Genomic DNA, 132,500 nt, shown 5'->3' with positions numbered 1-132,500 from the left:
ATCAAGACCTTTGTAAAATTTCAGCGCTTTCTGGACCGGGTCTCGTGCGCATGATCTCCATCTGCGTCGAATCAACAATTGCCCACCTGGACCAGCTGGAGAACGAGCCCGCCGAGGTGGAACACATCAACACCCTGAACCTGATGAGACGCATCATGCTTGACACTTCCAACAAGCTTTTTCTTGGCATCCCTCTGGACGGTAACGTTGTATGGGATCTTTTGCACGCGGGGTCTTCCCAGAAATGGACGCGAAAGGGAACACTCCTTTTAAAGCAGAACTGCAGGAGACGAAAGCAGTGGAACATACATTGAGCGCATAATGAACGAAGGAGGCTTGTGGGGAGGATTTTTTAATGGATGGGAGGAGGGATAAAATGAATCCTCTTTTAGGATGTGCATATTGGGACATTGACAGTACAGTGGTACCTCTACCTAAGAATGCCTCTACTTACAAACTTTTCTAGATAAGAACCGGGTGTTCAAGATTTTTTTTGCCTCTTCTCAAGAACCATTTTCCACTTACAAACCCGAGGCTCCGAAACTGTAACCGGAAAAGGCAGGGAGAAGCCTCCGTGGGGCCTCTCTAGGAATCTCCTGGGAGGAAACAGGGCCGGAAAAGGCGAGGAGAAGCCTCCGTGGGGCCTCTCTAGGAATCTCCTTGGAGGAAACAGGGCCGGAAAAGGCGAGGAGAAGCCTCCGTGGGGCCTCTCTAGGAATCTCCTTGGAGGAAACAGGGCCGGAAAAGGCGAGGAGAAGCCTCCGTGGGGCCTCTCTAGGAATCTCCTGGGAGGAAACAGGGCTGGAAAAGGCAGGGAGAAGCCTCTGTGGGGCCTCTCTAGGAATCTCCTGGGAGGAAACCGGGCCGGAAAAGGCAGGGAGAAGCCTTCATAGGCCTCTCTAGGAGTCTCCTGGGAGGAAACAGGGCCTCCACCCTCCCTGTGGTTTCCCCAATTGCACGCATTATTTCCTTTTACATTGATTCCTATGGGGAAAATTGCTTCCTCTTACAAACTTTTCTACTTAAGAACCTGGTCACGGAACGAATGAAGTTCGTAAGTAGAGTTACCACTGTATTTATTTATTTAAATGTATTTATTTATTTAAAAATATAGTCCACCCTTCTTCTAATGAACTCAAGGCAACATACAACAGTAAAAATACAACAGTTTAAAAATCAATTTAAAAACCCATTATCTATTTATTACTCCTGACGAGAGCAGAGTATAACGCTCAACAGTCCTAGGCCTGCTGGCAGAACCATGCTTTTAAGGCCTTTTGGAAGGCCAGGAGGGTGGGGGCCATACGGACCTCTGGGCGGAGCTGATTCCAGAGGATAGGAGCCACCACAGAGAAGGCCAAGAGACTTCTCTGGCATTGAGTCCCTTTGTAAGCCCTAGAAAAGATGACCAGGATTGGCACAACAATGTCAAAATGGACAAAAAGGTCCAGAGCACTTCTCCAACCAAGAATGAAGAATGAATGTTTATTAGGAGTTTTAACTGTTTTATGGTTTTGTTTTGTTTTGTTTTGTTTTGTTTTAAATTTGGTGTACAATGTTCCCTCGATTTTTGCAGGTTTGAACTTCGCGAAAAGTCTATACCACGGTTTTTCAAAAATATTAATTAGAAAATACTTCGTGGTTTTCCCCCCTATACCACGGTTTTTCCTGCCCGATGACATCATATATCACCACCTTTAATAAATATTTTTTTAATAAACTTTAATAAAGAAACTTGATGAGTAATAATCTAAATGGTTGCTAAGGGAATGGGAAATTGCAATTTAGGGGTTTAAAGTGTTAAGGGATAGCTTGTGATACTGTTCATAGCCAAAACTAGTGTATTCTGCATCTCTACTTCGCGGAAATTCAACTTTCGCGTGCGGTCTCAGAACGCATCCCCCGCGAAAATCAAGGGAACACTGTACACTGCCCAGAGTTTGGAAGGAGTTGAGTGGCTTATAAATTTAATCAGTTAAATAATGAAATTAAATTAGACTTGGCCAATGTAAAATTACTGTTCCTTTTCCAACTTGGATTTATCATCTGGACTCGTTCTTGTACTTTCAGAACACGACATTGTGCTCAAAATCCAGAACTACTTTGACGCTTGGCAAGCTCTTCTCCTGAAACCTGACATTTTCTTTAAGTTCTCCTGGTTCTACAAGAAGTACGAAAAGTCCGCGTAAGTAGCACGTATGCATTTGTGGGTCAGCCTGCCTAGAGATGACGGGCAGGGGAAGGTTCCACTTCCCTTCGCCACTGGTTTGCATTACAGTGTTCCCTCGATTTTCGCGGGTTCGAACTTTGCGAACGGCCTATACCACGGTTTTTCAAAAAATATGAATTAAAAAATACTTTGTGGGTTTTTTTCTATACCACGGTTTTTCCTGCCCGATGACATCATACGTCATCGCCAAGCTAACAATTTTTGCAAATAAATAACAAAAACAATAATTATTGTTAATAAATAATTATGTTTATAAATATCAGGATCACTAAGTGTCTTATTCAATGGTGAGTACCAGTAATAATGGTGAGTAAATGGTTGTTACGGGAATGGGAAATGGTAATTTAGGGGTTTAAAGTGTTACAGGATGGCTTGTGATACTGTCCATAGCCAAAAATGGTGTACAGTGTTCCCTCGATTTTTGCGGGGGATGCGTTCCGAGACCGCCCGTGAAAATTGAATTTCCGCGAAGTAGAGATGCGGAAGTAAATACACTATTTTTGGCTATGAACAGTGTCACAAGCCTTTCCTTAACACTTTAAACCCCTAAATTACAATTTCCCATTCCCTTAGCAACCATTTAGATTATTACTCACCATGTTTATTTATTAAAGTTTATTTAAAAAAATATTTATTAAAGGCGGATGAAAGTTTGGTGAGGACATATGACGTCATCGGGCAGGAAAAACCGTGGTATAGGGGGGGAAACCGCAAAGTATTTTTAATTAATATTTTTTAAAAACCCGTGGTATAGCCGTTTCGCGATGTTCGAACCCGCGAAAATCGAAGGAACACTGTATTTACTTCTGCATCTCTACTTCGCGGAAATTCGACTTTCGTCGGCGGTCTCGGAACGCATCCCCCGCGAAAAGCGAGAGAACACTGTATAACATTTCGAGCTGGCTCACTTGCTTTGCTCAAGCATGGCACACATGTGAAATTTCGCTTCTGCACATGTTCCGTAGCGGCTTTTAGCCCAAAACACAGCTGAAGAGCTGATCAGCTGTGCTTCAAGTGAAGAAACAAAGGGGAGTATTAGCCCGGTGGTGAGCAAGGGGCTTCTTTTAGAAGCAGAGAAAGAAGAGAAGCTATACAACGACGTAAAATTCCACTGAAAATTAAACAAAAAAAGATGGCCGCACCCACGGACCACCGCCACTTGAACTGGATCCATGACATCAAAATTACAACACCAGCGGGTTGCTAACGGTTCAGGCGATCTGGTCCAAACCAGGAGGAACTCGCTCTGTTCAATCCCAGCGGCTGATAAGGTCCCACAGAGTTGGCCTTCTCCTGGTCCCGTCGACCAAACAATGTCGTTTGGTGGCCCCCAGGGGAAGAGCCTTCTCTGTGGCGGCCCCGGCCCTCTGGAATCAACTCCCCCCCGGATATTAGAACGGTCCCCACCCTCCTTGTCTTTTGCAAGTTACTCAAGACCCACCTATATCGCCAGGCATGGGGGAACTAAGACATCTCCCCCAGGCTTTCTTATATTTTATGTTTGGTATGTATGTGCTGTATGGTTTTTTTTAAACAGTTGGGGGTTTTTATATAATTTTTATTATTAGATTTGTTCCATTGCTATATTGTTTTTATTACTGTTGTGAGCCGCCCCAAGTCTTCGGAGAGGGGCGGCATACAAATCTAATAAATTATTATTATTATTATTAATTATTATTATTATTATTATTTTGTGTGCCTGTGTGTGATATGCATGTACACATATGTCATATATACATAGAATTAAATAGTATATTTTGGATGTTCAGTAATAGTAAATAGATAGGGAAATTGTATCTCTTTGAGGCCAGGAGAAGCCAGGCATCCTAACCCAAACCCTTGACATGAGTGACGTCAAGTTGGCCACCTTTAAGCAAGTCACGTGACCTTTAATTCAATTCAATTCAATTTATTAGATTTGTATGCCGCCCCTCTACGAAGACTCGGGGCAGCTCACAACAGTAATAAAAACAGTATAACAATGGAACAAATCTAATAATAAAATATATAAAAACCTCAACAATTAAAAACCATACAGCATATACACATCAAACATGAAATATAATAAGCCTGGGGGAGATGTCTTAGTTCCCCCATGCCTGGCGATATAGGTGGGTCTTAAGTAACTTGCGAAAGACAAGGGTGGGGGCCGTTCTAATCTCCGGGGGAAGTTGATTCCAGAGGGCTGGGGCCGCCACAGAAAAGGCACTTCCCCTGGGGCCCGCCAAACGACATTGTTTGGTCGACGGGACCCGGAGAAGGCCAACTCTGTGGGAACTTATCGGCCGCTGGGATTCGTGCGGTAGAAGGCGGTTCCAAAGGTATTATGGTCCAATGCCATGTAGGGCTTTAAAGATCATTACCAACCCTTTGAATTGTGACCGGAAACTGATCGGTAACCAGTGCAGGCCACGGAGTGTTGTAGAAACGTGGGCGAATCTAGGAATCCCCACGATAGCTCTCGCGGCCACATTCTGCACGATCTGGAGTTTCTGAACACTTTTCAGAGGTAGCCTCATGTAGAGAGCATTGCAGTAATCAAACCTCGAGGTGATGAGGGCATGAGTGACTGTGAGCAATGACTCCCTGTCCAAATAGGGCTGCAACTGGTGCACCAGGCGAACCTGGGCAAACGCCCTCCTTGCCACAGCCACCCCCTCCCAGTCACATGATCGTCAAGCCACTCCCACCTGGTCACATGGCTGACAAGCCACACCCACAAAATAAGCCACGCCCACAGCGTGGTAGTAAAAAATTTGCGGCCCTTCACTGCACACACGCAAACAAACATGGCCTCATCGCTGGATGTAGGGATGAAGCACAACATTCCAGGATGTTTAGTGATGAAAACGAAAGGATTTCTCCTTTTTCCCCAGGAATGGTCTGAAAGAAAGCATCGAAACTTTAATTGAGCAGAAACGCCAGAAGCTTTCCACCGCCGATAAGTTGGAGGAACATATGGATTTTGCTTCCGAGTTGATTTTTGCCCAGGTAATCTGGATAGTACTTTCTCGCTTTCCAGGCAAAATAGTATCCATGGGGGGAAAAAATCTACCTGCTCATTTGGCTGGCATCCTTAGTCTGGTCAGCTTCAGCACATCGTTTTTATCTTCTGGTTAGGATATGGAAAAAGCCTTTTTCAGAGGGAGTAGGAATGAAACCAAGCCTGCAAAAACCTAAGGTGGAAAAAAAAACCAGGGAGTAGGAAGCACCTTGTTAGGGCTGGGGGGAAAAGCTTTGAAAAAGCTTCATCTAGAATATAAGACACACCCAAATTTTCAGCCTCATTTAGGGAGGAAAATGGTGCATCTTATACTTCAAAAAATACGGTAGGTGGGTGGGTGGGTGGATGGATGGATCAATAGATAGGTAGGTAGGTAGGTAGGGAGAGAGAGAGAGAGAGAGAGAGAGAGAGAGAGAGAGAGAGAGAGACAGACTGTTAGCAAAAACTTCAGAAGAAAAGGATTTAGGGGTCGTGATTTCTGACAGTCTCAAAATGGGTGAACAGTGCAGTCAGGCGGTAGGGAAAGCAAGTAGGATGCTTGGCTACATAGCTAGAGGTATAACAAGCAGGAAGAGGGAGATTATGATCCCGCTATATAGAATGCTGGTGAGACCACATTTGGAATACTGTGTCCAGTTCTGGAGACCTCGCCTACAAAAAGATATTGACAAAATTGAACGGGTCCAAAGACGGGCTACAAGAATGGTGGAAGGTCTTCAGCATAAAACGTATCAGGAAAGACTTAATGAACTCAATCTGTATAGTCTGGAAGACAGAAGGAAAAGGGGGGACATGATCGAAACATTTAAATATGTCAAAGGGTTAAATAAGGTCCAGGAGGGAAGTGTTTTTAATAGGAAAGTGAACAGAAGAACAAGGGGACACAATCTGAAGTTAGTTGGGGGAAAGATCAAAAGCAACATGAGAAAATATTATTTTACTGAAAGAGTAGTAGATCCTTGGAACAAACTTCCAGCAGACGTGGTTGGTAAATCCACAGTAACTGAATTTAAACATGCCTGGGATAAACATATATCCATCCTAAGATAAAACACAGGAAATACGGTAGTATAAGGGCAGACTAGATGGACCATGAGGTCTTTTTCTGCCATCAGTCTTTTATGTTTCTATGTTTCTATAGATAGGTAGGTAGGTAGGTAAGTAGGTAGGTAAGTAGGTAGATAAGTAGATGGATGGATGGATGGATAGATCAGTGTTTTTCAACCAGTGTGCCGTGGCACACTAGTGTGCCGCGAGACATGGTCAGGTGTGCCGCGAAGCTCAGCAAGAGAGAGAAAGAAAGCAAGAGAGAGAGAAAGAAAGCAAGAGAGAGAGAGAGAGAGAAAGAAAGGCAGGGAAGGAGGGAGAGATAGAAAGAGCAAAAAAGAGAGGAAGGAAGGGAGAAAGAAAGAGGGATGGAGAGAGAGGAAGGAAGGGAAAGAGAGAAAGAGGGAGAGAAATAGAGCGAAAGGGAGGAAGAGAGAGATATTTTTTTTGTCCAAACTTTTTTAGCCCCACCCCACCCCTGCTCAATGTGCCCCATGATTTTGTATATGTAAAAAATGTGCCGCAGCTCAAAAAAGGTTGAAAATCACTGGGATAGATGATAAGTAGATAGACAGACAAACAGACAGACAGATAGATGATAAATATAGAAGACAGATAGATGATATTCTCATTTACCCACCTTTGAAGGATGGAAGGCTGTCAGCTTTGAGCCGGTGGTGAGATTCAATCTGCCAAGTAGCCTGCAATTCTGCACTCTAACCACTGCACCACTATAGCTTAAGACTGACACATCCGGCCCCACCGGCTTCGATTTTGCAGAACCGCGGCGAGCTGACTGCTGAAAACGTGAACCAGTGTGTGCTGGAGATGCTCATTGCGGCCCCCGACACGCTGTCGGTGACTCTCTTCTTCATGCTGGTGCTGATTGCAGAACACCCTCAAGTGGAGGAGGCCATGATGAAGGAGATAGACATGGTGATGGGTATGTATCTAGCGGCTCCAGCTCTCAAGGGAGAATGCTTACTTGAGGTAGCTTCCATTTTAACAGTATCTTAATCTGTGCAGTTGAATGTTTTAATTTTTTTTTACTTGTTTTATAACTTGTAAGCCTTTCAGGAGTCACGTTGTTGGGAAGGTAGATAGATGGATAGATGGATGGATGGATGGATGGATGGATGGATAGAGAGAGAGATGATAGATAGATAGATAGATAGATAGATAGATAGATAGATAGAGATAGATAGATGATAGATAGATAGATAGATAGATAGATAGATATAGATGATAGATAGATAGATAGATAGATAGATAAATAGAGAGAGAGAGAGAGAGAGATAGATGATAGATAGATAGATAGATAGATAGATGATAGATAGATAGATAGATAGATAGATAGATAGATAGATAGATAGATAGATAGAGATAGATAGATGATAGATAGATAGATAGATAGATAGATAGATAGATAGATAGATAGATAGTTAGAAAAAGAAGGAGGGAAAAGAAGAGGAGAAAGAGAAGAAAAAGAGAAGGAGAAAGGAGGAGAAAGGAAGAGGAAAAAGAAGGAGAAAGAAGAGGACAAAGAGAAAGAGAAGGAAAAAGGAGGAGAAAGAGGAGGAAAAAGAGAAGAGAAGGAGAAGGAGAACGGAGGGGAAAGGAAGAGGAAAAAGAAGGAGGGAGAAAGAAGAGGCGAAAGAGAAGAAAAAGAAGGAGAAAGGGGGAGAAAAGAGGAGAAAGGAGGAGGGGAAAAAAGGAGAAAGAGGAGGAAAAAGAGAAGAGAAAGAGAAGGAGAAAGGGGGAGAAAAGAGGAGGAGAAAGAGGAGGAGAAAGAGAAGAGAAAAAGAAGGAGAAAGGAGGAGGAGAAAGAAGAGGTGCAGGAGAAGAAAAAGAGAAGGAGAAAGGAGGAGAAAGGAGAAAGAAGAGAAAGAGGAGGAGAAGGCGAGGAAGGAAAAAATAGTGGGGTCCCTGAATCTCCCTGAACCCAGTGGTTTTTGTTGCAGATATTTCATTACCTAACTAGATAACATCATCAATGCTAGAAGGGAAGGGAATTTGTTATCTATTTATACCCTAATAAACCGATCTCACCTGCTTCGCCCTGCTTCCTTCTCGCCAGGTGACAGGGACATCCGGACGGAGGACATGGGGAAGCTCAAAGTCGTGGAGAACTTCATCCTGGAGAGCATGAGATACCAACCGGTGGTGGACCTGGTCATGCGCAAAGCCTTGCAGGACGATGTCATCGACGGCTATCGCGTGAAGAAAGGCACCAACATTATCCTGAACATCGGCCGCATGCACAAGATGGAATTCTTCCCTAAGCCCAACGAATTCTCCCTGGACAATTTCGAAAAGAACGTAGGTGTTTTTCTCTTGCTCCGAACATCATTTCGTGTTTTGTTTAGGAAATCAGACTCGACAGAGAACGTATTATGGGTAAGCACTCGGGCACAAGAGAGAGAAAAGCTCTTTGTCCAGACACTACAGGTAGCCTTGACTTAAGAAACACAACTGAGACAACATTTCTGCAGCTAAAAGAGTCTATGGTTATTGTTGTTGTTGTTGTTGTTGTTATTATTATTATTATTATTATTATTATTATTTATTGGATTTGTATGCCGCCCCTCTCCGTAGACTCAGGGCGGCTAACAACAGTAATAAAAAACATCATGCAAACCCAATACTAAAAACAACTAAAAAACCCTTATTATAAAACTAAACATCCATATAACAAACATACCATGCATAAATTATAAAGGCCTAGGGGGAAAGACTGTCTCAATTCCCCCATGCCTGACGACAGAGGTGGGTTTTTAAGGAGCTTACGAAAGGCAAGGAGGGTGGGGGCAATTCTGATCTATGGGGGGAGTTGATTCCAGAGGGTCGGGGCCGCCACAGAGAAGGCTTTTCCCCTGGGCCCCGCCAAGTGACATTGTTTTGTTGATGGGACCCGGACTCTGTGGGACCTAACCGGTCGCTGGGATTCGTGCGGCAGAAGGGGGTCTCGTAGATACCCTGGTCCGGTGCCATGAAGGGCTTTATAGGTAATGACCAACACTTTGAATTGTGACCGGAAACTGATCGGCAACCAATGCAGACTGCGGAGTGTTGGTGTTACATGGGCATATTTGGGGAAGCCCATGATTGCTCTCGCGGCTGCATTCTGCACGATCTGAAGTTTCCGAACACTTTTCAAAGGTAGCCCCATGTAGAGAGCGTTACAGTAGTCAAGCCTCGAGGTGATGAGGGCATGAGTGTGAGTTTGTCCCCATTTTATGAGTTTTCTTGTCAATGTTGTTCAGTGGGTCACTACAGCTGTGAAGCTAGAGTTACTAACAGTTGGGAACAGTTGGTGTTAGTGTTACTGACTTTCCAACTGTTAGTAACACTAGCTTCTCAACTGTTAGTAACAATAGCTTCCCAACTCTTAGTAACACTAACTTCCCAACTATTAGAAACACTAACTTCTCTACTGTTAGTAAACACTAACGTACCAACTGTTAGTAACACTAACTTCCCAACTGTTAGAAAGGCTAACTTCTCTACTGTTAGTAAACACTAACTTCCCAACTGTTAGTATCAATATCAACTTTATTTGATTAGTCAATCGACCATATCAAAGCGAGGAAAAGGACCACATCGGTCGTCATAAAACTGTGACTGGTTAAAAAACAATAAAATTGGCTAAAATAGATGGGATTTGAATAAATAATAAGTTAAAATGCAGTATAATATGCTAAAATTGAGTAGTAAAACATGAGAATATAACTCGTGCAAAGGATTATATTAAACAAATCTAAGATACTGATATAAAATATTCTTAAGTGAATTCATCTCCTTTGCATGCCACCCCAATATGTTCTATCAAACGTATTCTCATCTGAACAGCCCTATGAACAGAACTATAAACTTAGCGGTTCTAGAAACTACATATATATTTGTACCCTGAAGAAAATATGATAATTGTTTATTACAGTCCCAGTGTATGATTTTGTCAAGCAGGGGCTGTAAATACTGAGGTCTTACTGAGGAGTATAGTTTACAATTGAGTAGCACATGTGCAGTGTCTTCTATTTCTGGTGCACCGCAAATGCATGTTCTCTCAAAATATGGTACTTGGTGGAATCGTCCATATTTGACCATAGAATCTAACTGCTCAAATCTTGCTCTAATGAGTGCTGTTCTATGGTATTGGGTCAGACCCATTGTTAGGTATTTTTCTAGTTGAAAGGCTGTTTTGTTCTTGGCTAACCATTTCAGTGACCCAAAGGTTAGTAATACTAACTTCCAACAGTAATTGGAAAGTTAAGTTGATCTGGCTTCCCCACTGACTTTGTCACAAGGTCACAAAGAGTAATCACACAACCCTGAGTCACTGCAATGATCATAAATCTGAGTTAGTTGCCAAACGTCTGAATTTTGGACACGTGACCCTGGGAATGCTACCAGGCTCGTGTGAAAAATGTTCTTAAAGTCATCTTTTTCATGCTATTGTAACTTGGAACATTCATGAAGTAAGTCAAGGTTTAGCTACATCTATCTCCGGGACCGCCTTCTCCGGGTCCTGTCGACTAAACAATGTCATATGGCGGGACCCAGGGTTAGAGCCTTCTCTGTGGTGGCTCCGACCCTCTGGAACCAGCTCCCCCCAGAGATTAGGATTGCCCCCACCCTCCTTGCCTTTCGGAAACTCCTTAAAACCCGCCTCTGCCATCAGGCACGGGGGAATTGAAACATCTCCCCCTTGCCCATGTAGTTTGACTGTGCGCTTGTTTTTTTATATATTGGGGTTTCTTTTGGATTTTTTAAACTTAAAACTGTAATTGAGATTGCTAAATATTAGATTTGTTACTATGTATTGTTTACTATTGTTGTGAGCCGCCCCGAGTCTACGGAGAGGGGCGGCATATAAATCCAATAAATCTAAATCTAATCTAATCTAGTTCTCTGCCTTCTCCCCCAATCTCACAAAATCGGGGTTGGCACTCCATCCAAAGGTGGGGGAAAAACTCTAGTTATAAAATTGGGACATGATTAATTTAACAACTGCCTTGCTTAACAATGGAAATTTTTTTCCCCCAATGTAGGTCCCCTATCGCTACTTCCAGCCGTTCGGTTTTGGCCCCCGTGGCTGCGTTGGCAAGTTCATTGCCATGGTTATGATGAAGGCCATCCTGGTGACCCTCTTGAGAAGGTGCGGCATCCACACTCTGAAAGGCCAAGGCCTTAAGCACATTCCCAAAAACAATGACTTGTCTATGCACCCCAACGAAAGGCAACCGCTCCTGGAAATGATCTTCACGCCGAGAAAATCCCTTGGGGAGAAGGATCGGGGTAAATAAAACCCCCCATCCGAGCTTGGTCCCCAGCTCTATTGGATGGGTTGGGTGACCACCCTAATCAAATTCAAAACTCTCTACCCACCCAAAGGTGCATCGATCTTCTCTCCCGATGCAACGTCTCTTGATGAAACCCAACAGTTTGCTCCTTCAAAGTGGCCCATTGGTAGAACTCAGGTCCAACTCAACAGATAATATTATTAACAGTATTAAGAACGATCGAGCTGAGGAGGTCCCATAAAGACCTTTAGAATTTATTCTGCACTCACGGAATTGTGAGATTAGACATTTTATTCTGCATGTCTAACAAGAGATGAATTGGGCCATGCAGCAGCAGTGGCAGATCGCTGGTGTCGTTATTCTTCCAAGCTCGTGTACCGTTAGGAAGTAGAAGCGGAGTAGAATGATGCAATTTATTCAGAGCGACAGACCGATGTTGCAGTCTTAAGAAGATGTAGTGAGTACCTACATTGTCCATCAAGTCCTCCTGAGTCACTGTATGGTACAGCAGAACAGAAAAGGCAAAATTGGTTATCTTTGTGTCTTTGCATCATAAATGGAGCCGACGTAGGTTTCAAGGATAGATCCCTTGCTTTTTTGATTTTTTAAGCTCAATCGCACAACCATTTGACGGACGTGGGGCCATGAACCAGGTGAACAAGAGCTCTAGTATCTCCTGTAGCTAATATTTTCTAGTCTCCAGCTTCTTTCCCTCTCTCTTTCTCTGTCTCTCTCAGTCTCTCTCACCATCTCTCTCTCCCTCCCTCCCTATCTCTCTCCCTCCCTATCTCTCTCCCTTCCTACCTCTCTCTCTCCCTCCCTCTTTTTCTCTCTCTCTCCTTCCCTCCCTCTCTCTTTCTCTATCTCTCTCTGTCTGTCTCTCTCTCCATCTCTCTCTTTCTCCCTCTCTCTCCCTCTCTCTCTCTCCTTCCCTCCCTCTCTCTTTCTCTGTCTCTCTCTGTCTCTCTCACTATCTCTCTCTCTCTCTCCCTATCTCTCTCACTCCCTCTCTTTCTCTCTCTCATTCCCTCCCTCTCTCTTTCTCTGTCACTCTCTCCATCTCTTTCTCCCTCTTTCTCTCCTTCCCTCTCTCTCTTTCTCTTGTCTCTCTTTGTCTCCCTCTCTCCCTCTCCTTCCTTCCCTCTCTCTCCCTCTCTCCATCTCTCCCTCCTTATCTCTCCCCCCCCCTCTCTCCATCTAATGAAAACCTTGCAAGAAAGCAACTAAGCTCAAGTAACACCAACAACCCCACAACCTGAGTTTTCCTCTCCCTCTGTCGCATCTCTGCCTTCTCTTTGTTTTCTCTGGTCACGTATTGGTACTCAGTTGCCGCTTCTTCCACCGAAAAGCTCTGTCACCAAAGTGCAGATCAGGAAAAAGTACTGTACACCATGATTCGCGGACTGATTCACTCCCCAGAGGAGCAATACAAGCAGGGCTTCCTATCACCTTCGCTACCACTTCCTCTCTTCCTTGCCGTCATTACTTACTCCATGTGAACACGAACAGGAGACCTTCCCCTCTGAAACGCATCCAGACCTGAGACTGTTGGGCTATATATTTACCAGGGTTATTCATAAAGTAAGGTTGCAAGGCACATAACTCTCACAGGGAATGTTCACGGGGGAAGTTTTCTTTAATTTATTTTTTAAAAAAATTATTTATTTATTCATTTGTCCAATATACAAATACATAGGAAGAAAAATAGACATGTGATAATATAAAAGAGGGTGAAAGTGAACTTAGAGGAGAGGATATATGAAAGGAAAGAATATATAAGATAGGTGGAAGAAAGGAAAGACATTTGGACAGGGGACGAAAGGCACACCAGTGCACTTATGTACGCCCCTTACTGGCCTCTTAGGAACCTGGAGAGGTCAATCGTGGAGAGTCTAAGGGAGAAGTGTTGGAGGTTAGGGGTTAGTAGATCATCAGCTGACGTTGTGGTGAAGGTTAGAGATGAGCGTCCTCATTCTGTTTCCCTCCAAGGGCAAAGTGCGCACTGTAATGTGCTACCTGAATGCTAAGGGCATGAATGCTGCTACAATGGGTGCCCAAGATTTGTGTGCGATGGGCACCCAAGATTTTTGTGCGATGGGTGCCCAAGATTTGTGTGCCATGGGCACCCAAGATTTGTATGCGATGGGCGCCCAAGATTTGTGTGCGATGGGCACCCAAGATTTGTGTGCGATGGGCACCCAAGATTTCTATGCGACGGGCGCCCAAGGTTTGTGTGCGACGGGCACCCAAGATTTGTGTGCGATGGGCACCCAAGATTTGTGTGCGATGGGCGCCCAAGATTTGTGTGCGATGGGCGCCCAAGATTTGTGTGCGATGGGCACCCAAGATTTGTATGCGATGGGCACCCAAGGTTTGTGTGCGATGGGCACCCAAGATTTGTGTGCGATGGGTGCCCAAGATTTGTGTGCGATGGGCACCCAAGATTTGTATGCGATGGGCACCCAAGATTTGTATGCGACGGGCACCCAAGATTTGTATGCGACGGGTGCCCAAGATTTGTGTGCAACGGGCACCCAAGATTTGTATGCGACGGGCACCCAAGATTTGTATGCGACGGGCACCCAAGATTTGTATGCGACGGGTGCCCAAGATTTGTGTGCGACGGGCACCCAAGATTTGTATGCGACGGGCACCCAAGATTTGTATGCGATGGGCGCCCAAGATTTGTATGCGATGGGCGCCCAAGATTTGTATGCGATGGGCGCCCAAGATTTGTATGCGATGGGCACCCAAGATTTGTATGCGATGGGCGCCCAAGATTTGTATGCGACGGGCGCCCAAGATTTGTGTGCGACGGGCACCCAAGATTTGTGTGCGACGGGCACCCAAGATTTGTGTGCGATGGGCGCCCAAGGTTTGTGTGCGACGGGCGCCCAAGGTTTGTATGCGACGGGCGCCCAAGATTTGTGTGCGACGGGCGCCCAAGGTTTGTGTGCGATGGGCGCCCAAGATTTGTATGCGACGGGCGCCCAAGATTTGTGTGCGACGGGCGCCCAAGGTTTGTGTGTGATGGGCGCCCAAGATTTGTGTGCGATGGGCGCCCAAGATTTGTGTGCGATGGGCGCCCAAGATTTGTGTGCGACGGGCACCCAAGGTTTGTGTGCGACGGGCGCCCAAGATTTGTGTGCGATGGGCGCCCAAGATTTGTGTGCGACGGGCACCCAAGGTTTGTGTGCGACGGGCGCCCAAGATTTGTATGCGATGGGCGCCCAAGATTTGTGTGCGACGGGCACCCAAGGTTTGTGTGCGACGGGCGCCCAAGATTTGTGTGCGATGGGCGCCCAAGATTTGTGTGCGACGGGCGCCCAAGATTTGTATGCGATGGGCACCCAAGATTTGTATGCGATGGGCACCCAAGATTTGTGTGCGATGGGCGCCCAAGGTTTGTGTGCGACGGGCGCCCAAGATTTGTGTGTGAATCTAAGGACGCTCATCTCTAACCTTCCCCACAACACCAGTCGATGATCTACTGACCTCTGGCATGATTCGTTCTCTTCCGCTGGCTTCCCGCTACATGATAGTAATACCAACTTCCCCCACGAACGTTCCCTGTGAGAGCTACATGCCTTGTAACTTTACTTTCCCAATAACCCTCTTATTTCAAGCAACCGTTGCTAAGACCATCTGGGATTCCAACTGAGGAGCAATTTCTAATGTGAATCATCTCCATGCACCTACATCCATATATTTTTTTTCCCTGCTATTATTTTGCATGATTGCTTGAGCATGAGCTTTGCCTGCGAGTAGCTTTCGAGTTTCTAAACGACCAAACCTTGGGTACGTCCGGACGGTAAAAGGCCAGTAGATGGGCACCTGAAGAAGTGATCTTGAAAATGTGCTAAAGGGACAGTGTTCCATCCCTTGCCACTCATTCATTGGTCCTCGCCGAGGAGTTGTCTTCAATGAACATGTGCTTCCTTGACAATTGGTCCATTCCTGGGCACCGTTGAAATGGCTCAGGACTAGGTTATTCCAAAATGCTGTATTGTCCCAAATAAGCACCATGAATTTAAGAAACGCCAAAACAAGATGTCATCGTCTTCTTCTTCTTCTTCCTTTTCCAGCATCTGAACTTCGCACCAACTTGAGACAAAGTCTCTTCCTTTTGGAGAAGTCCTTCTTTAAGCTGCTTCTTCACTGACCCAGATCTGACGCTTTGATCCAGACATTTGAACCCATGAGATGACTAGTTAAGCTTACTGTAAAAACCCTGTAGTGTGTTTGATGGCTCGTTGTTTTTTTTTAATAACTGCCTGATCTTGTCTTCTCTAGAGTTAACTAACTTTGGATGCTTTTGATTGTGGTTTCGTACTTTGTATTTTACTGCCCTCGGCATCCCTTGGGTGGCCACCCAGGGGCAACCCGCTTATTATCTTTGAACGAGCAATGTAGATAAATAAGTTAATAAATAAACAAGTAAAAGGAAACGCGCTTGATTCTGCATCCTTATAATATTTTATTTAGCATTTAGACTTGTATACCGCTTCGTAGTGCTTTTACAGCCCTCTCTAAGCGGTTTACAGATTCAACCTATTTGCCCCCAACAATGTGGGTCCTCATTTGACCCACCTGGGAAGGATGGAAGGCTGAGTCGACCTTCAGCCAGTGGTGAGATTTGAACGGCGGAACTACAGCTAGCAGTTAGCTGAAGTAGCCTGCAGTGCTGCCCGCTAAACACTTCTTTAGCATTACAGTGGTACCTCTACTTACGAACTTAATTCGTTCCGTGATCAGGTTCTTAAGTAGAAACGTTTGTAAGAAGAAGCAATTTTTCCCATAGGAATCAATGTAAAAGCAAATAATGTGTGCGATTGGGGAAACCACAGGGAGGGTGGAGGCCCTGTTTCCTCCCAGGAGATTCCTAGAGAGGCCCCACGGAGGCTTCTCCCCGCCTTTTCCAGCCCTGTTTCCTCCCAGGAGATTCCTAGAGAGGCCCCACCGAGGCTTCTCCCTACCTTTTCCGGCCCTGTTTCCTCCCAGGAGATTCCTAGAGAGGCCCCACGGAGGCTTCTCCCCGCCTTTTCCGGCCCTGTTTCCTCCCAGGAGATTCCTAGAGAGGCCCCACGGAGGCTTCTCCCCGCCTTTTCCAGCCCTGTTTCCTCCCAGGAGATTCCTAGAGAGGCCCCACGGAGGCTTCTCCCTGCCTTTTCCATCCCTGTTTCCTCCCAGGAGGTTCCCAGAGAGGCCCCACGGAGGCTTCTCCCTGCCTTTTCCGGTTACAGTTTCGGAGGCTCAGGTTTGTAAGTAGAAAATGGTTTTTGAGAAGAGGCAAAAAAAATCTTGGACACCAGGTTCTTACCTAGAAAAGTTCGTAAGTAGAGGTGTTCGTATATAGAGGTACCACGGTATTTCTATTTGATCACACTCCTGTCTAAGGATTCCCTGGTTAAAATGTCTGCGCCATATTCTATTTCTCACGTGTCTAAATCCAATGCTTCCAGATGAAGGATTTCTAAAAAGTATCCCCATTGGTTTTTATTTATTATTTATTGACTAACTTGTTTACTGACTGTCCCACAAGGCGATTCTGGGTAGCTTCTTCCTTAAAAAGAGGAAGAATTGACAAAAGAATTGCAATACACCTTAAAACCAATTACAAACACCTTAATTGCACCTTAAAACAAATTGCAAACACCTTAAAATGAAAACATTGGGGTTACTTAATCCGTTGCTCCGTTGCAAAGAAGACAATTCCGCTTAAGAGAGATTCTGAACGTCCACCAGCAGAGGGCACTCAGAACATCCGTTTGGGAGAATGTCTATGGTTGGCTAGCAACCACCCAAAAGAAATGTAGGATTAAGGCAGAGCTTCTCAATTATTTTCTGTTACGCCCCCCACAGGATGAACTAAACATTTCATGCCCCACCAACTCTCCAATCTGGGCCCGAATGGAATTTTGCTGTTAATATTTATTATTAACTTATAATAAATATTTCTTATTAACTTGGGGAACTTATCAAATTTGCAAACAACACCAAACTGGCAGGAATAGCCAACATTCCAGAATATAGGTGCAAAATACAGAAGAATCTTGATAAACTTGAACAATGGGGTCTATCTAACAAAATAAAATTAAATGGTGAAAAAAGGAAGATTCTACATTTAGGCAAAAAAACCAAAACACACTATATGTGTTACATTGCTCAACAGCAGTAATTGTGAGAGGGATCTTGGAATACTAGTGGACAAGCATTTAAATATGAGTCCTGAGTCTTCGGAGAGGGGCGACATACAAATCTAATAAATTATTATTATTATTATTATTATTATTATTATTATTATTATTTTTATTATAATATCAATACAACACAGCAAACGAGATCACCATGCTGGATTTCGTATTTCATCACCAGTCGGGCGCTTCCCAAGCACCTAGGACTGCGTGATGTAGCGGCGAATTATGTTTGCCGATCCCAGTAAAGCGGCCTTTTGCAATTGACAGATGGAGATTTTGTCAATTCCAATGGTTTTCAAATCTCCACTGAGATCCTTTGGCACTGCGCCCAGCGTGCCAAGTACCACTGGGACCACTTTCAGTGGCTTATGCCAGAGTCGTTGCAGCTCGGTTTTCAGATCTTCATATTTCACTAATTTCTCTAGCTGCTTCTCCTCAATTCTGCAGTCCCCTGGGATTGCGATATCGATGATCCATACTTCCTTTTTCTCCACGATCACAATGTCTGGTGTGTTATGCTTCAGAATTCAGAATTACTATTATTATTATTGTTGTTGTTGTTGTTGTTATTATTATTATTATTATTATTATTATTATTATTATTATTATTATTATTAGCCAACCGTCTGAAGCAGCTGCCAAAAAAGCCAACACAGTTCTATGCTGCAGTAACAGAGGGAAAGAATCAAGATCATGTGAAATGTTAATACCACTTTATAAGGCCTTGGTAAGGCCAGACTTGGAATACGGCATCCAGGTTTGGTTGCCACGATGCAAAAAGGATGTTGAGACTCTAGAAAAAGTGCAGAGAAGAGCAACAAAAATGATTAGGGTACTAGAAGCTAAAACATACAACAAACAATTTCAGGAACTGGGTATGTCTACTCTGATGAAAACAAGGACTAAGGGGGAGACATGATAGCAGTGTTCCAATATCTCAGGGGTTGCCACAAAGAAGAGGGAGTCAAACCATTCTCCACCTGACCAATGGGTGGAAACTAAACAAGAAGTGAAGTAACTTAGAACTAAGGAGAAATTTCCTGACAATCAGAGCGGTTGATCAGTGGAACAGCTTGCCTCCAGAAGTTGTGAATGCTCCAACCCTGGAAGTTTTTTAGAAGATGCTGGATAACCATTTATCTGAAGTAGAGTAGGGTTTCCTGCCTAAGCAGGGGGTTGGACTAGAAGACCTCCAAGGTCCCTTGTTTTGTTTTGTTTTATTTTATTTTATTTTATTTTATTTTATTTTATTTTATTTTATTTTATATTGTATATTTTATATTTTATATTGTATATTGTATATTTTATATTTTATATTTTATATTTTATATTTTATATTTTATATTTTATATTTTATATTTTATATTTTATATTTTATATTTTATATTTTATATTTTATATTTTATTTTATTTTATTTTATTTTATTTTATTTTATTTTATTTTATTTTTTATTTTATTTTATTTTACTTTATTTTATTTTACTTTATTTTATTTTATTTTATTTATTATTTGTTTGTTTATTGTTTGTTTGTTTGTTTATTCATTCATTCGTTTATTTATTTATTTATTTGTCTGTCTGTCTGTCTGTCTGTCTGTCTGTCTGTCTGTCTATTTATTTATTTATTTATTTATTTATTTATTTATTTATTTATTTATTTATTTATTTATTTATTTATTTATTTGGATTTGTATGCCGCCCCTCTCCGAGGACTCTGTTGTTGTTATTATCATTATTAAATATGCCAGGGATATATATATATATACTATCCTCTTTTAATGATCCCTTAACCCCTTTGCAGAGTGGAATCTGGGCAACTGATGTTTACTGGCCGACTGCCCTTCCTATCGCCAATACGGAGTTTTCTGCAGCAGATATATTCTCTATAGTATAGTGTTGGTTGTTTTGTTTTTTTTAAAAAACATCCTTCCAACAAATTTGGGGAGGCTCAGGGTTCAGCCACACCACACTAAGCGAGTGTCACCATTTATTTCTGTTTATACCATTTCGAGGGGGGGGGGAATGCAAGAAGATTTTCAGAACCGGCGTCAGTTGAAGCCGTTTGCCAACCCGAACCAGCGGATCATAGGTTTCAAATAACACGTGGGGGGGGGGATGTAACCCTTGGAAAGGCTAAGGACTGAACTCGGAGTTGCCAATAGCAACCCTCCTTTTAATTTTTACACATACGCCCAATAATGCAGTTTGCATTGTGTGCCAGGAGGCTGGTGTCAAGACTCACAGTGTGTTGTGGTGGTGAGTTAATTATATTGCGGAGTAATATTTTTGTCAACCTTCTTGGCCGTGCTGCAGGAGCTTAAGCTCAATCGATGTGGGGCATCGAAGCAAATTAAAGGAGATTAGCAAGGAAATACCACGGGTTCTGTGCTTATATTCGTGTAGATGCCTAGACCCACCCATAGCAAATCAAAAGCCTTTCTCTCTCTTTTTTGCTCCACAGCTTTCCTGAATTTAACCCCCTGCGAGACTAGAACAAGCTTTGTGCCCTGCTGACCTCTTAACAAAAATAGTTATAGTGTATTAGATTTGTATGCCGCCCCTCTCCGAAGAGGGAGGGGATAAAGCTAGGAACTTAGGACTGCCTTACTCCTAACTTTATTTACTCATGTAGTATCGCTGTATTACTTTTATCGTTCTCATCTATCCATTATCTTCTTTTATCCCATCCCATCCCACCCCACCGCATCCCATTCTTATTCTATTCTATTCTATTCTATTCTACTCTACTCTACTCTACTCTACTTTATTCTATTCTATTCTATTCTACTCCATTCCATCCCTATTCATATTCCTATTCTATTCTATTCTATTCTACTATACTCTAGTCCATTCCATTCCATCCCTATTCATATTCTTATTCTATTTATCCTATAATAATAATAATAATAATAATAATAATAATAATAATAATAATTTATTAGATTTGTATGCCGCCCCTCTCCGAAGACTCGGGGCGGCTCACAACAACGATAAAAACAATATTATACTGGCACAAATCTAATATTAAAAAAACCCTAAAAACCCTATCATAATTAAAAACCAAACAGCACATACATACCAAACATAAATTATAATAAGCCTGGGGGAAAGATGTCTCAAATCCCCCATGCCTGGCGGTATAGGTGGGTCTTAAGTAGTTTACGGAAGACAAGGAGGGTGGGAGCAGTTCTAATCTCCAGGGGGGAGTTGATTCCAGAGGGCCGGGGCCCGCCACAGAGAAGGCTCTTCCCCTGGGGCCCGCCAGACGACATTGTTTAGTCGACGGGACCCGGAGAAGGCCAACTCTGTGGGACCTTATCGGCCGCTGGTATTCGTGCGGTAGCAGGCGGTTCCGGAGGTACTCTGGTCCAATACCACTATCCTGTCCTGTCCTGTCCTATTCTATTCTATTCTATTCTACTCTACACTACTCTACTCTACTCTATTCTACTCTATTCCACTCCACTCCATTCCTATTCATATTCTTATTCTTATTCTTATTCTATTTTATTTATCCTTCTATTCTATTCTATTCTATTCTATTCTATTCCATCCCATCCCACTCCACTCCACTCTACTCTACTCTATTTTATTCTATTCTATTGTATTCTATTCTATTCTATTCTACTCTACTCTAGTCCATTCCATCCCTATTCATATTCTTATTCTATTTATCCTATCCTATCCTATTCTATTCTACTCTACTCTACTCTACTCCATTCCATTCATATTCTTATTCTTATTCTTTTTCTACTCTATTTATCCTTCTATTCTATTCTATTCTACTCTGTCAAGAGCAATGAGCTACAGAGACTTACAAACCTACAGTGATCGTTCCTTACCAAGGACATTTCAGCTGCTTCTTTAAAACATACATTCCACTCTCCAATATGAAGCGGCTAACTCCGTGAACACCATTTAATCCTACAAGAATCCTTCTCTGTTTATTCCTTGGCTAGCAGTCCAGCAATAAAAAATATCTTCTTTATGTAAACAGTTGTCCTTGTGAAAGCCCAGATTGGTGATATCTATGATCTGTGGCTGATCTTTTAAAAAGCCAAGTACTCCAGGATTGCATCTGGTGAAGACATAGAACCACCCACAAACTTCAAAGCTGTAAGTTAGGCTTGGAAGGTGAATAAATATTCTGGAATAATGTTCAAGTCCTTTCATCTCATTACCAAGAAGATTATCTGGATTGTGTTGGAGATGCTAGCTCAACTCAAAGGAGACTTTATTTCTATCTTTATTTTTACCATCATATCAACAGCCCCAGAGCAGTCCGGATTTCATGAAGTAGCTGGTTCCAAAGAGACGGAGCCACCACAGAGAAGGCCCTCCCCTGTGGGCCAGCCACCTGACACTGTTTAGCTGATGGGACCCAGAGAAGACCAACTCTGTGGGCCCTTATCGGTCACTGGGAGCTATGTGGTAGAAGGCAGTCTCGAAGATATTCTGGCCCTAATTAAAGGTAATGACCAACACCTTGAATGATAGATAGAATGATAAAATTGCAACCTACTTTGATGGGACAGTTCAAGGGGCATGCCTACTTGTCAATCATTGTTTTAGGAAGCACAGAATCCTTTAGTTGAAAAGCTCGGAGAATAGAGTAGAGTAGAGTAGAGTAGAGTAGAATAGAATAGAATAGAATAGAATAGAATTTTATTGGCCAAGTGTGATTGGACACACAAGGAATTTGTCTTTGGTGCATCTGCTCTGTGTACATAAAAGAAAAAGATACATTTGTCGAGAATCATGAGGTGCAACGCTTAATGATTGTCACAGAGGTCATAAGCAATCAGGAAATAATCAATATTAATAAAAATCTTAAGCAACAAGTTACAGCCATATAGTCATACGTGGGAGGAGATGGGTGATAGGAATGATGGGGAAAAAACTAGTAGTAATAGTAGGGCAGACTTAGTAAAATACACTGCTCAAAAAAATAAAGGGAACACTCAAAGAACACACCCCAAATCTGAATGAATGAAATATAACTTTGTTCTGTACAAAGTTGAATGTGCTGACAACAAAATGAAATTGATTGTCAATCAGTGTTGCTTCCTAAGTGGACAGTTTGAGTTCACAGAAGTTTGATTTACTTGGAGTTATATTATGTTTTTTTTAAATTTTTTGATTTGATTTGATTTGATTTGATTTGATTTGATTTGATTTGATTTGATTTGATTTGATTTGATTTGATTTGATTTGATTTGATTTGATTTGATTTGATTTGATTTGATTTGATTTGATTTGATTTGATTTGATTTGATTTGTATGCCGCCCCTCTCCATAGACTCGGGGCAGCTAACAACAATAATGAAACAACATGTAGCAAATCTAATATTTAAAATAATTAAAAGACCCTTTTAATTGTTGTATAAGTGTTCCCTTTATTTTTTTTTAGCAGTATAGTTTGACAGTGTTGAGGGAATTATTTGTTTAGCAGAGTGATGGCGTTCAAGGAAAAACCTGTTCTTGTATCAAGTTGTCTTGGTGTGCAGTACATTTTGAAGGTAGGAGTTGCACCTGGAGACCAATTGGGAGCCAGTGATACCTAGGTGCACCCACAACAGCTAGTACGGCTGAATTCTGGACTAGCTATAGTCTCCGAATGCTCAACAGGCAACTAGAGGCTTGTTACACACAGTATGTGATTTGGAATTAAGGGATATTAAATGCAGGTACTGTCTCCCCCCAAAATGCTCAAGCAGTAGTTAAAGGAACATCACTGTCACTGGTTATTATGCTGTCACATCCATCATTTCTGCGGTAGCTTTTAGCGCCCATAAATTCCAATCCCAGGTGTGACGCTTCCAGCTAAGAAGAGACAAGGTGTGTGCTTTTGTTTTATGGCTCTTGTCAAAACTATATAGTACTGTACGTCTGCTCCCGAAACATTATTTCATTTTGATCTTCTGCGCACCCATCCCGCCATACCAATCAGATATATGTTTTCGCCGACCTTGTTGTGAACTCACGCAGAAGAAAACTTTTTTTCCCCCAACAGAATATTGTCCACGTACTGGTAGTCCTTGACTTATGACTTCAGAAGAAAAGGATTTAGGGGTAATGATTTCTGAGAGTCTCAAAATGGGTGAGCAGTGCAGTCAGGTGGTAGGGAAAGCAAGTAGAATGCTTGGCTGCACAGCTAGAGGTATAACAAGCAGGAAGAGGGAGATTGTGATCCCGCTGTATAGAGCGCTGGTGAGACCCCATTTGGAATACCGTGTCCAGTTCTGGAGACCTCACCTTCAAAAAGAGATTGATAAAGTTGGACGGGTCCAAAGACGGGCTACAAGAATGGTGGAAGGTCTTAAGCAAAAAACGTATCATGAAAATGAACTCAATCTGTGTAGTCTGGAGGACAGAAGGGAAAGAAAATTGTATGCAGCCCCGAGTCTACGGAGAGGGGCGGCATACAAATTTAATTAATAAATAAATGATCAAAATATTTAAATATGAATTGGAACTGAAACATTTACTTACTTACTTACTTACTTACTTACTTACTTACTTACTTACTTACTTACTTACTTACTTACTTACTTATTTATTGGATTTGTATGCCGCCCCTCTCCGTGGACTTGGGGCAACTAACAACAGTGATAAAACAACATGTGACAATCCAATAGTAAAACAATTAAAAACCCTAATTATAAAACCAAACATACATACAAAACATACCATGCATAAATTGTAATGGCCTAGGGGGAGAAGAAATCTCAATTCCCCCATGCCTGACGGCAGAGGTGGGTTTTAAGAAGCTTACGAAAGGCGAGGAGGGTGGGGGCAATTCTAATCTCTGGAGGGAGTTGATTCCAGAGGGCCGGGGCCGCCACAGAGAAGGCTCTTCCTCTGGGTCCCGCCAAGCAACATTGTTTAGTTGATGGGACCCGGAGAAGGCCAACTCTTTGGGACCTAACTGGTTGCTGGGATTCGTGCAGCAGAAGGCAGTCCCGGAGATAATCTGGTCCAGTGCCATGAAGGGCTTTATAGGTCATAACCAACACTTTGAATTGTGACCGGAAACTGATCGGCAACCAATGCAAGCATGGCAAAGTCTCGCATGCCCTCCAATATGGCTCAGCATACCACCTGTGGCACGCGTGTGATAAGTTCCCCATCCTGGTCATAGGCAATTCTCCCAGCACACTGATCACTCTGGCAAAGAAAATTCACACCAGAAATTCAACCAGGAAAAAAATCAAAAAGAATCAAGAAGAGTTTTTGGGAAGAAAAACTGGACGCATAAGTAACGAGAGAAGAGGTTTAAATTAGATTTCACAATCTCAAGGGGTATTTAGCTTCCCAAGTTGTTCATAATTTTTTGGAGGGTGTTCTTTTGGGCTCTCTGGTAGACTCTTCCCAAAAATTCACAGGTACAAATTTCAGACACACACACGTTTGAAAATTCAAAACAATGTTCTTTATAAGGAAACTTCACTTAAACCAAGCCCTCTTTTGGCATAGCAAAGAGCACTGTCTCCAAACAAACTGGTAATTTGTCCAAGTCCCTTATCAGTTCTGTGATACTTAGCTTGCAGCTGTGAGGCAATTCACAGTCCTTCTTTCACAAAGTGAAACACACTTTGCTCTGGTTTAGTTTCAAAGCGGGGAAAAATCAGCACACAAAAGGTCAAAGTCAATAAAGCAGTCACAAAACACAACGATCAGATAATCCTCCACAATGGCCAAACCCACAGGCTGCTCTTTATAGCAGCCTCACTAATGACCACAGCCCCACCCAACCACAGGTGGCTTCATTTTCTTTGATAATAATCTCTCAGTTGTTGCTGCCTATGCATCGCTCTCCGCATGCCTGGCTGTATCATTAACTCTTGTTCTGAACCCAAGGAGGATCTAGATAATTGATCTCCTTCTGAGCTGTCTGCCCCACTCTCTTCCTCCCTGTCACTCATGTCTTCTAGGTCAGAAGAGCCTTCATCAGCAGATTCCACCAGGGGCAAAACAGGCCTGCAGCATGTGGATGTCTCCCCCACATCCACAGTCCTTGGGGCAGGAGCTGAGCCAGAGCTAACCACAACAGAGGGGAGGGGGGGCATAAATGAACCTATCTTTCCAGTTACGAAAAGAACTTTCCAATTCATCCAAACTTGGGGTGGGAAAACCACTTTCAGAATGAAACATCGAGTGGCGCACCAAAATGCTAAATTCCCCAGATGAACACATCTCAGTTTAATGGATGCCATGTGCCATTGTTCTAAAAATAGTTTGCGCTTTCGGGGTAATTTTACTTTATGAGTGATGCTGGGGAAGATACGGAGGTGCTGATGGAAGGTGCTGTTCTCTTCTGAACACTCTGGGCAAGGAATTAAACATCACTCATGAATGGTTGGCGTTTGCAAATTAAATCGCCGTCCGCCACTTTCAAACTGCAGGGGGTTTTGTGGCTGCAAATAAAAGAGGCTGCCAATTTCCATCCTTATTGCAACGGACCCACAGATTTTGTACACTCCGATTGACTTGTGTGAGCATGTGCGCTCTGCGTGCACAACCCTAGCATGTTTTTGCTTCTGTGCATGCACAAGGAGGGGACATGTGCAAGAGAAAGGTTTTGGTGAAGTTTTGCTTCCGCGCATATGTGCATGTCCTCTTACAAGATTAAAATACGAAAAATACGAAAAATTGAAGAAAAGAATTGGAATGGTCGCACACAAATTGTGCAATCTAGTGGCCACTACTGGTGCGCAGTCCCCCTAACACACTGGTAGCAACCCGCTAGTGGCTTCAGTGGATGATTAGATTAGATTAGATTAGATTAGATTAGATTAGATTAGATTAGATTAGATTAGATTAGATTAGATTAGATTAGATTAGATTAGATTAGATTAGATTAGATTAGATTAGATTAGATTAGATTAGATTAGATTAGATTAGATTAGATTAGATTAGATTAGATTAGATTAGATTAGATTAGATTAGATTAGATTAGATTAGATTAGATTAGATTAGATTAGATTAGATTAGATTAGATTAGATTAGATTAGATTAGATTAGATTAGATTAGATTAATTGGAATGGACCTTATAGGTCATCTAGTCCAACTCCTCTCAAGCAGGAAACAAGAAGGAAAGGTGTTGGATGAAGGTGGTGCCGTGGATATTGCCTACCTGGACTTCAGCAAAGCCTTTGATACGGTTCCACATAAAGAGCTGATAGATAAATTAGTGAAGATTGGACTTAATCCCTGGATAGTTCAATGGATTTGCAGCTGGCTGAAGCGTAGACATCAGAGAGTTATTGTTAACGGCGAGTATTCTGAGCAGAGTCAGGTTACAAGCGGTGTGCCACAAGGGTCTGTTCTGGGTCCTATTCTTTTTAATATGTTTGTGAGTGACATAGGGGAAGGTTTGGTAGGGAAGGTTTGCCTATTTGCCGATGACTCTAAAGTGTGCAATAGGGTTGATATTCCTGGAGGCGTCTGTAATATGGTAAATGATTTAGCTTTACTAGATAAATGGTCAAAGCAATGGAAACTGCAGTTTAATGTTTCCAAATGTAAAATAATGCACTTGGGGAAAAGGAATCCTCAATCTGAGTATTGTATTGGCAGTTCTGTGTTAGCAAATACTTCAAAAGAAAAGGATTTAGGGGTAGTGATTTCTGACAGTCTCAAAATGGGTGAACAGTGCAGTCAGGCGGTAGGGAAAGCAAGTAGGATGCTTGGCTGCATAGCTAGAGGTATAACAAGCAGGAAGAGGGAGATTATGATCCCGCTATATAGAATGCTGGTGAGACCACATTTGGAATACTGTGTTCAGTTCTGGAGACCTCACCTACAAAAAGATATTGACAAAATTGAACAGGTCCAAAGACGGGCTACAAGAATGGTGGAAGGTCTTAAGCATAAAACGTATCAGGAAAGACTTCATGAACTCAATCTGTATAGTCTGGAGGACAGAAGGAAAAGGGGGGACATGATCGAAACATTTAAATATATTAAAGGGTTAAACAAGGTCCAGGAGGGAAGTGTTTTTAAAAGGAAAGTGAACACAAGAACAAGGGGACACAATCTGAACTTAGTTGGGGGAAAGATCAAAAGCAACATGAGAAAATATTATTTTACTGAAAGAGTAGTAGATCCTTGGAACAAACTTCCAGCAGACGTTGTAGATAAATCCACAGTAACTGAATTTAAACATGCCTGGGATAAACATATATCCATCCTAAGATAAAATACAGAAAATAGTATAAGGGCAGACTAGATGGACCAGGAGGTCTTTTTCTGCCGTCAGACTTCTATGTTTCTATGTTTCTATGTTTCTAAAGAAGGAAAGAAAGAAAGAAAGAAAGAAAGAAAGAAAGAAAGAAAGAAAGAAAGAAAGAAAGAAAGAAAAGGAGGGAGGGAGGAAAATTCTCTTTAGCTTCAGAAGGAAGGAAGGAAGGGAAAGAAAGAAAGAGAAAGAGAGAGAGAAAGAGAAAGGAAGGAAGGAAGGAAGGAAGGAAAATTCTCTTTAGCTTGAGAAGGAAGGAAGGAAGGGAAAGAAAGAAAGAGAAAGAGAGAGAGAAAGAGAAAGGAAGGAAGGAGGGAGGGAGGGTCGATCGATTGATGAATCGGTGGATGGATCGATGGATGGACAGCTAGAGATGATAGATAGATAGATAGATAGATAGATAGATGGATGGATGGATGGATGGATGGATGGATGGATGGATGGATGGAAATGGAGGGAAATGGAGGGAGGGAGATAGAGGGAGGGAGAGAGAGAACTGATAGACTGGCAAGCAGATAGACAGACAGACAGATACCAGTAGATAGGTAACAGATGTGGGTATCAGCAGGTTCTGACCAGTTCTGGAGAACCGATAGTGGAAATTTTGAGTAGTTGGGAGAACTGGTAAATACCACCTCTGACTGGCGCCAACTTCATCTATTCTATACTATTTCCTGTATTTTATCTTACAATGGATGTATGTTTATCCCAGGCATGTTTAAATTCAGTTACTGTGGATTTACCAACCACGTCTGCTGGAAGTTTGTTCCAAGGATCTACTACTCTTTCAGTGAAATAATATTTTCTCACGTTGCTTTTGATCTTTCCCCCAACTAACTTCAGATTGTGTCCCCTTGTTCTTGTGTTCACTTTCCTATTAAAAACACTTCCCTCCTGAACCTTATTTAACCCTTTAACATATTTAAATGTTTCGATCATGTCCCCCCTTTTCCTTCTGTCCTCCAGACTATACAGATTGAGTTCATTAAGTTTTATGCTTTATGCTTAAGACCTTCCACCATTCTTGTAGCACGTCTTTGGACCCATTCAATTTTGTCAATATCTTTTTGTAGGTGAGGTCTCCAGAACTGAACAGAGTATTCCAAATGTGGTCTCACCAGCACTCTATATAGCGGGATAATAATCTCCCTCTTCCTGCTTGTTATACCTCTAGCTATGCAGCCAAGCATCCTACTTGCTTTTCCTACTGCCCGACCACACTGCTCACCCATTTTGAGACTGTCAGAAATTACGACCCCTAAATCCTTCTCTTCTGAAGTTTTTGCTAACACAGAACTGCCAATGCAATACTCAGATTGAGGATTCCTTTTCCCCAAGTGCATTATTTTACATTTGGAAACATTAAACTGCAGTTTCCATTTATTTATTTATTTATAATTTATTTATTTATTTATTTATTTATTTATTTATTCATTCATTCATTCATTCATTCATTCTTTTGTCCAATACACAATACATATGGAAGAGAATAGACATGAAGTAATATATATATAAAGATAATATGTAAAAAAAGAAGAGAAAATATATGAAAGGAAGAAAAGATATATGATATATGAGATAAAGGAAAGACAATTGGACAGGGGACGAAAGGCACACTGGTGCACTTATGTACGCCCCTTACTGGCCTCTTAGGAACTTGGAGAGGTCAATCGTGGATAGACTAAGGGAGAAATGTTGGGGGTTAGGGGTTGACACTATTGAGCCCGGTAATGAGTTTCACGCTTCGACAACTCGATTGTTAAAGTCATATTTTTTTACAGTCAAGTTTGGAGCGGTTAATATTAAGTTTGAATCTGTTGTATGCTCTTGTGTTGTTGCGGTTGAAGCTGAAGTAGTCGTTGACCGGTAGGACGTTGCAGCATATGTTCTTGTGGGCAATACGTAAATCGTGTTTTAGGCGCTGTAGTTCTAAGCTTTCTAGACCCAGGATTGTTAGTCTATTTTCGTAGGATATTCTGTTTCGAGTGGAGGAGTGAAGGGCTCTTCTGGTGAAATATCTTTGGACATTTTCAAGGGCAAATAAGCGTAAGTCCTTTCAGAGATGGAGATGTGTCCGAGCCAGAATCCACTGCATAAAACCCAGGACAGCCAGTTTCACTTTAATTGTATTTCCTTGAGTTGGAAGATTATAAAAGTAGACATAATTTGATTTCTTGATATCACATGTTGTTGTTTTTTCAGACTGCACATCCAGCGGCTTTATATCAAAGAAGATGGCACTTTATTTATGAGAAAGTTAACTGCCTGGTTGCATTTTTAGAGAGTCTATCATCCTATACATCTGCCTTTTGGGCAAATAATAATTTTAACGAGGCTGGGAAACGCTCTGATTTAAAGCAAAACTATGTTTGCTTTTTGCTGATTTGAATTTGTTTGATTTTTAATATATTAGGTTTTTAGCATGTGTAGTTTTTAATTAATTAGATTTGTCTTTATTGTTCTGTCGGGCTCTCTGGTAGAATCTTCCCAAAAATTCACAGGTACAAATTTCAGACACACACGTTTGAAAATTCAATTTATAATGAAAATTCACTTAAACCAAGCCCTCTTTTGGTATAACAAAGAGCACTAGTTTCCAAACAAACTGGTAATTTGTACAAGTCCCTTATCAGTTCCGTGATACTTAGCTTGCAGCTGTGCGGCAATTCACAGTCCTTCTTTCACAAAGTGAAACACACTTTGCTGTGGTTAAGTTTCAAAGCGGGGGGAAATCAGCACACAAAAGGTCAAAGTCAGTAAAGCAGTCACGAAACACAACGATCAGATAATCCTCCACAATGGCCAAACCCACAGGCTGCTATTTATAGCAGCCTCACTAATTACCACAGCCCCACCCAACCACAGGTGGCCTCATTTTCTTTGATAATAATCTCTCAGTTGTTGCTGCCTATGCATCGCTCTCCTCATGCATGGCTGTATTATTAACTCTTGTTCTGAATCCAAGGAGGAGCTAGATAATTGATCTCCTTCTGAGCTGTCTGCCACACTCTCCTCCTCCCTGTCACTCATGTCTTCTTGGTCAGAGGAGCCTTCATCAGCAGATTCCACCGGGAGCAAAACAGGCCTGCAGCATGTGGATGTCTCCCCCACATCCACAGTCCTTGGGGCAGGAGCTGGGCCAGAGCTAACCACAACACTTTATATTTACTATTTTATATTATAGGCTGTGAGCCGCCCTGAGTCTTCGGAGAGAACCGGCATACAAATCTAATAAATAATAATAGTTATTATTATATATTCATTTCTTATCTGTGTCCCCATGTGGCCTGGCTGGGTTTTAGCTCACTTAGGCTCTTAGATGACAGTACCGTGGCTCATCTCAAAGCCAATGGTCACCAACTGGTGGTCTGTGGACCACTGGTGGTCAGTGAGAAAATTTTGCTAGTCCCATCCAGCCAGTCATTAGGCAGATCATAGTAGTGGTCCACAGGGTTTAAAATTATGAATTTAGTGGTCCCTGAGGTCCAAAAGCTTGGAGACTCCTGCTCTAAGCAGCTAAGCAGGACCAGACATGGTTAATACTTCCATGTGGATCACTAGAATCTCAAGGATATAACCTAGGCTGGGAAGTTTATTTATTTATTTTATTTATTTATTTATTTATTTGTCCAATACATAATACATATTGAAGAGAATAGACATGTGGTAATATATATAAAGAAAATGATAGAAGAAAAGATATAAAAATAGAGGAGAAGGAAGAAAAGATATATGAGATAAAGGAGAAACAATTGGACAGGGGACGAAAGGCACACTGGTGCACTTATGTACACCCTTACTAACCTCTTAGGAACCTGGAGAGGTCAATCGTGGATAGTCTAAGACTCTAAGGGAAAAATGTTGGGGGTCAGGGATTGACACTATTGAGTCCGGTAATGAGTTCCACCATTCGACAACTTGATTGTTAAAGTCATTTTTTTTACAGTCAAGTTTGGAGTGGTTAACATTAAGTTTGAATCTGTTGCATGCTCTTGTGTTGTTGCGGTTGAAGCTGAAGGAGTCATTGACAAGCAGGACGTTGCAGCATATGATCTTGTGGGCCATACTTAGATCGTGTTTTAGGTGTTGTAGTTCTAAGTTTTCTAGACCCAGGATTGTTAGTCTATTTTCGTAGGGTATTCTGTTTCGAGTGGAGGAGTGAAGGGCTTTTCTTGAAAAAAATATTAGCAAGAAAGCGGTTGCTAATAAAACCTGTTAAAGATGTCCATGAAGTCATAATGTTGAACATGACTCAAAGGTGTTGGAGTTTTTTCTCTCTCTTTCTTTCTCTCTCTCTTTCTTTTTTTAGTGTCTTATAAAAATCCATGGTCATGTACACAATTCTCTGCCCATCTGGTCTTCCAGGCTATAATTAGTTAGCTCTTGGTAGTTAGTTCCTAACATCTACTCTAGAGATTGGGCTACTTTAGGAGGCGCCGTGGTGGCGCAGTGGTTAGAATGCAGTATTGCAATCTCCCTACTACCATGAGTTCGATCCTCACTGGCTCAAGCTTGACTAAGCCTTCCATCCTTCCAAAATTGGTAAAATGAGGATTCAGATTGTTGGGGGCAATAGGTCGATTCTGTAAACTGCTTAGAGAAGACTATAAAACATTTTGAAGCTGTATATAAGTGTTATTGCTATTTATTAATTAACCAAAGCTGGTACAAATCATGAAGGATGAAACTGAAGCCAAGACACTGCTTTTATTTTTTATTTTTTGTTTAAGTGTGATAGAATACTCTGTTTCCTAGCAACTAACGTTGCTGAGTTTTCCAAGGATCACACAGAATTTGGTGTCTATCCCATCCCCACAAATCCTTCTCAAAAGGTTCTGAACAAGGATGACTTGACCGATTCTTGGTTGTATGCGAGAAATGGCTTCAAGAACATAAAACACATGTCAAATTCAAAGACCATCTGTTGGGCAATTCTCCGTTACTTCTTTTAAAGAAAATACACACCAAGGAGCGCCTATACTGTAGCTTTACGAATTAAACAGAGTGACAAGTTGCAGGAAATAGCTGCCTTTATTTTTGCTGGAAAGACAAAATGCCTCTGTTAAAAGGGAGAGATTCCCTCTGTATACATGACAAAATTGGCATTCTCCAACTTGATGTCTTCCAGATATTTTTAAATACAGTGGTAACTCTACCTACAAACGCCTCTACTTACGAACTTTTCTAGATAATAAACGGGTGTTCAAGATTTTTTTGCCTCTTCTCAAGAACCATTTTCCACTTACAAACCAGAGGCTCCGAAACTCCAACCGGAAAAGGCAGGGAGAAGCCTCCGTGGGGCCTCTCTAGGAATCTCCTGGAAGGAAACAGGGCCGGAAAAGGCAGGGAGAAGCCTCCGTGGGGCCTCTCTAGGAATCTCCTGGGATGAAACAGGGCTGGAAAAGGTGGGAAGAAGCCTCCGTGGGGCCTCCCTAGGAGTCTCCTGGGAGGAAACAGGGACTCCACCCTCCCTGTGGTTTCCCCAATCACACACATTATTTGCTTTTACATTGATTCCTATAGGAAAAATTGCTTCTTCTTACAAACTTTTCTATTTAAGAACCTGGTCACGGAACGAATTAAGTTCGTAAGTAGAATGCAGCTGCAAGAGCAATCATGGGCTTCCCAAGGTATGCCCATGCTACACCAACACTCCACAGTCTGCATTGGTTGCCGATCAATTTCCGGTCACAATTCAAAGTGTTGGTTATGACCTATAAAGCCCTTCATGGCATCGGACCAGAATATCTCCAGGACCGCCTTCTGCCGCACGAATCCCAGCGACCGGTTAGGTCCCAGAGAGTTGGCCTTCTCCGGGTCCCGTTGACTAAACAATGTCATTCGGCGGGACCCAGGAGAAGAGCCTTCTCTGTGGCGGCCCCGACCCTCTGGAACCAGCTCCCCCCAGATATCAGAGTTGCCCCCACCCTCCTTGCCTTTCGCAAGCTCCTTAAAACCCACCTCTGTCGTCAGGCATGGGGGAACTGAAATTTTCCCTTCCTCCTAGGCTTATAGAATTTATACATGGTATGCTTGTATGTATGAGTGGTTCTTTAAATTGGGGTTTTTTAGATTATTTTTAATATTAGATTTGTTCACATTGTCTTTTTTATTGTTGTTAGCCACCCCGAGTCTTCGGAGAGGGGCGGCATACAAATCTAATAAATACAAATACAAATACCACTCTAATAGTATTTTATGTCTACCTGTATCCATTTATTTCATACGATGCTTTTCTGCCCTGGCAAGCTTTCAATCAATGTATCATATTTTGTAAATCGTTATATTTATTCATATTCTGCCTTTGTTATTTTTATTAAATATCAAGGGTGAACATGCTGTATTTTTCGGAATATAAGATGCGCCAAAGTATAAGACGCATCTTGGTTTGGGCTGAGAAAAATAGGGAGAAAATCTATCTACCAGGTATTCAAATGGCTAGTGTCCTTAGTCTCATCGCCTTCAGCACATTATTTTATCCCCTGGTTAAGAGCTGAGAAAAAAAATCTTCTTCGAAGGGAGTAGCAATGAAAAACAAGCCGGCAAAGGCTCAGGGGCTGCAAAAACTATCTTCCGAGGGAGTAGGATTGAAAATAATCCTGCAAGCTGGAAAGATTTTAGCATCCCATTGGGGCTGAGAAAAGCTTTTTCGGAGAGAGTAGTAACACAAACACAATGCTGCTGAGTTTTGTCCAAACCAGTGTCTTAGATTTTGAAGCCATGATTGTTGTGGTTAGCTCTGGCCCAGCTCCCGCCCCAAGGACTGTGGATGTGAGGGAGACATCCACATGCTGCAGGCCTGTTTTGCCCCCGGTGGAATCTGATGATGAAGGCTCCTCTGACCAAGAAGACATGAGTGACAGGGAGGAGGAGAGTGTGGCAGACAGCTCAGAAGGAGATCAATTATCTAGCTCCTCCTGGGATTCGGAACAAGAGTTAATGATACAGCCACGCATGCGGAGAGCGATGCATAGGCAACAACAACTGAGAGATTATTATCAAAGAAAATGAGGCCACCTGTGGTTGGATGGGGCTGTGGTCATTAGTGAGGCTGCTATAAAGAGCAGCCTGTGGGTTTAGCCATTGTGGAGGATTATCTGATCGTTGTGTTTCGTGACTGCTTTACTGACTTTGACCTTTTGTGTGCTGATTTTCCCCCGCTTTGAAACTAAACCAGGGCAAAGTGTGTTTCACTTTGTGAAAGAAGAAGGACTGTGAATTGCCTCACAGCTGCAAGCTAAGTATCACAAAACTGATAAGGGACTTGTACAAATTACCAGTTTGTTTGAAGACAAGTGCTCTTTGCTATACCAAAAGAGGGCTTGGTTTAAGTGAAGTTTCATTATAAAGAACATTGTTTTGAATTTTCAAACGTGTGTGTGTCTGAAATTTGTACCTGTGAATTTTTGGGAGGAGTCTACCAGAGAGCCCGACAGAACAATGATGTTCTTCAGAAGAAGAATGTCATGGTTTCTTCATCATCATAGCTTCGTCCTCATCATGGCTTCACAATCTAAATCATCTCTACACTTTGCAAGCATCTACTCAACGTTAGCTAAAGTTGATGTAGACCCAAATCTGTCCAGGCCCCTGTCTGTCATCTCATCCTCCCTGATTTGAGAATAAATCCCCATGGAACAAAGCACGTCCAAAATAGCTACCCATAAAGTGTGATGGAAATAACCTTGAAAGCTAATGGAAAGAGGAGATGCCCCCCCATCTTCAAAAGACCAGTCTGTGGTCAGAAGATAAAACTGTTTGAAGAAAAATCTCCATCCAGGCCAGGCCAGCAACTTGTAGGGGCTGTTAGTTGGCTTCTTTTAAAATCCTTCGCGCAGTTGTTGATGGCCTAAAATGGCATTTTGCCCAGTTTGGGATGTCAATCATGGAGAACTTTTGCATCTCCTTGGGCTTTCTGTATTAATAGCAGATGTTCAGCATCTTCTCGATCCAAACTGTGAACCGCAAGGATCGAATTCCACTTCCACGAAGCGCAGCCTTCGCTCTTAAGATATTTTAAGAGAGAACTCAAAGAGTCCTAGGGTTTGGATGATTTGTCTTGCAACCGAGCCAGCTGTCTGTTTTCTTGATTGATGTTTTCACCCACAAATCGCATCCCACGGACACCGACCGAGGGTTTTTTTTGAGAACATCAAACAGTTTGGATGAAGAGGAGATACACAACAAAAAATAGTGTAGGGTACTAGCTGCCATTTCAATTTGGGAAGCATGGTGTATTTGGAGTACACTGGTACCTCTACCTAAGAACACCTCTACTTACGAACCTTTCTAGATAAGGACCAGGTGTTCAAGATTTTCCTGCCTCTTCTTGAGAACTATTTTCCACTTCCAGAGTGAGTAAAATGAGGACCCAGACTGTTGAGGGCTGTAAAAGCGCTGTGAAGTAGTATACAGTGATATCTCTACCTAAAAATGCCTTTACTTATGAACTTTTCTAGATAATAACTGGGTGTTCAAGATTTTTTTGCCTCTTCTCAAGAACCATTTTCCACTTACAAACCCGAGCCTCCGAAACTGTAACCGGAAAAGGCGGGGAGAAGCCTCCGTGGGGCCTCTCTAGGAATCTCCTGGGAGGAAACAAGGCCAGAAAAGGCGGGGAGAAAAACTCTGTGGGGCCTCTCTAGGAATCTCCTGGGAGGAAACAGGGCTGGAAAAGGTAGGGAGAAGCCTCCATAGGGCCTCTCTAGGGGAGAAGCCTCCATGGGGCCTCTCTAGGAATCTCCTGGGAGGAAACAGGGCTGGAAAAGGTAGGGAGAAGCCTCCATAGGGCCTCTCTAGGGGAAAAGCCTCCATGGGGCCTCTCTAGGAATCTCCTGGGAGGGTGTCCACCCTCCCTGTGGTTTCCCCAATCACATGCATTATTTGCTTTTATATTGATTCCTATGGGAAAAATTGCTTCTTCTTACAAACTTTTCTACTTAAGAACTTGATCACGGAAAAAATTAAGTTCACAAGTAGAGGTACCACTGTACTGGATAAATTTTGGAAACCCAAATGGAAAATATAGATTTGGGGGACTTCAATATGAAGACCTTGGTAATGTTCAGTGTAATAAAGCTGTGAAACTGTCTCGACCTTAAACAGAAATCCAGCTGGTCAAAAAAACAACTGCAATGCCATCAGTCACATCTTATTCTTGAGCCAACTCTGCAGATAGTGACTTGTCTATAGAAACCATTTGTTTATTTAAGCACTAGTAAACAAATAAGTCTCTGCTTACTTTTACTTCATGGTGTTGATATAGAATCGTCCATGAAAATCTGATCTGCCAATTTTTAGCTAAAAGCATACAAAAGGATTTTTAGAGTCCACCCATCCATCTATCATCTATCTATCTATCTATCTATCTATCTATCTATCTATCTATCTATCTATCTATCTATCTATGTATCTATCTATCTATCTATCATCTATCTATCTATCTATCATCTATCTATCTATCATCTATCTATCTATCTATCATCTATCTATCTATCATCTATCATCTATATATTTATCTATCATCTATCTATCTATCTATCTATCATCTATCTATCAATCTATCATCTATCTATCTATCTATCATCTATCTATCTATCTATCTATCTATCTATCTATCATCTATCTATCTATCATCTATCTATCTATCTATCACCTATCTATCATCTTGACAAAATATATTGACAAGATATTGACAAAATTGAATGGGTCCAAAGACAGGCTACAAGAATGGTGGAAGGTCTTAAGTATAAAACGTATCAGGAAAGACTTAATGAACTCAATCTGTATAGTCTGGAAGACAGAAGGAAAAGGGGGGGACATGATCGAAACATTTAAATATGTTAAAGGGTTAAATAGGGTTCAGGAGGGAAGTGTTTTTAATAGGAAAGTGAACACAAGAACAAGGGGACACAATCTGAAGTTAGTTGGGGGAAAGATCAAAGGCAATATGAGAAAATATTATTTTACTGAAAGAGTAGTAGATCCTTGGAACAAACTTCCAGCAGACGTGGTTGGTAAATCCACAGTAACCGAATTTAAACATGCCTGGGATAAACATATATCCATTGTAAGATAAAATACAGGAAATAGTATAAGGGCAGGCTAGATAGACCATGAGGTCTTTTTCTGCCGTCAGTCTTCTATGTTTCTATCTATCTATCTATCATCTATCTATCATCTATCTATCATCTATCTATCTATCATCTATCATCTATCTATCTATCTATCAATCATCTATCTATCTATCAATCATCTATCTATCATATATCTATCTATCTATCTATCATCTATTCATCTATCTATCTATCTATCATCTATCTATCTATCTATCTATCTATCTATCTATCATCTATCATCTATCTATCTATCTATCTATCTTTTGTATTTCTACTTGTGTGTTACAATAAGGGAAAAGGGTATAAATAGGCATATATGTCTAGCTTTCTGCCCGATCCCCAAAATACAGCATTTTAGGGGAATGTTTACTGCCCTTCTCAGTTTTAAGAGCCCCCAATGGAGCTTGGTTAGACACAAAATGTGAATTGCCTCAAGATGTGAAATGCTGGTCAAATTTATTTGACTCGCCTCTCAATTTCCAAAGATAGAAGGAAGACATTTTATTGATTTATTTATTTATGGATAGGCTGGTTATTCTTGCAAACTTCAACAATAGCAAATGTTTGCTTGTTTGTTGTCGCTCTTTTTTTTCATCCTTGTCGTTGCTTTCTGGACCTGAGCTCCGGATCTTTTCCTACTGCAGTTAGTTTTCCTCCATTGTAACCATGGAATATTTTGTTCCTTCTTGGTTTCCTGGACATCACGATTTCCTGAGCTGACTGTGCAGCTGTACAAGTTCTAGTACAGGGTTGCAGCGCACCTTTAAAGGGAATGGGGCTTTGATTCCACCTTCTTAGAATAGAATAGATTCATAGAGTTGGAAGGGGCCTTGGAGCCCCCACTTCAGGAAAGCCTATACTGTATACCATTTCAGACAAATAGTTGTGATAGATAGATAGATAGATAGATAGATAGATAGATAGATAGATAGATAGATAGATAGATAGATAGATAGATAGATACTGTACTTAGATACTTAGATACTTAGATACTTAGATACTTAGATACTTAGATACTTAGATACATAGATGATGAGAGAGGGAAAGAGAGCAGATAGATAGCTAGGTGATAGATAGATAGATAGATAGATAGATAGATAGATAGATAGATAGATAGATAGATAGATAGAGACATGCATAGATGATGAGAGAGGGAAAGAGACAATAGATGGCTAGGTGATAGATAGATAGATAGATAGATAGAGAGAGAGAGAGAGAGAGAGAGAGAGAGAGAGAGAGAGAGAGAGAGATATTCTTTCTTCACTGCTTATTTGACTCCTATGACAATCATTATGTGTTGTACCATATGATTCTTGACAAATGTATCTTTTTCTTTTATGTGCGCTGAGAGCATATGCACCAAGACAAATTCCTTGTGTTTCCAATGACACTTGGTCAATAAAGAAGTCTATTCTATTCTATTCTTTTCTATTCTAGATGGGTGGGTGGATGACGGACGGACGGACCGACAGACCGACAGACATAGATAGATGAGCAACGAAGAAAGCCTGAATCTACGGGAAGGGATTGCAAGACTGCCCCCCCCCCATCCTGGAAAAAAAGGTGGGGGCTGCTGAAACTAAGTCCAAGGGAACGTCCTACCTACAAGAGGTAGAAGAGGAGGAAGGGTGGCTCCAGAAACACGCCGTTGCTCCTCAGGGGCCCCTCCCTCTTTCTGTATGCGCCCCCCCACTCCGGCAGCCAGCGCCGCCCAACTGCCTTTTGACTCCGCCCGAGCCGGCGACGGGCGTGTTTTTTGGGGGGTGGGGGGGCAGAGGAAGCAAGCTGGACCGGTGTCTGGAAACCACCCGGTTGCGGGACTGCAACCGCCTCTCCTCGCGCTCTCTTCCCGGGACTCCGCGGCTCTTGCGAGCGGCCGGGCGGGCGTGAAGCTCCTGTCGAGGGGGAGCTGCGTCGGGCCAGCCCTGCAGCCGGAGGGACTCCCCCCCACTTGCAAGCCATGGACTCGGATTCCGGGGAGCTGAGTGACGGGGACCTGGTCTCCGCCGCAGGTAAGGCAGCTTAAAACGTCCCCCCAAAACCGGTAGTAATCCCCTCTAGTCAATTGGAAGAGGTTAGGACTGAAATTTCCTCGTTCGGTGACTCAGTTTCCAACTTGCAAAAACGAGTGGGGGGAAAAAACGCTGCATGAAAGTGTGTTGCATTTTGCAAAGCCACAATTGCATTTAAAATTTTCCACGCGTGGGGGAAAATACCGACACGGGTGGGAATCCGGGCTGGCACGGGAGAAAAGCCCCCTCTCCTGGCTTTGGTTCGGACCCCGGTGCGCGAGTGGGCTGCAGTGCAGGAGGCAAATATACTGCTCAAAAATAAAAAAAATATAGGGGACACTCAAAGAACGCATCCTAGATCTGAATGAATGAAATATTCTCCTTGAACACTTTGTTCTGTGCAAAGTTGACTGTGCCCAACACAGGTCAATCCGTGTTGCTTCCTAAGTGGACAGTTTGATTTCACAGAAGTTTGATTGACTTGGAGTTACTGTATATTCTGTTGTTTAAGTGTTCCCTTTATTTATTTATTTTTTGAGCAGTGTACTTTGAGCGCTTCTAGGGAGTTTTATTCTGTAAGTGGGTGGTGTGAGAGTCGGGGGGTTTTTTCCCCCCACGCCGCTTGTAGCGCTGCTCCCTCGGGAGAAAAAGACAGTTGGCAGGGTCGGCGAAGTTCTCACCGCTTTCCTAAACCGTGTTTTTTCTCGGAATCGCCCGGAGTTTGGCTTGCATTCCTAGTTCTGTCGTGCTAAAACTACAGCGTGGGTCGCCACGGAGCGTGACCTCGTGTTTTACGCAGACGAGTGTAGTTTTTGCAAGCGCTGTGATTGCTTGCTCTCCGAGAGGAGAGGCACTCTGTCTATGCTCAGAAGCATGCTAAGCAGGGGGATGGACTAGAAGACCTCCAAGGTCCCTTCCAACTCTGTTATTCTATACTATGCTTGAACTGGGGGTCTCCAACCTTGGCAACTTGAAGCCTGGGGGACTTCAACTCCCAGAATTCTCCAGCCGTCAAAGCTTTAAGCCTGGTGGACTTCAACTCCCAGAATTCCCCAGCTAGCAAAGCTTTAAACTTGGTGGACTTCAACTCCCAGAATTCTCCAGCCAGCAAAGCTTTAATCCTGGTGGACTTCAACTCCCAGAATTCCCCAGCCAGCAAAGTTTTAAGCCTGGTGGACTTCAACTCCCAGAATTCCCCAGCCAGCAAAGCTTTAAGCCTGGTGGACTTCAACTCCCAGAATTCCCCAGCCAGCAAAGCTTCTTATAAGCCCACCAGGGTTGGAGCACCCAACAACTTCTGGAAGGCAAATTGTTCCAGGGATTGTTTTCACGGTTAGAAAATTTATTCTTCTTCCAGGTTATTTCTCTCCTTGATTAGTTTCCATCCATAGCTTTGTCATTCTTGCCCAATTGCTTAAAGTTTGCAAGTTTTCATCAAATCCTAAGAGTTTTTTATGAATGTGGTGGAGCAAAGCTGGCGGGGGAATTCTGGGAGTTGAAGTCCTACAGGCTTAAAGTTGCCAAGGTTGTAAACACCTGTTTCTAGAAGACCACTGCTTGCTCGGGTTCAAAAAGTGCTTGGGATGGAGGGCCTTGGCTGGAATTGGTGATTCAAGAGGTCTCCAGGATTGGTCATCTCTGATAAAAGTCGATCAGGAAGGTCATGATGCATAAAACTCAATTCTAACTTCTAAAATGAATTAGATTGTCACCTGTTGGGTTTCAGCAGTGATAAACGGGCTCCTTGGTATAACGTGATGTTTGTAATGTGTAATAGTTGGAATCGAGGGACTCTAATTCAAATTTCACTTTGCTATAAAACTGATGGATGGATCCTGCGGTTGTGTGCATCTTGCTACTGTCTATTTATCCATATCCATTTCCCGTACGCATAATCATGCTTATATTTAAATCTGTTACCTTATATATGCTTGACTAAACAAACAACTAACTAACTAGCTAGCTAACTAACTGTTGTAAGCCACCCAGAATTCCGTCCGAAGTTGGGCAGCATATAAATAAAGTAAATAAATAAGTAAATAAGTATATAAGTTAACTAACTAACTAGCTAACTATCTAACTGTTGTAAGCCACCCAGAATTCCTTCCGAAGTGGGGCAGCATATAAATAAAGTAAATAAATAAGTAAATAAGTATATAAGTTAACTAACTAACTAACTAACTAGCTAGCTAACTAACTAACTGTTGTAAGCCACCCAGAATTCCTTCCGAAGTTGGGCAGCATATAAATAAAGTAAATAAATAAGCAAATAATTAAATAGGTATATAAGTTAGAATAGAATAGAATAGAATAGAATTTTTATTGGCCAAGTGTGATTGGACACACAAGGAATTTGTCTTGGTGCATATGCTCTCAACGTACATAAAATAAAATATACATTTGTCAAGAATCATGTGATACAACACTTAATGATTGTCATAGGGGTCAAATAAGCAATGAAGAAGCAATATTAATAAAAATCTTCGGATATAAGCAACAAGTTACAGTCATACAGTCAACATGGGAGGAAAAGGGTGATAGGAATGATGAGAAAAACTAGTAGAATAGAAGTGCAGATTTAGTAGAAAGTCTGACAGTTTTGAGGGAATTATTTGTTTAGTAGAGTGATGGCGTTCGGGAAAAAACTGTTCTTGTGTCTAGTTGTCTTGGTGTGCAGTACTCTGTAGCGACGTTAACTAACTAACTAACTAAGTTAGTTGAAGAAGGACTTCAGTCAGTCCCAATCCATAACCAACCCCCTTTTTAGTGTCACTTGTTTTGGCCATGGTTTATCAAAACAACATGTTAAGCCATTTGGGGAATCTGTGAACTCCACCTTTTAAGATGAGATGCTACATGGAAACCTAATTTGGCTTCTCGCAAGCAGAGGTTGGTTCCTCCAGGTTCAGACTGGTTCTATAGAACCAGTAGTAACTTGGCGACCTCGGTAATTAGAACCAGCAGCAATTTAGGCCTGCAATGCCCTTGAGTTGGTTCTTCTGGTGGCGCCATATGTTACGCCATCTTGTTTTTTAGCTTTTGCGCATAGGCATAAACTTTTTAAAGTGCGCGCAAAGATAGAATGTGGCACATCCCTGAGTAAACCGGCAGTAAAGTAAACCAGAACCCCCTGCTCGCCAGGGCTACACCGCTATCCCCAGTCTCTTCACTTTTTAAATATATTTGGCTTGTGAAGTGTCTAGTCCACAAGCTTTAGATGAGCCTCTCTCTCTCTTCTCCCAATCCTGTGCTGGAAAAATACAATTCTTTTGTTTTTATTCTTTGACCTGGTGGAAGAAAACTTTCCCCTGATGTAAATTTATCCGGGAAGATGGTATTTGAAGGTGAACTGCCCATCGGGGCTGGTTTTTGAAGCCTCTGCAAAGCAAGCATGGATTCTCAGATTTTGGCACTTGGGCGTTGGGTCGAAGCTACATAAACCAGCTGTTTTCCCTGGATGGAAACCAGAGAAAGTTCTCAAAAGAAACCGGATGGGCAAATCTGCTTTTGGTACAGGCAATTCCTGTAAAAGGATGAAATGAGTCACACTTATGCCAGTGAGTAAGTAACAAAAGATGGGTGTGTAATGGACCAACGGGTAGGATTGAAGAATGTATCCTTGTAGAACTACAACTATATCTGTGCTTGGAGATATCTTAACTTTCAGCTGGTCACGACTGAAGTGGAAATAATAATAATAATTTAATAATTTATTGGATTTGTATGCCGCCCCTCTCCGTAGACTCGGGGTGGCTAATAACAATAATAAACACAACATGTACAATCCAATAATAAAAACAACTAAAAAACCCTTATTATAAAAAACTAAACATACACACAAACATACCATGCATAACTTGTAATGTCCTAGGGGGAAGAGCTATCTCAACTCCCCCATGCCTGGCGGTATAAATGAGTCTTGAGTAGTTTACGAAAGACAGGGAGGGTGGGGTCCGTTCTAATCTCCCCCTGGAGGGCTGGGGCCTCCACAAAGAAGGCTCTTCCCCTGGGGCCCGCCAAATGACATTGTTTAGTCGACAGGACCCGGAGAAGGCCAACTCTGTGGAACCTTATTGGTTCCTGGGATTCATGAGGTAGCAGGCGGTTCCAGAGGTAATCTGGTCCATTGCCATGTAGGAAACTACATACACTGCTCAAAAAAAATAAAGGGATCACTTAAACAACACAATGTAACTCCAAGTACGACATTGTTTTGTCGACGGAACCTGGAGAAGGCCAACTCTGTGGGATCTAATCGGTCGCTGGGATTCGTGCGGCAGAAGGCGGTCCCAAAGGTATTCTGGTCCGATGCCATGTAGGGCTTTGTAGGTTATAACCAACACTTTGAATTGTGACCGGAAACTGATCGGCAGCCAGTGCAGGCCATGGAGTGTTGACAAGACATGGGCATATCTAGGAAAGCCCATGATTGCTCTCGCAGCCGCATTCTGCACAATCTGAAGTTTCCGAAACACTTTCCAAAGGTAGCCCCATGTTGTCCACTCTCTTCTTATAAACCACCAGGGTTGGATCACCCACAACCTCTGGAAGTAAATTGTTCCACAGATTGTTTTCACGGTTAGAAAATTTCTTCCAGGTAGCTTCTCTCCTTGATTAGTTTCCATCCATTGCTTTGTAATTCTTCCCCAATTGCTTGAGGAGTGCAAGTTTTCATCAACTTCTGATATTAATCTAAGAGTTTTTAGGAACATAGTTTTACTGTTTGCCTTCCTCTGGGAGAGGAACATAAATATAAAATAAATCATTTGGCTGTCTCTCTTCCCTGCCACTATCACAAGAACAGCATTTCTCAAACTTGGCAAGTTTAAAATATGTGGACTTAAAACACTCAGAAGTGAACTGAACCTGTTTCAAGTTAGAAATATGGTCTAACTCTTAACTGTGCCATAAAACCAAAACTTTTCCTGCATATCTCTCCTTCATATCAGTTAGGGCTCAGCCTTAAGAGAGCAAATCAAAGACTAATATTTACAATAAAGGCTGAGTCTTTAGTAAATTGTTTAAAAATTTGCTTCTATTTTAGTTACAGGATTTATATTCATGTTACATGTGACTTCTGGGGAAAAAAAGCTGTTGTAAGAGATCTGGCCTCAATACAGCACATTTATAAACTTAACGTTGAACACTTTTTACCAATGTTATCATTAGGATTTTGTGCTGGCCTTCTCTGGATGGTTTGCTATGAAGGCAAGCTATTTTTTAGAAAAAAATGTTTAAAGACACAAATTGACATGAAAAATGGCAGCAGTCAATAAAATGCGACCTTCAAAAGTATGCAGTGGAAAGGATATTTGTTAAAAAAAAACTATTAGCGAGGAACCGAGGAACATTAAAATATCTGATCTTCTCAACAAAACCTCGAGGTTCGACTACTGCAATGCTCTCTACATGGGGCTACCTTTGAAAAGTGTTCGGAAACTTCAGATCGTGCAGAATGCGGCCGCGAGAGCAATCATGGGCTTCCCAAGATATGCCCATGTTACACCAACACTCCGCAGTCTGCATTGGTTGCTGATCAATTTCCAGGCGCAATTCAAAGTGTTGGTTATGACCTATAAAGCCCTTCATGGCATCGGACCAGAATACCTCCGGGACCGCCTTCTGCCGCACGAATCCCAGCGACCGGTTAGGTCCCACAGAGTTGGCCTTCTCCGGGTCCCGTCGACTAAACAATGTCGTTTGGCGGGACCCAGGAGAAGAGCCTTCTCTGTGGCGGCCCCGACCCTCTGGAACCAGCTCCCTCCAGAGATTAGAACTGCCCCCACCCTCCTTGCCTTTCGTAAAGTTCTTAAGACCCATCTCTGCTGTCAGGCATGGGGGAACTGACACATCTCCCCCGGGCCTATACAGTTTATACATGGAATGTTTGTGTGTTTGTTTGCTTTTAATAATGGGGTTTTTAGTGTTTTTTAAATTATTAGATTTGTTCTTACATTGTTCTTGTTATTGTTGTGAGCCGCCCCGAGTCTACAGAGAGGGGCGGCATACAAATCTAAATAATAATAATAATAATAATAATAATAATAATAATAATAATAATAATAATAACAATAATAACAATAATAATTTTTTAAAAAAGTCTTTGCATAATGTGTCTGAAATAGTGTAAATTGAGTCTAATCCTTGGTGCCTTGATTCTGGGTTGACTTGTTCGGTGATCAACTGGTTTGTTTTCTTGGCTGTCCATGATATTCTCAGATGTCTTCTCCAGCATCAAAGTTCAAAGGCATAAAAATGGGGTAGGAGCTGAAGGAAATAGCCAAGCAGCAGATGTTCACAGTCGTAGGAACTGGGGGATGAAATTGCTCTGTGACTGTTAATTAGTATCCAAAGAGACACTTCCTTTCAAGAGGTTTTAAAATGTGAATGGGGGAAAAAAATCGAGGATAGGAAAGAACAGTGGGTGGAAAACTTAAGCTGTACTTTGAGAAGAACATATCTGTTCGAAGATGATGGAGAAGATCTAGGAGTACTGAATACCAGAGGTGGAAGGGACCTTGGAGGTCTTCTAGTCCAGTGTTTTTCAACCAGTGTGCCGTGAGACATGGTCAGGTGTGCCGCGAAGCTCAGAGAGAAAGAAAGCAAGAGAGAGAGAAAACAAGAGAAAGAAGGAGAGAGAGAAAGAGAGAGAGAGCAAGAGAGAGAAAGAAAGCAAGAGAGAGAGAGAAAGAGAGGGAGGGAAGGAGAGAGAGAGAAAGACATAGAGGGAGGTAGGGAGGGAGAGAGAAAGAGAGCAAAAAAGAGAGGAAGGAAGGAAGAGAAAGAAAGAAAGAAAGAAAGAAAGAGGGATGGAGAGAGAGAGAAAGAGGAAGGAAGGGAGAGAAATAGGGAGGGAGAAAGAAATAGAGTGAAGGGGAGGAAGAGAGAGAGAATTTTTTTGTCCAAACTTTTTTAGCCCCCCCCCCCCCTGCTCAATATGCCCCAGGGTTTCATAAATGTAAAAAATGTACCGCAGCTCAAAAAAGGTTGAAAATCACTGTTCTAGTCTATCCTCTGCTCAGGCAGGAAACGCTACACCAGTGATGGCGAACCTATGGCACGGGTGCCACAGGCGGCACACGGAGTCATATCTGCTGGCACGCAAGCTATTGCCCTAGCTCTGCTCCAACGTGCCTGTGTGTGCTGATTTTTGGCTCACACAGAGGCTCTGGGAGGATGTTTTTGGCCTCCAGAGAGCCTCCCAGGGGATGGGGGCGGCCATTTTTACCCTCCCTAGCTCCAGGGAAGCCTTTGGAGCCTGAGGAGGGTGAAACACAAGCCTGCTGGGCCCATCAGAAGTTGGGAAACAGTCTGTTTCTGGCCTCCAGAGGGCCTTCTGGGGTTGGGAGAAGCTGTTTTCGCCCTTCCCAGGCATTTATTTATTTATTTAATTTATTTATTTATTCATTTGTCCAATACACAAATACATAGGAAGAAAAATAGACATGTAGTAATATATATAAGGGTAAAAGTGAACTTAGAGGAGAGGATATATGAAAGAAAGAAAATTTATATGATAAGTCAGAGAAAGGAAAGACAATTGGACAGGGGACGAAAGGCACACCAGTGCACTTATGTACGACCCTTACTGGCCTCTTAGGAACCTGGAGAGGTCAATCGTGGAGAGTCTAAGGGAGAAATGTTGGGGGTTGACACAATTGAGTCAATGTGCCGCGGCTCAAAAAATGTTGAAAATTACTGGTCTACTGGGTGGGTTTTTTTAATCCGGGGCTTCAGGAAGCTTCCCTGAACCCTCCGGAGTGCAAAAAACAGCACAACGGCAAACAGGTTTGCCCGTTTGGCTGTTTTTTACATCCCAGCAGTGTGGGCGCATGCACGTAGGCTAGCAAACCCCTCACACACCCTTTTGGCACACGAACCAAAAAGAGGTTCACCATCACTGCTCTACAGCGGTGCTTCCCAACCTTGGCAACTTGAAGATATCTGGACTTCAACTCCCAGAATTCCCCAGCCAGCGGATGCTGGCTGGGGAATTCTTGGAGTTGAAGTCCAGATATCTTCAAGTTGCCAAGGTTGGGAAACACTGCCCTAGAGAACGAGTTGGCACACTAACTAATAGATAGATTAATAAATAAAAAGTAATTAAAAGGATCAAACCAAATGTCAGAAAAAGGATACCTGGTTTTTGAGTTCCCGGCAACTTTTCCTGAATGGGGCGTTCTAAAATCGGATGGGGTAAATTTATTTTATTTATTTATTTATTGGATTTGTGTGCCGCCCCTCTCCGCAGACTCAGGGCGGCTAACAACAACAATAAAACAGTATACAGTATAACAAATCCAATACTAAAAACAGTTAAAAGCCCAATTATATGAAAACTAATCATACATACAGACATACCATGCATAAAATTGTAAAGGCCTAGGGAGAAAGAGTATCTCAGTTCCCCCATGTCTGGCGGCAGAGGTGGGTTTTAAGCAACTTTTGAAAGGCAAGGAGGGTGGGGGCAATTCTAATCTCTGGGGGGAGTTGGTTCCAGAGGGCCGGGGCCGCCACAGAGAAGGCTCTTCCTCTAGGTCCCGCCAAGCGACATTGTTTGGTTGACGGGACCCGGAGAAGACCCACTCTGTGGGACCTGACTGGTCGCTGGGATTTGTGCAGCAGAAGGCGGTCCCTGAGATAATCTGGTAAATGCAGTTAAGTCCAGAAATGTCACTAAGTATTTCAGTGGTAAATATTGGGTCTTATCAGAGTTGAGATGTACCCATCAATCTTCCAAGGCAAAGAGTAATGAGAACAGCCTTTCCTTCCCAGAAGCAGCAAAGCCGCTCTGTCGGTGCTTCGGGCAATAACATTTATTAGACTTGATAAGGATTCTCAAAACATGCCAAGCTTGGTTAGTTTCAACTTGGGTTTGTTTTCTGTGTGGTTTGAGCTTCTTCCATTGCTCCGTGGAAGGGCTGGTGATGGACAGGTGATAGCTATGGTGGCACAGGGGTTGCGAATGCAGTATTGAATAGTACAGATGAAAGACTGGTCAACGTGATGGACTTGGGAGTGTGGAGGACAAGGGATTGGACGTTCAATTGGGTGGAGAAACCTGGGACTTAGAAACATAGAAGACTGACAGCAGAAAAAGACCTCATGGTCCATCTAGTCTGCCCTTATATTATTTCCTGTATTTTATCTTACAATGGATATATGTCTATCCCAGGCATGTTTAAATTCAGTTACTGTGGATTTATCACCACGTCTGCTGGAAGTTTGTTCCAAGGATCTACTACTCTTTCAGTGAAATAATATTTTCTCATGTTGCTTTTGATCTTTCCCCCAACTAACTTCAGATTGTGTCTCCTTGTTCTTGTGTTCACTTTCCTATTAAAAACACTTCCCCCCTGAACCTTATTTAACCCTTTAACATATTTAAATGTTTTGATCATGTCCCCCCTTTTCCTTCTGTCCTCCAGACCATACAGATTGAGTTCATTAAGTCTTTCCTGATACATTTTATGCTTAAGACCTTCCACCATTCTTGTAGCCCGTTTTTGCACCCGTCCAATTTTATCCATATCTTTTTGTAGGTGAGGTCTCCAGAACTGAACACAGTATTCCAAATGTGGTCTCACCAGCGCTCTATATAAGGGGATCACAATCTCCCTCTTCCTGCTTGTTATACCTCTAGCTATGCAGCCAAGCATCCTACTTGCTTTTCCTACTGCCCGACCACACTGCTCACCCATTTTGAGATTGTCAGAAATCACTACCCCTAAATCCTTCTCTTCTGAAGTTTTTGCTAACACAGAACTGCCAATGCAATATTCAGATTGAGGATTCTTTTCCCCAAGTGCATTATTTTACATTTGGAAACATTAAACTGCAGTTTCCATTGCTTTGACCATTTATCTAGTAAAGCTAAATCATTTACCATATTACAGACGCCTCCAGGAATATCAACCCTATTGCACACTTTAGAGTCATCGGCAAATAGGCAAACCTTCCCTACCAAACCTTCCCCTATGTCACTCACAAACATATTAAAAAGATTAGGACCCAGAACAGACCCTTGTGGCACACCGCTTGTAACCTGTCGCTGCTCAGAATACTCGCCATTAACAATAACTCTCGAGTTTCTCCCAGAGGTGCCAACATGGCTCTGCTAATAAACTGGGACTTTGCGGAATCCTTTGCCTGAGACTCTGATTTAATTCTTGATGCTCTTTGGAACTCTGACAAATCCATTAGCAAATTTCTCACTTAGCAACATAAATGTTGACCTCTATTTTGACCACAAGGACAACAGGTAGTTGAAACTACCTGTTTCCTAGGGAAGGATGGAGTTTACAAGTTCCTAATCGGGCTGAGAGGGAAACCCAAGTTTTTTTAAATTATTATTTAATTTTGTCCAATACACAATAATACACAATGAAGGTAGTAGAGGATACCTTCAATGAAATAAAATTAGAAAAGGAATAGAAGAGAGAGTATAGGATAAAATAAATAAATGAGAGAATAGAAGAGAGAATAGAAGAAAGATAAAGGGATAGAAGAGAAGATATATAGGATATAGGAGAGACAATAGGATGGCGACGGAAGTCACGCTAGTGCACTTATGCACGCCCTTTACTGACCTCTTAGGGATCTGGAGAGGTCAACCGTGGATAGTCTAAGGGTAAAATGTTGGGGGTTAGGGGATGACACTACGGAGTCCGGTAATGAGTTCCACGCTTCAACAACTCTATTACTAAAGTCGTATTTTTTTACAGTCAAGTTTGGAGTGGTTAATATTGAGCTTGAATCTGTTGCGTGCTCTTGTGTTGTTGTGGTTGAAGCTGAAGGTTGGGGACTCCTGCTCTAAGCAGCTAAGCAGGACCAGACATGGTTTATACTTCCATGTGGACCACTAGAATCTCAAGGATACAACCTAGGCTGGGAAGTTTATTTATTTATTTTATTTTTATTTATTTATTTGTCCAATACACAATACATATTGAAGAGAATAGACATGTAGTAATATATATAAAGAAAAGGATAGAAGATATAAAAATAGAGGAGAAGATATATGAAAGGAAGAAAAGATATGTGGCATAAAGGAGAGACAATTGGACAGGGGATGAAAGGCACACTGGTGCACTTATGTACGCCCCTTACTGACCTCTTAGGAACCTGGAGAGGTCAATCGTGGATAGTCTAAGGGAAAAACGTTGGGGGTTAGGGGTTGACACTACTGAGTCCGGTAATGAGTTCCACACTTCGACAACTCGATTGTTAAAGTCATATTTTTTTACAGTCAAGTTTGGAGTGGTTAATATTGAGCTTGAATCTGTTGCGTGCTCTTGTGTTTATTTATTTATTTATTGGATTTGTATGCCGCCCCTCTCCAGAGACTCGGAGCGGCTAACAGCAACAATAAAACAGTGTACAATAGTAATCTAATACTAAAAATGATTAAAAACCCATTAATATAAAAACCAGACATACATATATACATACCATGCATAGAATTGTAAAGGCCTAGGGGGAAAGAGGATCTCAGTTCCCCCGTGCCGGACGGCAGAGGTGGGTTTTAAGTAGCTTACGAAAGGCAAGGAGGGTGGGGGCAATTCTAATCTCTGGGGGGAGTTGGTTCCAGAGGGCCGGGGCCGCCACCGAGAAGGCTCTTCCCCTGGGTCCCGCCAAGCGCCATTGTTTAGTTGACGGGACCCGGAGAAGACCCACTCTGTGGGACCTAACTGGTCGCTGGGATTCATGCAGCAGAAGGCGGTCCCTGAGATAATCTGGTTGTTGTGGTTGAAGTTGAAGTAGTCGTTGACAGGCAAGACGTTGCAACTTATGATCTTGTAGGCAATACTCAAATCGTGTTTAAGGCGGGCTGGCTCCCGCTTACAAAATACAGGCCTGAAATCTCAAACGAGCCCTTCCTTTGGCTGCTCGCCCGAGGCCTGCAAGGGAAAAAGGATGGAGAGCGATCCAGAAGTGGCCTCAGACTTTCCATAAAAACCAGCCACTCTGAATTTTAGAGTTGGCGCAGGAGAGAAATTGCATTTCATTAACTCTCGGAGTCTATTGCAACCCAGGAACCGAAGGGAGGGGGGGAGGCTGGTAACGGCGTTTCCTTTGATGGAAGGCTTCCCCCCCCCTTCTTTTTTGTGGGGGTGCAACTTTTTCAGCCCAGTGGACGTTCAACATGTGACTGCTTGGCAGCTGGCCGTCCAAACGAGAGTTTGCACCCAGCTGTCGAGCTGTCTAAATCGGTTTGCTGCCTCGTTTAGAAATTCCTTTGGCTGCCAAATGAAGACTCCGAAACCGTTTCCATGTTTTCGTTTACTCCTGACATGAAAAAGTGGAGGATCATTAAATTATACCGTGGACCTCTTCTCCAGATCAGTGGAAGGAAAATAAATATTGCCAGGAAGCTGCCTGTCTTGCATTTCAAAATTATTTATGGGGGGATGGAGAGGCTATGACTGGGAAATGGGAGTATAATTTATTTTGCACGGTGCTTGTATCTTTTATTATCTAATTTGCAACCCCGAGCAATCAGTTTTCCATAAACTCTTCGGGGTCGTACTTTATGATCTGCCTTCCGTGAAAGCTTAAAATGTCCAAAAATGGCAGCAATTCCCTCTAGTAAATTGGAACACGTTTTAATGCGTTGGAAATGAAATTTCCTCGTTCTGTGACTGTTTGCAATTTGCAAAAATGAGTAGGGATAAAATGCTGCATAAAGGTGTGTTGTTGTTTTTTGGCAAAGCCACAATTGCATTTAAAATTTGGGGTAGGGGGGGGAGGCTACACCTCAAATCAAACAGGTGATCGAACCTAGGTGAGATTTTTTTTAAAAAAATCATTGTATTCTCTTTGATTTAAATTCGGGTAAAATTAAATTAAATGAGTTATCTGGGATGGGATGGGATGGAATAGAATAGAATAGAAATAGAATAGAATAGAAATAGAATAGAAATGGAATAGAAATAGAATAGAAATAGAATAGAATAGAATAGAATAGAAATAGAATAGAAATAGAATAGAATAGAAATAGAATAGAATAGAAATAGAATAGAATAGAATTCTTTATTGGCCAAGTGTGATTGGACACACAAGGAATTTGTCTTTGGTGCAGATGCTCTCAGTGTACATAAAAGAAAAATATACATTTTTCAAGAATCATGAGGTTCAATACTTAATGATTGTCATAGGGGTCAATTAAGCAATGATAAAAAAAATCAATATTAATACAAATCTTAAGGATACACGCAACAAGTTACAATCATACAGTCATAAGTGGGAGGAAATAGCTGATAGATGAGAAAAAACTAGTAGTAATAGTAGTGCAGACTTAGTAAATAGTTTGACAGTGTTGAAGGAATTATTTGTTTAGCAGAATGACGGCATTTGCGGAAAAACTGCTCTTGTGTCTAGTTGTCTTGATGTGCGGTGCTCAGTAGCAACTCGCTACTGCCTGTTACTACTACTTGCGACTACTCGTGATAAATAAACATTACTTCCATCCAGCGTTGCAGGCAGAATATCTGCATTTTCTCCTTCTGTCGCCAGATATCCAAAGACCCCCTTTTTTAAATGCCGGTATCTTCTTTCTTGAGGATGACACAAATCATCCTCAAGAAGGTCCAGGTGATTCTAATAGCCCCTGTCTGGCCACGCCGGCTCTGGTTCACGGATCTGCAACGTCTGTCCGTCTAGGACCCCTGGTGACTCCCCGTTTCGGAGGATATGTTGCAGCAGGGCGCCTCTCTCCATCCAGATCTGGAGTGGTTCCACCTCACCGCTTGGCTACTATCCTGCGCGACCCAGACTTGCGAGGATACGACCCGGACACTGTAGAAATAATCCTAAAAGTCAGAAGAGTGTCCACCAACAGGATTTACGACCATACCTGGTCAAAATTCCACCAATGGTTCTCACAAGAGGATCTATCCCCCCTGTGTCTTCCCATCCACAGGATACCGTTTCCCCGAAAATAAGACGTACCCCGAAAGTAAGGCATGTCAGAGGTTTTGCAGAATTTGCTAATATAAGGCACCCCCTGAAAATAAGGCGTAGTCAAGTTTACATACGGTACGGTGGAAAAACATATGGTACCATTCAAAGCTGTTCATAGTGGTACCGTAATAATGTGGCGTCCCCTGCTGGCCCCTTCCATCGCTTTGTACCGTCCAGTACAGCAGACACAGTCTGCTGCTGTCTCACCACCATTACAGTCTCCACTACAGTGCGTAGACTGTAGCTCCTCTGGTGGCCGGAAGCTGCAATAGCGGGAGTATACTGTTGTGCCATATAAGTGCCGTCGTTTGTGTGTGTGGGTGCCATACTGACAGGTACCGTACCGTAATCAGTGTACCGGACAGTACACTTTCTTTGGGGGGTGTCAGCTTTTCTGCCTGTGAATTTGTCTTATTTGAGAAATATAAGGCACACACACACCCCCCCGAAAATAAGACGTAGTACAACTTTTGGAGCAAAAATTAATATAAGACAGTGTCTTATTTTCGGGGAAACACAGTAGTAGCTTTCCTCCTGAGAGGGTTCCAGCAAGGCCTTTCTTCCACCACCATCCGTCGTCACCTGGCAGCCCTATCCTCAGCCTTGGCAGGGCCTCGCAGACAACCGCTCCTTTCATGTTAGCTGGAAGAAGGTGTAATTTAGAGCTGTTCTGGGTGATGGCTGCATGTTTCATAATAGAGATGGGGAGAAAACCTCTGTTGCTGTGGAAAGCAATTTGTTCTCTGGTTGGGTTCCCCCCCCCCCTTCTTTCCTTTTCTTTTTCTTCTGCTTTTTTTGTGTGCTGGAGGAGACCTATGACTCAGCCGAGCGGTAAAGAGTCAGCCGAGAACGGAGGCCTTTAAGAAAAGGATTCTGCATTTTGCAATGGATCAAACAATCTGGTAAACTATGTGGGCAGCATAAGAACTGTATGCACCGGCATCCTTCGGTCTCGAAAGACCACGGTATCATGCTCTGGACTCCCCAGAGTGATGGCGAACCTATGGCACGGGTGTCACAGGTGGCACGCGGAGCCATATTTGGTGGCACACAAGCTATTGCCCTAGCTCGGCTCCAACATGAAGTGTGTACCGGCCAGCTGATTTTTGGCTCACATAGAGGCTCTGGAGGGCATTTTTGGCTTCCCCAGAGCCTCTTGGAGAATGGGGGAGGGCGTTTTTACCCTACCTTGGCTCCAGGGAAGCCTTTGGAGCCTGTGGAGGGTGAAATACAAGCCTACTGGGTCTACCCGTTCTGGGTCCTATTCTTTTTAATATGTTTGTGAGTGACATAGGGGAAGGTTTGGTAGGGAGGGTTTGCCTATTTGCCGATGACTCTAAAGTGTGCAATAGGGTTGATATCCCTGGAGGCGTCTATAATATGATAAATGATTTAGCTTTACTAGATAAATGGTCAAAGCAATGGAAACTGCAGTTTAATGCTTCCAAATGTAAAATAATGCACTTGGGGGGAAAGGAATCCTCAATCTGAGTATTGTATTGGCAGTTCTGTGTTAGCAAAAACTTCAGAAGAGAAGGATTTAGGGGTAGTGATTTCTAACAGTCTCAAAATGGGTGAGCAGTGTGGTCGGGCAGTAGGAAAAGCATGTAGGATGCTTGGCTGCATAGCTAGAGGTATAACAAGCAGGAAGAGGGAGATTGTGATCCCCTTATATAGAGCGCTGGTGATACCACATTTGGAATACTGTGTTCAGTTCTGGAGACCTCACCTACAAAAAGATATTGACAAAATTGAACGGGTCCAAAGATAGGCTAAAAGAATGGTGGAAGGTCTTAAGCATAAAACGTATCAGGAAAGACTTAATGAACTCAATCTGTATAGTCTGGAGGACAGAGGGAAAAGGGGGGACATGGTCGAAACATTTAAATATGTTAAAGGGTTAAATAAGGTTCAGGAGGGAAGTGTTTTTAATAAGAAAGTGAGCACAAGAACAAGGGGACACAATCTGAGGTTAGTTGGAGGAAAGATCAAAAGCAACGTGAGAAAATATTATTTCACTGAAAGAGTAGTAGATCCTTGGAACAAACTTCCAGCAGACGTGGTTGTTAAATCCACAGTAACTCAATTTAAACATGCCTGGGATAAACATATACCCATTGTAAGATAAAATACAGGAAATAGTATAAGGGCAGACTAGATGGACCATGAGGTCTTTTTCTGCCGTCAGTGTTCTATGTTTCTATGTTTCTAAATAAATAAATGTTGGCATCGAAGCCTTGATTCTCCAGATGTTAGGTGACTACAGCTAAATTTGAATCAGATGTCCTTGGGAGATCGGGTTAAAATAGCAACCAGATTTGGCCCGTTACAGCCAACGATGCATCTTATGGATGAGTTCTTTACGTACATTGAAAAATGACCGCAGAGAGAGAATGTGTGTGCATGTGTGCTAAATTGTTTTAATCTCAGTTGTTGTCTACTGCCAATCGTCACCAAGACAACTACATAGTTGTTTTCATGGCTTGCAATGCTGTCACATAGGAAGGCGAATTTAAAAAGTCATATTAAGGAATTCCTGTTTCCCTTTTGAACAACACAGCTGAAGTGGAATGAGTAGCAGGTGTCCATCCGTTGGTTTGCCTCTGATTCAGACGGTTTTAGCTCCCTTTTTTTTTTTGGCACTGTTTTAATCTTTGGAGGGGAAGATAAGTCATCTTTCCAAAATCTCCGCTCTTTTGGAAGGCAGGGTGTAGAAAAGCCACGATGTTTATGCTAACATGAGTGTAAATTCCATAATGAAAATGGGAGCAGATGTTAAACAATATACTTATGATTCATCCTGTATAGTAAATGTTAGTATTTGATTTAATGTTTGGAAAATTGAGCCTGGCTGATATGAACAAAAGTTATGCAGGAAAAGTGGTGTTTTATGGCAGCGGGCAAACTCTACATTTCGAACTGGAAAGATATGACTCAGCCGCACAATATTTAAAAGCTCTTTGAGGTTACAATAGGAGATTAAAATGGCATATAAATTTATTTACATGCCCCCGATCACATTCCTAAGCCTTCACAGTATAATTGATGTTGTGGTTAGCTCTGGCCCAGCTCCTGCCCCAAGGACTGTGGGTGTGGGGGAGACACCCACATGCTGCAGGCCTGTTTTGCCCCCGGTGGAATCTGCTGATGAAGGCTCCTCTGACCAAGAAGACATGAGTGACAGGGAGGAGGAGAGTGTGGCAGACAGCTCAGAAGGAGATCAATTATCTAGCTCCTCCTTGGATTCAGAACAAGAGTTAATGATACAGCCACGCATGCGGAGAGCGATGCATAGGCAACAACAACTGAGATATTATTATCAAAGAAAATGATGCCACCTGTGGTTGGGTGGGGCTGTGGTCATTAGTGAGGCTGCTATAAATAGCAGCCTGTGGGTTTGGCCATTGTGGAGGATTATCTGATCGTTGTGTTTCGTGCCTGCTTTGCTGCGTTTGACCTTTTGTGTGCTGATTTTCCCCCGCTTTGAAACTAAACCAGAGCATAGTGTGTTTCACTTTGTTAAAGAAGAAGGACTGTGAATTGCCTCACAGCTGCAAGCTAAGAATCTCAGAACTGATAAGGGACTTGTACCAATTACCAGTTTGTTTGGAGACGAGTGTTCTTTGTTATACAAAAAGAGGGCTTAGTTTAAGTGAATTTTCATTATAAAGAACATTGTTTTGAATTTTCAAACGTGTGTGTGTCTGAAATTTCTCCTGTGAATTTTCGGGAGGAGTCTACCAGAGAGCCCGACAGAACAAATTGATAAATGGGGGAAGGAAAACCGAGCAAAGGGCAGTTATAATCATAATATGAAAATTATTGTGACCCTACTAGGATCCTATCAATAAAGTCATTGCTCCTTCCTTCTGCTTGTGCTCCTATCCAAATTAAGGGGGACCATATTTCTGCAAGTTCAGGAGAAAACAGAAACAGAATAACGGAGTTGGAAGGGATCTTGGAGGTCTTCTAAGACCAAACCCCTGCTTAGGCAGGACACTATACACCACTTCAGACAAATGGTTATCTAACATAGAAACATAGAAGACTGACGGCAGAAAAAGACCTCCTGGTCCATCTAGTCTGCCCTTATACTATTTCCTGTATTTTATCTCACAATGGATATATGTTTATCCCAGGCATGTTTAAATTCAGTTACTGTGGATTTACCAACCACGTCTGCTGGAAGTTTGTTCCAAGGATCTACTACTCTTTCAGTAAAATAATATTTTCTCATATTGCTTTTGATCTTTCCCCCAACTAACTTCAGATTGTGTCCCCTTGTTCTTGTGTTCACTTTCCTATTAAAAACACTTACCTCCTGAATCTTAATTAACCCTTTAACATATTTAAATGTTTCGATCATGTCTCCCCTTTTCCTTCTAATATCTTCTTTAAAAGTTCCAGTTTTGGAGCATTCACAATTTCTGGAGACAAGTCGTTCCACTGTCAGGAAATTTCTGCTTAATTCTAAATTGCTTCTCTCCTGGATTAGTTTCCACCCATTGCTTCTTGTTCTACCCTCAGGTGCTTTGGAAAATAGCCTGTCCCTCTTTGTGGCAGCCCCTGAGATATTAGAAGACTGCTATTATGTCTCCCCTGATCCTTCTTTTCATTAAACTAGCCATGCCCAATTCTTGCAACCGTTCTTCATATGTTTTAGCCTCCAGTCCCCTAATCATCTTTGTTATTTATTTATTTTATTTATTTATTTTGTCCAATACATAATACACATTGAAGAGAATAGATATGTAATAATATAAATAAAGAAAAGAATAGAAGAAAGGATATAAAAGTGTAGGTGAACATATTTGAAAGGAAGAAAAGATAAATGAGATAAGGAGAGACAATTGGACAGGGGACGGAAGGCAACTGGTGCACTTATGCACGCCCCTTACTGACCTCTAAGGAACCTGGAGAGGTCAATCGTGGATAGTCTAAGGGAAAAATGTTGGGGGTTAGGGGTTGACACTACTGAGTCAGGTAATGAGTTCCACGCTTCGACAACTCATTTGCTGAAGTCATATTTTTTACAGTCAAGTTTGGAGCGGTTCATATTAAGTTTGAATCTGTTGCGTGCTCTTGTGTTGTTGCGATTGAAGCTGAAGTAGTCACTGACAGGTAGAACGTTGCAGCATATGATCTTGTTGCTCTTCTCTTTACTCTTTCTAGAATCTCAACATCCTTTTTGCACCGCGGTGACCAAAACTGAATGCAGGTTTCCAAGTGTGGCCTTACCAAGGCCTTATAAAGTGGTATTAACCCCATCACATGATCTTGATTCTATCCCTCTGTTAATGCAGCCTAGAACCGTGTGGGCTTTTTTGGAGAAGAACCTTGAGATGTGTAGGTTTCAACTGCCAAAATGTGTGTTTGGATTTTGTGCTGGAAAGCTAGGCCTGTTGGATTTCTGCCTGTTGAGCAGCTCTTACAGGCAGTGCCAGCTATGAAGTAGCTATGTGGCAAGTTGGCAGGCTGTTGCCAAGAACAACCAAGCTTTATTGTAATGAGGAAATTATCCCCCCCAACTTTTTTTAACAGTTCTTATTAGCAGGCTAGGAAAGAGTTTGTTTAGCTCAGTGATTTTCAACCTTTTTTGAGCCGCGACACATTTTTTACATTTACAAAACCATGGGGCACATTGAGGGGGGGGGGCGCTAAAAAAAGTTTGGACAAAAAAAATTCTCTCTCTTTTCCTCCCTTTTGCTCTATTTCTCTCTCCCTCCCTCTTTCTCTCCCTTCCTCTTTTTTCTCTCTCTCTCTGTCCCTCTTTCTTTCTCTTTCTTCCTTCCTCTTTTTTGCTCTTTCTCTCTCCCTCCTTACCTCCCTGTCTTTCTCTCTCCCACCTTCCCTCCCTCTCTTTCTCTCTCTTTCTTTCTCTTGCTCTCTTGCTCTCTCTCTTGCTTGCTTTCTCTCTCTTGTTCTCTTTCTCTCTCTCTTGCTTTCTTTCTCTCTCTCTCTCTCGTTCTTTCTTTTTCTCTCCCTTTCTTTCTTTCTTTCTTTCTTTCTCTCTCTCTTGCTTTCTCTCTCTCTCTCTTTCTTTCTCTCTCTTTGCTCTTTCTTTCTCTCTCTCTCTCTTTCTCTCTCTCTCTTTCTTTCTCTCTCTCTCTCTTTCTTTCTTTCTCTCTCTTGTTTTTTTTTCTCTCTCTGAGCTTTGCGGCACATCTGACCATGTCTCACGGCACACTAATGTGCCGCGGCACACTGGTTGAAAAACACTGGTTTAGCTGGTTTGTATACTTTCCAGAATAATCTTCCAATTTGTATGAGAAAAAAATTGGATTGCTTCTGATGTTACTGGGGGGCAGGGGAAGGTGATAAGTTTTTTTTTAAAAAAGGCCCTAAATATAAGATGGGTTTAATTCAAGAAAAATATTGGATCACGGCTATCATTTACATAGCAAGCATAGGGTAGACGCTTTCCTGATTGCAACTGACAGTGTCCGCTTGCCAGATTTTATGAATGGAGGAACGGGCATGAATGAACCCTGGAAGAGCTGGTTCTGTCTTCAGTTGCCAGGTTTCTGTGCAAGGCTTTCACAGCAACCCACCCACCCCCATTCCTTTTCCCTTCTACTCATTGGCCTCCCCTATGAAACTGCCAATCTGGGAAGCTTGGCTGAAAGGTAGGAAACTTTCATCGGCAAATCTGATCAGAAGCCATTTATAGCAGAAGGACCGTTAGCAAATAAAGACCCGTATTGGAGCATGCATTAATTTAATTTAATTTAATTTAATTTAATTTAATTTAATTATTCATTCATTCATTTATTGGATTTGTATGCCGCCCCTCTCCGGAGACTCGGGGCGGCTAACAACAGTAATAAAACAATGTACAATAATAATCCAATAAATACTAAAAATGATTAAAAAACCCATTAATATAAAAAACCAAACATACATACAGACATACCATACATGAAATTGTAAGGGCCCAGGGGGGAAAGAGCATCTCAATTCCCCCATGCCTGGTGCCAGAGGTGGGTTTTAAGTGGCTTACGAAAGGCAGAGAGGGTGGGGGCAATTCTAATTTCTGGGGTGAGTTGGTTCCAGAGGGCCGGGGCCGCCACAGAGAAGAGCCCCTTGGGTCCCGCCAAACGGCATTGTTTAGTTGACGGGACCCGAAGAAGGCCGACTCTGTGGGACCTAACTGATCGCTGGGATTCGTGCAGCAGAAGGCGGTCCCGGAGATATTCTGGTCCAGTGCCATGAAGGGCTTTATAGGTCATAACCAACACTTTGAATTGTGACCGGAAATTGATCGGCAACCAATGCAGATTGCGGAGTGTTGGTGTAACATGGGCATATTTGGGGAAGTCCTTGGTTGCTTTCACAGCTGCATTCTGCACGATCTGAAGTTTCCAAACATTTTTCAAAGGTAGCCCCATGTAGAGAGCGTTACAGTAGTCAAGCCTCGAGGCGATGAGGGCATGAGTGACTGTGAGCAGTGACTCCCGGTCCAAGTAGGGCCGCAACTAGTGCACCAGGCGAACCTGGGCGAACGCCCCCCTCGCCACAGCTGAAAGATGTTTCTCTAATGTGAGCTGTGGATCGAGGAGGACGCCCAAGTTGCGAACCTTCTCTGAAGGGGACAGTGATTCTCCCCCCAGGGTAATGGACGGACAGATGGAATTGTCCTTGGGAGGCAAGACCCACAGCCACTCTGTCTTGTCTGGGTTGAGTTTGAGTTTGTTGACACTCATCCAGGCCCCAACATCCTCCAGGCAGAGGTGTGAAGGTTAAAACATAACAAGGAAGGGTTGCAGGAATTGGATATGTCTAGTTTAATGGACTATGGGCGACAAGTTAGCAGTGTCCCAAATATATAAGGGCCTGCCACAAAGAGCAACCTATTTTCCAAAGCGCCTGAGGATAGAACAAGAAGCAATGAATGGAAACTAATCAAGGAGAGAACCAACCTAGAACTAAGGAGAAATTTCCTTGACCATTAGAACAGTTAATCAGTGGAACCGCTTGCCTCCAGAAGTTGCGAATGCTCCAACACTGGAAGATTTGAAGAAGAGATTGAATAACCATTTATCTGAAGTGGTGTAGGGTTTCCTGCCTAAGCAGGGGGTTGGACTAGAAGACCTCCAAGGTCCCTTCCAACTCTGTTGTTGTTGTTATTGTTGTTGAAATGGTTTGCCAGCCTGAAACTTCCTAATGTTCAGTCTTCTCTTGTATGTAAATAACCACAGCTTCCAGCCTTAATTGGCTTAGCTTGGTAGATGTTTGACAAGTTTGGGGTTGCAATTAAAATTGCTGGAGACAAAGAATTACCCAGTAGATCAGACTTTTAGATTTTAGCATTATGAGTGAACAATGCTCACGGCTCATCCCCATTTCTATTCAGATCTATTTCCATCCCTAAATAACAAACAGGGGGTTATTTTTAAACAATAGTCAAAGAGAAATATAAAGAATTGAACTCGGGCTGAGTAACAAATCCATGCCATGCCTCGAATGCTGATGAGAGAATTAGGTGGTGGTAGGGACATGGCTGATGATTGCTTTCTTATTCAAAATTAGTCCCAACAACATTAATTCGTTCCAATTAAACATGAGTTTACAATTAATGCTCTGATCAGTTTCCAGCAACAGGCTAAGCCGCTGTGTTTGGCTTTGGCGTTCCAGTCTTTCTCAGTGGATATAAGCATTTCGGTTTGTTAAACCTGTGATTTTTTAAAATCTGTCTTAGCGTGATTACGAACCCAGTTTTCAAAAACGAGCGAACTATGATTCTACGCCCAGTTTTTTAAAAAACTTAAAACAATCTTTTGAACCCAGATGTCTATGGCAATTCTCACCCATCTTGGCTCATGGTTAATTTATTATTATTATTTTTAATTTATTTCATTTGTCCAATACACAAATACATAGGAAGAAAAATAGACACGTGATAATATAAAAGAGGGTGAAAGTGAACTTAGAGGAGAGGATATAGGAAAGGAAGAGAATATATAAGATAGGTGAAAGGAAGGAAAGACAATTGGACAGGGGACGAAAGGCACACCAGTGCACTTATGTACGCCCTTTGCTGACCTCTTAGGAACCTGGAGAGGTCAATCGTGGAGAGTCTAAGGGAGAAGTGTTGGGGGTTAGGGGTTGACACAATTGAGTCCGGTAATGAGTTCCATGCTTTGATAACTCGATTGTTGAAATCATATTTTTTACAGTCAAGTTTGGCACGGTTCGTATTAAGTTTGAATCTGTTGCGTGCTCTTGTGTTATTGCGGTTGAAGCTGAAGTAGTCATTGACTGGTAGGACGTTGCAGCATATGATCTTGTGGGCAATACTCAAATCGTGTGTTAGGCGCCGTAGTTCTAGGCTTTCAAGGCCCAGGATTGTTAGTCTATTTTCGTAGGATATTCTGTTTCGAGTAGAGGAGTGAAGGGCTCTTCTGGTGAAATATCTTTGGACATTTTCAAGGGTGTTGATGTCTGAGATGTGATATGGGTTCCAGACAGATGAGCAGTAGTCTAGGATGGGTCTGGCAAAAGTTTTGTAGGCTCTTGTGAGTAGAGTGAGATTTCCTGAGCAGAAGTTTGTTTATTGGACTTGTGTGCCACCCCTCTCCATAGACTCGGAGACGACCTTTGGTTGTCTCAAAGGTGCTTTTTCAAAAGGCAAACTGGACTTTCTGGTACTTCTTTGAGGGCATTCCGCTTCTCCTCCAAGAAACTTCTTCAGCCCTGGTCCACAGCTAAATGTCCCAGTTTCCCAGTACGATTCGATTGCTTATTGTACCCTATGACTACCATGAAGTGTTGTACCTTATGATTCTTGACAAATGTATCTTGTCTTTATGCGGTATCTACGCCGAGAGCATAGGCACCAAAGACAAATTCCTTCTGTGTCCAATCACATTTGGCCTATTCTATTCTACTCTACTCTATTCCACTTTGTACTCTTCTCTCTATTCTACTGTACCCTACTATCATTATTCCATTCTACTCTACTCTACACTCTATTCTTCTATTCTACTTTACTCTCTGTTCTATTCCTAGTCTAGTCTAGTTTACTTTATTCTCTTCTATTCTCTGCTATTCTATTCTACTCTATTCCACTTTACTGTACTCTACTCTGTCTCTATTCTTTTTTTCTACTCTATTGTACAGTGTTCTCTCTAAATTTTTTTTGGGGTGGGTGGAAAAGTAGTGTCTGAGCGGCAGTCCCTTCGGGACTGGGCGACACAGAAATAATAATAAAATTTCCCTCTCGGCTTCTGGGCAGGTTTGGAAAACTCTGAGTTGATGATGATTTTTAAGTGAGCGATTGCTCACTGCTCAGCTTAGAGGGAACTATGCTACTGTACTCTAATTATTCTATTCTACTCTACACTCTCTATTCTTCCATTCTACTTTACTCTCTATTCTATTCCTAGTGTAGTTTAGTCCACTCTACTATATTCTATTCACTACTCTCTATTCTTCTATTCTATTATACTTTACTGTTCTACTCTCTATTCTATTCTATTCTATTCTACTCTACTGTACTCTAATTATTCCATTCTACTCTACACTCTATATTCTTATATTCTACTTTACTCTCTATTCTATTCCTAGTCTAGTGCCTATTCTATTCTCTACTCTCTATTCTTCTATTCTATTATACTCTGTTCTACTCTCTATTCTTCTATTGTCTATTCTTCTCTGCTATTCTATTCTACTCTATTCCACTTTACTCTACTCTCTCTTCTTCTATTCTACTCTACTGTACTCTAATTATTCTATTCTACTCTACTCTACACTCTCTATTCTTCTACTCTACTTTACTCTCTATTCTATTCCTATTCTAGTCTAATCCACTCTACTTTATTCTATTTTCTATTCTTCTATTCTATTATACTTTACTCTGTTCTACATTCTATTCCATTCTATTCCATTCTTCTATACTCTATTCCAGTGATTTTCAACCTTTTTTGAGCCACAGCACATTTTTTACATTTACAAATCCCTGGGGCACAGGGTTGGGGGGGGCGGCTAAAAAAAGTTTGGAGAAATTTTTTTTCTCTCTTCCTCCCTTTCGCTCTATTTCTCTTTCTCCCTCCTTCTTTCTCTCCCTTCTTCTTTTTTCTCTCTCCATCCCTCCTTCTCTCTTCCTACCTTCCTCTCTTTTTTGCTCTCATTCTCCCTCCCTCCCTCTATGTCTTTCTCTCTCCCACCTTCCCTCTCTTTCTTTCTCTCTTTCTTTCTCTCTCTCTTGCTCTCTCCCTCTTTCTTTCTCTCTCTTGTTCTCTTTCTCTCTCTCTTTCTTTCTCTCTCTCTCTTGATTTCTTTCTCTCTCTCTTTCTCTCTCTCTTGTTTTCTTTTTCTCTCTCTTGCTTTCTTTCTCTCTCTTGCTTTCTTTCTCTCTCTGAGCTTCGCGGCACACCTGACCATGTCTCACGGCACACTAGTGTGCCGCGGCACACTGGTTGAAAAACACTGCTCTATTCTTCTGTTCTATCCTATGCTATGCTATGCTATGCTATTTATTTATTTATTCAATTTTTATGCCGCCCTTCTCCTTAGACTCAGGACGGCTTACAACATGTTAGCAATAGCACTTTTTAAACAGAGCTAGGCTATTGCCCCCACAGTCCGGGTTCTCATTTTACCCACCTTGGAAGGATGGAAGGCTGAGTCAACCTTGAGCCGGTGATGAGATTTGAACCGCTGACCTTCAGATCTACAAGTCAGCTTTCAGTGGTCTGCAGTAAAGCACTCTACCTGCTGCGCCACCCCGGCTCATGCTATGTTATCCCATCCCAACCCATTCCGATTCTCAACCAACTAGGTCATGGTTGTTCCAAAGCTGCTTTTTCAAGAGGCAACCTGACTTTCCAGACCCGAGGAAGCTTCTTAGATGAGAAGTGAAACATCTTCCAAAAACACCCCGTCGCCGCTTTTTTTCAAAAGCACCTTTGGGAAAACTTTGAACCCAGAATTGTGAACTGTATTTCATACTTGCTACGCCCCGAGTGCTTTTATGTGGTGTGTTTAGTCTAAGTCAAAGCAATGCATCATCTCCCCGTATTCTACACCAAGAGGATTTAACATATTTATTCTAACTAGAATTATTACGTTTAGATCTTTTTTTTTTTCATGAGCATATTTCTTCCTGACATTTGTTTACACCCCGTATCAACAGTGAATTATTGCACTGTTAAAACTATTTAAATGTTTTTGCAAACTATGAGATTTGGCTTGTTAAACCCGGTTGCTTTAAGCCAAGGGCAACACATTTTGTTAACCAGGTCACCATGACAGTGAATTCCAGGAAAGATCGGAGAACTTTATTCCACCCACGTTTATCTGAAATACCGATAGTTCTTGACTTTTGACTACAGTTAGAATACAGAATTTCTGAGTAACGTAGCAATAGCACTTAGACTTAGATAGCAGTTCACAGTGCTTTTACAGCCCCCTCTAAGCGGTTTAGAGAGTCAGCCTCCTGCCCCCAACAATCTGGGTCCTCATTTTACCCACCTCGGAAGGATGGAAGGCTGAATTAATCTTGAGCCAGTCAGGATCGAACGACTGGCAGTGGGTAGTGTCAGCCTGCAATACTGCATTCTAACCAGGGAGGCAGGCGAGAAGGAAGGAAGGAAGGAAGGAAGGAAGGAGGGAGGGAGGAGGAAGGAAGGAAGGGCAAGAAGGAAAGAAGGAAGGAAGGAAGGAAAGAAGGAAAGAAGGAAAGAAGGAAGAGCAGGCAGGCAAGAAGTAAAGAAGGAAGGAAGGAAGGAAGGAAGGAAGAGCAGGCAGGAAAGAAGGAAGGAAGGAAAGAAGGAAGGAAGGAAGGAAGGAAGGAAGAGCAGGCAAGAAGGAAAGAAGGAAGAAAGGAAGGAAGGAAAATTCTCTTTAGCTTCAGAAGGAAGGAAGGGAGAGCAGGCAGGCAGGAAAGAAGGAAGGAAGGAAAGAAGGAAGGAAGGAAGGAAGGAAAATTCTCTTTAGCTTCAGAAGGAAGGAAGGAAGAGCAGGCAGGCAGGCAAGAAGGAAGGAACGAAGGAACGAAGGAAGGGCAATAACAATAGCAATTAGACTTATATACCCCTTTACAGTGCTTTACAGCCCTCTTGAAGTGGTTTACAGTCAGCCTCTTGCTCCCCACCAATCTGGGTCCTCATTTTATCCACCTTAGAAGGATGGAAGGCTGAGTTAACCTTGAGCCAGTCAGGATCGAATGACTGGCAGTGGGCAGTGTTAGCCTGCAATACTGCATTCTAACCAGGGAGGCAGGCGAGAAGGAAGGAAGGAAGGAAGGAAGGAAGGAAGGAAGGAAGGAGGGAGGGAGGAAGGAAGGAGGAAGGAAGGGCAAGAAGGAAAGAAGGAAGGAAGGAAGGAAAGAAGGAAGGAAGAGCAGGCAGGAAAGAAGGAAAGAAGGAAGGAAGGAAAGAAGGAAGGAAGAGCAGGCAAGAAGGAAAGAAGGAAGGAAGGAAGGAAAATTCTCTTTAGCTTCAGAAGGAAGGAAGGAAGAGCAGGCAGGCAGGCAAGAAGGAAAGAAGGAAGGAAGGAAGGAAGGGCAATAACAATAGCAATTAGACTTATATACCCCTTTACAGTGCTTTACAGCCCTCTTGAAGTGGTTTACAGTCAGCGTCTTGCTCCCCACCAATCTGGGTCCTCATTTTATCCACCTTAGAAGGATGGAAGGCTGAGTTAACCTTGAGCCTGGTGAGATCTGAACTGCCAAATTGCAAGCAGTCAGCAGAAGTAGCCTGCAGTACTGCACTCTAACCATTGTGCCACCGAGGCTTAGTGGCCTTGAGGCAGGATAGAAAGATGGATAGATGGATGGATGCATGGATTGATGCATGGATGGACAATAGATACCAATAGCATTTAAACTTATATACAAGCTTTACAGCCCTCTCTAAGCAGTTTACAGAGTCGGCCTCCTGCCCCCAACAATCTCGGTGGTCCTCATTTTACCCATCTCGGAAGGACAGAACATAGAGTCAACCTTTTATTTATTGTTAGAGTTGAAAGGGACCATGAAGGCCATCAAGTTCAACCCCCTGCCCAAGTAGGAACCCTATAGCACACCAGTCAAGTGGCAGTTCAATCTTCTCTTAAAAATGTCCAGAGTGTTGGAGTTCACAACGTCCGCTGGTAGGTTGTTCCATTGGTTGATCGCTCTGACCGTCAGGAAGTTCCTCCTTATCTCCAGGTTGAATCTCTCCTTGGTCAGCTTCCAGCCGTTGTTCCTCGTCCGGCCCTCTGGTGCCCTGGAGAATAAAGTGATCCCCTCCTCTCTGTGACATCCCTCGTATACTTGTAGACTGCTATCATGTCCGCTCTGGCCCTCCTTTTCTCTAGGCTATCCATGCCCAGTTCCCGCAGTCTCTCTTCGTAACCACCTGTAACCAACCTTGAGCTGGTGGTGAGATTTGAACTGTGGCACTGCAGCTAGCAGTCGGTTGAACTAGCCTGCAGTACTGCACTCTAACCACTGCGCCACCTCGGCTCATGCTTGTTTAAGTGAGTCCTAATTGACTTTTTGCTACCACTGCTAAGCAGATCCCTTCAGTTCTTCAGTTACTTGCGTGTCGTTAAGCGAATTTGGCTTCCCCCATTAACTTGGCTCGTCGGAGGCCAGCCGAGGAGGCTACAAATGGCGATCACGTGACTAGAAAGCTTAGAACTACGACGCCTAAAACACGATCTAAGTATTGCCCACAAAATCATATGCTGCAACGTCCTGCCTGTCAATGACTACTTCAGCTTCAACCGCAACAACACAAGAGCACGCAACAGGTTCAAACTTAATATTAACCGCTCCAAGCTTGACTGTAAAAAATATGACTTCAGCAACCGAGTTGTCGAAGCGTGGAACTCATTACCAGACTCAGTAGTGTCAACCCCTAACCCCCAACATTTCTCCCTTAGACTATCCACGATTGACCTCTCCAGGTTCCTAAGAGGTCAGTAAGGGGCGTACATAAGTGCACTAGCCTGCCTTTCGTCCCCTGTCCAATTGTCTCTCCTTATGTCATATATCATATATCTTTTCTTCCTTTCATATATCTTCTCCCCTACTTTTATATCTTTTTTTATATATAATACAGTGATACCTCGTCTTACAAACGCCTCGTCAAACAAACTTTTCGAGATACAAACCCGGGGTTTAAGATTTCTTTGCCTCTTCTTACAAACTATTTTCTCCTTACAAACCCACCGCCGCCGCTGGGATACCCTGCCTCCGGACTTCCGTTGCCAGCGAAGCACCCGTTTTTGCACTGCTGGAATTCCCCTGAGGCTCCCCTCCATGGGAAACCCCACCTCTGGACTTCCATGTTTTTGCAATGATGCAGGGGAATCCCAGCAGTGCAACAACGGGCGCTTCACTGGCAACAGAAGTCCGGAGGCGGGGTTTCCCAGCGAGGGGAGCCTCAGTGAAATCGCAACATTGCAAAAACACAGAGGTCCGGAGGTGGGGTTTCAAGGACTTTGGTGTTTTTGCGATGCTGCAATTTCACTGATGCTCCCTTTGCTGGGAAACCCCACCTCCAGACTTCCGTTGCCAGTGAAGCGCTCGTTTTTTGCGATGCTAGGATTCCCCTGCAGTATTGCAAAAACACAGAAGTCCGGAGGTGGGGTTTCCCATGGAGGGGAGCCTCAGGAGAATCCCAGCAGCGCAAAAACGGGCGCTTCGGCTGGCAAAAGGGGTGAATTTTGGGCTTGCACGTTTTAATCACTTTTCCATTGATTCCTATGGGAAACATTGTTTCGTCTTACAAACTTTTCACCTTAAGAACCTCGTCCCGGAACCAATTAAATTTGTAAGACAAGGTATCACTGTACTTCATGTCCATCCTCTTCAATATGTATTGTGTATTGGACAAAATAAATAAATAAATAAATAAAATCATTGTAACTACATGTCAGTTGCCAGGTCCCCAATTCTTTTTTTAAAAAAAATCATGTCATCACCATCCTGTTTGAATGGGCCATTAATTCAGCCGTAGCATTGAATAGCGATGGTTCGAGTTTTATTTTTTTCTCAGCTCTTGGAACAGGTTGGTTCTGCGCACTGTATATGTGCACGCCTGCAATGCCTATGTTGAACAGACAACCATATTTACATGTAAATAACATAGCCTGAGCTACCCACGTATGCAATGGGGAGAAGAAGGAAAAAAACACCCTGTAACACTTTGTACGTTTTATTTCAGCCATCTGGAGATTAAAATATTTTGGGAATGTCACAGATGCTCGCATAGTCTGCGTTTATGATATAGGGAAGGCGAAGGAAATATTTTCGGAAGGCTCCATTTAAAGAACGTTTCGTATCCTTTCTGTCCTCTCTATAATTATAGCCTCGGTGCTCGTATCAATAATAGCCCTGAATGTCTTCAGCTCTTTGATCTGAAGTTCACACAGTTGCAGAGTTGAAATATACGGAACTCCCACAGGTGGTCACATTTTTAAAAATATAAATCCTTAATTTGGTTACTCAACAATGTTCTGGCTTTGCACAATACATTAAAATACAAACTTATTGAATAAACCGAGTACACGCACAAGGATAAGAAGACCAACCCTGGGGGATCTTACCGGTCACTGGGAGGTGTTCTGTCGAGCTCTCTGGTAGAATCCTCCCGAAAATGCACAGATACAATTTCAGACACACACAAGTTTGAAAATTCAAAACAATGTTCTTTATACCAAAATTGCAAATAAACGAAGCCCTCTTTTGGTATAGCAAAGAGCACTTGTCTCCAAACAAAGTGGTAATTTGTACAAGTCCCTTATCAGTTCTGTGATACTTAGCTTGCAGCTGTGAGGCAATTCACAGTCCTTCTTTCACAAAGTGAAACACACTTTGCTCTGGGTTAGTTTCAAAGCGGGGGGAAATCAGCACAGAAAGGTCAAAGTCAGCAAAGCAGGCACGAAACACAACGATCAGATAATCCTCCACAATGGCCAAACCCACAGGCTGCTATTTATAGCAGCCTCACTAATGACCACAGCCCCACCCAACCATAGGTGGCCTCATTTTCTTTGATAATAATCTCTCAGTTGTTGTTGCCTATGCATCGCTCTCCGCATGCGTGGCTGTATCATTAACTCTTGTTCCGAATCCAAGGAGGAGCTAGATAATTGATCTCCTTCTGAGCTGTCTGCCACACTCTCCTCCTCCCTGTCACTCATGTCTTCTTGGTCAGAGGAGCCTTCATCAGCAGATTCCACCGGGAGCAAAACAGGCCTGCAGCATGTGGATGTCTCCCCCACATCCACAGTCCTTGGGGCAGGAGCTGGGTCAGAGCTAACCACAACAGGAGGTATGCGAGAAAAGGCAGTCTTGAAGATTGTTTAGAATATTAAATATTAGAATTTAATATTATTATTATTAGAATACTGAATATTAGAATTGTCTAGAATATTAAAAATGTGCTGCGGAGAATCAGTTGTGCTGGCCTCCCCAATGACCTGCTAACCCGCCCCCCCTTTTTTTCTCATAATATAAATAGATATTAATTCAAATAAATAGCAGGCTGCTTTAGAAGTCTTGGGCAAAACTCAAAAACAGCTCATTTGAATTCCACAAGCAGTTTCAGAGCTGAACGAAAGAGAAAAAAGAATGTTTTATCAGTTTTTTTTTCTGTTCCCCCTTTAAGAAGCTTCAAGAAATTGCCAGCATAAATCCCACTCGTAAAAGGGAGATTTATTTAAAAAAACAAAATTCAAATGAAGGGATATAGTTTTGCAGAGGCGCTACAAACACAATTCATCGCAAATGCCGCTCAAGCACCAGATTGTCAGCTTGAAGGCCGCCACACTGAAATATGCCAACACCTCGAAGGGTGTTAGAGGATGCCCTGAAATATATATTCTTTGAATTTTAAGCATCCCCACCCCCCCAATTTGTGGCTTTTGGTATTCTTCCCCCGACAGGCAAATGGGGCTCCCTGCCACTAGGCACGAAGCAACAGTGTCTCCCGGTGTCCAAAACAAGCACATCTTCTGGATGGGTGTCAACAGACTCAAACTCAACCCTGGTAAGATGAAGTGGCTGTGGGTTTTGCCTCCCAAGGACAATTCCATCTGTCCGTCCATCACCCTGGGGGGGGAATTATTGACCCCCTCGGAGAGGGTCCGCAACTTGGCCATCCTCCTCGATCCACAGCTCACATTAGAGAAACATCTTTCAGCTGTGGCGAGGGGGGCGTTTGCCCAGGTTCGCCTGGTGCACCAGTTGCGGCCCTATTTGGACCGGGAGTCACTGCTCACTATCACTCACGCCCTCATCACCTCGAGGCTTGACTACTGTAATGCTCTCTACATGGGGCTACCTTTGAAAAGTGTTCGGAAACTTCAGATCGTGCAGAATGCAGCTGCGAGAGCAATCATGGGCTTTCCCAAATATGCCCATGTTACACCAACACTCCGCAGTCTGCATTGGTTGCCGATCAGTTTCCGGGCACAATTCAAAGTGTTGGTCATCACCTATAAAGCCCTTCATGGCACTGGACCAGGGTATCTACGAGACTGCCTTCTGCCGCATGAATCCCAGCGACCGGTTAGGTCCCATAGAGTGGGCCTTCTCCGGGTCCCGTCAACAAAACAATGTCGTTTGGCGGGGCCCAGGGGAAAAGCCTTCTCTGTGGCGGCCCCAGCCCTCTGGAATCAACTCCCCCCATAGATTAGAATTGCCCCCATCCTCCTTGCCTTTCGTAAACTCCTTAAAACCCACCTCTGCCGTCAGGCACGGGGGAACTGAGATATTCTTTCCCCCTAGGCCTTTACAATTTATGCATGTTATGTTTGTTTGTAGGGATGTTTGTTTTTTACAATTTAGTTGTTTTAGTATTGGATTTATATGATGTTATTTATTACTGTTGTTAGCCGCCCCGAGTCTACGGAGAGGGGCGGCATACAAATCCAATAAATAAATAAATCTTCGGAGCAACTTGGGTATATAGCAAAGAATCCGTCGGCTTTCATTGATTTTGCTTAGCCAATTCTCACCGCCTACTATTTGTCCCGCATTTCTAAAAAAAAGGGGGGTGGGTAGGTGGGTGGGGGACACACCATATGGCTTCAAAAGCCATTGCACGCTTCCCCTTCAATTCTACACAAGGTTAGTCAAGTATAACCAGTTGGGTTTGCAATTTTGCCCATATATGGATTATTGGTGGCTTCTGATTGCTATGGAAAAGGGGGGGAGGGAAGGAGGGAGGGGAGAGAGAGAGAGAGAGACTAAGTGAATGTTTTATTTATTTTATTTATTTATTCATTTGTCCAATACACAAATACATAGGAAGAAAAATAGACATGTGATAATATAAAAGAGGGTGAGAGTGAACTTAGAGGAGAGGATATATGAAAGGAAGAGAATATATATGATAGGTGAAAGAAAGGAAAGACAATTGGACAGGGGACGAAAGGCACACCAGTGCACTTATGTACGCCCCTTACTGGCCTCTTAGGAACCTGGAGAGGTCAATCGTGGAGAGTCTAAGGGAGAAATGTTGGGGGTTAGGGGTTGACACAATTGAGTCCGGCAATGAGTTCCATGCTTCGATATCTCGATTGTTGAAATCATATTTTTTACAGTCAAGTTTGGCGCGGTTCGTATTAAGTTTGAATCTGTTGCGTGCTCTTGTGTTGTTGCGGTTGAAGCTGAAGTAGTCATTGACTGGTAGGACGTTGCAGCATATGATCTTGTGGGCAATACTCAAATCGTGTGTTAGGCACCATAGTTCTAGGCTTTCAAGGCCCAGGATTGTTAGTCTATTTTCGTAGGATATTCTGTTTCGAGTGGAGGAGTGAAGGGCTCTTCTGGTGAAATATCTTTGGACATTTTCAAGGGTGTTGATGTCTGAGATGTGGCATGGGTTCCAGACATATGAGCAGTAGTCTAGGATGGGTCTGGCAAACGTTTTGTAGGCTCTTGTGAATAGAGTGAGATTGCCTGAGCAGAAGCTGCGTAGGATCAGGTTAACAACTCTAGAGGCTTTTTTGGCGATATTGTTGCAGTGGGCTTTAGCACTTAGGTCATTCGATATAAGATAGCTGGGTTGCAATCATTCACTGATCGTTTTTCTTAAGCCTTCACTGGCTATTCGAGATTCTCAAATGATAAGGTACCGTATTTTTCGGAGTATAAGATGCACCTTTTTCCTTCCTAAGAGAGGCTGATAATTTGGGTGCATACTCATGCTGAATGTAGCTTTTTTTCCCCTCCCTCCTCCAGCCCTAACGATCTTCCCAGCTCTTACCTTGCAGGTTCTTTCATTGTTTCTCTCTGCGAAGAATGTTTTCCAAGTCCTAAGTCTTTGCAGGAGTTTTTTTCATTGCTCTAACTTGCTCCGAGTAAGTTTCCTTCCAGCCCTAACCAGATGTTAACAATGTTCCTAGGTCTTAGCAGTTTGCAAGCTTTTTCATTGTTACTCTCTGCAAAGAAGAATGTTTTCCAAGCCCTAAGTCTTTGCAGGGTTTTTTCCATTGCTCTACTTGCTCGGAATGTTTCTTTCCAGGTGTTAATGATGTTCCCAGCTCCTACTGGCTTGCAAGCTTTTTCATTGTTACTCTCTCTGAATGAATTTTTTTTAAAGCCCTAACTGTTCTGTCAGGCTCTCTGGTAGAATCCTCCCGAAAATTCACAGGTACAAATTTCAGACACACACACGTTTGAAAATTCAAAACAATGTTCTTTATGATGAAAATTCACTTAAACCAAGCCCTCTTTTGGTATAGCAAAGAGCACTGGTCTCCAAACAAACTGGTAATTTGTACAAGTCCCTTATCAGTTCTGTGATACTTAGCTTGCAGCTGTGAGGCAATTCACAGTCCTTCTTCTTTCACAAAGTGAAACACACTTTGCTCTGGTTTAGTTTCAAAGCGGGGAAAAATCAGCACACAAAAGGTCAAAGTCAGTAAAGCAGTCACGAAACACAACGATCAGATAATCCTCCACAATGGCCAAACCCACAGGCTGCTATTTATAGCAGCCTCACTAATGACCACAGCCCCACCCAACCACAGGTGGCCTCATTTTCTTTGATAATAATCTCTCAGTTGTTGTTGCCTATGCATCGCTCTCCACATGTGTGGCTGTATCATTAACTCTTGTTCCGAATCCAAGGAGGAGCTAGATAATTGATCTCCTTCTGAGCTGTCTGCCACACTCTCCTCCTCCCTGTCACTCATGTCTTCTTGGTCAGAGGAGCCTTCATCAGCAGATTCCACCGGGGGCAAAACAGGCCTGCAGCATGTGGATGTCTCCCCCACATCCACAGTCCTTGGGGCAGGAGCAGGGCCAGAGCTCACCACAACACTAACCAGGTTATAAAATAATGTGCTGAAGCTGACCAGATTTAGGACGCTAACCAGATGAATACCTGGCAACCAGGTCCCATAGGTAATCTGGCCCAATGCCATGTAGGGCTTTATAGGTCATATTATAAAGGACTTTGCAACTAATTCTCTCTTTCTCTTGTTGCCCTGTTGTGTTCTTTAGGTCCTGAACACTTTAGTTCCAAGAGCCTTGCTTTGCAAGCCCAGAAGAAGATATTGAGCAAGATGGCAAGTAAGACCATGGCCAACATGTTGATCGACGACACCAGCAGCGAAATCTTCGACGAGTTGTACAAAGTGACCATAGAGCACATGAAAAACAAGAAAGAAGCCCACAAGATTATGAAAGACTTGATCAAAGTCGCCATCAAGATTGGGATCCTCTACCGAAACAACCAGTTCAACACGGACGAGATGGAGATCGTGGAGAAATTCCGCAAGAAGCTGAACCAGGCGGCCATGACGGTGGTCAGTTTTTACGAAGTGGAGTTCACCTTTGATAAGAACGTTCTTTCGGAACTGTTGAACGAGTGCAGAGACCTCGTTCACGAACTTGTGGAGCGGCACCTGACCGCCAGGTCTCATGCGCGGATCAACCACGTCTTTGACCACTTCGCCGCCGTCGAATTCCTTACCGCTCTCTACAGCCTGGATGGAGAATGCCGTCCACACCTCAAAAAAATATGCGACGGGATCAACAAACTACTTGACGAGAAGGTCCTCTGAACCCCAACTTTCCAAAACTTTTAAAGAACAGATCAAATGAAGAGACACAAGCAGAGTTGGGACAGGAATACAAGAGCCTGCTTCTTCTTTTTATAAACCCCCTCCCCTCTTCCCCCCCAACAAAATATCTTGATAACAAAATACTTTTATTCTGGAACGTGTGACCTTCTGTTTGTAATGAAAAGCCATCAGGAGCGAGATGTAACTTCACCCCACCAATAAAAAGAAACATTTTCGCATAGAGAACGGTTTACAACGCAAAAGAAATTGTCCCAAATTTTAATTCGGCGCTTGCAAAATCAACCTGAAGGTCCATTTCGGAGAGGAACTAAAACGTCCCACGTTATCATTTGCAGAAGAAAACTTTTTTAAAATGGAAGAGCGAACGCCAAGCTTTGTTTTAGAAGAAAAACCACGCGATCCAAATTGAAAAATGTGGAAGAACGCTAGAGAATCTAAAAACACAAACCACGTTGCTTTTAAAGGGTATAGTGTTTCCAACTGGAAAACAATGGAAAAGTTGGCATGATTCCCTTAATGAAGGATGATCTAAAGACTAAAAGAGGAGCTATTTTTAAAAAGCTCGTTCCGTAAAGTCCTTGCACGTTACTGCAATTAGTACCAAAGCGAACCAAATTCAGTTCTTAGAGCAGAGAAAGTTTGAAACGGACACTGGGCCAAGCAAGGTCTTTCAGAGCTCAGCTGCAACAAGGGATGTTTTGAAATGGAGCAGACTCCAGATAGGGTGGATCTCCTTGTAGCCTTCCATCATCCCATCAGTGTTCTATTATCAGAAGATCTGCTCACTTGGAATGTCACCGGGCAAGAACGGACAGTTGATGAATGGTAGACACCTTGGGTGGAACTTGTTATGAGTGGTAAAGAAACAGGCCAAACCATATCCATGCTGTGCCAAAAAATATACTTGGTAATGCCGAAGGAATCAACCCGAGGTTGGGTTTTTTTAACCATTTCCTTGGAGATATAGCTGTTTAATTTTGCCCTTTTTTTCATAACCCTTCTGCGCCCAAAAGTGGTATCATTCTGGTCTGATGGCTTATAGGATTCACAATCTTGTTCAGGAAACTGAGCAAAATATTTAGAAAAGTGCTGATAGCAAATTATTTCAAAGAGCATCAAAAGAACAGCGGTCTTTTGATAGGACAACATACATTAAGGATTTTTAAAAATCTTGTCGACGACTCCCAAAGTTAACCTATTAAAGCTCAGTGAGTGGGTTCTTGCCTGCCCATAAATATGTTCCTAGCAAAAGAGGGCGGCATACAAATCCAATAAATAATAATAATAATAATAATAATAATAATAATAATAATAATAATAAAATGCCAGAGAATTTGCAGAGTTGAGCTGAGAAGGCCGTGCCACATACGAGATGATACAGTATTTGCTTGTTTTCTGGTAAATACAGTGATACCTCGTCCTACAAACGCCTCGTCATACAAACTTTTTGAGATACAAACCTGGGGTTTAAGATTTTTTTTGCCTCTTCTTACAAACTATTTTCACCTTACAAACCCACCGCCACCTCTGGGATGCCCCGCCTCCGGACTTCCGTTGCCACCGAAGAAGCACCCGTTTTTGCGCTGCTGGGATTCCCCCGAGGCTCCCCTCCATGGGAAACCCCACCTCCGGACTTCCGTGGTTTTGTGATGCTGCAGGGGAATCCCAGCAGGGAAATCCCAGCAGCGCAAAAATGGGCACTTCGCTGGCAACGGAAGTCCGGAGGTGGGGTTTCCCATGGAGGGGAGCCTCAGGGAAATCCCAGCAGTGCAAAAACAGGCGCTTCGGCTGGCAAAAGGGGTGAATTTTGGGCTTGCACGCATTAATCGCTTTTCCATTGATTCCTATGGGAAACATTGTTTCGTCTTACAAACTTTTCACCTTAAGAACCAATTAAGTTTGTAAGACAAGGTATCACTGTACTTGTAATTGCATGAAAGCAGGTGTGAATACTTAAATTGCACGAAAGTGCAAGGTCGTACAATTACATTATCCATGACAGTGAATACTGTAATTCAGGAAAGCAATCTATTTAAACTGCTTCATCTTACAGAAAGTGACTTTAATAGGAATTAAATCAGGTTGTGTACCTCTTCTTTGGTAAGCCATGTTTTTGCGTAATGCTTGCTTAATCACCTGTGCCAATGTAGCCATTATACACCCACCCACCCCCCATAGGACAAAAGATGATTTAGGCAGCGTTTAAGAAACTAGATTGAAAACCGGTTCAAATTCTGTCTCGTTTCCAGAGTTTGTCTTTATCAAGTGGAAAATTAGCATCAAATCTTTTTTTTTTTAATGTACAAGCATCGTCTTTGGAAACTGCCTAGTTATTCATATCTACTAAATGTTGAGCAAAACCCTTCCATGTTACTCATTGTGTAAACAGATCCAGCCAATTGTTTTCAGCCAGGCAGGCAGTGTTACCTCTTGCATATATTGATGTTGGGACTATTTTTTTAAGGAGTCAAATGTCTTGCCATTTATATTTATATGAGACTTGAGTAGCCTTAGACATACGAAGGAGTATTTATGTATTTCCCAGACTGATTCTACGCTGTATGTTTAATGTGTTTACTTTTATATCGAGGTGGGGTTACCGCGTTAAAAACCATCCGTTCCACAATATCTATGGTGTTTGAATCAGACATAAGTGTTTCCTTACCATAAATTATACATTAAATGATTTGTGATGATCTCCTCTGGATTCTATTTATTGCTATTGTAACTGTGATGCCTCTTGGTCACGTTTATATCAGACCAGAATATCTCCGGGACCGCCTTCTGCCGCACGAATCCCAACGACCGGTGAGGTCCCACAGAGTTGGCCTTCTCCGGGTCCCGTCGACGAAACAATGTTGTCTGGCGGGACCCAGGGGAAGAGCCTTCTCTGTGGCGGCCCCGACCCTCTGGAATCAACTCCCCCCAGAGATTAGGCTTGTTCCCCACCCTCCTTACCTTTCGCAAACGCCTTAAAACCCACCTCTGCCATCAGGCATGGGGAAATTGATTCCCCTGGGCCGTTCTGTTTTAAAATGATTAATAGTCCAATAGTCCATTCTAGCAGCGTTACCAGGCTAAATGTCTCTGAGATAAACACAAGTCTGGGCCAGCGGCCAAAGACTCATTAGGAAATTCCTTTGAAGTGGTTCTCTCTATCAACCAAACTCACATATCTTTTGGCTCCCAAGGAAAAAAGGTTCACCTGTTGGAGGCAAGAGGATGACTCTGTAAACCACTTAGAGAGACCTATCAAAGCACTATGAAGCAGTATATAAGTCTAAATGCTATTGCTATTGCTATAGCTAAGCCAGTTGGGTAGCATACCTGTATTTGAATACTTGGGGTTAAAATAATCATTGTAACTTGTCTAGATTTTGCGTTACACAATAGTGCTTTGATCTTGTTCTGCCGGGCTCTATGGTATGAGTCTCAGGACAATTCAAGGGTACAAATTTCAGAAACACACACACTTGAAAGTTCAAAAACAATGTTCTTTATCACAAAAATTCAAAAGAAACAAAACACCCTTTTTGTATTGCAAAGAGCACTCGTCCCAAAACAACCTGGTAGTCCCTACAATCCCCTTAATCAGTCCTTAAGTACTTAGCTAGCAGCTGTGAAGGAACGTCACAGCCCTCCTTCTTCCACGAAGTGAGACCCCCACACTTTGCTCTGCTTTGGTTTCAAAGTCGTGAAAAATCAAAAGTTCAGTGGATTTCAAGCTGGCTGAAGCATAGACATCACAGAGTTATTGTTAATGGCGAGTATTCTGAGCAGAGACAGGTTACAAGCGGTGTGCCACAAGGGTCTCTTCTGGGTCCTATTCTTTTTAATATGTTTGTGAGTGACATAGGGGAAGGTTTGGTAGGAAAGGTTTGCCTATTTGCCGATGACTCTAAAGTGTGCAATAGGGTTGATATTCCTGGAGGGGTCTGTAATATGGTAAATGATTTAGCTTTACTAGATAAATGGTCAAAGCAATGGAAACTTCAGTTTAATCTTTCCAAATGTAAAATAATGCACTTGGGGAAAAGGAATCCTCAATCTGAGTATTGCATTGGCAGTTCTGTGTTAGCAAAAACTTCAGAAGAGAAGGATTTAGAGGTAGTGATTTCTGACAGTCTCAAAACGGGTGAGCAGTGTGGTCGGGCAGTAGGAAAAGCAAGTAGGATGCTTGGCTGCATAGCTAGAGGTATAACAAGCAGGAAGAGGGAGATTGTGATCCCCTTATATAGAGCGCTGGTGAGACCCCATTTGGAATACTGTGTTCAGTTCTGGAGACCTCACCTACAAAAAGATATTGACAAAATTGAACGAGTCCAAAGACGGGCTACAAGAATGGTGGAAGGTCTTAAGCATAAAACGTATCAGGAAAGACTTCATGAACTCCATCTGTATAGTCTGGAGGACAGAAGGAAAAGGGGGGACATGATCGAAACATTTAAATATGTTAAAGGGTTAAATAAGGTTCAGGAGGGAAGTGTTTTTAATAGGAAAGTGAACACAAGAACAAGGGGACACAATCTGAAGTTAGTTGGGGGAAAGATCAAAAGCAACGTGAGGAAATATTATTTCACTGAAAGAGTAGTAGATCCTTGGAACAAACTTCCAGCAGACGTGGTTGGTAAATCCACAGTAACTGAATTTAAACATGCCTGGGATAAACATATATCCATTGTAAGATAAAATACAGGAAATAGTATAAGGGCAGACTAGATGGACCATGAAGTCTTTTTCTGCCGTCAGTCTTCTATGTTTCTATGTTTCTATGTTCAGTGATTGATGCACGACACTTGTTTGGTGCAGCAGGATAATTTATTACATTGCAATTATTTTAAGTTAGGTGGTAATACCAACGGTAAGAAACCACTTCTTCAGTCAAATTGAAAATAGAAAGGAAATATAGAGAGGGTACAATTAAGGAAAACCCAGTAAGCCTCAAACCCATGTTTTGTTCTGTTAAGCTCTATATACTTAGCAGAGTAGGACAATAAACATTTGGGGGTGCAGATGGATAAATCTTTGTGTCAGGAAATGGCTAGGAACTTTCTCATCCTCCAAATATGCCTCTACTACAACTGCAAATTATAGTGGAGAATGCTGGGAGTTGTAGTTGAGCAAGATCTGGGAAGCCACAAGCTCCCCGCTTAAGCCACATTGGATGACAATGGTTAAAATCTGCATAGACTTGAAATTATAGCTTTCCTAAACTTTTATAGGATAAATCCTATAATATACCATTAATAGTAGAAACGGTATTTCCAATGTATTCATTCTCCCAACCCCTAAATGTCGTTTGGCGGGCCCCAGGGGAAGAGCCTTCTCTGTGGCGGCCCCTGCCCCCTGGAATCAACTCCCCCCAGAGATTAGAACGGCCCCCACCCTCCTTGTCTTTCGCAAATTACTCAAGACCCACCTTTATCGCCAGGCATGGGGGAACTGAGACATCCTCCCCCAGGCTTTTATATTTTATGTTTGGTATGTATGTGTTGTACGGTTTTAAATTGCTGGGGTTTTAGATATGTTTAATTTTAATATTAGGTTGGTCTCACTGTTATATTGTTTTTGTATTACTGTTGTGAGCCGCCCCAAGTCTTCGGAGAGGGGCGGCATACAAATCTAATAAATAATAATAATAAATTCCTGTTTTTAATCCATAAGGCATATATAGTAAACATGATCATACAACAGTCTGTAGATAATTTAACCCAGGGATCTCCAACTTTGGCCATTTGAAGATGTGTGGCCTTTTCCGGGTCCCGTCAACTAAACAATGTCGGTTGGTGGGCCCCAGGGGAAGAGCCTTCTCGGTGGCGGCCCCGACCCTCTGGAACCAACTCCCCCCGGAGATTAGAACTGCCCCTACTCTCCTTGCCTTTCGTAAGCTCCTTAAGACCCACCTTTGTCATCAGGCATGGGGGAACTGAGACATCTCCCCCAGGCATATACAATTTATGCATGGTATGTCTGTATGTATGTTTGTTTAGAAAATGGGGTTTTTAAAATATTTTTAAACTGTAATTTAGATTTGTTGTAAATTGTTTCACTTTGTTGTGAGCCGCCCCGAGTCTGCGGAGAGGGGTGGCATACAAATCTAAATAATAAATAAAATAAATAAACATATAGAATTCCCCACCATTGCTAGCTAGGGAATTCTTAAAGTCGCCAAGGTTGTAGACCCTTGATCTAATACATTTCTTTAGTGCATTTTACAGAATTCCTTTATGACAACACTGAAAAATCAGGAGAGAAAAAAAAAAACCCTACCAAAATTCAATCCCTTTGTTAGTTAATTGCATTGCACTTTCTTAAATGTGAGAAGATTGAAAGAGTGAATGTTCTAGTTAGAATTGTGTGCAATTCACAAAAGATGTCTCTATTTTCTCTTACGGCGCCTTGCAACCTACTTAGCAACACAGTCTTCTATCCATTAACTACACCTACATACCCATAATTGTATGTTTTTCAGAACAAGCTACATTCCTGGGAATAAGAAACGGTAAGCAAAAGAAATTCATGGCATAAGCTAATAATAATAATATTTTTTTTTAAAACTATATACCTAGTGTTCCTCAACTTTTGCAACTTGAAGATATAGGGACTTCAACTCCCAGAATTGCCCCCGCTAGCAAAGTGTAATAAAAAAGGCCACAAAATGATGGCCCATAAATTAATCATAATTTTATATTAGCGATCAAATCACTCTCTCCCTCTCAGCCGAACCCACCTTACAAGGTTGTCCTTGTGAAGAAAACAGAAGGGGGAAGGAATATAAAATGTTTGCATCTTGAGTTACTTAAAAAAAAAAACTACAGGGTCCTTCCAAGGTCATCTTGATGATAGATAGAGATAGGTAGGTAGGTAGGTAGGTAGGTAGGTAGGTAGATAGATAGATAGATAGATAGATAGATAGATAGATAGATAGATAGATAGATAGATAGATATAGATGATAGATAGATATAGATGATAGATAGATAGATAGATAGATAGATAGATAGATAGATAGATAGAGATGATAGATAGAGATGATAGATAGATAGATAGATAGATAGATAGATAGATAGATAGATAGATAGATAGACAGACAGACAGACAGACAGACAGACAGATAGATGATGGATAGATGATAGATAGATAGATAGATAGATAGATAGATAGATAGATAGATAGATAGATAGATAGATAGATAGATAGATAGATAGAGATGATAGATAGATAGATAGATGATAGATAGATAGATAGAAAGATAGATAGAAAGATAGAGATGATAGGTAGATAGATAGATAGATAGAGATGATAAATAGATAGATAGATAGATAGATAGAAAGATAGATAGATGATAGATAGATAGATAGATAGATAGATAGATAGATAGATATAGATATTTTGTGTGTATGTGTGTAAAACATATTTTTGCTGATAATGAAAAGGAAGTATAGATCTATTTCAAACTATTTGGCTCTCATCCGCTAGCCATACCCTTACCAGGATTTGAACCTAAGGAGTCTGCCTTTAAGGCAATAGCTTTAACCACTACACCATAGGTTCTCCTCCTCTCAGCTTGTACCAGGGAGGAGTTATATCACCCTGGTATACCCAAATATGGTTGGGAGCACACTGCTTCCTTTTTGCCTCTTCCGTTTGGCAAAAAGGAAGCAATATGCTCCCTCCCATATTTGGGTATACCAGGGTGATTCAACAGGGAAAAAACAACATATAAATCTTCCCTGGTACAAGCTGAGAGGAGGAGAACCTGTGGCCTAGAGGTTAAAGCTACTGCCTTACAGGCAGACTGCCCAGGGTTCAAATCCCAGTAAGGGTATGGCTGGCTGATGAGAGCAAAATAGCTTGAAATAGATCTATACTTCCTTTTCATTATTAGCAAAGATACAGTATGTCACACACACACAAGTATATTTATATGTTTTCACATGCCATAGACAGCGGGAAGATGAGGAAGGACAAGTTCACCAAGTCAGATCTGGAAGTTGACGCGGAAACTGTAGAAATACTGTATTACAATACCTAGAACCACACGGCGCATCTCAAGCTGTGTTTGCAAAAAAAGGTACTTTCTTGATTCCCACACACACACTTGTCATCCTACTATATATCCATACCATTAGAGACAGAATCCCAACTCTGAGGTCTCTGACTGTTGAGGTGCAGTCAACGATGACCGGTACCAAGTTATGACCCAGCCATGATGCCTTGATAGGGCAAGTCATGGATAAACTTATACACTGAAGATTATCCCTGTATTTTCGTGATCCGCAGGTTGTTTCTATAAGAAGCCACCTCAAGACCTTCAACAGAATAAGCAGAGGGAGTGTAATGACCAAGTAAGTCAAGTAACTCATCCTACGAATAACCCTCCCTGTGAATTATACCAGGGATAGGCAAAGTTGGCTCTTCTATGACATGTGGACTTCAACTCCCAGAATTCCTGAGGTAGCGTGATTGTCTCAGGAATTCTGGGAGTTGAAGTCCACAAGTCATAGAAGAGGCAACTTTGCCTACCCCTGAGTTATCCAAATACATTAATACCGTGTTTCCCCGAAAATAAGACACTGTCTTATATTAATTTTTGTTCCAAAAATTGTGCTACGTCTTATTTTCGGGGGGGGGGGGGGGTGCCTTATATTTCTCAAATAAGACAAATTCACAGGCAGAAAAGCTGACACCCCCAAAGAAAGTATACCGTACGGTACACTGATTACGGTACGGTACTTGTCAGTATGGCACCCACACACACAAATGACGGCACTTATATGGTACAACAGTATACTCCCGCTATTGCAGCTTCCGGCCACCAGAGGAGCTAGAGTCTACGCACTGTAGTGGAGACTGTAATGGCGGTGAGACAGCAGCAGACTGTGTCTGCTGTACTGGATGGTACAAAGCGATGGAAGTGGCCAGCAGGGGACGCCATGTTATTACGGTACCGCTATGAACAGCTTTGAATGGTACCGTATGTTTTTCCACCGTACCGTATGTAAACTTGACTACACCTTATTTTTGGGGGGTGCCTTATATTAGCAAATTCTGCAAAACCTCTGACATGCCTTACTTTTGGGGTACGTCTTATTTTCGGGGAAACAGGGTAGAAAATGTGTGCCTTGCATAACATGTCTCAATTCAGCTCCCCGTACCTTGCTGCCTTGTCAACGCCAGGCAAACCTCCTCATGGGTTTTTTCCTTCTCATTGGAGGGAAAACCACACTTATACCAAGATACATCTTCACTCCATGGAGAACAGAAGGTGGGTTCGGTAAATGCCCATGCACAACCACCCCCTTCTTTCATACCAGTCCAAAAAAAGGAGACCGTGTGGTTTTCAGGATTCTTCCATCACCTTCTGACATTGATAAAGTAAACAGTCCGGTAGAGCAGGACAAGGAGATCGGAACCACAAGGCCAATGTCCCAGCGTGGAGCCGACAGTGGAGAAGACATGGGATTGACGGAAGCAGTTGACAAGCGGCTATTCCTTCATTTCCTAAAGACGACATTTGTAAAGTTCTTAATTATCTGGGTTTCAGGCACAAAGGATCAGGACCATACATGTAATTGCAGTTGGGGAGATTTATTGCTTGGGCTCATATATTATAAGAATCTATCCATAATCTCCCTCAATACTTCTCTATCTGTTGGTATTCTATTCAATTTCCAATTCTGTGCATAGACAATTCCAGCTGCAGTAACTATACAAAAAATTAAATTTATTTCTTCTTTATAATGGATTGTGCTGAAATGAATAGACTTACAATGAAAATTAAAGATACAGAAGACATAGAATTTTATAAAATTGGGGGGAAATTTTTATGAATGGATTGAAAAGGAAAACGGATAAGCTTATGAGTATTTTGAAAGATTAGATTTATTGGATTTATATGCCGCCCCTCTCCGCAGACTTCCAGCAGGCGTGGTTGGCAAAATCCACAGCAACTGAATTGAAACATGCCTGGGATAAAGATATATCCATCCTAAGATAAAATACAGGAAATAGTATAAGGGCAGACTAGATGGACCATGAGGTCTTTTTCTGCAGTCAGTCTTCTATGTTTCTATTTCCCCAAACATCCTTTTTTTTCCTCCAATGACTGAGGAAACAGCTGGCTCTGATTCCTGTTCAACTCTCACTTCCTTAGATTTCAGTTTAGATGTAGAAAGGTGAGAGAGAGAGAGACACGGAATTATTGAACATTTTCCCTCCATTGAGAATTTGGGGAGAATAGAAAATAATTATTGACTTCTTGTCTGTATCTCCATGTTCTTGAAACTCTGCAAGGGGGTCCACATTTCTGAGGAAAACCTGAATGGTTTTACCTCACAGAGAAATAGCTTCACCTCAGTCAAGAGCCAAATCTTTCCAATTTTGGAAAAATGTGGTTTAACCTACGGGCACTATAACCCAGAACTTCGGGATCAAATATGTCATGAATTTGAAACGATGTGAACTGACCTACCTATGATATCAACAATATGCAGCTTCAGTTTTTGCTGAAAGATCTCAAGCGCCAACGGCAGAGCTCCTTGAGGTGATGCCACCTTTAGATTTTGTCTGACTTCATTGGAAATGGAGAGCCAGAGTTGTCCGTATTCATTTGTGCTCATCTTCATTGGTCTGCAAATAGGGTTGTCAATAGAAATGAAGTTTAAAAAAAAGTGTACAAAAAGGAAGAAAAATATGTAATATTTAACATGGAGGGTCTATCTGGCTGGGTGCTGGAAAAAAACAAAAAAAGCACTAAATTATCCTCTCTTTTTACACACACACACACACACACTCACACAAAGCAGTCGACAGATTAAGCTGAACATTACACTCCAAATCCCTCTGTTAACCATCATTAATTATATCAGTGTTTTTCAACCAGTGTGCCGTGGCACACTAGTGTGCCGTGAGACATGGTCAGGTGTGCCGCAAAGCTTAGAGAGAGAAAGAAAGCAAGAGAGAGAGAAGGAAAGAAAGCAAGAGAGAGAAAGAGTGAATGAGCGAGAGAGAAAGAACAAGAGAGAGAGAAAGCAAGAGAGAAAGAGAACAAGAAAAAGAAAGCAAGAGAGAAAGAGAAAGAGATAGAGAGAAAGCAAGAGAGAGAAAGAAAAAGAGGGAGGGAAGGAGAGAGTAAAAGACATAGAGGGAGGTAGGGAGGGAGAAAGAGAGCAAAAAAGAGAGGAAGGAAGAGAAAGAGGGATGGAGAGAGAGAGAAAGAAAGAGAAAGAAAGAGGGAGGGAGAGACAAATAGAGCGAAAGGGAGGAAGAGAGAGAGAGATAATTTTTTTGTCCAAACTTTTTTTAGCAGCCCCCCCCCGCTCAATGTACCCCAGGGTTTCGTAAATGTAAAAAATGTGCCGCGGCTCAAGAAAGGTTGAAAATCACTGAATTATATAATATATATTGATTTTTTTGTACTTACTAAGGTTGAATGTATGTATGTTTTTGTTTTACTGTTGTACTTGTTGCTTATATCCTAAGATTTTTATTAATATTGCTTCTTCATTGCTTATTTGACCCCTATGACAATTATTAAGTGTCGTACCACATGATTCTTGACAAATGTATATTTTATTTTATGTACGCTGAGAGCATATGCACCAAGACAAATTCCTTGTGTGTCCAATCGTACTTGGCTAATAAAATTCTATTCTATTCTATTCTATTCTAAAACAACTTTAAAAAAAAATTAAATTCTGAATAGAATTTTATTGACCAAGTGTGTGATTGGAAACACCAAGGCAAATTCCTTTTGTGTCCAATCACACTTGGCCAGTAAAATTCTATTCTATTTTATTCCATTGTATTCCCTATTCTATTCTATTCTATTCATTATGACAAAACAATAAATTTAAAGAAGGGAAGAGAAGAAAAAATAAGACTAAAAGAATGGGCAGCACTAATCCTTTTACTTGATTTAATTCATCTACTGTGCATTTTAAAAACTTGAAATACTTCCTGAAATATCGCCTTGCAGCCAAGACAGTCAAGCTAAGAAAGATTTCATTAAAAAACAGACATTGGAATAATCATTAAGATAGCTCAAGTTGAAATAAAAATATACTTCGCTGTTGAATTAGCCAAAATATAAAGACATGCTGTTTACAAGTTGCCTGTTGAATCTTGGCAGGTCCCTGTTTATCTAACAATCTTGGAAGCAGTCAATGTTTTCCAACATTAAAAAACCAAAGACAGGGAGGGAGAGGAGGAGAAAGAGAAACGGAGAGGTAAATCCTTTAAAGCCCTACATGGCATTGGACCAGATTACCTCCGGAACCGCCTGCTACCGCACGAATCCCAGCGACCGGTAAGGTCCCACAGAGTTGGCCTTCTCCGGGTCCTGTCGACTAAACAATGTCGTTTGGCGGGCCCCATGGGAAGAGCCTTCTCTGTGGCGGCCCCGGCCCTCTGGAACCAACTCCCCCCGGAGATTAGAATGGCCCCTACTCTCCCTGTCTTTCGTAAACTACTCAAGACTCATTTATACCGCCATGCATGGGGGAGTTGAGATATTCCTTCCCCCTAGGCCATTACAAATTATGCATGGTATGTTTGGTTTTATAATAAGGGTTTTAGTTGTTTTATTATTGGATTGTCACCTGTTGTTTTTATCATTGTTGTTAGCTGCCCCGAGTCTACGGAGAGGGGCGGGATACAAATCCTACGTTCCTTCAATATACCAGGGTGATCCGACATAAAAGAACATATAGCCCCTCCCTGGTACAGAGCTGGAAGGGATCAGGTCTGATAGCTCAACTGCTAATTCTCTGCCTTACAAGGCAGAGTCCACCAGATCGAATCCCAGTAAGGAAGGGTGTGGCTAGCTGATGAGGCCAGAACAAGGCCGAAATGGGACCATCCTAGTCTCCCTTAATTTTAAAATTCCAGCTAAAAAAAAAATTTGACATATATATATATATATTTTTAGTGTCTATGCGACGTTTCGGTGAAATCACATTCACCATCATCAGGCTGAAGTTATAAGCTTCGTGCTGCTGTAAATATAAATATAAATATATAACTATATTTACAGCAGCACGAAGCTTATAACTTCAGCCTGATGATGGTGAATGTGATTTCACCGAAACGTCGCATAGACACTCAAAATATTACACGGGGCAAAACCCGAACTCAGAACAATCTACATACATATACCCGTGAAAATCTACAAACAGACACACACACACACACACACAAACAAACAAACAAACAAACAAATACGGTAAATTCCAACTGTGGGATAGAAGCTTATCAAGTAACTAGTTTACGTTTCACATCTATTAAGAAATTTATTGTATATAGTTACCTAATAAAATCCAACAGCTCTAAAGAGATAGAAAATCTGAGACGGATGTCCAATTCTAGAGCATAACTGATGCAACCAAAGATTTTTCCTGAAGAACAAGGTTTCTCCATCTCTACATAGACCTGGAAGCTTTCTGTCTTCTTACTTTCTATCACAGCAAGTTGGCAGCCAAGTTTTTCTACCATCTTCGATATAAAAGAACGGGAGGAAAACAGGGGTTCAAGATGCTTTGTTGAATCAAGCAGAAAGAGACAGACTTCCGGTCACATGATTGTCAAGCCACTCCCACCTGGTCACATGACTGGCAAGCCATACCCACAAAATAAGCCACGCCCAGTTTATCAACATCCATAACTCAACCCCCCCCAAAACTTTATGGATTACCCACATAAAACATAATTACCACACAAAATATGCCAAATTCACTTAATAACATTACTACAAATAATTAAAACTGAAGAGAAACAGCTAACAATTGAAATTAAAGGTTGTTTATGATTAAGATGTTGTCTATATAGTTGGCAAAAGATTTCTCTCTCTCTCTCTTTAATCGTGTTCTTAACTTTCTCACTTTATCTCTTTTACTCTTAATATTTTCTTTATTTCTCTTTCTGTCCAATTTATATTATTTATACAAGCACGAAGCTTAAACACAACTCCCTCTTCTCAGGCAAAAGTAAAAGGAAGTGACTGAGCAGAATAATGAGTTTTTATAGGAATTAAGCATAAAAAGTATCAGGAAAGACGTAAAGAACTCAATCTGTAGAGTCTGGAGGACAGAAGGAAAAGGGGGGACATGATCGAAACATTTAAATATGTCAAAGGGTTAAATAAGGTTCAGGAGGGAAGTGTTTTTAATAGGAAAGAGAACACAAGAACAAGGGGACACAATCTGAAGTTAGTTGGGGGAAAGATCAAAAGCAACGTGAGAAAATATTATTTCACTGAAAGAGTAGTAGATCTTTGGAACAAACTTCCAGCAGACGTGGTTGGTAAATCCACAGTAACTGAATTTAAACATGCCTGGGATAAACATATATCCATTGTAAGATGAAATACAGGAAATAGTATAAGGGCAGACTAGATGGACCATGAGGTCTTTTTCTGCCGTCAGTCTTCTATGTTTCTATGCTTCTATAGCTTCAATGAGGAAGTGATGAAACAGCCTTGAATATTAACTCTTCGAGTACAAGTAAACTCTTTAAGTACAAGTTTGGTACAAGTTTACAATATGCAGTTCAATGAGGAAGTGACGAAACAGCCTTGAATATTAACTCTTCGAGTACAAGTAAACTCTTTAAGTACAAGTTTGGTACAAGTTTACAATATGCAGTTTACAATGGCAATCCCTAACAACCATGTACCCTGTACTAACAATTGTCATACTGTGTATTATATGTTTTGTTTTTCTTTTAATGTAAATATTTAATAAAAAAATTTATTTATTTTTTTAAAGGAGAAAGAGCCAAGAGTGGTAAAAATGGTTACCTTAAAATGTTCAGACTGTTGGAATTCCAAACTTACGTCTTTCAGAAGGGAAGGGCTTTTATTAGCGAGAAGTAAAAAAACCAGGAGAGTGTCCTCTTTCCAAACCTTAGAAAAGTATACGAGCAGGGATTCGTTGCCGCAGAGTTCCGAGATGTCTGAATGAGGATGCTGGGCTACTTCTTCTGGGAGGGGAGGCAAAGGTTGCTTCTGAACCGGAGCGGGAGAACTCGGCGAAGGATGAAAAATGTCCACGCAATCATGGTCGAATAAAGAAGAAGGCGAAAATTGGTGATCCGGGGTCTTTTCATTCAACCCACCTTCCGGCAACGAATGGGAACGGTCGAGCATCGCCTTGGATTCGGGCATTTCAGGAGAATGCAAGGAAGCTTTCCTGAACTTGAGGTGTCCGTGGTTTACAAAAAGGTCTTTCTTTACGGTCATCTCTTCCCGAAATAGGGAAGTGGCAGGGGTGCTTTCCGTAGGCGAGGAGCTTTCATTAGGGAGGGCTTCGTTGGCTTTCGATTTCCTTGTAAACTTCTGGGCTGCGGAATCCGCTTTCCCCATCTTAAGACAGGATTTAAACGAAAACAGAAGTGTGAACGGACCACCTCGTTGAACGATAGCTCTCCACCACTAGTATGTTTGGGGTGATGACTATGTGTTGTTTTATTGGGTTTTAAACTCTCTTATCTGTTCTTATTTTATGTATTAGGGTATTTTAATTTTTGTAACGATTTTACCGTTGTAAGCCGCCCTGAATCCACTAGGAGAATGGAAGTCTATAAATTCAATAGATAAATGAATGGATAGATAGGTAGGTAGGTAGGTAGGTAGGTAGATGATAGGTAGATAGATAAATAGATGAAAGATAGATAGATAGATAGATAGATAGATAGATAGATAGATAGATACAGTAGGTAGATAGGATAGGTAGGTAGATATCATAGACAGAGAGACAGATATATAGATGGGTACAGTATGTAGATAGATAGATAGATAGATAGATAGATAGATAGATAGATAGATAGATAGATAGATAGATAGATAGATAGATAGATAGATAGATAGATAGATAGATACAGTAGGTAGATAGGATAGGTAGGTAGATATCATAGACAGAGAGACAGATAGACAGATTCAGTAGGTAGATAGGATAGGTAGGTAGATATCATAGAGAGACAGATATATAAATAGGTACAGTATGTAGATAGATAGATAGATAGATAGATAGATAGATAGATAGATAGATAGATAGATAGATAGACAGATAGACAGACAGACAGACAGACAGACAGACAGACTGTAAATAAATAGATAGAATAGATAGATAGATAGATAGATAGATAGATAGATAGATAGATAGATAGATAGATAGACAGACAGACAGACAGACAGACATTGTAAATAAATAGATAGAATAGATAGATAGATAGATAGATAGATAGATAGATAGATAGAAAGATAGATAGATAGATAGATAGATAGATAGATAGATAGATAGATAGATAGATAGTAGACAGGCAGGCAGGCAGGCAGGTAGACAGACAGACAGACAGACAGATAGATAGTAGATAGACAGACAGACAGACAAACAGACAGACAGATAGACAGATCTCAGCCAAAGCAATAGCAATTTATATACCGCTTCATAGGGCTTTACAGCCCTTTCTAAGTGGTTACAGAATTAGCATATTGCCCCCAATAGGGGAAGGGGAAAAGAAAGGAGGAAAAGAGAAGAAGAGAAAAGAAAAGAAAAAGGGAGGGAGGGAGGGAGGGAGGGAGGGAGGGAGGGAGGAAGGAGGACACAAGTTAGCCATTTTACCAGATTAGTGCTATTTTGTGATCCCAGCCCGACAAAAAGTGCTGAAGCCAGCTGCTGCTTTTCTTTCATCCCTTCGGTGGGATCCGTCACTTCTTCCTTAGGTTGCAACGGGAAAGTGCTAGCCACGGTCTCTACTGATGGGCCGCCCTGGAGGGAAGCCTCTACGGTTTTCTCTTCTTTGTCTTCTTGGTTTTTCTTCTGGGGGAGGTAACCTTCTTTGCTCCACAATTTCTTCACGCCTCCAAGCTTCAGGCTGTTGTTCCTAAAGAGTGGGTGGAAGAGTGGTTAGAATGATAGAATCGTAGGGGCAAAAGGGACCTTGGAGGTGTTTTGGTCCACCAAGGAGATCTTCAATATTTTTATACTGTGGTGACCAAAATTGATTGCGGCATTCGAAGTATGGCCTGCTCAAGCAGGGGTTGGACTAGAAGACCTCTGGGGTCCTTTCCCACTCTGTTATTCTGTTCTCTTGGACCTTGGTGGAAGGTCTTAAGCATAAAATGTATCAGGAAAGACTTAATGAACTCAATCTGTATAGTCTGGAGGACAGAAGGAAAAGGGGGGGACAGGATTGAAACATTTAAATATGTTAAAGGGTTAAATAAGGTTCAGGAGGGAAGTGTTTTTAATAGGAAAGTGAACACAAGAACAAGGGGACACAGTCTGAAGTTAGTTGGGGGAAAGATCAAAAGCAACATGAGAAAATATGATTTTACTGAAAGAGTAGTAGATCCTTGGAACAAACTTCCAGCAGACGTGGTTGGTAAATCCACAGTCACTGAATTTAAACATGCCTGGGATAAACATATATCCATTGTAAGATAAAATACAGGAAATAGTATAAGGGCAGACTAGATGGACTATGAGGTCTTTTTCTGCCGTCATTCTTCTATGTTTCTATGTTTCTTCTGTCCAAGGAAGGAGATTTTATGCGATTCTAAACAAGTCATTATTTTATTCCCTGGTTAGGACTTTAAAAAAACTTTATTTGGAGCGAGTAACAATGAAAAAAAAGCCTAAAAAAACTTAGGGCTGGAAAAAAACTTCGGAGGGAGTAGCAATGAAAAAGCCTGCAAGCTGGGGAGATTGTTAGCACCTTGTTAGGGCTGGGGGGGGGGAGATGTGAAAAAGCTACATTCGGAATATAAGACACACCCAAATTTTCAACCTCTTTTTGGGGGGTGGGCTGCATCTTATATACAGTAGTACCTCTAGATACGAGCTGCTCCACATGCGAGTATTCCAAGTTACGAGCTGAGACGCGAGAGAAAATTTCTGTTCAACACCCGAGCTCAAATTCGGGATATGAGCCGAGCGTCCACTAGGTGGCGCAAGAATTCCATGTTTCCAGTTATCTCGGCCCGGAAAAACAAAGTCTAAAGGCATTCGTTCGAGATGCGAATTGATCGACATACGAGCTCTGGTCTGGCACGAATTAAACTCGTATGTCGAGGTACCACTGTACTGAAAAACATGATAATCATACTCACTTTCCCCCCAAAGTTCCTTTAGCTTCCATTCCCTCAACCATGTCAACCCTATAAGCAAGAATTGAGTCCAGTGTAGATGTCCTTCTAGTTGTCTCTTTTGTATAGCAAAGTTGTCAACAAGGCACATCAAGAACCTGTCGGATCTCCTACTCGATTCAGAATTGCAGTCTTGCCCATAACATTGCATTTTGCTTTGCCCTGACTTTGACAGAGGTTATGTGTTGGGAGCCGCCCCGAGTCTTCGGAGAGGGGCGGCATAGAAATCAATCAATCAATCAAATCAATCAAATAAACAAATCACTCAATCAATCAATCAAATGTTTTGATGGCCAAACAGTTGTGTTGCCAGATATGAATGGAGGGCAGGCTGTATTTCGGAAGTTCTTGTTGAAGAGACAAACATACGTACTCTTTCTGTCCCGTCTCAGCACTATTATCCGAGCCCAGAGAAACTCCGGTTGGAGACTGCCTGCCGGTAATTCTTGATACAGGGAAGCTCCGAGAAAGGGATTCTCCGTACGGTTCAAAATTCAAAGCTGCAAAAAGAAATGACAATTGTCAACATTTGTCAAACCAGAACGTAATATCTACTGCAAAAACTTGGAAAAATTCAGTTAATAGTAATGGCACCGGACCAGGGTATCTACGAGACCGCCTTCTCCCGTCAACAAAACAATGTCGCTTGGCGGGGCCCAGGGGAAAAGCCTTCTCTGTGGTGGCCCCGACCCTCTGGAATCAACTCCCCCCAGAGATTAGAATTGCCCCCACCCTCCTTGCCTTTCGTAAGCTCCTTAAAACCCACCTCTGTCGTCAGGCATGGGGGAATTGAGACATTCTTTCCCCCTAGGTCTTTATAATTTATGCATGGTATGTTTGTTTGTATGGATGTTAGTTTTATAATAAGGGTATTTTAGTGGTTTTTAGTATTGGACTTGCACGATGTTTTTATCACTGTTGTTAGCCGCCCCAAGTCTACGGAGAGGGGCGGCATACAAATCCAATAAATAAATAAATAATAAATGATAGCAACTACCGTGTTTCCCCGATAGTAAGACCCCCCCGATTGTAAGACATATGGGGGGTTTCAGGGGGGTCGGCTAATATAAGCCATACCCCGAAAGTAAGACATATGTCTTACTTTCGGGGAAACACGGTACTAAAAGCGAGGGAGGCGTCCGCTACTCCCGCCGCCGCCTTTGCTCTCCCCACCGCGCCTGGGGCTGCCTGCCTGCCTGCTGCCGTAGCCGGGCTGGGCGCGGGGCATCCTCGGCGTTGGGCAGCAGCGGGAGGAGCCACAGCCTCGGGAGCCGGCCAGCCGGGCGCCCCCAGGACGCGCATCGCGGACCGGCCCCGCCGCGGCACAGGAGGGATGGAGGCCGGGCCTGACGGGCAGCCGCGCCTGCCGCGCAACGCCGCCTAACGCCGCCCGCCCGGAGAAGAGGCCTCGCCTGGGCCGAAGCCGCCTTTGGTCTCCCCGCCGCGCCTGGGGCTGCCTGCCTGCCTGCTGCCGTAGCCGGGCTGGGCGCGGGGCATCCTCGGCATTGGGCAGCAGCGGGAGGAGCCGCAGCCTCCGGAGCCGGCCAGCCGGGCGCCCCCAGGACGCGCATCGCGGACCGGCCTCGCCGCGGCGCAGGAGGGATGGAGGCCGGGCCCCGATGGGCAGCCGCGCCTGCCGCGCAACGCCGCCTAACGCCGCCCGCCCGGAGGAGAAGAGGCCTCGCCCGGGCCGAAGCCCAAAGACGAGCCGGCCCCGGTGCCCGGGACAATATAACACATACCCCCAAAGTAAGACACAGTGGGGCTTTTGGGGGTAAAAAGATAGTAAGACACTGCCTTACTATCGGGGAAACACGGTAGACATATATACAGTGGTACCTCGTGATACGAACCCCTCGTAATACGAACCCGGGGTTCAGAAATTTTTTGCCCTCTTCTTACGAACTTTTTTCGGCTTACGAACCCACCGCAGATCGCAAAATGGCGCTCCGTTGGGCGCCGCCGCCCAGCTGTCACCTTTTAAAACAGCCCGGGGGGCTTCTCGGCGTTCTCCTGAACCCGAACTTTTCGGGGTTCAGGTTCGGGAGGCCGCCGAGAAGCGCCGCTGCCCGGCTGTCACCTTCTGAAACAGCCAGGGGGCTTCTCGGCATTCTCCCGAACGCCCGAACCCGGAAGTTCGGGTTCAGGTTCCAGTGGCAGCCGAGAAGCGCCCGGCTGTTTCAGAAGGTTACAGTTGGGTGGCGCCACTCAGCGGAGCGCCGTTTTTGCGATCTGCAGCGGCATTTTCAGCCGATCTGGAGGCTAGAAAGGAGGTGGGGGAATCCCAATAGGGAATTCCATGGGCGGAGCTTTTGACGTCGCGAAGATTTCTATTTTTGGGTTGTTATATTTTTAAAGAATTACAATTAAAAAATTTTTTTTTAAAAAAGGAAGCAGCGAGGAAGTAAAACATGATCTTCATTTCTTAGAAAGCGGTCACCTTTTTCCTGGGACAGTTTCTCTTCTTGTCTTTGGTGATGAGGTTTGTAAGGCAATGCACCCTGGTCCCAGTCCTTCGGCCACAAAGCCATCTAAGAAAGACAAGGAAGCGTCCACCTGCATAGAATCAGACATGAGTTGAAGATTATTATAGGGTTAGATGTTTTGAAAAGTAACCTAACGTAGATCGATTATCAATATTTGCCAAGAATGTGGAATGCCTGACTGATTGATATTGAATTAAGCAACCTACTTATTTACATAGAAACATAGAAGTCTGACGACAGAAAAAGACCTCATGGTCCATCTAGTCTGCCCTTATACTATTTCCTGTATTTTATCTTGCAATGGATCTATGTTTATCCCAGGCATGTTTAAATTCAGTTACTGTGGATTTATCTACCACGTCTGCTGGAAGTTTGTTCCAAGGATCTACTACTCTTTCAGTGAAATAATATTTTCTCATGTTGCTTTTGATCTTCTCCCCAACCTAACTTCAGATTGTGTCCCCTTGTTCTTGTGTTCACTTTCCTATTAAAAACACTTCCCTCCTGAACCTTATTTAACCCTTTTAACATATTTAAATGTTTCGATCATGTCCCCCCTTTTCCTTCTGTCCTCCAGACTATACAGATTGAGTTCATTAAGTCTTTCCTGATACGTTTTATGCTTAAGACCTTCTACCATTCTTGTAGCCCGTCTTTGGACTCGTTCAATTTTGTCAATATCTTTTTGTAGGTGAGGTCTCCAGAACTGAACACAGTATTCCAAATGGGGTCTCACCAGCGCTCTATATAAGGGGATCACAATCTCCCTCTTCCTGCTTGTTATACCTCTAGCTATGCAGCCAAGCATCCTATCTATCCTATCTATCTATCTATCTATCTATCTATCTATCATCTCTATCTATCTATCTATCTATCTATCTATCTATCTATCGACCCATCCATCTATCCAATGAAGGGCTTATGCAGGACGCCTCCCCATCCCGAGCAGTAGCCCACCATTGCACCTATGGTAACGAAGGACTCACCACAACGTCCTTGCAGCTCGCGTCGAGTGGAAACAACCTCTTCATCAATTCCTTGTTTTCATAAAGGTATTTTAATTCAAACGCCTGCTGCCTCATGCTGGAATCCAAAGAGGCATGGAATTCCGAGAGGAATTCCTCCACCGTCTTCGAACCGGAAGTGCGTGAGGCTGTTTTAGAAATTGCAGCCACGATCCAAGCCTTGGTTTCATAGGGTGGCGTTGCTCTTAAGGATCCGATACAAGCTGGCTAAAACAACTTCCGGGTCCACGTTTTGGGAGGAGGTAACTGTACTCCCCCAATACCTGTCAGGAGAAAATTAAAACGTCAGAATTAGTGGGAAAAAGTCATTTTTTTTAATAGCACGGGACAGTCTAATCATGATCGACATGATTGAAACATTTAAATATGTTAAAGGGTTAAATAAGGTTCAGGAGGGAAGTGTTTTTCATAGGAAAGTGAACACAAGAACAAGGGGGCCACAATCTGAGGTTAGTGGGAGGAAAGATCAGAAGCCACCTAGGAAACTATTACTGTACTGAAAGAGTAGTAGATGCTTGGAACAAACTTCCAGCAGACGTGGTTGGTAAATCCACAATAACTGATTTTAAACATGCCTGGGATAAACATATATTCCTCCTAAGCTAAAACACAGGAAATAGTATAAGGGAAGACTAGGTGGACCATGGGGTCTTTTTCTGCCATCAATCTTCTATGTTTCTATGTAATGGAGACGGGGCAGCATACAAATCTGATTAATAAAATAATAATAAAAATAAATAAATAAATAAATAAATGATCATCTATTTAACCCTTCCAGGGTGTTGTGATTCCGTCTGAGGCCCCTCAGGGAACGGCTGATCCTCTGCCGGCTTCCTGCTCAGAGGGGGAGGATGAGGAACAGGAGGTTCAGGCAGACGAGGAGGAGGAATCTCAGGCTGAGGGAGAGGGAGGACAGCCAGAGTCCCCCGAGAGGGAGCTCTCCCCAGCAAGCAGCCTGGATTCCTTAGATGAAAATGCACAAGCAATAATCGATCTCCGGCAGAGAAGAGCAACACAACGAAGGGGACAATTAGCCAGGTACTTTCAGCACTAAAGAGGCAACAGCTGGGTTTGGGTGTGGTGCTCTCTGGAAAGGCTGAAAAGGCAGACCCACCCTTTCTGGCTTGTGGAGTATTATCTTTTGGGAGTCCTGGGACCTGGCTGTGATCTTTGGCGTCTTGGAATTCTGGTTTGTGACTTTGAATACTGAAACCTTGGGGGGAAAAGGTGTGGGTCTTATTCTCTACAGTGGTGGGTGTGCCAGCAAGAAGTCTGCTGTATTGTCTGGCCATCAGGACCTCTGCTGTGAAGTCTCATAGCCTGCCTGTTGGGAAGAACAGGTTTTTCTCTTTGTTTATTTTTCACACTATAAAGTGCTTTTGCTTTTACCAGCGTGTCTGGCTGCTTTTTCCAGTTGGTGTTGAAGTCTGGGGGCACCCAGACAGAACACAGGGTAGAGGTGGGCAACTGAATGGAGTATTTACAGTTCTGCGCACAGCCCTCCGAGCATAAACCCTGACTCAAAAATCCTTTATTTTATGAATAAATCAAACTCTTTATTGATATAAGCACACATAATGAAAGCAGGTTCTAAAAGACTCGGAGAAGGGAGAAAACACCCAAGCTCGGCCTAATTAGCATTCCAATAGATAACAAAGTCCATTTATCATTTAAGCCTATGATTTACGCTCACCAGATTCCTGGCAACATGCCTCCATCTGAGAATGAGTGTTGTTGAGGCAGAAATCATAGTTTTAAAAGTTTCGTTCAAGCACACCCCCGTTTTCACATCTCTTCCATTGAACAACGTTGAATCTCCACACCTCACTTCCCACAATCCTTTGCCTTTATACTGCCTTGAAGTGACATCACACCTCAAAGAGGCTAAGGCTGTAAGCTAATAGCTTTTACTATGTAATTCCTCTCGCCTTCTCAATAATCTTCTATATATTGTCACTGTGCCCAGAGAGAGAAATATCTGCCTCTACCTAGGATCGAACTAACAACCTCCTGACTGTGAGGTGAGAGCTCCACCTCTAGGCCACCGCACCACTCATAGCTCAGTGTTCCGACAAAATTGCAAAATCTGATTTGGAACTTGTCCAGTTTAAGAAACTGCTAAACTAACAAAATTCATTTTCTTTGACGTGAAATAGAAATATACAGCAAGAATTATTATTAATATTATTTATTATTTATTGGATTTGTATGCCGCCCCTCTCCGCAGACTCGGGGTGGCTAACAACAATGATAAAAAACAACATGTAACAATCCAATTTAATAAAACAACTAAAAATCCTTATAATAAAACCAAACATACACACAAACATACCATACATAACTTGTAATGGCCTAGGGGAAGGAATATCCTAACTCCCCCATGCCTGGCGACATAGGTGGGTCTTGAGTAATTTGCAAAAGACAAGGAGAGTGGGGGCCATTCTAATCTCTGGAGGGAGTTGATTCCAGAGGGCCGGGGCCACCACAGAGAAGGCTCTTCCCCTGGGGCCCGCCAAACGACATTGTTTGGTCGACAGGACCCGGAGAAGGCCAACTCTGTGGGACCTTATCGGGATTCGTGCGGTAGAAGGCGGTTCCGGACGTATTCTGGCCCAATGCCATGTAGGATATACTGTAGTTCTTAAAAAGAAATGCATCTAATCTTTTTTTTTTTTCTTACCCAACTCATCACTTGAAGAAATTTCTGCGGGTAAACTGCATTTTTGTCCTCTAATAATGACAGATAAGATTGGACAGCGTGAAACCGCAGCTGAACGTCTTCCTTCTCGTCTCCAAAGCCTAAGAAAAACAGGGTGGTTTTCTTTTTTAAAAAAAATATTGTTGGGAATTGCAGTGGTACCTCTATTTAAGAACGCCTCTACTTAAGAACTTTTCTAGATAAGAACCGGGTGTTCGAGATTTTTTTTGCCTCTATTTAAGAGCCATTTCCTACTTAAGAACCTGAGCCTGGAAAAATTTCCCAGGACATTTGAGAGCGGCACGAAGGCCCGGCCAGTTTCCTGCCATTCCCCCTTCAATCCCGGCCATCTGGGCTGCCAGAGGAGCCTTTTGGTGGCGCTTAAGGAGGCTTTGGCAGTCCAGAGCGAACGAAGCATTTTCCTTTCTCTGGGCGCTTGGACAGGGAATAAACCTCTGCCGGCGCGCAGAGAAAAGAAACGCTTCCTTCGCTCTGGGCAGCCGAGGAGTCACCACAGCAAAGGAAAGGCGCCGGCTACAAAGCGAGCGAGTGAGAGCAGAGCCCTTCAGCATGGGAACGAAGAGGAAGCAGGTAGCAGGGAGGCAGCCTTGCGCCAGGTGTATGGGAGGCGCATGCTCCTCCTTGTCGCTTCAGAATCCCTTTTTTTTAAAAGCCTTAAAGTTTTGGATGTTTTTGATTCCCCTCCTCTTCCTCCTCCTCCTCCTCCCACCCAAATCCCGAGCTTTTATTTCTTCCCTAATGGGTTTGCACGCATTATTTGCTTTTACATTGGGAAAAATTGCTTCTACTTAGGAACGTTTCTACTTAAGAACCTGGTCACGGAACGAATTAAGTTCTTAAGTAGAGGAACCACTGCATTATTATTTTTTTAATTAAGAGGGTTGGGTTCATTCTCGCCCACGGTGGACTCACCTTCGGCGAGAAGTCGCAAGAAACCGTTCAGAATGTCAGGGTGCATTTTATCTCCTCCAACCGAAAACACGGCGTTCATAGTCCGGATGAACCATTCATTGTTTGGAGCATATGTGCCAGGGACATTAAGGAAAGGGCACAATAGTTCCATCCAGGGAGCATTAAGTGTTCTACTACAGCAGAAGTCTTCCAACTTGGCCACTTTAAGACTGGCGGACTGCAACTCCCAGAATTCCTCAGCCAGCTATTATTTATTTATTCATTCATTCATTCATTCATTCATTCATTCATTGGATTTGTATGCCGCCCCTCTCCGGAGACTCGGGGCGGCTAACAGCAATAATAAGACAGCATATAATAATAATCCAATACTAAAAACAATTAAAAACCCATTATAATAAAAACCAAACAGACATACAGACATACCATGCATAAAATTGTAAAGGCCTAGGGGGAAAGGGTGTCTCAATTCCCCCATGCCTAGCGGCAGAGGTGGGTTTTAAGGAGCTTACGAAAGGCAAGGAGGGCGGGGGCAATTCTAATCTCTGGGGGGAGTTGGTTCCATAGGATCGGGGCCGCCACAGAGAAGGCTCTTCCCCTGGGTCCCGCCAAGCGGCATTGTTTAGTTGACGGGACCCGGAGAAGACCCACTCTGTGGGACCTAACTGGTCGCTGGGATTCGTGCAGCAGAAGGCGGTCCCGGAGATAATCTGGTCCAGTGCCATTATTATTATTATTATTATTATTATTATTATTATTATTAATTCGATTTTTATGCCGCCCTTCTCCTTAGACTCAGGGCGGCTTACAACATGTTAGCAATAACACTTTTGAACAGAGCTAGGCTATTGCCCCCACTTTTCTGGTTTCTGGTAGAAATTTAGCAATTACAAATAACTCTTATTAAATGCATCATTTCATGAATAAAGAAACTCCATTTATTTCTCTGCTCTCCTGTAATTCAAACACATTCCATACAAGCACTCGGTCCGTTATCTCTCTTAGCTGCATTCCTCACATTCCTTCTCCTGCTCCACTTAACAAGATTTATTTTCCTAACAGCATGACTTTGAAAAACAGCAGAACTGACTGTTAACAACACAGAATCCTTTTGCTTACTTGAGAGCTGCAAGAAACACATCCATCTTCCCTTCGGCAACGTTGAAACGCCACCCTTCTTCTCCACTGACCCTCTGACATGCCAAATACATCACTACAGTATTTAACCCATTCCTCTCCTTAATATCTTTTTCCAGACCTCTGTTCTCTACGTTTTGGGGCCCTTCTGAATTTAGGGTTAACCCAGCGAGTGTCTGATTCTCCCTCGCTAGATCCTGAACTCATAGCCCCATCCTGTGGCTGGCCTCCCACATGTTCTACTACCTGTAACCCCGGGCCCCCCACTAATTCATAAACACTATCTGAATCCGAGTCCTCAATATCTTCATCATCCTCCAACTGATCAAGAGTATGTACAACACCCCACAATCCGGGTCCTCGTTTTACCCACCTCGGAAGGATGGAAGGCTGAGTCAACCTTGAGCCGGTGATGAGATTTGAACCGCTAACCTACAGATCTACTGTCAGCATCAGTGGCCTGCAGTATAGCACTCTACCTGCTGCGCCACCCCGGCTCTTGTATAAGGTCTCCTGCTTGAGCAGGGAGCTTGATTGGAAGACTTCCAAGATCCTCTGCTATGTTATCCTGTCCTGTCCTGTCCTATTGTCTGGGTTAAGTTCAAGGGTACCGTGAGACAGATCCATTTAAAATAAACTTGAGTTTTAGATGCAGTAAAATGAAACTGCCATCAAAATGATATATCAACCCATACAATTAAAATGGGGGTTGATGCAGAAGTACACCCAATAGGAGCAGGCACGCACGGCAAGTAAAAGGATATTTTTCAGCTAATTCTGCTATTTTTCCAGCAATGTTGATGACGGCGTATTCCTCTTGGCTTTGATTTATGTAGTCAAGCATCTTCTGTACAATGACAGTGACATTTTGTTCATTGGTTATTCGATACAGAAGTTCCAAGGTCTGAAGGAGAAGGCAGAGTGGGCAAATGTGATTCAAGCGAAACAGAGGGAAAGATGGATTAAAATAAAAATGTCAACAAAAAATAAGATGCATTCAGTTTTAAAGACCAGGCTAGAGGAATAATTAAAGAAATGCAATTATTTATTGATTACTGTTGGCGTGTCTCGGTATAGCTAGGCTATGAAACCTTCCACAACACCGAGCAGAGAATTTTAACAGAGCGTGGATGTGTGATAAAGCCAAGACACACACTTAGTTAAATAAGTATTGTTTACATATAAACAAAATATAGAAACAATCCAGAATAAGCACGAAGCAAATACAGGATAATAAGCACTGAGCAATTACAAGATTAGAAGCACAAAGCAAAATACAATACAGTAGTACCTCTAGGTACGAGCTGCTCTACATGCGAGTATTTCAAGATACGAGCCACGAGGGGAGAGACATTTCTGTTCTAGTCCCGAGCTCAAATTCGGGATACGAGCCGAGCGTCCACTAGGTGGCGCAGGAATCCTTGCTTTTGGTTATCTCGGAGGGGAAGAACAAAGTCTAAAGCGATTGGTTCCACATACGAGTTGCCTCGACATACAAGCTCCCTTCTGGAACCAATTATGCTCGTATCTAGGGGTACTACTGTATAGATAATAAGCGCGAAGCTAATACAAGAAGATGCGCACGAAGCATAAACACAACTTCCCCCTCTCAGGCAAAGGAAGAGAATGACTGAGCAGAAATGTGCGTCACAGCCTCATTTGAGGGATGGATTACTGGCGCCCTCTAATGAAGTACCAGCCTTAGAATAGTTAACTGTTTAAGTGACAGCACAAGTTTTTACAGTAGCAACTGTAATATTTAAAGCAATAGTACATGTTTACAGTAGCAAACCCTAACACACATGTACCTGTACTAACAATTACATTGCTAACAGTGCGTATAACTCCCTAACAATAATGATAGAAACATAGAAACATAGAAGACTGACGGCAGAAAAAACCCTCCTGGTCCATCTAGTCTGCCCTTATACTATTTCCTGTATTTCATCTTACTATGGATATATGTTTATCCTAGGCATGTTTAAATTCAGCTACTGTGGATTTACCAACCACGTCTGCTGGAAGTTTGTTCCAAGCATCTACTACTCTTTCAGTGAAATAATATTTCCTCACGTTGCTTTTGATCTTTCCCCCAACTAACTTCAGATTGTGTCCCCTTGTTCTTGTGTTCACTTTCCTATTAAAAACACTTCCCTCCTGAACCTTATTTAACCCTTTAACATATTTAAATGTTTCGATCATGTCCCCCCTTTTCCTTCTGTCCTCCAGACTACACAGATTGAGTTCATTATCTGGTTTTTATTACCTCTCTTTTAATAATGGGATCCGAATGCTCCAGACACTCAATTATTGTCATTTGATGCTGCAGAGCAAGATTGAGATCTTGCTGGATGACATAGGTTAAAGCCTTTAATCCTAAAAGGGGAAAAAACTAGAAAGTTGGAAAAATGAAACTGTAGGCATTTGGCATTTATTCGGTTGGGGTGAATGGGGGCGGGGGAGAGAGAGAACTTACCCAAATATTTCAAATTAATTTTAGGGGACAAGACAAATTTCCCAATACATTTGGCGGCCTTCTCAAACAGATCCGGTTTGGGGTGAATTGCATAAATGGTGTGGACACATTCAAACAGGATTGCTGCAGAAAAGGCAAAGAGAACATGAGAGACCCAATCAGCGGTGAAATCCAGCAACTTCTAACAGGTTCTGGAGAACCAGTAGAAAATTTTTTGAATAGTTTGGAGAACTGGCAAATAACCCCTCTGGCTGACCCCAGACTGGGGAGGGAATGGGGATTTTATTTATTTATTTATTAGATTTGTATTTTGCAATATCCTTCCCCCAGGAGTAGGGAGGGAATGCGGATTTTGCAATATCCTTCCCCTGCCACGCCCACCAACCCACACCACACCCACCAAGCCACACCCACAGAAGCAGTAGTAAAAAAAATTGGATTTCAAGTGCTTATTTCAGGGTTCAAAAAATATAAGACAGGGTTTTATTTTCAGGGAAACACGGTCATATAATGTAAAAGTCTGTTTTCAGTAAATTGAGTCACCTATTTTTCTTTTTCAACAACTGTACTGCTCCAAAAAAAAATAAAGGGAACACTTAAACAACACAATATAACTCCAAGTAAATCAAACTTCTGCTAAATCAAACTGTCCACTTAGGAAGCAACCCTGATTGACAAATCAATTTCACATGTTGTCAGCACATTTAACTTTGTACAGAACAAAGTATTCCACGAGAATATTTCACCCATTTAGATCTAGGGTGTGTTCTTTGAGGGTTCCCTTTATTTTTTTTTGAGCAGTGTATTTCATCTGTTTTCACATTAAGACAATCTTATTTCACCTACCATAGGTAATGTTGTGATTGATTTCTGCTCTCCTTAAAGATTCATCCAAAACATCATACATTAATTCACTGGTCCTGACAGAGGAAGAGGAAAAAGTTCAATATTACTTTTTTTTTAAAAAAAAGAGGGAGAAAGAAACTTTATTGTTCCACAGCTCTTTATCAGACTTTAAACCAGCGGTCCCCAAACTACGGCCCGCGGGCCACATGCGGCCCGCTAAGGCCATTTATCTGGCCCGCGGGTCTTTTCCAAGGCCGCACTGGAAAAGCAGTGAGAACGTCCCCCTCAATCTCATCTCACCCGAGGTAAAGTAAGGTTTGCCGAAAGCCAAGCTGGGCACAACACACACACATACACGCACCCCCCCGCCTCCTCCTCCTCTTTGAGTTGCTAGCTCCCGTTTTCTGAATGGGGATTGAATGGGAGTCCGGGGTCAGAGGGTGGAGGCTTGTTGGGCGAGTCCTCCGTGGGGAGAGAAGAGGGAGGGTGAAAGAGGGAAAAGAGAGAGAGAGAAGTGGAGAGAAAGAAAGAAAAGGGAAAGTGAAGGGAAAAAGAGCGAGGGAAAGAAGTGGAGAGGAAGGAAGGAGGGAGGAAAGGAAGGAAAGAGGAGAAAGAGAGGGAGAGAGAAAGGGAGGGAGGAAGAGAGATAGCAAGAGAGAGAGTGAGAAAGACAGAGCAAGAGACAGAAAGAAAGCAAGAGAGGGAGAGAGAGAAAGAGAGAGAAAAAGAAAGCAAGAGAGGGAGAGAGAGAAAGAGAGAGAGAGAAAGAAAGAGAGAAAGAAAGAAAGAGAGAAAGAGAGAGAGAGAGAAAGAGAGAGAGAAAGAAAGAAATAAGGTATGTGCAGTGTGCATAGGAATCTGTTCACAGTTTTTTTTATAGTCCGGCCCTCCGACAGTCCGAGGGACAGTGAACTGGCCCCGTGTGTAAAAAGTTTGGGGACCCCTGCTTTAAACAATTCAGAATTATGAGTCTTCATATCTGCAAAACTAACGTCTTTCTCTCCCACTTTCCATAATGAAATTGTGAGAATTTACCTTGGGTCATCTTTTCCGAGTAGCCTCAATATTCTTAAAAGCTGGATTTGCAACCAAGGGGCTGGAGTGTTGTGATAGTTATAATCTACGGGGAGTTTCCCCCCAACCACCTGTTTCAGGATTGTTACAAAGCTGCTTGTCAAATCCTTAAATTCGGAGGAATCTTCCTAGACAAAAAATACAACACCCACAATTAAGCCTGAATTGACAAGTCAAGGATTAACGGTATTTTCTTGCTATTTGCCCTGCAGTTCATTAGAGTGTGAAAGCTAGTTTTAACAATTTCTCACACCTGAAGGCAACTGACAGTTAAACACAAAACATGGAACAGTCACACTGTGATCAGCAAGTATAAAATCTGCTTAAAAGGAAACATATCTCTAGGGGTGGGGGTGTTATATCAGTGGTACGGAGTCTACACTGCCCTTAAATGTCATCAAGAGAATCCATTTTTTAAAAGAAGCAAATATCACTTTTTAAAAAGGACTGAAACTCTATAGAGCTGTCAAACCTTGCAAGAATCCAGTAATATTATACAACATTTAATTAGAGATTAAGGATGAGATTGCGGGAATATTTTAAGGCACCACTTTTTTCTCCCTTAGCCACAGTATCATAATTTCATTTTGGGATGTGTTCTAATATGATTTGTTCGCTTATTTGTTCCCAGACTATCATTATTAAGTGTTGTACTTTATGATTCGTGATGAACTTATCTTTTCTTTTATGGACACTAAGAGCATATGCACCAAGACGAATTCCTAGTGTGTTCAATCACAGTTGGCCAATAAAAAATTCTATTCTATTCTATTTATCCTCTAATTCTATTCTATTCTATTCCAGCAAGCTGTTTGTTCATTAAAGAGAAGACTGGGCCTTATAATACTAGTTGACACAGATATTACATTTTCACATTAGAGAAACATCTTTCAGCTGTGGTGAGGGGGGCGTTTGCCCAGGTTCGCCTTGTGCACCAGTTGCGGCCCTATTTGGACTGGGAGTCACTGCTCACAGTCACTCATGCCCTCATCACCTCGAGGTTCGACTACTGTAACGCTCTCTACATGGGGCTACCTTTGAAAAGTGTTCAGAAACTTCAGATCGTGCAGAATGCAGCTGCGAGAGCAATCATGGGCTTCCCCAAATATGCCCATGTTACACCAACACTCCGCAGTCTGCATTGGTTGCCGATCAGTTTCCGGTCACAATTCAAAGTATTGGTTATGACCTATAAAGCCCTTCATGGCACCGGACCAGACTATCTCAGGGACCGTCTTCTGCTGTACAAATCCCAGCAACCAGTTAGGTCCCATAGAGTGGGTCTTCTCCGGGTCCCGTCAACTAAACAATGCCGCTTGGAGGGACCCAGGGGAAGAGCCTTCTCTGTGGCGGCCCCGGCCCTCTGGAACCAACTCCCCCCAGAGATTAGAATTGCCCCCACCCTCCTTGCCTTTCGTAAGCTACTTAAAACCCACCTCTGCCACCAGGCATGGGGGAATTGAGATCCTCTTTCCCCCTAGGCCTTTACAATTCTATGCATGGTATGTCTGTATGTATGTTTGGTTTTTTATATTAATGGGTTTTTAATTGTTTCTAACATCAGACTACTATTGTACACTGCTTTATTGTTGCTGTTAGCCGCCCCGAGTCTCCGGAGAGGGGCGGCATACAAAACAAACAAACAAACAAACAAACAAATAAATAAATAAATAATATCAGTGATTGGATAAAGCGTTATGAGAAGGAACCATAAAAAACCCACTGAATTAACAGTGTGAAAAAGGACTGGAATCTCCAAGTCAAATGCCAAAATCCCTACGATCCTTTATTCAAAATAATGAAAGAAAAGCTACCAAAAGCCTTACAGATAAATATTATTTCCCAACTTTCCTTTGTTGTTCTCTGACTCACATGCAATATTTAAAAGGTGTTTTGATTTCAATCTTCAGTCAATTCACTTAAAAAGCAATCGCCAAATATTTATATTTTCCCCGTCGAATCATTTCTAGTACGCATGAAAACCGTTCTTGTTTACATTGTGTCACGGAAGATGTGCTGTCAAAATTCACACCCTAAGATGCTTAAGAATCTCACCTTCACCATCGGCAGATAGATGTGCAAAGACGCTGCCATGACACCCACGTCTCTATCACAAAGCGCCCTCCGGAATTTGTCGTGAATGTGCTGGACTTGATTAGGAGCAATTAAGTAGAACTTGTAGAGAGCCTGGACGGCTTTTCTCCGAATAATTTCCCTAAAAAGGAAACAAAAAATTGAGTAGAGATAAGCTCTTACATCCAGGCTGACCCCGAACCTTGTGTTTAGAGAAGCTTTCTAAAATCTCACAAGCTTCACACCAGTAGTAAGTTCCTACCGATGCAGATGAGGATGCTGCACGGATAATAAAACTGGAGCTGTGCGCGCAGCTTTGGGTTTCTGGCGTGCATGTGCGCGCATCCCAGCAAGATTTTGCTTCTGTGCATGCGCAAGAAGCAAAATCTTGTGATAGGAGCATGAACAAGATTTTGCTGATTTTTTTTGCTTCTGCGCATGCACGAAAGCAAAAAAAATATGCTGGAATCTCTTGCGCATATCCCCTTGTGAGATTTCACTGGGACGCGTGCGCGAGTATGCTAGAGCAGTGTTTCCCAACTTTTTTTGAGCCACGGCACATTTTTCATATTTTCAAAATCCTGGGGAACATTGAGTGGGGAGGGGGGCTAAAAAAAAGTTTGGACAAAAAAAATCTCTTTTCCTCTCCCTCCCTCTTTCTCTCTCCATCCCTCTTTCTTTCTCTCTTCCTTCCTTCCTCTCTTTCTCTCTCCCTCCTTCCCTCCCTCTATGTCTTTCTCTCCCTCCTTCCCCCCTCTTGCTCTCTCTCTTGCTTTCTTTCTCTCTCTTTCTCTCTGTCTCTCTGTCTCTCTTGCTATCTCTCTTTCTCTCTTTCTCTCTTGCTATCTCTTTCTTGCTATCTCTTTTTGAAGGTGGTGCCGTGGATATTGCCTACCTGGACTTCAGCAAAGCCTTTGATACGGTTCCACATAAAGAGCTGATAGATAAATTAGTGAAGATTGGACTTAATCCCTGGATAGTTCTATGGATTTGCAGCTGGCTGAAGCGTAGACATCAGAGAGTTATTGTTAACGGCGAGTATTCTGAGCAGAGTCAGGTTACAAGCGGTGTGCCACAAGGGTCTGTTCTGGGTCCTATTCTTTTTAATATGTTTGTGAGTGACATAGGGGAAGGTTTGGTAGGGAAGGTTTGCCTATTTGCCGATGACTCTAAAGTGTGCAATAGGGTTGATATTCCTGGAGGGGTCTGTAATATGGTAAATGATTTAGCTTTACTAGATAAATGGTCAAAGCAATGGAAACTGCAATTTAATGTTTCCAAATGTAAAATAATGCACTTGGGGAAAAGGAATCCTCAATCTGAGTACGGTGCACGGATTGTCAGTTCTGGCTTCACACTGCTGCAACACGCTTGATCTCTAATCAACTGCACCTTTCCCTAAAAATGGAGCCAAGGTATAGCACGTACTTTGAATGCTGGAGTTTGTCTTCTATGAGTGGAAGGACGGCAGGAATCATTTCTTGGGGGAAAAGCTGGCTGGCTGCTGTGAGGGCCATGCACACCTCCATGAGATTCGTACTCTGCAAATCCTGCCAGAGAGTGAAAGAAGCATATTAAACGCGTGAACTATGTGGATGTGAACACACATCCTTTTGGCCCACAAACCCCAAAAAGTTCACCATCACTGTGATAGACTGTAACTTAATGTAGATGTGTATTGTTATTAGAAATATAATATATTGTATTGTATTGGCAGTTCAGTGTTAGCAAAAACCTCAGAAGAAAAGGGTTTAGGGGTAGTGAAAATTGCAGTCAGGCGGTAGGGAAAGCAAGTAGGATGCTTGGCTGCATAGCCAGAGATATAACAAGCAGGAAGAGGGAGATTATGATCCCGCTATATAGAGTGCTGGTGAGACCACATTTGGAATACTGTGTTCAGTTCTGGAGACCTCACCTACAAAAAGATATTGACAAAATTGAACGGGTCCAAAGACGGGCTACAAGAATGGTGGAAGGTCTTAAGTATAAAACGTATCAAGAAAGACTTAATGAACTCAATCTGTATAGTCTGGAGGACAGGTGGGAAAGGGGGGACATGTTCAAAACATTTAAATATGTTAAAGGGTTAAATAAGGTTCAGGAGGGAAGTGTTTTTAATAGGAAAGTGAACACAAGAACCAGGGGGCACAATTTGAGGTTAATTGGGGGAAGATCAGAAGCTCAGAAGATCAGCCTTCTCTGTGGCGTCCCCGACCCTCTGGAACCAGCTCCCCCCGGAGATCAGAATTGCCCCCACCCTCCTTGCCTTTCGTAAGCTCCTTAAACTACCCTTTTCCCCCTAGGCCTATACAATTTATGCATGGTATGTTTGTGTGTATGTTTGGTTTTAAATAAGGGTTTTTAAATTATTTTAAACATTAGATTTGTTAAATGCTGTTTATTACTGTTGTTAGCCACCCCGAGTCTACGGAGAGGGGCGGCATACAAATCTAATCAATAAATAAAAGAAATAAATAAATAAAATATTCCTTCTTTCTCCTCCAAAGGCAAGCATATAAAAAGCATTCTGCTTTCGCTTAAGCCTCGGTGACCATATCAGCTCAAGAAATTATGGCTTAAAGCATGCTCTGCAAAGCCATACCTTCACCACTGTGTTCACCAGCAGAACCAGCAACTCATGACTTTCGTGCAGAAATAAAGAAATTGCCAAATAACCTAAGGAAAAAAAGGGGAGGGGGAATGTTCTGTATTAGGACACCAAATAATTTCTTTTCTACAAATTCAAATCAACTTATAGCAAGAATGACATACGTCTCTTCACGAAGCTCACCAGCTGAACACTCTGAAGGTTTGGTAGATAGCGGACCAATGTTGTTTGGCGGGCCCCAGGGGAAGAGCCTTCTCTGTGGCGGCCCCAGCCCTCTGAAATCAACTCCCCCCCAGTGATTAGAACGGCCCCCACCCTCCTTGTCTTTCGCAAATTACTCAAGACCCACCTTTGTCGCCAGGTATGGGGGAGTTAGGATATTCCTTCCCCCTAGGCCATTACAAGTTATGTATGGTATGTTTGTTTGTGTGTATGTTTGGTTTTTTATAATAAGGGTTTTTAGTTGTTTTATTAAATTGGATTGTTACATGTTGTTTTACCATTGTTGTTGGCCGCCCCGAGTCTGCGGAGAGGGGCGGCATACAAATCCAATAAATAAATAAATAAAAAGCATGTTTTACCAATAGAATGAATATACAAGATGTTATGATTTAGGGGTTCGAAGATTTAAGAAATACATAATGAATGAAAATACCTACCAACTCTTTTCTCAAAAAGATTCCCTTGCTGGGCGAGCTTAATGGCATGGATGTATCCAAAAGAGGCCTCGTAGCCCAGCATCTCACAATAGATCATCCGCACCATGCATTCTTTCATCAATTTCTGAAGAGCAGAAAATAACGTGAAAGGTCTTTTAAAAACAATATGGACATTGCTGTCTTTATTAGTAAATTCATGTCTCACCTCAATCAAATCTTTATTACAGTCATGAATCAACATAAAGAGAGTGGGATGTAAACAGTATTTTTTTTAACGCTAAATGATATAAAAACAAAAGTTGCACCTGCGTACTAGTCATTTCCGAATGGATGGATAGAAAGATAGATAGGTAGAGAGGTAGATATATATAGAGAGAGAGGGAGAGGGAGGGGAAAGAGAGAGACAGAGAGAGATTGTATATGTACATATACAATGGTACCTCGTGATACGAACCCCTCGCCATACGAACAATCCGAGATACGAACCTGAGGTTCGGAAATTTTTTGCCTCTTCTTCCGAACTTTTTCCGTTTCACGAACTCACCGCCCGAACGCCGAACCCGGAAGTTTGGCAAAAGTTCGGGTTCGGGTGGCCGCTGAGAAGCCCCACCGCCCAGCTGTCGCTTTTTGAAACAGCCGGGGGACTTCTCGGCGTCCTCCCAAACCCGAACGCCAAACCCGAACTTTTGCCGAACTTCCGGGTTCAGCGTTCGGGCGGTGGGTTCGTGAGACAGAAAAAGTTTGGAAGAAGAGGCAAAAAATTTCCGAACCCCGGAAGTTCGGCAAAAGTTCGGGGTCGACGTTCGGGTTCAAGAGGACGCTGAGAAGCCCCGCCACCCGGCTGTTAGCTTTTCAAAAGAGCCGCGGAGCTGTCAGGCCAGTCGGAAGGCTGGAAAGGAGGTGGGGAATCCCAATAGGGAATTCCATGGGTGGAGCTTTGACGTCACAAAGACGTCCTTCCTGGCCGGCCACATATAAGAATATGTGGATATTCTTGCATATAAGAATCCAAAAAGAATCTAAAGCAGTGGTTCTCAACCTTTCTAATGCAGCAACCCCTTAATACAGTTCCTCATGTTGTGGTGACCCCCAACCATAAGTCCAGTGCCAATTCTACCAATAGAGCTTTAAGCTGTTTGGTAGGAAGGTCAAATGCCCGATTGGTCAAATTGTAAAAATATGTTCGAAGGCGCCAGAAAAGAAGCCTTAGTTTCTAACACCACGGGAAATTTGTTTTTATCCCATGGTTGTTAGGCGACCCCGTGAAACGGTCGTTCGACCCCCAATGGGGTCCTGACCCCCAGGTTGAGAACCATTGATCTAAAGGGTAAAATGGAAATGGTATTTAATGGGGGGGGGAAATAAGGAGTGGGTATAAGGGTAAAACTTACAGCAGCTTTACAACTATCAGCACTGGCTAGTAGAGAGAACAATCAAGATTACATTTGCTTTTGTCTTTTAAGACCTACCAAATTCGTAGTCGGTGCGGAAACAGTGGCTTTCAAACTATTTAATTCCTGGTGGATAAGTTTTTCTTCTTCCTAGCCGTGTATAAAATGGAAAGTGGAAATGAATAAGCTAAAGCTATTTCTATAATAGCACTTCACAATTTCGTGACATTATATTTTCACTGGGCATTTTCCTGGCCTTAAAAAAACCAGTGTAGGAACGATGAGGGAATGACCATAACACCCATCCACCCACCCACCCCCTTTTAAGGTGGGAATGGGATATTGGAGAAGAAAAAGGTGGAGCAGAGATCAAGTTTATGTTATTTTTATTTGTATTTGGCTGTGAGCCGGCCAGAGTCCTTTGGGAGTGTTCTTTTATGTACATTGAGAGCATAGGCACCAAAGACAAATTCCTTGTCTGTCCAATCACACTTGGCCAATAAAGAATTCTATTCTATTTTAATTTCTATTCTATCTATATTCTATTCTATTCTATTCTATTCTATTCAGTCTATTCTCTCTTCTGTCTATCTTCTCTTCTCTATTTTATTCTAATTTCTATTCTATGTCTGTATTGTATTGCATTCTAATTTCTTTTCTATTCTATCTTCTATTCTAATTTCTATTCTATTCTGTTTATCTTCTATTCTGTTCTATCTTCTATTCCAGTGTTTCCCAACCTTGGCAACTTGAAGATATTTGGACTTCAACTCCCAGAATTCCCCAGCCAGGGAGTTGAAGTCCAAATATCTTCAAGTTGCCAAGGTTGGGAAACACTGTTCTATTGTATTCTATTGTCCATCTTCTATTCTATTCTACTCTATCCTCTATTCTAATTTCTATTCTATTCTGTCTATCTTCTATTCTCTTCCATCTTCTATTCTATTCTGTCTATCCTCTCTTCTCTATTCTATTCTAATTTCTATTCCATTTTACTGAAAGAGTAGTAGATCCTTGGAACAAACTTCCAGCAGACGTGGTTGGTAAATCCACAGTAACTGAATTTAAACATGCCTGGGATAAACATATCCATCCTAAGATAAAATACAGGTTGGTAAATCCACAGTACAGTAACTGAATTTAAACATGCCTGGGATAAACATATATCCATCCTAAGATAAAATACAGAAAATAGTATAAGGGCAGACTAGATGGACCATGAGGTCTTTTTCTGCCGTCAGACTTCTATGTTTCTATTCTGTCTATACAGTATTATATTGCATTGCATTGTATTCTGTCCCAAATAACAAATAAATAAATAAAACAAGTACACTGCCTTCCTGCTCTGGCTAGGGAAGAAGCAGGCTGTGGGAACTCTGCACACGCCCCAGGGAACTCTCGGGGAAAGCCACTGAGCCCGGGGGGGTGGGAAAAGCCTGGGCGCGCGGACGGTGTTTCCCCACCCCACCCCACACGTACACGCGTGTGTGTGTGTGTGTATGTGTGCATGCGTGTGCCCCCCCCCCCCCAATCTCTCTCCCTCCGCGTCCCTCTCCTAGCCGGCGCTTACATGCTTGGAAGCGAGCGCGGTGATGCTGCGGATCAGGCCGCCCAGGCGGGAGGTGGAGGCGCTCCGGCCGGGCCGCACCGGGCCTCCTCCTCCTCCTCCCAGCCCCGCCGCCGCCTCGTGCTGCTGCTGCCCCAGCCAGCCGGGCAAGGCGCTCAGCGTCCGCTCCACCACGTCGCTCATGCCCGGACTGCAGCCGCCGCATCCCGGAAGAGTAGGCCCGACGCTGGCCTCGGCCCCCTAGCCGCCGCCCCGGCGCTCATTTCCGGCCCGGGCCTCGCCGCCTCCCGTGGCTCTCTCGCTCTCTCGCAACCGACGCGGGTGGCAGGCTTTGGGCCTTGCCGGGGGAAGCGCCTGGAAAGAGGCCGGCCTCTGGGAGGGAGGAGAGGGGCGGGTTTGGGGGGGGGGGGGCGACTACAAGTCCCATAATCCTTCTCCGCTTGTTTGCTTCTACCCTTCCTTCTTTCCTTATATTTTTCTATTCTACCTCTTTCTCTTCCTTTCTCTTTCCCTTCCTCACTTCTTTCCTTCCTCCTTCTTTTTTCTCTTCCTTCTTTCCTTTCTCCCCCTTTCCATTCTTCCTTCTTTCATTCCTTTTGCATCCTTACTTTCTTCCTTTCTCCTTCCTTCCTTCTTTTTCTCTTCCTTCTTTCTTCGTTCCCTTCTCTCCCTTTCCATTCTTCCTTCTTTCATTCCTTTTGCATCTTCCTTCCTCTTTCCTGCCTTCCTTTTTCCTTCCTCTTTTTTATTCTCCCACCCTCCCTTTTCTCTTCTCCTTTCATCTTTTCTTTGTCTTCTTCCATTCACTCTCTTTCTCTTCTTCTTTCCTTCTTCCTTCCTCTTTTTCTCTTCCTTCCATCCTTCCTTTCTCCTTCCTTCTTCCTTCCTTTCTCTTTCCATTCTTCCTTCTTTCACCCCCTATGCTTCCTCCCTTCCTCTCTTTTTTTACCCTCCCTCCCACCCTCCCTTTCTCTTCTCCTTTTATCTTTTCTCTGTCTTCTTCCATTCACTCCCTTTCCCTTCTTCTTTCCTTCTTTCTTCCCTTCCTCTTTTTCTCTTCCTTCCATCCTTCCTTTCTCCGCTTTCCATTCTTTCTTCTTTCATCCCTTTTGCTTCCTTCCTTCCTTCCTTCCTTCCTCTTTCCTTCCTTTCTATCCCTTTTTTCTTTTTATATTTTACATTAAGGAAAAAAACTTTTAATAAAAATACACTATAAAAAGAGAAGCCTGAAGATGGCACCACAAGACAGCTTTCCAAAATAGCTTTGAAGAGTTCAAAGCTTTGGAGCATCCTTTAATCAAGCAAACACAAAAAGTTAATCATATGGCAGAAGGGGGCCATAATCTTTTTCCTTTTACAAGACAGTCTAAATCAGGGGTGTCCACTATGGATTCCAACTCCCAGAATTCCTCATGCTGGCTGGGAAAGTTTGGGACTTGAAATCCACCCTTGTGAATATTGCCAAGATTGGACACACCTGGTCTAAATGCAGAGTTCCAAATTTCTATGTAATTTCCTTATTTAGAACTTTAATCTTTAGCTAGAAGGTCAAGTTTATTCAGTTGGCATTTTAGCCACGGTTCCTTCACCAATTTATCCATGGCTGGAGTTGATTGCTGTCCCCAACCCAAATCACTGAACTGTTTGTTAGGAGAAAGAATAGCACAATCAAACTTGTGCACGTACATCCTGTTCCTACACTAACTTTGAAAAGTAGCTTTTTGGCTTCCTGCGGATTTATTATTTAATGATTTAGATTTTTATTCCCACCTTTATTACATTATAAATCATTCAGGCTAGCCAACATACATAATACTCCTTTCATCTGTTCTCCCCGCCACAACAATGATCTGTGCTGGGTTTCATCAAGAGAGAGAGACTGGCCTAAAGTTGCTCATCTGGCTTTTATTCCCAAATCAGGACTAGAACTCACCATCTCCTGGTGATTGGTTCAAAGATACCCACTTGACTTTCATGCCTAAGGCGGGACTAGAACTCACCGTCTCCTGCTGATTGGTTCAAAGATACCCACTTGATGTTCATGCCTAAGGCGGGACTAGAACTCACCGTCTCCTGCTGATTGGTTCAAAGATACCCACTTAACTTTCACGCCTAAGGCGGGACTAGAACTCACAGTCTCCTGCTGATTGGTTCAAAGATACCCACTTGATGTTCATGCCTAAGGTGGGACTAGAACTCACCGTCTCCTGCTGATTGGTTCAAAGATACCCACTTAACTTTCATGCCTAAGGTGGGACTAGAACTCACCGTCTCCTGCTGATTGGTTCAAAGATACCCACTTAACTTTCACGCCTAAGGTGGACTAGAACTCACCGTCTCCTGCTGATTGGTTTAAAGATACCCACTTAACTTTCACGCCTAAGGCGGGACTAGAACTCACAGTCTCCTGCTGATTGGTTCAAAGATACCCACTTGATGTTCATGCCTAAGGCGGGACTAGAACTCACAGTCTCCTGCTGATTGGTTCAAAGATACCCACTTGATGTTCATGCCTAAGGTGGGACTAGAACTCACCGTCTCCTGCTGATTGGTTCAAAGATACCCACTTAACTTTCATGCCTAAGGTGGACTAGAACTCACCGTCTCCTGCTGATTGGTTCAAAGATACCCACTTAACTTTCACGCCTAAGGCGGGACTAGAACTCACAGTCTCCTGCTGATTGGTTCAAAGATACCCACTTGATGTTCATGCCTAAGGCGGGACTAGAACTCACCATCTCCTGCTGATTGGTTCAAAGATATCCACTTGACTTTCATGCCTAAGGCGGGACAGGAACTCACTTTCTCTGATTGGTTCAAAGATACCTATTTGATTTCATGCCTAAGGTGGGACTAGAACTACCGTCTCCTGCTGATTGGTTCAAAGATACCCATTTGATTTCATGCCTAAGGCGGGACTAGAACTACCGTCTCCTGGTGATTGGTTCAAAGATACCCATTTGATTTCATGCCTAAGGCGGGAAATGAACTCACCATCTCTTGGTGATTGGTTCAGAGATGTCCATTTTGCTTTCATGCCTAAGGCAGGACTAGATCTCACCAATTCCTAGTTTCTAGACCAACACCTTACCCATTACACTAAACTGGCCTAGTCTGGCATACCAGATGGGGCTGATGCCATGTGCAGGGAATGGGACTTTTTGCCTCCGCCAGTTGGATGAAGCTCTTTCCTCCGCAGCAGCTGATCGGCCGCTGCCTTCACTCCCTCGCCCAAAGGCCCCTAGCTCTTTGCCCCAGCCCTTTGGCCACAAAAATCCAAATTCAGCCACAGCCTTTTGGCCACATGGGACACTTCACCACCATCCAATCAGAACGGCCACCAAGGTCCCTTCCCTCTCTATCATTCTGTAAGTCTCCTGAATGAGAAGGGGGTCAGACTAGATGGCCACTGAGTTCCCTTTCCTCTCTATCATTCTGTAAGTCTCCTGAATGAGAAGGGGGTCAGACTAGATGGCCACTGAGTTCCCTTTCCTCTCTATCATTCTGTAAGTCTCCTGAATGAGAAGGTGGGTCAGGTCAGACTAGATGACCTTTGGGCGAGGGAGTGAAGGCAGCGGCCGATCAGCTGCTGCGGAGGAAAGAGCTTCATCCAACTGGCGAAGGCTAAATGTCCTAAACCCCATGTGCATGTACCTCTTTCACTTACTATTCTAGAGCAATGAGCCTAAAGCATAAGATGCGCGTCAACATTACATTTGGCTTTAAATGACGCCTATGTTTGCCCAGGAAACCTGTTTGCCCAACACTGTAATAGAAGCTTAAGTGCAGGAGTTTCCATTACTGTGATTCAGCATTACGGTGTGCGTGGCTGCTCTTTCATCTACCATCTGGCCCTCCTTTCCTTCCAGCGCTTCAAAATAAACGTTAGCTGATGTGTTCCAGAATAGCCTTGGGATAGGATCTGCAGACGTGCGGTTTTATTCTCTCCCTAACCTCCTCCTGGGTTCCTCCATTCTCCCCTCTTTTGGAACCAGAGTGAAGACTTTGCATTATTTTCCACGTCATTTACCAACTCTGATTATTCTGGGGCTTCCCAGAAAATATCGGTACTTTTCAAGAAATGACTAAAGCCAATAAGGAATAAGGACAAAAAAATATCCTCCCCCAGAAAATACAATATTTAATTACTCACATAATCACGGCCGCGCAAATTCTGGAAAAACAAAGAGATTCTGCCAGAAAACAATACCATGAAAAAAAAAATTATAGATGTGCAGAAATGGATAGGATAACTATGGCGATTAAGGGAACTAGCAATTCCGAGTATTACAAGATTTGGAATAAGTGGTATGATTGGACTGTTAACAAAGATAAAGACAGGAATAAAAGGTGAAAGGAGATATTCCGTTTCTTTCCACATGCTTTTCAGAGGCACAAATAATTTTAATCCACCCATGGTACTCAGACATAGCATTGTCAACTAAACAATGTCGTTTGGCGGGACCCAGGGGAAGAGCCTTCTCTGTGGCGGCCCCGACCCTTTGGAACCAACTCCCCCCAGATATCAGAGTTGCCCCCACCCTCCTTGCCTTTTGTAAGCTCCTTAAAACCCACCTCTGTCGTCAGGCAGGGGGGAATTGAGACTTTCCCTCCCCCTAGGCTTATAAAATGTATGCATGGTATGTTAGTATGTATGATTGGTTTCTAAATTGGGGTTTTAAATTAACTTAAATATTAGATTTGTTTATATTGTATTATTGTTGCTGTTAGCCACCCCGAGTCTGCGGAGAGGGGCGGCATACAAATCTGATTAATAAATAAATAAATAAATTTATTTCTCATGCATTGGTTGCCGATCAGTTTCCGGTCACAATTCAAAGTGTTGGTTGTGACCTATAAAGCCCCTCATGGCACCGGACCAGGTTATCTGCGAGACCGCCTTCTGCCGCACGAATCCCAGTGGCCGGTTAGGTCCCACAGAGTTGGCCTTCTCCAGGTCCCATTGACTAAACAATGTTGTTTGGCAGGACCCAGGGGAAGAGCCTTCTCTGTGGCGGCTCCGACCCTCTGGAATCAACTTCCCCCAGAGATTAGGATTTCCCCCACCCTCCTTGCCTTTCGTAAACTTCTTAAAACCCACCTCTGCTGTCAGGCATGGGGGAACTGAGACATCTCCCCTTGCCTATGTAGTTTTGTGTATGATATGACTGTGTGCATGTTTTTATATATTGGGGTCTTTTTCTTTATAGAGCAGTCAAATTGCCTTTTATCCTAAATGTCAGCTTAGCCTGGACATCAAGAGAGGATCAAGTGAGTATTGTATTGGCAGTTCTGTGTTAGCAAATACTTCAGAAGAGAAGGATTTAGGGGTAGTGATTTCTGACTGTCTCAAAATGGGTGAACAGTGCAGTCAGGCGGTAGGGAAAGCAAGTAGGATGCTTGGCTGCATAGTTAGAGGTATAACAAGCAGGAAGAGGGAGATTGTGATCCCACTATATAGAGTGCTGGTGAGACCACATTTGGAATACTGTGTTCAGTTCTGGAGACCTCACCTACAAAAAGATATTGACAAAATTGAACGGATCCAAAGACGGGCTACAAGAATGGTGGAAGGTCTTAAGCATAAAACATATCAGGAAAGACTTAATGAACTCAATCTGTATAGTCTGGAGGACAGAAGGAAAAGGGGGGACATGATTGAAACATTTAAATATATTAAAGAGTTAAATAAGGTTCAGGAGGGAAGTGTTTTTAATAGGAAAGTGAACACAAGAACAAGGGGACATAATCTGAAGTTAGTTGGGGGAAAGATCAAAAGCAACATGAGAAAATATTATTTTACTGAAAGAGTAGTAGATCCTTGGAACAAACTTCCAGCAGACATGGTAGATAAATCCACAGGAACTGAATTTAAACATGCCTGGGATAAACATAGATCCATCCTAAGATAAAATAGAGAAAATAGTATAAGGGCAGACTAGATGGACCACGAGGTCTTTTTCTGCCGTCAGACTTCTATGTTTCTATGTTTCTATCAGTGTTGTGTGTCCAGCCATGGATGTGCACCCCTTTCTCTTTCAGAAAGAGGTGGGGGCATAATTCTAGAAGCATTCTAGAATGCTTTTTTGGTGGGGGCATCGTTCTAGAGGACCCCCCCCTCCCATGGACAGAACACGCTTGGAAACAAAGAATGTTTTCATACAGGGCTTTCCTGTAGTTCTTTCCAGCGGCAGCACAGAACGCATGCTCCAGCATCCGCAGCCCCCCCCCTTCAATCCCTTTCTCATCCCTGATCTCCTCCCCTCGTCTCTCTCCTCCACCCCTGCCAGGAGGGAAAGGAACTAGCTCATCCATTGATAGGAAAAGGAGGGGAGAGAGGAGGCTGATCTGTCATTGGGAATCTCTCCAGCAGCCTCCCAAGTAACTGCTTGAACAAGGAGCAGCTGAGAGTCTGGGCATTTCAGCACCAGCAGCCCTGGACAGCTCCAGATTCATTGAACTGGTACTCGGAGCTGCTGGCGGAATCCGCCCAGAGACCGACGTCATCACACAAAGAACAAGAAGCGAAGCATCCTTGCTGGGCGCTCCTTCGATCTGCACAAGATCTTTGCTTTTTCTCCAGAGCCCCGCAGCACGGTCTTCTCCTAAACCATGGACAGAAAGATGCTCCTCAGCCTGCTAACCATGTTGTCCTTGATCGTAGGCCAAACGTTGGGCTTCCCAAAGCCTGGAGGTTCAAGAGAAGGTAAGCACACCATCCTTATACATTGGGGTTGGTCTCATTTTTTTTAAAACTTCCTCATCTTTCCGTAGTTGCAGTTGCCTTCTTATCCCTCCTTGCCTTGCAACTCGGAGGAAAATGACTTGAGAGGTTGGGAGTCACCGGGCGATTTTTAAAGCATGGAAATTATATTGCCTCGGTTCAATTTGGTTCCGAAATCTATGCCTACAGATTTGGAACACAGCCCCTAGATTAAAGTAGGCGTTGTGTGCCAAGGGAGGAATTTCAGGGGGGGAAATTGGAGGAAAAAGTTTGAATTCTTTTTTGGTTCTAAATTTTTTCCCCTCCCATACTAGGCCTGTTTGATTGGCAAGGAAGCATTTTCCTAAAATCTCTCTGTACAGGTTTCTCTTCATGTCATACAATCTTTTAATCCCTCGATTATTCCAAGCTGATTACGTTACTGCTATTTTAGTCCTTATACAGTTTTTTAAAAATATAATTGTGTGCATTAGGGGATGTGTGTTGACAAGTAACAGCGACGCCCTCTTGTGAAGGAATATCCGGGCTTAATTTCATTAATTAAAAACAAAAATAAATCAAATTAATTTGGTTCCCCCCCCTCCACTGATAAGGTTCCTCTGGGAATTGTTTCAGCATTTAGGGAAAGAGGTCAGGATGATGTTTTATTTTTATATATAAAAATAATATACAACATTTTATATATGTTTTATTTTTATATATACATAGGCTATATGCAAGAGAAAAAAACCTGAAACCCTGATTGTTCCACACCTGTCTAAATATGTCTGTCTCTATTCCAGATAAAACAGTATACAACAGAGAACTAAGTGTAGAGAGGCCATTGGAAGAACAGGTAGGTAAATAAAATTTCTTTACAAATATATTTCAGTACAGTACTGTAAAAATCAGCCAATTGCTAGGAGAAACCCCATGATCTAAAGAAATTAATTTCGTAGCACTAATAAAAAACCCCAAACAAACCAAAAATCCTGTGCCACATAAACATCCCAACTAAATATTTACTAGACCTCAATCCTGCCGAAGTCAACGTATACAATAGTTTGTACAGGAGGTTTATGTACAACTGCATCCTTGCTACGGAATGGGCTTTTAGCTGACAAGTGACTAATTCATCACTGGCAAAAAAAAAAATCAGATTCATGCAACCGATGACGTAGATGTTCACGCAGTAAAAACGCACAGGGGAATGATTGTCAGTGTTCAAAATGTTCTGGAATCCTCAAATGTTTCGCTGGTTAGCCAAAGCACCAGGAAAAAAAATCGGGGTGGGCGGGAATGCACAGTCATACAAAGTTTTGAGGATTTTCCAACCCACTGAGAGTTTTTTTTAAATAATAGAAACATAGAAACATAGAAGACTGACGGCAGAAAAAGACCTCATGGTCCATTTAGTCTGCGCTTATGCTATTTCCTGTATTTTATCTTACAATGGATATATGTTTATGCCAGGCATGTTTAAATTCAGTTACTGTGGATTTACCAACCACGTCTGCTGGAAGTTTGTTCCAAGGATCTACTACTCTTTCAGTAAAATAATATTTTCTCACGTTGCTTTTGATCTTTCCCCCAACTAACTTCAGATTGTGTCCCCTTGTTCTTGTGTTCACTTTCCTATTAAAAACACTTCCCTCCTGAACCTTATTAAACCCTTTGACATATTTAAATGTTTCGATCATGCCCCCCCCCCCTTTTCCTTCTGTCCTCCAGACTCTACAGATTGAGTTCATGAAGTCTTTCCTGATACGTTTTATGCTGAAGACCTTCCACCATTCTTGTAGCCCGTCTTTGGACCCGTTCAATTTTGTCAATATCTTTTTGTAGGTGAGGTCTCCAGAACTGAACACAGTATTCCAAATGTGGTCCCACCAGCGCTCTATATAAGGGGATCACAATCTCCCTCTTCCTGCTTGTTATACCTCTAGCTATGCAGCCAAGCATCCTACTTGCTTTTCCTACCGCCCGACCACACTGCTCACCCATTTTGAGACTGTCCGAAATCACGACCCCTAAATCCTTCTCTTCTGAAGTTTTTGCTAACACAGAACTGCCAATACAATACACAGATTGAGGATTCCTTTTCCCCAAGTGCATTATTTTATATTTGAACACATTAGCCTTTGAAGAAGAAGAAGAATGTGAGAGTGAACGAAATTGGTGGTCCTCTCATTTCTAATTGACAAGCATTATGTTTTAAACCAGTGGTTCTCAACCTGGGGGTCAGGATCCCTTTGGGGGTCGAAGGATCATTTCACAGGAGTCGCCTAAGACCATGAGAAAAGAGAAATTTCTCCCGGTGTTAGGAACTAAAACTTCTATTCTGGCACTTTGGAACATATTTTTTACAATCCGACCAATCAGACATTTACAGTGGGCTTGTTCCTCTGACTTTCCTGCCAATCAGCTTACAGCTCTGTTGGGAGAATTGGCGCTAGACTTATGGTTGGGGGTCACCACAACATGAAGGACTGTATTAAGGGCTCATGGCATTAGAAAGGTTGAGAACCAATGTTTTAAACTGATATTTAAGTAATAATAATTAATAATAATAATTTATTAGATTTGTAAATAGAGATGATGGGGGAATTATGCTTTATACTAAGGCAAGCTATTCACCCATTTAGTTCCGTATTGCAAGTTTGTTTGTTTGTTTGTTTGTTTGTCTGTTTATTTATTTATTTATTTATTTATTCGATTTTTATGCCACCCTTCTCCTTAGACTCAGGGCGGCTTACAACATGTTAGCAATAGCACTTTTTTTTAACAGAGCCAGCCTATTGCCCCCACAATCCGGGTCCTCATTTTACCCACCTCGGAAGGATGGAAGGCTGAGTCAACCTTGAGCCGGTGATGAGATTTGAACCGCTGACCTTCAGATCTACAAGTCAGCTTCAGTGGCCTGCAGTACAGCACTCTACCTGCTGCGCCACCCCGGCTCATTAACTGCCATCTGCTAATTTTAATTAATGATTAATTGAATTCATTCATTCATTAATGAGACTAGGACCTCACGCAGGCAAAGTATATTGAATCCAGATCAGAATTGAACTGGAAGGGGCCTCGGAGATCCTTTGGTCCAGCCGCCTGCTGAAGTAGGAGGCCAAGACCATTTTGGACAAGTGACTGTCCAGTCTCTTCTCAAAAAAACTCCAGTGATGAACCACCCCCAACTTCTGATGGCAAGCAGTTCCATTGGTTAATTGTCCTAACTGTTAGGAGGTTTGTCCTTAATTCCAGGTTGCTTCTTTCCTTGATTAATTTCCATCCATTGTTTCTTATCCTGCCTTCTGGTGCTTTGGAAAATAAATGCAACCCCTCCTCTTTGTGGCAGCCTCTCAAATGCTGGCTTATTGCCATTGCCTGCCCTTGGCTTATCACATCTTTGTCAGAAAGATTTAGTGATTAAATAATATTCCACAAATCAGGGGTTTCCAACCCGGGCAACTTTTAAAACTTGTGGACTTCAACTCGCAAAATGAAAAGCCTCGGTGGTGCAGCGGTTAGAATGCAGTAGTGCATCAAACCAGTAATGGGCAGCCAAAATTTTTACTGCCACACTGTGGGTGTGGTTTATTTTGTGGGTGTGGCTGGATGGTCATGTGACTGGGTAGGAGTGGCTTGCCGGCCATGTGATCAGGTAGGAGTGGCTTGAACGATCATCATCATTCAAGTGAACTGTTACTACGGTACTCCCAGATGCTTCCTCCTAGCTTAAGGGGTAGTGATTTCTCAAAATGGGTGAACAGTGCAATCAGGCGGTAGGGAAAGCAAGTAGAATGCTTGGCTGCATAGCTAGAGGTATAACAAGCAGGAAGAGGGAGATGGTAATCCCGCTGTAGAGAGTGCTGGGGAGACCCCGTTTGGAATCCCGTGTCCAGTTCTGGAGACCTCACCTACAAAATGATATGGATAAAATTGAACGGGTCCAAAGACGGGCTACAAAAATGGCGGAAGGTCTTAAGCATAAAACTGATCAGGAAAGACTTCATGAACTTATCATGAACTCAATCTGTATAGTCTGGAGGACAGAAGGGAAAAGGGGGGACATGATTGAAATATTTAAATATGCCAAAGGGTTAAATAAGGTCCAGGAGGGAAGTGTTTTTAATAGGAAAGTGAACCCAAGAACAAGGGGGCACAATCTGAGGTTAGCAGGGAGGGAAATTAGAAGTAACGTGAGAAAATATTATTTTACTGAAAGAGTAGTAGATGCTTGGAACAAACTCCCAGCAGACGTGGTTGGTAAATCCACAGTAACTGAATTGAAACATGCCTGGAATAAACATATATCCATCCTAACTAAGACATAATACAGGAAATAGTATAAGGGCAGACTGGATGGACCATGAGGTCTTTTTCTGCCATCAATCTTCTATGTGCCCCTCCAAGATGCCACCTCACTCAGTCTTTTAAAAAAATATATAATTTTATTTTTATTGGCTCAATTATCTCAGTCTTCTCTCTCCTCCACCCCAAACAGATTGCTGAAGCAGAGACAAACAAAATGAAGAAATCACTCCAAACAGGTGAGCTCTTTTTTTTTTATTCCTGACTCAAGCACTGTTCCTTATGCTTTAAATATATATATGTATATATATGTCTGTGTGTGTGTGTCACATGTTTTTGCTGAATTTGAAAATTAAGGGAGACTAGGCTAGATCTATTTCGGCCTTGTTTTGGCCTCATCAGCTAGCCATACCCTCACTGGGACTTGAACCTGCAACCTTTGCCTTGTAAGGCAGAGAATTAACCTCTAGGCTACAGTATCCAATCCTTTCAGCTTTGTACCAGGGAAGGGTTACATTTTGTGTCGAATCACCCTGGTGTATTGAAGGAACATCACAGCTCCTTTTTTTTTTGCCTCTCGGCCCAACCCAGGGCCATTTCCAAGGCAGTTAATTTTATTGATAGCCAACAATTCTATCTGTATGTGTCACATGTTTTTGCTGAATTTGAAAATTAAGGCAGACTAGGATAGATCTATTTCGGCCTTATTTTTGGCCTCATCACCTAGCCATACCCTCACTGGGACTTGAACCTGCAACCTTTGCCTTGTAAGGCAGAGAATTAACCTCTAGGCTACAGTATCTGATCCTTTCAGCTCTGCACCAGGGAAGGGTTACATTTTGTGTCGAAATATTCCTGATTCACTCAGACCGCTGCTTGTTCAGAGGATGAGATGGTTTTCTCACCCATCTGTATTCCAGATCTTCCAGACAATAAGCCAGAATTCAGGAATTATTCACTTGTGGATGACCTGAACCTGCTGAGATCTGTTGTGGAAAAAGACAGAGAGGAAAACGAAATGGAATCCGTCAGGAGTCCCCTGTATCACCAACAGCTGGCTTTTGACAATCCAGATTCCACCAAGCGACGCAGGCTGGTGGATGAGTATGACTCCACTAAAAGTGATGGGGATTATAAATACCAAGGTACTTGCACTAGCCTTCACCGGCCACAGTTATTATTATTATTATTATTATTTATTAGATTTGTATGCCGCCCCCCCGCCGAAGACTCGGAGCGTCTCACAACAGCAAAGCTGTTGAGAAGAGCCTTCTCTGTGGCGGCCCCGGCCCTCTGGAACCAACTCCCCCCAGAGATTAGAACTGCCCCCACCCTCCTTGCCTTTCGTAAACAACTTAAAACCCACCTCTGCCGCCAGGCATGGGGGAATTGAGATACCCTTTTCCCCCTAGGCCTTTACAATTCTATGCATGGTATGTATGTATGTATGTTTGGTTTTCATATTAATAGATTTTTAATCATTTCTAATACCAAATTACTATTGTACACTGTTTTATTGTCGCTGTTAGCCGCCCCGAGTCTCCGGAGAGGGGCGGCATACAAATCCAATAAATAAATAAATAAATAAATAAATAAATGAATGAATGAATGAATGAATGAATGAATGACTGACTGACTGACTGACTGACTGACTGACTGACTGACTGACTAAATAAATAAATAAAGAAAGAAAGAAAGAAAGAAAGAAAGAAAGCAAGCAAGCAAGCAAGCAAGCAAGCAAGCAAGCAAGCAAGCACAGTACAAATCCAATGATTAAAACGGTTAAAACCCTTAATATAAAAACAGTCACACATCCCAAACAAACCATACATAAAACGGAACGGCTCAGGGGGAATCAATTTCCCCATGCCTGGCGGCAGAGGTGGGTTTTTAGGAGTTTGCGAAAGGGAAGGAGGGTGGGGGCATTCCTGATCTCCGGGGGGGAGTTGATTCCAGAGGGTCGGGGCCGCCACAAAGAAAGCTCTTCTCCTGGGTCCCGCCAGACGACATTGTTTCGTCGACAGGACCCGGAGAAGGCCAACTCTGTGGGACCTAACCGGCAGCTGGGATTCGTGCGGCAGAAGGTGGTCCCTGAGATATTCGATACCATGAAAGGCTTTATAGGTCATAACCAACACTTTGAATTGTGACCGGAAACTGATCGGCAGCCAATGCAGACTGCGGAGTGTTGGTGTAACATGGGCATACCTAGGGAAGCCCATGGTTGCTCTCGCAGCTGCATTCTGCACGATCGGAAGTTTCCGAACACTTTTCAGAGGTAGCTCCATGTAGAGAGCATTACAGTAGTCGAACCTCGAGGTGATGAGGGCATGAGTGATTGTGAGCAGTGACTCCCGGTCCAAATAGGGCTGCAACTGGTGCACCAGGCGAACCTGGGCAAACGTCCCCCTCACCACAGCTGAAAGATGGTTCTCTAATGTGAGCTGTGGATCGAGGAGGACGCCCAAGTTGTGGACCCTCTCTAGGGGGGGGGCCAGGTACGCAGAAACTGTTCTTGTGTCTAGTTATCTTGGTGTGCAGTGCTCTGTAGCGACGTTTTAAGGGTAGGAGCTGAAACAGTTTGTGTCCAGGATTTTTATTTATTTTATTTATTTATTTTGTCCAATACATAATATACATTGAAGAGAAAGAAAATTTGATCTGATGCAGAATTTCAATATAATGTAACTGCCGTAACATTTGTCTTTTTAGAATCAAAGAGTTGGGAGGGACCTTGGAGGTCATGTAGTCCAACCCTCTGCTCAGAGAGGAGGAAATCCTATACCAGGGATGGCAAACCTATGGCACGGGTACCACAGGTGGCACGCAGAGCCATATCTGCTGGCACATGAGCCGTTGCCCTAGCTCAGCTCCAATACTAAAAACAGTTAAAAACCCATTATATAAAAACCAATCATACATACAGACATACCATGCATAAAATTGTAAAGGCCTAAGGGGAAGTGTATTTCAGTTCCCCCATGCCTGGCGGCAGAGGTGGGTTTTAAGGAGCTTACGAAAGGCAAGGAGGGTGGGGGCAATTCTAATTTCTGGGGGGAGTTGGTTCCAGAGGGCCGGGGCCGCCACAGAGAAGGCTCTTCCCCTGGGTCCCGCCAAGCAGCATTGTTTAGTTGATGGGACCCGGAGAAGACCCACTCTGTGGGACCTAACTGGTCGCTGGGATTCGTGCAGCAGAAGGCGGTCCCTGAGATAATCTGGTCCGGTACCATGAAGGGCTTTATAGGTCATAACCAACACTTTGAATTGTGACCGGAAACTGATCGGCAACCAATGCAGACTGCGGAGTGTTGTTGTGACATGGGCATATGTGGGAAAGCCCATGATTGCTCTCGCAGCCGCATTCTGCACGATCTGAAGTTTCCGAACACTTTTCAAAGGTAGCCCCATGTAGAGAGCATTACAGTAGTCGAGCCTCAAGGTGATGAGGGCATGAGTGACTGTGAGCAGTGACTCCCAGTCCAGAGAGGGCCGCAACTGGTGCACCAGGCGAACCTGGGCAAACGCCCCCCTCGCCACAGCTGAAAGATGGTTCTCTAATGTGAGCTGTGGATCGAGGAGTACGCCCAAGTTGCGGACCCTCTCTAGGAGGGGTCAATTCTTTGAATGCACCTTACGTACGCAGATGAGTCGAACGGCTTCTTCTGAATGCAAGACATCACGGGACAGACATCAATCTCAGCGGGGAAAAAGCAGCAAAGAGTGCCAACATGACTGTGTTCCAAGTAACTGCTGACGTGGGTAAAGGAACGATATTTACGCAGGGGGAAAGAGAGTGAAATTCAAACTACAATACAACAGCACTGAATGCACTTAACCGTGGCTTGTTAACACAAAACGCAGTAACTTAGGGCAGGGGTCGCCAACTCTCAAGGCCACAGCCCAGTAGCAGGCCGTGGCCCCTTCAGAACTGGGCTGCAAAACACAAAGAGACAGTGATGGGCTCCTACAGGTACGTCCAGATATGCAGAAACTGTTCTTGTGTCGACTTGTCTTTGTGTGCAGTGCTCTGTAGCGACGTTTTGAGGGTAGGAGCTGAAACAGTTTGTGTCCAGGATTTTTATTTATTTTATTTATTTATTTTGTCCAATACATAATATACATTGAAGAGAAAGATATGTAATAATGTAAGTAAAGAAAAGAATAGAAGAAAAGATATAAAAGTATAGGTGAACATATATGAAAGGAAGAAAAGATAAATGAGACAAGGAGAGACAATTGGACAGGGGACAGAAGGCACACTGGTGCACTTATGCACGCCCATTACTGACCTCTAAGGAACCTGGAGAGGTCAATCGTGGATAGTCTAAGGGGAAAATGTTGGGGGTTAGGGGTTGACACTACTGAGTCAGGCAATGAGTTCCACACTTCGACAACTCGGTTGCTGAAGTCATATTTTTTACAGTCAAGTTTGGAGCGGTTAATATTAAGTTTGAACCTGTTGTGTGCTCTTGTGTTGTTGCGATTGAAGCTGAAATAGTCATTGACAGGTAGAACGTTGCAGCATATGATCTTGTGGGCAATACTTAGATCGTGTTTTAGGCTACGTAGTTCTAAGCTTTGAAGACCTAGGATTGATAGTCTGCTTTCGTAGGGCATTCTGTTTCGAGTGGAGGAGTGAAGGGCTCTTCTGGTGAAGTATCTTTGGACATTTTCAAGGGTGTTGATGTCCGAGATGTGGTATGGGTTCCAGACAGATGAACTGTATTCAAGGATGGGTCTGGCAAAAGTTTTGTAGGCTCTGGTGAGTAGCGTGAGATTGCCAGAGCAGAAGCTGATGCGAGGGGTCAGTAAATATTTTCTCCACCCTCTTTTTGACTCGTGCAGTATACAGGTCCTCAATGCAAGGCAGGTTGTCAGCAATGGTTTCTTCTAAAGCCTAACTTGGCAGAAATACCAAAAGTTCAAATTTTTAGAATCCCAAATGGAGATGATGAACACACCGAAAATAAACAAGGCCTTTTACTTAATTTGGAGAAGACTCGTTTGAAATAAGCAGGTGCCTTCAAGTTATCAATTTACTGAATCCTGAGGTTCGATTACTGCAACGCTCTCTACATGGGGCTACCTTTGAAAAGTGTTCGGAAACTTCAGATCGTGCAGAACACGGCCGCGAGAGCCATCATGGGTCTTCCCAGATTCGCCCACGTGTCTACAACACTCCGTGGCCTGCATTGACTGCCGATCAATTTCCGGTCACAATTCAAAGTGTTGGTTATGACTTTTAAAGCCCTTCATGGCATTGGACCAGAGTACCTCCGGAACCGCCTGCTACTGCACAAATCCCAGCGACCGATAAGGTCTCACAGAATTGGCCTTCTCGGGGTCCCGTCGACTAAACAATGTCGTCTGGCGGGCCCCAGGGGAAGAGCCTTCTCTGTGGCGGCCCCGGCCCTCCGGAATCAACTCCCCCCGGAGATTAGAACTGCTCCCACCCTCCTTGCCTTTCGTAAACTACTCAAGACCCACCTATACCGCCAGGCATGGGGGATTTGAGACATCTTTCCCCCAGACTCCTTATAATTTATGTTTGGTATATATGTGTTGTTTGGTTTTAATATGATAGGGTTTTAGTTATTTCTTTTAATATTAGATTTGTGCCACTATAATATTGTTTTTATCATTGTTGTGAGCCGCCCCGAGTCTTCGGAGAGGGGCGGCATACAAATCTAATAAATTATTATTAAATTATTATTATTAATTGTATGGCTTTTGGAAAGCATCAGATTGGAGAGATCTCTGGTGTCGCTGGTACATCTGATTCTGCTGTAAAGCACATTTTCGGTACAGGAAGAACACTTCTGTCTCTAGCAAATCTCAGTCTGTTCTCATGGATGCCATCCATGTAATAATCCCCATATTAGAGAAACCGTGGGATACAAAAAATAGAAGCCTTTTAATTTATCAGCCTTACGTAAACAAATTTCTTTTTGCATGCACGATGTGAATTTTCCATGATGTCCATAATTAGCACTTAGTCTTGAACTTTCAAAAAAGGAGGACAAGAAGAGGATATGACCCCGGTATGCTCAGAATGTACCATTGAATCTATTTATATTACTTAACTATAGAGCAGTGTTTCCCAACCTTGGCAACTTGAAGATATCTGGACTTCAACTCCAAGAATTCCCCAGCCAGCGCGCACATGTGCACTGGAATTGACATAGAGCAACACTTCAGATATGGCTCCGTGTGCCACCTGTGGCACATGTG

At 42.8% G+C, this 132,500-nt stretch overlaps 4 protein-coding genes across 5 annotated transcripts in view; 3 read left to right on the top strand and 1 right to left on the bottom strand.

Moving 5' to 3' along the window:
• Positions 1-11,588, top strand: part of CYP19A1 (cytochrome P450 family 19 subfamily A member 1) — a 17,541-nt gene extending 5,953 nt beyond the window's left edge. Inside the window, exons 4-9 of the mRNA XM_070762095.1 lie at positions 25-201; positions 2,071-2,185; positions 5,107-5,221; positions 7,062-7,224; positions 8,359-8,600; positions 11,330-11,588. Coding sequence (XP_070618196.1) covers positions 25-201; positions 2,071-2,185; positions 5,107-5,221; positions 7,062-7,224; positions 8,359-8,600; positions 11,330-11,584 — 1,067 coding nt within the window. The 3' untranslated portion in view covers positions 11,585-11,588. The remainder of the gene's footprint in view (positions 1-24; positions 202-2,070; positions 2,186-5,106; positions 5,222-7,061; positions 7,225-8,358; positions 8,601-11,329) is intronic.
• A 28,374-nt stretch (positions 11,589-39,962) lies between these two features.
• On the top strand, positions 39,963-76,232 carry TNFAIP8L3 (TNF alpha induced protein 8 like 3). The gene is made up of 2 exons (XM_070761952.1): positions 39,963-40,148; positions 75,559-76,232. Exons 1-2 carry the CDS (start codon positions 40,097-40,099, stop codon positions 76,119-76,121), a joined length of 615 nt encoding a protein of 204 aa, XP_070618053.1. The 5' UTR covers positions 39,963-40,096; the 3' UTR covers positions 76,122-76,232.
• Positions 76,233-85,477: 9,245 nt separating this feature from the next.
• Positions 85,478-115,534, bottom strand: AP4E1 (adaptor related protein complex 4 subunit epsilon 1). The gene is given in 24 exon segments (XM_070763466.1): positions 85,478-85,644; positions 86,615-86,772; positions 89,450-89,634; positions 90,938-91,501; positions 92,760-93,021; positions 94,659-94,785; positions 96,726-96,792; positions 96,794-96,841; positions 97,758-97,968; positions 97,970-98,022; positions 98,024-98,059; positions 100,477-100,595; positions 101,428-101,540; positions 103,329-103,468; positions 104,831-104,940; positions 105,041-105,163; positions 105,887-105,960; positions 106,922-107,088; positions 109,016-109,175; positions 110,462-110,583; positions 111,636-111,709; positions 112,301-112,424; positions 113,770-113,841; positions 115,262-115,534. Coding segments are annotated over 24 exon segments (3,450 nt in total). The 5' UTR covers positions 115,442-115,534; the 3' UTR covers positions 85,478-85,483.
• A 6,336-nt stretch (positions 115,535-121,870) lies between these two features.
• SCG3 (secretogranin III) overlaps positions 121,871-132,500 on the top strand; it is a 36,992-nt gene continuing 26,362 nt past the window's right edge. The window contains exons 1-4 of one of the 2 annotated variants that reach the window (XM_070763465.1): positions 121,871-121,964; positions 122,765-122,817; positions 126,463-126,508; positions 127,199-127,414. In XM_070763465.1, the coding sequence (XP_070619566.1) occupies positions 121,871-121,964; positions 122,765-122,817; positions 126,463-126,508; positions 127,199-127,414 (409 nt within the window). Of the gene's footprint in view, positions 121,965-122,764; positions 122,818-126,462; positions 126,509-127,189; positions 127,415-132,500 lie in introns of both variants that reach the window. The other variant, XM_070763464.1, reaches the window with a different exon arrangement.

The sequence above is a fragment of the Erythrolamprus reginae genome, chromosome 10 (genome assembly GCF_031021105.1).
Source record: "Erythrolamprus reginae isolate rEryReg1 chromosome 10, rEryReg1.hap1, whole genome shotgun sequence".
NCBI lineage: Eukaryota > Metazoa > Chordata > Lepidosauria > Squamata > Dipsadidae > Erythrolamprus > Erythrolamprus reginae.
Note: the sequence above shows the minus strand (reverse complement) of the source record. Positions and strands in the feature narration are given on the sequence as shown.

Coding starts and splice junctions, on each gene's coding strand:
- TNFAIP8L3 (XM_070761952.1), top strand. CDS start 40,097: ATGGACTCGGATTCCGGGGAGCTGAGTGACGGGGACCTGGTCTCCGCC. Junction 40,149..75,558: donor GGACCTGGTCTCCGCCGCAG/GTAAGGCAGCTT, acceptor TGTGTTCTTTAG/GTCCTGAACACTTTAGTTCC.